The 105,548-nt window shown below is 46.9% G+C and overlaps 2 protein-coding genes across 3 annotated transcripts; both read left to right on the forward strand.

Annotated features, from left to right (window-relative positions):
• Positions 1 to 43,307: 43,307 nt before the first annotated feature.
• Positions 43,308 to 97,577, forward strand: LOC122375215 (meiosis regulator and mRNA stability factor 1-like). Of its 2 annotated transcripts, XM_043354478.1 has the most exons (30): positions 43,308 to 43,480; positions 44,395 to 44,937; positions 45,434 to 45,577; positions 46,055 to 46,215; positions 46,423 to 46,552; positions 49,715 to 49,902; positions 56,797 to 56,906; positions 57,328 to 57,544; positions 58,045 to 58,187; positions 58,640 to 58,863; positions 59,273 to 59,448; positions 59,904 to 60,020; positions 61,103 to 61,184; positions 61,444 to 61,631; positions 62,173 to 62,339; positions 63,389 to 63,497; positions 63,859 to 63,964; positions 84,399 to 84,615; positions 86,070 to 86,176; positions 86,673 to 86,828; positions 87,186 to 87,287; positions 89,874 to 89,975; positions 90,254 to 90,376; positions 90,806 to 90,913; positions 91,316 to 91,547; positions 91,990 to 92,151; positions 92,641 to 92,687; positions 93,181 to 93,342; positions 94,501 to 94,720; positions 95,185 to 97,577. In XM_043354478.1, the coding sequence occupies exons 2-30, from the start codon at positions 44,602 to 44,604 to the stop codon at positions 95,328 to 95,330; spliced, it is 4,482 nt and encodes a 1,493-aa protein (XP_043210413.1). In that variant the 5' UTR covers positions 43,308 to 43,480; positions 44,395 to 44,601; the 3' UTR covers positions 95,331 to 97,577. The 2 variants fall into 2 exon arrangements, with proteins under 2 accessions (XP_043210413.1, XP_043210414.1); XM_043354479.1 differs by lacking the exon at positions 93,181 to 93,342 and having other exon boundaries at positions 43,331 to 43,480.
• A 702-nt stretch (positions 97,578 to 98,279) lies between these two features.
• LOC122375214 (dual specificity mitogen-activated protein kinase kinase 4-like) lies at positions 98,280 to 104,812 on the forward strand (the record flags this gene model as incomplete). Its single annotated transcript, XM_043354477.1, has 6 exons — positions 98,280 to 98,458; positions 99,867 to 99,996; positions 101,421 to 101,520; positions 101,679 to 101,745; positions 102,088 to 102,201; positions 104,655 to 104,812. Coding segments are annotated over exons 2-6 (539 nt in total), but the record flags the coding sequence as incomplete, so codon positions are not given.
• Between the last annotated feature and the right edge of the window lie 736 nt (positions 104,813 to 105,548).

Genomic DNA, 105,548 nt, shown 5'->3' on the forward strand with positions numbered 1-105,548 from the left:
GTGTATTGCAGATGACGCAATCAAGACTGTCTTGACCCCCCCCCCCCCCCCAACCATGCTGAGGCGATACCTAATAGGAACGCCAATATGTGCTAAACTTCCCCCACGAGGCCTGTTCTAACCAGGGCAATGTGGGCATACAAATACCCCATTCTAACCCACTAAGCAGCTGACGCAACAACGCGGCCATCGTGTTCGATGAGGCGCCGGACATCGCCATGGTTGCTATGGCAACCGCCGGACAATGGACAGTTTGTTGGGTCTGTTCCAGGCGCGGTAGCCGCATATAACGAGACTCCACCGGCGGATCCAGAGAGGGAAATTGGGACATTTGTCCCTTTAGGAGCTTCTAAGTTGAGTGTTGATAGCATTTGGTCGTTTTCCTTGCAAAGAAAATGAAGTAAACAACTTATACCTAAAAAATTGACTGAAATTGTCTAGCAACGCACAAAGAAAGCGACATTCGGAACGTTTTTCGGAAAAAGGAAACAACGTTTTGGAGAAAAACCCTCTCCGCAGTGGCTCAGACAATATAGCTGGATCCGCCAATGCGACCCCCCCCCCCCTGATTTGTCTCGGGGGAGGGGGGTGGAGTGATTTGCACAGATGGAGGCCGGCGCGATTGGGCGCCGGCCAGACCCCGCTCTAAGAGCAGAGCTGGATGCAGACTCCCCTGACGGGTCGACATGCTGACGGGAGACATGCGCCGGCATGGCTACATACGTGGCTGGTCACTTGCCAAATTGAGCAAATGCTGCTTAATCGAGTCTGGAGCGCAAGCCGTCAGTCGTCACTCGTGGAAAGCTTGGCAGTGAAAGTGATTAGATTTTATTCATTTCGTTTTTATTTAATTCAACTATTTAAGTAATTAATAATTTGATTAATTTCATGTTTACCAAAGAAAATGAATTTCTTTAAGCATAATTTTCAAAATCATTATACTTAATACCTAAAACAGGACTAGGCATGGATGATGTCGGCTGCGCATTGTCGTTTACACAGATGGTTGCGTTTTGAAGGAGCATTCAGACTCAGTACCTAAATAAATATTTATGCATGTACATAAAGCGCCCCGGCCCGTTTCTTTGCTGAAGCAGAACTAAGTTTCAGCTATCATTTAGGTTAGGTAGCTTTTATAGGTGTGAATAATGGATGCTTTTTTAAGCATTCCCCCCAAAAATACAGTCCATAATTTGTATTGAAGTGCTTTATTTAATAAGGAATATAAAAATGTCTTGATTAACCGTTAGCTGTTCAATGCTTTTTTCTTATTTCTAATGTCTTAAGTAATTGGTTTAATTATCTTATCCTGTGTCAACAGTGAACATGTAGAATGTAAGGAGTATAGCCGCTGTACATACAAACTAATACAACATTATTTGGTCGTGCGAAAATGTAGCTTCGTACTACAATGGACGAAATGTGAATATCTTGCCTTTGTACGTACAGTCCACCGTAAAGGCTGAAACAGACTCTTTCCGCGTTCAGGAAATCGCATGCGAGAGCCTATTCAAATACATCATACTTCTTCCCGCATCAATCGCTTGCGGGAGGTGCGTGCGATTGATGCGAGCGTGCTTCCATGTATTTGAATAGGCTCTCGCATGCGATTTCCTGACTGCGGAAAGAGTCTGTTTCAAGCATAAAGACTGAAACAGACTCTTTCCGCAGTCAGGAAATCGCATGCGAGAGCCTATTCAAATACATGGAAGCACGCTCGCATCAATCGCACGCACCTCTTGGATGCGGTTGATGCGGGAAGAATTTTAATGTATTTGAATAGGCTTTCGCATGCGATTTCCTGAATGCGGAAACAGTCTGTTTCAGCCTTAAGAGTAACGTGCGGTTTCAGTCATGGTTAATGCTTTGCTTCTGTCTTTTAGAAACGATTTGCCAGACTATCAATTAAACTTGGAATGTAGCCTACATGTGCCGTCATCCTTGCAGCTACAAGTTAATCTGTTGCCGTTTACTCCTGGATCACTCTGTATTTAAAAATCGACAGATTAAGCCATCTGTTGAGATTGGTAAAACGGCACATTGCTTTTAAGCGGTTAGGCTGTACGTACTGTGATTATTAGTCAACAATTGGGGTTGTGTATGGTGCATGATAAGGGCAATATAAAGATATGTCGGCTACATCAAGATTGGACTTAGGTGCTTACCGTGCTTACAACATGTTGATTGTCATGGTCGCTGTGGAAATAAGGTAGTGACAATAGTCATAAACCGCCCCGGACCTATTGGTTTTCTACGCAAGCACTGAGGGGTAGTTGGTTTAACCCCCATCACCGCGTTGCCCCTAATTAACCCGCTCACCAACTTTTTGTCATACCCGTCACCTCTCACGCCTGAGTCCATGTTGAAAAGGCCATATTTTGTCAATTATACCACAAGTTCCCCGGCAGTTGTCCGCCCCGCCCCTCCCTGAGGTTTTTCGTAATTAGCGGGAAAGCCGCGGCCCATAGCGCCACGAAATTTGGTATGGTATGACTATTGCCACATCAATTTTGCACAGGGTGTACAACTTTCAACCTCCTACATTTCAAGATCGGGACACAAGGCCACTTTGAATCTTCTGACCTCAAATCACTTTTTTGCAACTTTGTTGCCGTGTTAGAGCTACACTGAGAAAAAAAATTATTCCCCAGGGGTGTTTTACGGGTGTCAGACACCATTGGAGGTGTCATCGAACACCCAGATTGGTGTTGAAAAATGCTGTTTAGGGAATCATTAAGGTGTACAACACCACGATGACACCCTTTCAAGTGTTCGTTCGCATGCGAGCGTTTAGATATACCTTAATGGGATTCAGCATGACACCTTAATAGGTGTCCGACACCCACACCCATCCGGGTATCAAACACTCTAAGGTATTAAACACCCTAAAAGGTGTCAAAAATGTTCTTTTAAAAGCATCTGACACCCTTATGATGCCTTCACAGGTGTTGCCATTTATTAAAGCGGAATGTTAAAAGTGTCCGACACTGCTAGAGGTGTCACATTGACACTTGCAAAAGGATCTGACACCAAAAACAGCGTGAAAAAAATGAGGAAAAATATTCCCATGGGGTGTCTCACGGGTGTCGGACATCATTGCAGTGTCATATATAACGCCCAGATTGGTGACAAAAATGTTGTTTTGGGAATCATGGAGGTGTACAACACCACGATGACAACCTTCAAGTGCAACGCGCTTTTAAACACATGCGTGGGATTCAGAACGACACATTAATGGGTGTCCTACACCCAGGGCTGCGGAGTCGGAGTCGGAGTCGGAGTCGGTCGGAGTCGACAGTTCTGACCGGAGTCGGAGTCGGAGTCGATTTTGGAAACCGGAGCCGGAGTCGGAGTCGGAGTCACCGAAAAATCCATCGACTCCGCAGACCTGACAGGGCTGCGGAGTCGGGAGTCGGAGTTGGAGTCGGTCGGAGTCGATAGTTCTACCCGGAGTCGGAGTCGGAGTTGTTTTTTGGAAGCCGGAGTCGGAGTCGGAGTCGGAGTCACTGAAAATCCATCGACTCCGCAGCCCTGCCTAAACCAACATCCATTCGGGTGTCAAACACCCTAAACCATCAACACTTCAAAAGGTGTAAAAAAAATGTTCCTTAAAAGGGATCTGATACCCTCGTGATACCTTCACGTGTGTTGTCGAACATTCCATTGTTGAGGAACATTCCAGCATGAGTCATGAAATGTTTGAAACCTGTCGTGTATTCGAACCCAAATCATCACATAAATTGTTCTGACGTCACTTGTACAGTGTTAGAAACCAAGGATGCGGTGTCTAACGGATTTTCAGTGACTCGGACTCCCGCTCTGTCTTCCAAAATGGACTCCTATTCCGGCCAGAACTGCCAGCTCCATCAGACTCCGACTCTGACTCCGTAGCACTGCTAGAAACCACAGCAGGTCCAGTGGTTTGAATCATTACCCAATCAGCAAGCTGCATTGTGTGACGTCATTTGTGTGCCGGTCACGGCGTCAACCATGCGAAGATAAAAAAGCGCCACCTTGCAGGAAAGCCGTTAGATTTCAGTTGGCGGCGGCTGGCCACGTGGTGCGTGTGCGGTGTGAGTGATGGCAGGGCTTTTTTGAATTTATGTGGATATAGTGGCGCCGAACGTTGTTCGCAGTGTACTTCTTCAAGTGATTGTGCGTTAATGATAATGTTAAGCTTTTATTTGTAGCTTGCTCCGTGTTTATTCAAATGACGAGGCGGGCGGTACTCGGTGAAATTTGAAGTCTGAAGTGAGGATGACAACACAGCATTGCACCATGGAAACGAAAGCAAGTGAACTGCGGAATAACATCTGGTTGGAGATAATCGACGGTTAATTATCATTGCTGAAATGCGAGCAACTTCTCACTGTGAATGGACCCGATGTGTTTCGGTGAGTTTTCATTGGATTTCTCCATAAATATAGAGCCCATATTTTTTTGTACTTTATAGTTTGTTGCTGTATACAAGATAGGAATGCCATGTATGCATGCGATACCTATGCCTGTTTGAACCAATAAATGTAAGAATGTGTCGACACCTTTTTTGGCATCCAATGGACACTCTCGTAACACCTTTAACCCGCGCCCCACTGGGGGGGGGGGCTATTTATAGCCCCCCCTCCCGTTTTTCTGCAATAACTTCCAAACCGCTTGACGAATCGACGCCAAACTTTCAGTACCTTCGGCTGCATCAATTTGACACCTTGTGTCAAAATTTGAACTTCGTAGCTACCATAGGTCGGCCGGAAATGACGTCAGAGTGACGTCATGTTCGGCCGATTTCGACGCAAAACATTGAACCACGGCAATCGCTCCCAAGAGCTCAGTTTTTAAGCTAGATCCAATTTCTTTGCATGAAAGAACTCAGAATTGACCGCGCTATCAAACTGCTATCTCGGATTTTCAAAATTTTGAAAATTTCGAAAATTTTATATAATAATATTCAAAATTTATATTTTTATATTTTTTTCAAAAAGTTTTTGACTTTTCGAAAAAACCGGAAGATATGTGACAGAACGCATGATTATGACTAACTCTAGCAAGTTTTAGCTAAATATCTTCAAAAATGGCCAAGTTATACGCATTATTGCAAAAAATTCACAATTATTAATTTTTCAAATCAATTTTTCAGTACGTATTTGGCATCGTACACCAATATAAATGGCACCATCGTGTTCCTGAGCTCAAACTGCATCCAATAGACACCTTTTTTGTTGAAAAATTTCAACTTCAAAATTTGACCTTTTTTGACCTGAAAGTGACCTGACCTAAGCTAATTTCGACTCCAAATGACCTTGAATGACACAGACGACATCAAATTCGAAATCTATGGCCTAAATGGACCATAAAACATGTGTCACTCGACCGACGCATGATATAATATTTTCGTGACCTGTGATGACCTGACCCTGACCTGAAAATCAAAGTACAAGTTTGGTACCCTCAAGGTATCTAGAGCATCTGTTCACGAGTGTGGAAACCAAAAATGAGCCTGATCTGACTTGTAAGACGGCGGCCAGAGCCCAAAATGTGAACAAGCCAAAGTGCTAATAATTTTTACTTTGACCTGACCTGTGACGTCATCGGTGACCTCGAGGTCAATGAAATTAGGTTTCGCTCGACAGTTTTTCCGGGGCTATCAGACGCCGTTTGAATTTTGACGATCGGCCCAGTAGTTTCGGAGTTAGGAGGGGGGGCTATGAATAGCCCCCCCCCCCAGTAGGGCGTGTTATACACAGACCCCAGTGGGGCGCGGGTTAAGGGTGTGTACCAAACTGCACCTCGCTGGGGTGTCAGACGGGTGTCACTTTAGACACCAATACAGGTGTCATTGGGAATCAAACACCGGGTGTCTGACACCCTTTTGGGTGTGCACCCAAAAGGGTGTCAGACACCTAAAAGGGTGTCAGACACCCGGTGTTTCATTCCCAATGACACCTGTATTGGTGTCAAAAGTGACACCCGTCTGACACCCCAACGAGGTGCAGTTTGGTACACACCCTTAAAGGTGTTCCAGGGGAATATTTTTTTTTCTCAGTGTACAGTATATGACCGAGTCCTTTGAAAGCTTCAGGATGTAATAAGACCACTGTTTTCTACAATTTGTATACCTACATATCTTCGAAGTTTGATATCGATGGCTTCCCCATTATGATTTCTTGACTTCCACATTATAAGTTAACGGGGGAAGTTAACTGCCTCATTTTTCACTGAAACGCGTCGTAATGACCATCATACCAAAAATGACATCAGACATCAGTTAAAGACTCATGTCTTGCCTACCTTGATGTCTTGTTTGCTCTTGGACAACTGTAAGGTCATGTGACGTCATCAACGGACACCAAACGTTTTTTTTTTTGGTTAATAACTCCTTACAGAAAAGAGATGCAGCGGCGCGAACGGTCTCATTGTGTTCGGCTCCTCAAGGCGCATCCAGTGATATGCATGATGACATTGAGATCACGTAACCTGAGATCAGAGGCTGCAGCCTCTGACCACGCCGGACGTGTTTCTGCATCGGTCTCGACCGACACCGTAGCTGACCATCTCGCTGTGTGGTGCTCGTGAGACAATATGTACACCTCAGACCGGCAGAGCATCTCTTCTGGCAAGGGCTGACAACAACACGACGCGCCCCGCCCTGGGCACGAGAAACCGCCGTGTTACAAAAATAGCAGTTTCCATATTTCCCCATTGACTTATGATGGTGAAGTCACGTGACCGACCTGACCTTATGTGACCTTTAGAATGAATCCGAGATATATACGAATTGTTAGGTCTCCCGAGGATATAACAGGGCCTGGAAGTTGCATCTCCCTGCGAAAGCTCCGCTGGCACCGAGGGCGTTGCAAAGTTGTGACATTTCAGGACCGCACAGAGGCTCACTTAGCTAAGACGTGCTAGGTCAGTGACCTGACCTGACCTGAAAATGCGGTTGGTGTAAAAGAAACTGGTTTGAATCAAGTGTCAGGTATACTGAATTTCAGCTCTCTATCGCTGGCGTGCTTGGCGCTGTCGCGAAAAAAAAAAAACGTATGGATATGTACATATGGTATGTAACGTATAAGTAATCGTATGGATCGTAATGTTTCGGCGAGAGATAAAATGCGATAAAAGGCTGGAAATACTTTGTACAATGCATAATGAATAGCACTATGGCATCATTTCTTATTTCAGGGATACTCGGATGTATTTCGGGTTCAATCTTCAAGGACGCCCATTGAAAACTATTGCTTCTATGTCAGTAGCACGGTCATATTTTCATCTTTCGAAGGTATTTGTGGGGCTGGAAAACGTGATTTATTCAAAACGAAACTCAATGGATCTTCAGGTTCACCGCTCCAACTCTCTTCAGGCAAACAAGTTAACCCTCGCCGGACCTATTGGTTTTCTACATACGCGCCGGCCGAGGGGGGGGGGGGGCGGGTACGACCCCCCTCGCCGTTTCGCCCCTGGTAGAGCTAGCGCGTCGCGAAAAAAACGAGCGTGTGCGCCGTTACTAGACGGAGAGATTGGTACCCGATTTTAAGGTCCTAGGTCAACCGGTGACCTCTGAGGTCAGGTCAAGTGCTCCAAGGTACGGTTCGGTTTTTGGTTAATACCTTCGCAAAAACGGCCGCAGAGCCGCGATTTTGGCAGCATCGTGTTTGCCTCGCTCAGGCGCGTCGATTCCGTCGAATGATATACATTTTGTTTGGGTCAGATCAACTTAGGGTGTTGACCTCAGGTCACGGTCAGGTCAGCACCCCCAGGTCACGAAGTTGGTCGAAAGAGGTCATGTCGCATATCATTCGATTCGGCAGGTCTTCCTGAGTCCATTGGTGGCTTTCCAGACTCGCTAGCCTAATTTGATCGGGAGTTATTGACGAAAAACTAATATGACCTTGATGACGAAGGCCAACATTGCAAAAGTGACGCATCTAACTTTACAAGGAGTGCAGCAAATCACGATTCTGTGTGCCTGAGATAGTTGGAGACCGTTCCCGGCGCCAGAAAAGCAGTTTTCATTTTTCCCCATTGACTTATAGGTAATGGTGAGGTCACGAAAATGACCTGACCTCATATGACCTTTAGGAAAAATCCGAGATATACAAGCTGTTAGACTCATAATGGATACTAGATCCTGCAAGTTTCATTTCACTGTGACATCTCCTCTGGCAGTGAGGGCGTTGCGAAGTTGCGACACCTGAAGACCGTGCAGAGGTTCACTTATGACGTCATAGGTCAGTGACCTGACCTGACCCAAAAATGCGGTTGGTGTCAAAAGATCCGGCTTGGATCAAAGGTCAGTCTATCGCCAGCGTGTTCGGAGCTATCGCGAAAAAACCGTATCGGGGGGCACCCGCCCCCTCGGTCGGCGAGGGTTAAATGTACATAATATCATCATAGATAAGGTATAAACCGGAAAAAAGATAGGCCTAGATCGGTGGGCCGTGCAGTGATCATGCATTCATGGATATCTTCCGTTGGTGGACGTTACAAATAGTTACATGTAGTCAGATGCATTATAAATGCATGTAGATAAGGTACTAGTTAGTGCATTTTAGTACGAGTACCTACTGCTTTGTCTAATTAAACGACGCACTCGTATACAACACACGCATCTGAATGTTTCCGTCGTGCGCATAGTTCTAACTTCTAAGGCAGTACCACGGAATATATAGTCTACGACAGACTATATATTCGTCGTAGACTATACCCACCTATCTTCCGTGGCGTGGCAGTACCAAGCGTTTCTGTGAGAAGAATGCCTGACAGAGCGTGCAGAGACGATGGACATCATTCGAATATCAACATTTTTGTAACACCAGTGCTGTTCGAAAACAGCACTGGTGTCACAAAAATTACAAAAAATCCATTCCTTTTGTATTGTTCGTCGGCTATTCAGCTTTCAGTTCGCTTTGTCGTTTTCAAATGTTTTTGGTAGATATTTGCTTTGGCTAGGTATGGTGTTTTCTGTTTTCTGAATGGTTTACCTTTCGCGGACACTCGTTCTTAAATCTCCTTTTTTTTTATCGGTACATAAGCACCCTATTCGATAACCTGCTGAGGACTTTGAGCATCCCTGCGGTTGGCTTTATTCCTCGTTAATCACGATAGTCCCGTCATATGACTTACCTGCCGAACGCAGCGGAACCCTCAGCTTCCAAAGTGCTTCCTGGCTGGCCGGATCCCGACAGCGTTACAGGAGAGCAGACGGCAGCACAGCCCGCATCGCCCGCATGTGACGCTCACTCCACTCGTGAGTTCTCAGACACACAACGAGGCAGATTGTCGTCCGTTACGCTGCCCGACTGGGTCTGGTACTTCGTCCAACGAAAGGAAGCGAGGTGGACTAACGCACCACCCAGATCCGACCCAACAAAGGCTAGGTCACCTTTGAAACACTTAGAGCTCAAACACGAGCACCTTGACACTAAAAATTACGAGCGCTTCTGTAGCAGAGCTGTCTAACTAGAATACCGTTTCACTTGATTAGCTGAACACACATTCTGATTAGCTGGTGTTTCAAAGTTCAGTCCCACGAATATATCATATCACGGGTCATACGCTCCCGTACTGTGCTCACGAATCTATCACGGTGCGTTGGTCTCGACAGATCACGAGATCGTCTCCTGTCACATCTGTCTGTCACAGTCACAGACTCACATCTGGCTTCATCTGCTTCGATTATTATCAGCGAGGTCTATCTAAATTTTCGACGCACACACCGCTCACCACAGCCACCCAGCCTTCAACACCTCTGATTTGCCGCTATTCACCGGCAACGGCAAATGTACCGGCACCGTTGCCGCCGCCGCCACCGCCGCCACTGCCTCTCGCCGCCGCCGCCGCTGCCGCCCGTCGTCACCGTTATCGGAACGGTGCGCCGGCGGCGATGGCTGCCTCGAGTGTGTGTCTGTGTGTGTATGTGTGTGTGCGGGTCGGTGAGCGCGCCGTGTGTGACCAAGGGTCGGTCGGCCGTGGAGAGCGGAACTAGTTCAGAGTGGGTCAGTGATGGCAGGGGAGGGCAGAAAGAGAGAGAGAGTGAGAGAGAGAGAGAGAGAGAGAGAGAGAGAGAGAGAGAGAGAGAGAGAGAGAGAGAGAGAGAGAGAGAGAGAGAGAGAGAGAGAGAGAGAGAGAGAGAGAGAGAGAGAGAGAGAGAGAGAGAGAGAGAGAGAGAGAGAGAGAGAGAGAGAGAGAGAGAGAGAGAGAGAGAGAGAGAGAGAGAGAGAGAGAGAGAGAGAGAGAGAGAGAGAGAGAGAGAGAGAGAGAGAACAAAAGATAAGACGATTTAGTTAAGCCGTCTAGGGTATTCATATTTCATTTAGGTATTAAGTAGGTATGTACCTTAACCTATACCCTAAGTGAGGCAAGCCTTTGCCTAATTATGATGTCTCAGGGGGTATGCTATATGCATATAGGTAGGTAGAGATAAAGCTGTTGGTTCGAAGCTCAACCAATCTAGCAATAACGGGAAGCGGGAAAGAGGACGGTAGTAATTCGAGGCATTGTCAAGATCGCTGGACAGGATGAATCCAGGTATGGGAGGCCGGGATGTCATGTTCTTTGACACTACCTTGAAGAGAATAATGCATACAAAGTCCGTCAAAGCCACACATACAAAACGAAATCGCATACCAAAAGCAGTATATGCTCCAAGCATCCTATACCTACGAGCAGGGTGAAACCTCACGCACCGACGCGCGGCAGTCAAACAGGTAAAAAATACCTACAGAAGTGTCTTTCACTTGAGATCGTAGCTCGAAGGCAACAATTAAACCGACATCGACGAAGTATTCGCTCAAACCTTCAATTCGAACACGGGGACAGATTGCCTGCCTATTGCGTTTGCATTTCACCACTTTGACGTAAGTTTCGTCGCAAATGACGCCGGCCGTCCGCAGTTGTCTCAGTCCTCCCCTCAATATTGCTTTTGTCATGGCATGTCTGCTGTCTGGCTCCCTCTTGTATATATGCTCCCCCAATGCATAGGTGTCGCTAGATATTTTCGGGTGAGGGTGGGGGGCAAAATCCAATTTGTTATTAAATCATGCCTTTATAAGGTCCTTACTCACACGTGTTATATGCCATTCGACGCGACATAGCGCGAGGAATGCAGTGGTGATAGAGTTTTTCCTATAGTTATGAAATGTAAAAGATATAACAATATTTGTTTTAGTAGGAACGACTTGCTTCACCCGTTAGTTCAGTTTTAGCAGGGCCGAATATTTCAATGGGGAGGGCACAGTGGGTCTAAAAGGACACCCCTCCCATAGACGGACCCCTGTGTACTGGACAGACATGCTTCCGATCCTCATTCAGAAGTTGAAAATGATCCAGGCAATCGGCTTACCTTTCTAAAAATGCATATTCTTGCATGCAAATTTTCTGTGACGGATTTTCGGTGTCTTCGACTTGACTTCGACCCAGGCTTTCAAAATCGACTCCGACTCCGGTCAAAGCTGTCGACACCGACCGACTCCGCCCCCGACCCCGCTGCCCTGCCCTGAGGCACACGTGACCCCTCAGATGCCGGTTTTGAGTCTGCAAGAACGCTGTGTTGCCTCAAGAGCTCAGCTGGCCTTTAAGAGGTCAGAAAAGGTTTCCAGAAATCTTCGAGAGTCCGTGTGTTCAGGCCTACATAGACCTGCCGTAGGGATTGTCCTCAAAGTCAAAATGGGCCCTCAGAGGACTGACATGGGCCCTTGGACACCGATGGGAACCTCAGAGGCCAATATGGGTCGTTGAGGCCGGCGGAGGCGTGCAGGACTGCCAAAGTGGCCCTCAAAGATATGCGCCTGATGCTTCAAAATCAAAAGTGGGAGAACGGAGTGTTGTTTACAAGTGACGGCCTGAGGGCTCTCAGAAGTTGAGTTCCCTCGGAAGCTAGCGTGGGATCCTTTTTTAGAGTTCACTGAGACATTTTAAGAGCCTACGTGCGGCCCTCAGTATCCCCGTGTGTGTCACTTAACCCTCGCCGGGCCAGGGGGTTGATGCATCCCACTGCTTTTCGCAAATAACGTAAAAAAAAACGGCGGCGCGTAGCGCCGCCAAATTTGGTATGCTCTCTGGGGCAGCCTTTTGGCACCTTCCCTGAAAAGTTTAGGTCCTTGTCATGTCAGGTTAGGTCACCAGGTCACCAAAACCGGGACAATGTCAGTGTGAAATTGGACTATGTTAGCGGCAACGGAATCGCTGAGTTTATCGTCAATAGTGTAAGAACCGTAAGACTTACAGCCATCAAAGATCAGACTCAGCTTGTGACAGCCATTTGACACGTGCTTTAGAAGTTTTGAGGTCATTAAAACCGGTACACGGTCAAAATGGCACTGAAAATACGCTATTTTGTCAATGAAATGTAGAGTCATTCGTCGATTTGACTCCGAACTGGCAGGATATGCTCAACTTACCGAATTGTATAACCTACGTCCAGGTTTAAGTTCGGGTGACCTGAGGTCATCTAGGAGGTAGGTCACTACAAATTTTAAGAAATTTTGTCTGAATAGCTCCAATCGTAAATATATGCTCCATTTCAACGTTTGTGTATTGTTTTAGCTCCATTTAAGATGAATTCGGTGCCTGCTTGCTGAAAAAAAAAACACTTAGGTCAGGCCAGCTGAGGTCAAATGCGGTCAAACTACATTTTTGCTAATAACTTTGCACACAATGAGGCTAGACCTTCAAACATGGTGTCATTGTGTTCCTGGTGATCAGCCGAATCAAATGATATGCTTATTGATACAATTTGGTTAACCTGAACTTAATGAATTTAAGTTATCTTAAAAATTAGGAAAATTACAAGTTCACTTAAACCTGCAAAAAGTAAGCATACCATTGGATGCGCACGGCCGTGCTGAGGTCACTGGTGCTTTTATTTTTGCTCTATCTTAATTAGATCAAAAGTTATAAGTTAAAAACTTTTCACCTGTTTTAGCGAAACTTTTACATTTGTACCCCCGGCCCAAACCCCTAAATATTGACCTAGAGCAACCAAATTTGCACAGGGGCGAGATCTCCTATGTGCCCACCTATAGGGAAGTCGGGGGAAGCCCGGCATAGTAAGCTCTTTTTCATTTTTATTACATATGTTGCGTGCTGTATAAAATGTTGATATCCTGTCAGCTAGATAAGTATTGGCCGTGTTTTCTCAAAAACTCGGTTTTGTGGAACTAAAATAAAGTTGCGAAATTCGAAATTCGAAATTCTGAACACAAGGACCTTACCTCAGTATGACTTACCTCAGTATGACCTTACCTCAGAAGAAGTTCAAAGGCTCGCTATAGCTACGCTGTCTAAATGATCACTTTGAAACTTTCAGCGATTGATACGAGTAGCAGAAGGTAATTATAAAATGTATATCTCGAATTTTTGATAGGTATCTGTGACCTTATAGGGGCAGGTCAATTTTGCGACCTAGCCATTGTAAGTCAATGAACGAAAATTGAAACGCGCCAGTTTCGGACGAATGTCGTTCTAAACCCTCTTAAACATTAGTTCATATTTTTGCACCTGTGACTCCTCTGTGTGCCCCTGAGGTCATCTCAGGTCATGAAAGGTCACCAGCAGTTTTGTGACTACATCTTTTGATAGAGACGTGCTAGAGCAGTGCCAACAAGTCAGATGCGTCCAGCTCGACGAGTTTCCTGTAGTTGGCCCACATCTCTTGCACATCGTAAACTCATGTATTGTTCACTGTGACATGCCTAGTCTTTGGAAATGTGCTGTTGTAACCCCTCTGCATAAAAAGGGCGATTTACGCGACCCTAGCAACTATAGGCCAATATCGATCCTCCCCGTCGTGGCCAAGTTGTGCGAACGCGTTGTCTGCTCTCAACTTACGACATACCTCACCTGCCAGAACATACTTGCTCTCAACTTACGACATACCTCACCTGCCAGAACATACTATGTTCGCAACAGTATGGCTTCCGGCCCGGCATGTCCACGGAGACGGCTGTGCTCGACGCAGTCACATACGCCACTGAGAACATCGACCGAGGTCTGATGACATCACTGGTAACAGCTGATACATCAAAGGCTTTCGACTGCGTCGAGCACGGGCGTCTCCTGGACAAGCTGGGCTGGTATGGCCTCACACAAGACTGGTTCGCGGACTGGCTACGAGGGCGAGAACAGGTGATCAAAGGGGGATCACCACGTGCTGTCACGCATGGCGTAATTCAGGGATCAATAATCGGCCCGATCTTGTACCTCGTATTTACCAATGATCTCGCACAGCATGTACCGCATGGTAAGGTTGTCATGTACGCTGATGACGTCCAGTTCCTTGACGCTGATGCTCCCAATAACATTCCGGCCCTTAACCCGCGAGTTGCTGGGGGGGGGGGGGGGGCGTTAAACGCCCCCACTTTTTTCGCCGGGCCATAGCATAAAAACGGCGCGTCGCAGGCGCAGCCAAATTTTAGGTACCTACTTGTAGGGAATTGATTGAAGTTTATTGTGACAAAGTTTCCAAAAAATCGGTCGGAAAATATTTGAGATATCGACGTTTTAGTGACGTCATGATTTCTGAGTTTTCGACCAAAAACGGCATGTGTTCAAAAAATGATATAAAATCACAGAATAGACATACAGACATGCCGTAAACGCCATTAGACTGCCAATACCATGAACAATCAAATATGGCTATCTTCGATTATTGATTATCGTTCCGCATTTTACAAAATCTTGAACTGAATCTTGGCAATTTCTCGTGACTACTTCACGACCATGATGCACGCACACACACCTTTTGCTGATTTTTCACTTCTCACGTTTCACGCTCGCTCGTAATAAAAAAATGTTTTTGGATGCTTCTGGAATTCGCATGGGTGCCAACCAGTGGCGGATCCAAGGTGGGGTCACATGGGTCATGCCCCTTGGGGCCCGGGGGCACCACAGGCCTACCAGGGGCACCACTGACCTATCAGGGGCACCACGGACCTGACAGGGGCATCACCGGCCTGTCAGGAGCACCATCGGCCTAACAAGAGCACCACTGGTCTGCAGTGGTGCTCTGTTAGGGGTACTGTTATCTGTTGGGGGTAGGTGAGGTTTTGTGCCTCTGGGAGCCTGGCCCCCCCCCCCCACTTTCGAAAACGTTCCTACACCTATGCGCCCATTGCGAAGTCCTGAAGTCCATGCTACTGAAAGCCCGATTTCAGGTGTTTGACCTGACCTTGACCCGACCTGTGACCTCAAAATTCAACTTTAAAGTACTCATCTGAAGCGTCTCGTCGCGTTCTTTCGTTTGCCGCCTCGTGCGTTCCGCTGCGCCTATTGGTTCTCGAGTTATCGGCTGAGGGCGTTTAACGCCCCCCCCCCCCCAGCAAACGGTGGGTGGCGAAATACCCCAGCAACTGCCGGGTTAAAGGAATTAAGCTCGAATGGATAAAGTGGCTGGCTGATATACCGGTGCTAAGATCATCAAGATTTATTGCGAGTGAGATCGCGGATTCGAATCCATGCATATGGGATTCAGAGAACGCGAATTCGAATCGAATCCTCGTTCATGGTAAAATGTGCCGGCAAATCAAAGAACAATAAACGGGACGATGAAATGGTTACTGCGCCCGTATACCTGTCCCTTGATATAAGATGTTTGCTATATATTTATTTCATAAAATACAATTCCTACCAATGGTCCTCCGTCTGTAGGAATGGACTAAAAATCAAGTCATCTGTGGGTCCGTTATGCTTTTTATTTGTATAGCGCGCAGTGACAACCCGCTGACAAGTCACGGTCATGAACGTTCATAACCGAAAAACAGCGCACTCTACACACTTTATCGATGCCCCATCTCAGGCCACGCGGTACCAACGGATAAGTGGAACGGCAAAAAGCCTAGCCACGGCGCCGTCTTTACAACGATAGAGCAGTATCCATATGACGCCGTTTTAAAAGCATGGACTGTTATTTGGACAGTGTACATACATAATTGTGGCGGAACGTCATTACCACTGGGTCGATATGCATAATTATAGTGTATAGCAGAAAAAACGCTATGTTTGAAAGGTTAATAATGAGCACAATTATCGAATAAATATACCTTTAGGTTAAAAAGGTAATCACTTATAACTTACAAATGTTTAAAGGGACTATCCCACCTTTAACATGGGGTTTGAGTTGAGATAGCCAAGTTTGCGGCGAGGTTCAGGAACCACTATCTATCTAGGTTGCAACCCCCGCGGCCTCTTGGTGTTGAAGAAATTCGTTCCCTTCATTTGAAAATGGGCCTTGTACAAGACCCTATCTTCAACATGGAGCGACCGTTAGTGTGACGTCACCTCGTTTAGTCATTCTCATTTAAATGGGTTTGTTCGTTGAAAAATCGCTTAAAACTTGGTCTGAACTTTGTTGTGGTGCCTACAGAGTAAAAAGAATCAGCTTTATGACAGTAATGTGGCCTGGGGAAGGAGGTAATTTTGGGCTGTGACGTCACATATTTGAAAGTTTGTGTTTGGAATATGGGAAGCCTAAGATGTTTAATGAAAAATAAATGCCAGAACCGTGTTCCTGGTCATCCAATCTATAAAGTCGGGCACAATTTAACTGGTTTTAACAACATTTTAGAAGGTGGGATAGTCCCTTGCAGCTTTTGAGGATTATATCCCAATGGACTGAGTAAACGTTCATTAGGGGAAGCCGGGGGAAGCCCGGGCGCGGGGGAAGCCCGGCCACCCCGTTTCCGGCTAAATTATTCACAATAAAATGCTCAACTGTTTGTGCTTTCAGCGTGGCAGCTAAGGTGACGCCAGCAAAAAAGTTAAGGCTAACAAAAATTGTAGATTGTTAAAGTTATAGAGCAAAAATGATATTTTAACCCTATTAGTGGCAGGCTCCTGGCTACCCCTATTAGTGGCAGGGGGGGGGGGGGCTGTTTACGACCCCCCCTTGATATCTCGAGATCTAACGGGCCGATTTTCAAAATTCAAACGGCATTCGATTTCGCTCAACGTGATCTACATTTCTAAAAAATAAAAAAATTAAAAAAAGTCAATAGGGGGGGTAGAGGGGGGTAAAAACGGGCAAATTGCAGATAAATTTTAGACTGTTTATCACGGCCAGGTTTCTGAACCAATCTTAACGCAACTTTTGCCGATCGATAGAGAATGAACCAGGAATTCACATGGATCCTAAAAATATGCATTTTCAAAAATCATAGGCGGATACAGATAATTGAGATTGGGGGTACACAAAAAGTATAGTAAAGAAGGTTTTTGTTGGTACTGTTTCTAAAAAGGGTGGCAATGGTCTTGTTATGTTACAATTTTCTTATGAGAAAACGACTACAATTGTATTGGTCATGCATAGGCGGTGTCAGGGCACCTATGTTGGGAGGTAAAACATAACCCCCCTTTTTGGACGCCTGGATCCGCCTATTATAGCAAAAACGTGTCAAAAGAGGATGCACAATATACTTTGTATATGTTATCACATGATACCTTTCATTCAATGTTCGTAAAACTGGTATATACAGTTATAATACATCAGCATCGTGATCTTCGCCCCAAATGACTCGCTTCACGAATAGGACCCCCAATTCCCAGTGCTCTGGAGCCGCCCCTGGTAAAGGTATGAACTTGAAATTTTCAGGGAATGTGCCCAATTTAGTTTTAGGAAAAGTCAGAAAATTTCAGCATCGTAGCTTCAGCGGTTTCGGAGATATTCCCGAAAAACCTGAGGGGTGGATAAAAACAACCCCCCTGCCACTAATAGGGTTGTGACGGACCAGATACGTTTATATATCGATAAATATCTTCCAGTGGAAGAGCTGATGATGAATCAGATATTTCGCCACATTGGAAGAACCTTTAAACGTGTATTTGTCTCGCGGATTTTATTTTTAGTTTTGTTTGGTGCGACCGCTGAACTTTGCAAATCAGGCGATCGATTTTCATTCTTTATTATTATCAGTATAAATTTGCATACATTTGGTTTAAAACGAATAAACAGATGTGTTGCGCAATTTGCTGGTATGATGAATAGAAGAAGATCGCCTCGGTGGACAAACGAGTCCGCTACAGGGTTAAGGGTTTTTAGCTAAAAAGTGAGATATGCTGCACTGTTAATGTTATACCATACAGTCCTAATATTTATACGAATGCTATGTAAGGACCGTTTAAGTGTTTGTAGTGATGGGTGACAAAGCACGCTGGCTTAAGTATGACATTTTTTCGAACATCGCTGTTCTTAAATAAAAATTAGCATATTGGGGTAACCCCGGGCGAGTGGCCAAGCTTACCCCCAACCGAGAGCAATGCCACTAAACCACTGTTTTCCATGAGATAATAGGTACTGAGTAGGTTTGGTTTACACCTAGATCAAAGATAAATTTCGAAAATAAACATGTTGTCATAGACAAAGCCTCTTCGGCCTGTCGCTCTATTCCAGTGCCTATAAATATCAGGTATGGATGAAGGGCGATTGCTTGCCTGGTTTTTACTGTAATGTAAAACATGGGAGATATCCGCTCCATTTTAACGGTTGTTAGTTACCCTCCATCAGTTTATATCAATAAGTGACTAAGTTTATGTTTGTATGCTACAGGAACAGTCATGTCACCTGAGGTCAACTAGGGTCAAACTACGTTTTTGCAGATAACGCGACAGACAATGAAGCTAGAGCTTCAAAAATGGTATCGCTGTGTTCTTCTTCATCAGCCGAGTCGAGTGATATGCAATATGATGCATTTAGGTGTCGTGCATTTTTATGATGCATTTAGGTGTGATGCATTTTAGTCATACAAATCACGCTAATGAGAGGGACGCTGCTAATACGAACACATGGCACGATACATATTTGTCTTTACAGTCACCGTGCACATTTGCAGGCCCGAAATGGGCGAGCAGCCGCCTTCCGCTTTCTGCTCGTATCTACAGCAACGGCAGACGGCGGCACATGACCAATACTTCCAGGCCTTATCAGGCCGCCGGAGCCACCTCGTTGGTTGGTCGATCGTTACAACTAGAATTGGTTCGTTGTGGGGTTAAACGCTATATCCTGTGCTAGCCGGAAATCTCACATGTTTAGAGGGGTCATGGAGCGACATGGGACCACGTGTTTTGTAGTATAGAGATTGCCAGCGAAACACGTAGTTGTCACGGGAATTAGTCAACCGTTTGACGCATGATTTATCATCAACATACATACGAGTATGTAATATGTATAAGGCTTTATTGCAGGCCAAATCATAGGTCAAAAAGGAGGTGAGGAGCTTGCGATACAGATGAGACTGCACCCCGTGACCATCCCATACCGGCATTCCCTGAATCGTTTTATTACCAACCTCGACCCTCATTCCGCCCTTCCGAGAAGAGAGTAGCGGCCAGACCAGACCCTCACCTCTTCTGTCGCGGAAAGAGTACAAGGGACTAGGGACTGGGAGTACCGACCGGCGACCCCCAAATCGTCTTCCGACTGGAAAGAGTGAGCATCGTAGAACCGACCCTCATATCGTCTATTGGAGGAAAGAGTAGAGTTAAGTCGACCCTCGCCTCCTGTGCAGGACAGCTGGGGGGATCCGTGCTTTCGTAAGTTATATCGGACGTGGCTGCGATACTTCTCTCGGTACGAAACTTCTCTTGATCAGAAGAAAATCGGAGGGATGAAAAAGAAAGAGCGGCCCATCGGAGCTACGTTGTACAGCCCTCAGCAGACTGCGTGGTAGGTATTCTTTTTTATCGACAAGACCGATAATAACTCAGAGGCTATGCTATCAGTCGGTCGGAACTCACTGCAAATAGATGCGCCATGCTCCACTCCTTCGATTAGGTGTATCACTAAACAAAGTATACGCCTTGTGTGGCAACAAAATGCAAAAGTTTGTTTTGGGGGCAAAAAAAAACTTTTAGATTATGTTGCCGAGCTAGAAGGAAAATGAATACGGTGATGATGCCAATCTAAGGTGCGGAGTCTCGCGTGTCTTCCTGTTACGATTTGCGAATGACCGATAGCATAGTATTCGCATTATTCTCGTTTTTGTCGAAAAAGGAATACCTACCACGCAGTTTGCAGAGGGCTGTACGTAAGTTCTTTCGCAGCGTTTAAATGCCAGTTTTACTACGATTTGAATGCCAAGCAGATCAGCTGACTTCGTAGTACCATGTCGATAAGGTCGAATTCCCCAATCGTCTATAGTGTTAAAGTGACCCCTATTGCAAATGGGCTGTCAGGGACATCTCCTCCTCTGTTAATTTGGAGGGATCATGTGTCGGCATTCCCACGTTCGTTTCGGAGTCCATCTGTTCCATTTGGAGCCCGTCAGTTGGCGTCAAGAGTTGGCGCAGCGAGCGCCCCGAAGACTGCGTCTGCGCACGAGGCTTCGCGATGGAGGAGTATTTTGACGAAATCGCCCTCGCTGCAGAAGAAATAGAGGGACTTGTTGAGAAAGAGGAGGTCGCAGTGTGCCGACGACTTTAAACTGTACGCCAACGCCAAGACCAAGGCAATCAGGGGGCGCTCAGATGATCGGGAGGTTTCAATTGATCAGGGACCCACCAGGTGACCAGGGCACCCTCTGATAACCAGGGGCCCTTCCAGTAACCAGGGACTCCTTCAATAACCAGGGGTCCTTCAGTAAACGGGGGCCACTCAGGTAACTGCAAGAGACAGGAGTCCCTTATAACCAGGGACCGGCAAGGTCTCTCAGGTCTGTTTTTGACAATGCTGTTATTGACGTCATGTGCGAGCCCTTTGCCACCAGCAGAGGGCCCTTTCAAGCCTTTTTAGGGCCGTTTAACGTCTCTTGAGTTTCCTTTGAGGCTAAGGGCCTCTTCAGCAGCCGAAGGGTCTTTGAGGCCTTTTTGAGGGCCTCTTAACGTCAGCTGAGGACCGTTGGACGTCATCTGAGGACCGTTTGGGGCCTTCTGATGGCCAGTAGATGCCAACTGAGGGCTCTCTGACACCAGCTGAGGGCACCCTGACACCAACTGGGGGCCTCCTGACACCAGCTAAGGGCGCTTTTATATTTGGCACGAGCTCAGGGCCCTTTGACGCCCTTTGAGACCTTCTGAGGTCCGTTTGACGCCAGCAGAGGACCCTTTGGTGTCATATGAGGGCCCTTTGCTGCCTTCTAAGCGGCCTTTGAGGCTTTTTGAGGGCCGCTTGACGCCAGCTGAGGACCGTTGCGGTTGGACTCCAGTTACGGACCGTTTAAGGCCTTCTGATGGCCATTTCGCGCCAACTCAAAGTCCACCATCTGATGGCCATTTCGCGCCTTTGAGACCTTATAAGTTATAAGGGCTCCTTGAGGCTTTTGAGGGCCGCGTGACGGCATCTGAGGACCGTTGTACTCCAGCTGACGACCGTTTGAGGCCTTCAGATGGACTTTTGGCGCCAGCTGAGGAGGGCTCACTGACACCAGCTGGGGGCCCTCTGACACAAGCTAAGGACTCTTAAGGCCTTCGGAGGGTCGTTTGACGCGAGCTCAGGGCCCTCTGACGCATGTTCAGTACCCTTTGACGCCCTTTAAGGTCTTCTGAGGTAGGTTTAACGTTGGCTGAGAGCCCTTTGAACCCATCTGAGGGCCCTTTGAGGCCATCTTGTGGCCCTTCATTTGGCCATCTGAGGGCCCTTTGACACCAGATGAGGGCCATTTGACGCTAACCGAGGGCCCTTCGAGACCATCTGAGGACCCTGTGACCCATCTGTGGGCCCTTTGAGGTCCTTTGAGGGCCATTGAAATTTCACCACAATGCCCCTGGCTGCGCTACTATGGGCATTTATGGACTCGTATGGGCCTGCTGGGGAACGAGTTGGGCCCTCCCAGTTTTTTTTTTGTTTTGTTGGGTTAGGCCCTTTCGGTCGACAAGACCATTGCAGAGCCGGAAGGATGATAGGAATTAGGGGGAGACATTGGTCTGGGCAGGCACCCTAGTGAGTCGCCGGGGCTGAGCCCGTCCAGAGGACAGGCCACCCAGCCCCAAGGCACTCACTGCACCCGGCTACGGGGTGCGCTCCCTCAAGAGCAGCGGTGCCGCTCCAAGGGAGCAGCCCGCATGAGATAAAGTTGCCTGTCCAGCCCGGAGGGGGGTTGTGGCGTTTAGGAGAAGGATTTCAGTATCCTGAGGATAGAAGCATGGAAAGGTGGTGTCCCTCCCAGTCTTTTCAATCATTATTTCAGTTCATTTTACATGGTCTTCGGCGGTCTAAAGATTAGGGGGCCCCAACTCGAATGGGGTGTGCCCTCTCCTGTGTGCGACCTTGCCGACACTACACCGATTCCCCTCTCTCCGCCATTAACGCACCGCTGTTAGGCGCCGACAAATGTCGGCGCGGTGGCGGCGCCGCCACCGCGCCGGCTCCCCCGCGGCCTGCCTCGCGTTGACATATAGCCCTTCCCGAACACCAGTGTAACCCCCACGCGGCCTAGGTATCGCCGCGCCCACCTATCCGCGGCGCGGCCTCTGATGGCGTATCGGATCATTGATGGTGCGATGCATGTTTTGGGTCAAATTTTCACAATTAACGCGAAAAAAATTTCCCAAAACACTTTTTAAATTTCAAAATTGAAAAAAAAAATCAAAAATGATGTGAAAGTGACTAGAGGTGGCAAAAGATGAAAATTTTGAGAACCAGACTCGAACCAGACCCGGCTGGATATTTCTGGAACCAGTCAGACCCGGTCTTAGTTGGAATCGGAACCAGTTGGACCCGTTCCCCAAAAGTCAATTAATACAAACTACTTGTAGGTATCGTTAGTTGCATCAAGTAAAACAGCCTATTTCCCACTGGGAATACTCACGAGCTATTGTGTGCAAAGAAACATTCACTTCATTCACTTCATATTTTGCAATAATGTGTAGTGTGCAATATGTATAGTTTATGGAAGGACCCGGTTGGACCCGACAGAAAATTTCCTGGAACCGGTCTGGACCCATATGGGTCCAGACTGGTTCTTTGGACCGGGTCCTCGGGTCCACATTTTGCCACCTCTAAAAGTGACCATTTTCAACGTGTAAATTTAAAACGCTCTAGCGCAGCCATTTTTGAAGAAATCGACTTCAAATTTTGCACACGTGTTCATCAACCATATTTGTTTAACATATATTTCGGTTTTGTGAAAATTTTGAAAATTTCTTTTATTTTTCTCTTGAGAAAGAGGTAAAACTTTGCTACGATCGGCCTTCCGATCGACCGAGAAGATTCGTTAAGTTAGTTCGTATCTTCACCATTTGCGATACAACTTGCGTACCTACTTAGCCTACGATGTGATGGATCCCTCCAATATCTGTTCCGATTCAACTTACGTTTGATCGCAACTGCGAGGTGCCTTGCGATCACATGGATCCCAAAGAATGTCGGAGACCCGACCCTCACCTCGTCTGTGGCAGGGTAGAGCAGCGGAGAAGTACCGGCACCGACGCTCGCTCCGTCCCTCTGTCCGCCCGTCTCACCGTCCCGAGTTGAGGGGCTCAACTGACCCGTCGCGCCGACCACCGACCGATCTCGTCTAGCACGCGCAGTGGAAGGGTTGCGAGTACTACGCCCAGTGGAAGGGGGGCGGATGGCGCCCCCCCTAAGATCTCAGCTCCCAGTGGAGCTAGGAAGACGAAATTTGGAGGGTAGGTGAGGGCCCTGGGGAACTCTGTTGTGCGTGAATTTCATGACCCTAGGTCAATATCTTCAAGGTCAAATGAGGTCAAATGTGGTCAAATCTGCCATATGAGCGACTTTTTTGCGTTTACACGCCGATAACTCAAAAAGTTACCAGCCGATTTTCTTTTGTCTTTCACTGTACGAAATAACATACATTTTTGAGTATGTAGGGTGAATTTCTAGTTAATCAAACAATAAATATGGCAGTTAGAAGCCTGCTAAGGGTAAGATGACGCCGGCTGAAGCGGGATCGGCGTACGCGGGAAAAGCGGCAATCACAATTTTGTGTTTACACACCACACTCATAAGTCATAACTCAAGGTTTTACCGGCCGATTTTCAAAATTCTTTGACCACAAGATTGCCTGTACATTTCTTAGTCTTCTCACCAAATTTGACGTGAATCGAATATAATCAGCGGTAATGAGCGCGATCTAAAGACGGAACCGTTCCGCCCCGGCGCAGTCTACAATTCAGGCGGCGCGTAAACGCTAGCGCCGGCCGCCGCGCCGCCGCGCCGCCGCGGCGGCAGGATGTTTGTCTTTACACCGCTATTACTAGAAAAGTTGCGAACCGATTTTCTTATTTCTTGCACGAGAAGATCCGTAATTCAATTCTGGACAGGTAGCCAAAATTTCACATTAATAGTTTGTTCGCGGCGCGAGTTATTGGCGAAAAACAGGAGGGGTGGGCGAAGTCCGCCCCCCCTTCCACTGCGCGTGCTAGACGGCTCTCCAACGACCACAAAAACACCCTCAGCCGCCGCCGCTAGAGGACGTGCCCAAGATACCTATAAGAAACAGGTAGGTCGGATGTTTTGAGTAAAGCCCTGGTGACGTCACTGACATTTCTTATATGGAGAATTTCGCCCATAAGGAAAATATTTTACATACGAAAATTTGTATTTCATTAGGAAAAAATACATTCTTTCAATTTCATCATGAAACTTATATAATTTAATTAAAAAACTTGAAATCCTTTGAGTGCTTATCCCAACCCCTGCTATACCTTTGGTCACGTGACTGCCATGATAAACTTTGCGTTTTGCAATGTTATGACTTATACAGAAGCAATAAATGTTACAAGCGTATTATTTATGATGTTTTAGGCAGCAATCGTGTAATAACATCCTTGAATTATATACATTCTGCTTAAAAGATGTCACGTGATGTTACCAGATTGTGCTCGGACAGCATCTTCTTGAACTTCGATTTTGATAACTTTTTACCTTCATTGAGGCCTAATAACGGACGTTTTTAGTTATAAAATGAAGCAATGAGTCTATTGAGGGCAAAACTTAATCATTTTTGCACTTTCAAGCCGGGCTATCCTGGCATGAACTTCGGCCAGTTTGTGTGTGAAGCCTATGGTGAAGGGAAAACTTCACGCCCGGCTGACGTCACAGACCTCGGCTACCAAATCGTGTCCGGTGGGGGTCGGACGTGCCGACGCCGTGATGGGGCTGTGACCGTGCCGTGAATATGGTCAGATGTGTGACGTCACACTGGTGACCGGTGACGTCATACAGTGGTCGGTGACGTCACTCCATGGATGCATGGCAAGGTTTGGCATTCGAAGCCGAACTGATATGACAGAAGTATTTGCAGATTGATCGAATCAGAAACAGGGAATAAGGGGTGCGTTCGGAGAGGCAGATTCCCGGGGAATATTCCACGCCGGCATGAAATTTCCGCCGAATGTGCCGTTCGGAGAGCGATTCCCGGGGAAAGTTCCGCGGAACGGACGCGGAAAGCGTGGAATCTAAAAAGCATCTCACGCGTCGTTCCCGTCAAGATGGCGGCGCCCATCGGTATGCTCGAGTGAGTGTATTATTGAATATAAATGGATATTTCTTGCGTTTGTTTCCACACTGATCAGTTTTATTGCAAATCCAACAATTGATAATGCTTACTCAGTTGCGGAAGCAATGAAAACGAAAATTTGAAGTGTTGTGTTGTGTGTGTTTGGGGTGGGGGGGGGGGGCACAGTACAGATGGGACTTTTTGAAAATAATTGTGATTTTTCTTAGTTGTTCTTTCTTCAAGAGCTTCATTCTTATTACATCTTGCCATAGATGTAGCGTTCTAAATAACCAAATAACCCAAATAACCCAAACAAAATCCCACGAACTCAACTTGGCGCAGTAGCGGCGATCCTTGAAATTGGCGGTATGGAATGTCCCTCTCCGAACGCAACACGGGGAATTTTCACGATGACGGGGAATATTCCGCGCTCTCCGAACGCACCCAAGATTTCAGCATATATTTTTCGTGTTTTTATACTATCTATGATTCAAGGAATATTTATTGAGACAGCGATTGGGAAGTGGGAACTAAAATGAAGGAGACGAGCCAGGACAATATATTCACAAGAAATAAGTATGTGAGCTATGTCTCTTGCAAAGAAGAACGAAGATTCGCTACAGACAGCCATTCTTTTGTTCTGGGAAAGCACACGACGGCGAAGTCTCATGTCCCCTCGTTCGTCTCCGCTGCTACATTGTTCACCAATCAGGCCAAAGTGGTCATGGACCGCGACGATGCACAGCTCAAAGTCAAACCACTCAACCGCGGGACAGCAGACAGCGGGCAATTCCGTTCCCACCCATCCGACTACAGCAGAGCACGGACTTAAAAAGCGAATCGAAGATAACCTCTCTCTGGCTTTGAAATGGTTCACTCAAAACAGACTTAACCCGCGCCGGGCCGGGGGGGTGTTTGAACACCCCCCCTTGCGGTTTTTCGCAGATATCTAAAAAACGGCGGCGCGGAGCGCCGCCGTTTTTGGCACACCTGTTCTTGCATCTTTTCCGCACGTGTTGTGAAAATTTCAGACCCAGGTCACCTTAGGTCAGGTCACCAGGTCACGCCAAGTGACCTCACCTCAGAAAAAATAAGAATGCTCGTCATAGCTACACCGACTGAACGATTGCCTTGAAACTTTTAGCGATTGATAAGAGCAACACTATCTATAAAATGTATATCTCGGAATTTTGATATCGGTGACCTAAGGTCAGGTCAATTTTGCGGCCCCTCCATTATAAGTCAATGGGAGAAAATTGAAAAGCGTCTGTTTTGTACGAACGCTATTCTAGACACTCTCAAACATCGAGATGTAGGTAAAATAGACACACTGAACCAGAAAATGGCAACTGTGACCCCTCGTTATGTCCCCGAGGTCATCTCAGGTCACGAACAGAATATAACAGTTTTTCGATGATAACTTCTGATAGAGGCGTACTAGAGCGCTGAAAACGCCTTAGATGTGTTCGGCTCGACGTTGCGGATCGACTGATATGCAGCATGACCTTTTCCGGTCAGGTCATGACCTTGACCTGAGGTCAAATTTTCAAGTTGACCTTCTAAGGTCAAATTATAGTTCACTCGACGCGTCTCGACGAGAGGAACACGATGCTGGCAAAAGTAATGTTATAGCTCTTTTGAGTCAAAAGTTATTGCCGAAAAAACGTTTTTCGTAAAAACGGCTATTTTTGGAGTTTTTGCCCTCTGGAGGCTAAACCGTTGACCTGAGGTCAAATCTGAGAACATTACTCAGAAAGGTCTGTAAAAGGGCTATCGAATGCGCTTTTTTGCGACGCTGTAGCTCTATCGGTTCCCGAGATAGTCGTTGGCAGTTTCCAAAATGTTGAAATAGTCAACATTTTACCTTTGGTGACCTCTGGTGACCTGACCTTTGACCTGACCCAAAAAATGACCGAAGTGTTTTCGTCCTTATTTTTGACGTTCTTTCGATTGCCGCTTACCGCGTGTCGCTACGTGGCCCAGGAGCCGAGTTAGAAGGGGGGGGGGTGCTGAAACACCTCCCGCGGCCCGGCGCGGAATCTCAGAGCACCGGCCCGGCGCGGGTTAAAGTAAATCCTTCTAAAACTGAAATGATTACCTATCTTGAAATCCAGTCGCCAAAGAACGGAGACCAGATTTTCTGTCCGATTCGGCAACGATCAAATCTCACCATCTGTCAGTGTCAAGGTCCTGGGCGTTACCATCGACCCTAACCTGGCGTGGGACAAGCATGTCACTACAATCGTTTAGCGGTGTAACATGATTCTAGTAGGCCTTGCTAGAATGCGCAACAGAATCCCGAAAGACACAAAACGTTTGCTGATCGAAGCACTAGTCTTCCCGCATGTGCGATACTGCATTAGTATATGGGGAAGCTGCAGTGCAACCCAAAAGAAGCGCGTCCAAAAAGTTATTAACTTTGGAGCCCGTGTCATTTCAGGAATAAGCCGCCGTGAACACATAGCCCCCGTGCTACACGAGCTCGGATGGGGCCTGGTAGATGATGTGCTCCGAGACAGCGATATTGCCATTGTGCGCCGCCTTCTAACTGCGTCAAATGCGCCTGAGATCTTGCGCAGTAAACTTGTCCTGCGGTCGGATGAATCTGTTCGCCGAACTAGGGCAACTGACACCGGACAGCTTCAGTTGCCCCGTGTTAGCACAGAGTTTGCGCGCCGTAGCTTTTTATTCCGTGCAGCGAAGCACTACAATCTTTCCCTTACTGGTATGTACATAATTTTAATGTCATGTCCAGTGTTTGATGCGAATGGTTTTAATCCGCTTTTGTCGATTTTATTGTGTCTTATTGCAGAGGCGGCGGAAGGTATTTTGGGATGGGGGGGCACACCTGATCCTTCCCGGAACCTAGGGACTAGGGTACCCCCAAATCTAGTTTTCTCACCGGTTTTAGGCCACTTATTTTTCACCCCTTGGCCTTTACAACGAAAAATCGAAACGAAAACATTTGCAAAAAGTGAGATATCCCGTCTCATCTGAGTCAAGGAACTACCTTTTTGGTAACTTGGAATAAACGTTTAAAGCTTTCACACATGAGCTGTCAAATCAGGTATAGAGGGGGATTTTTTTACTTAAATAGGTATTGTCTTCCATTCAGCTTTTCTTTGAGGCCCACGGCCGCTAATATAGGGAGGACAAGCTGCCCCGACGGTTCCTGGCCCTATGAAACTTTGTGGGGGCAGCGCCTGCGCCCCCCACGGCCCCAGAGTTGTGGGGGCAGGCCAAGGCCCTATATACCAGGTAGGGTCGTCCGGCGATTCTACCTTTTCGTGACGTCAGCTCGTGACGTCATTTGGAGTCAAGTCTCGAAGCCCCGTTCAATCCCCATGTAAATAAGCGATTTTCGAAGCACTGTAAAATGAAGTCTGCATAAGATATATCAAACCTAAGTATCTTACCTGAAAGAGCAGACAATTTTCTGCAAGTTATCTATTACGTGTTTTTCGCTAAATCTTTTGCTTTTTTCACAAAAGCGTAAAATGTCCCCCCATGTCTCCGCAGCCTCCCTGCCGCCGGCCGCCGCGCGGTCGCGGTAGTGTAGTGGTTAGCGTGCCCGCGCAGTATTCCAAAGGTCCCGAGTTCGAATCTATGCGGTGCGGAACTTTAATTGCAATTCCAAGCTGAATATACGCACATCCATAATAAATTATTATTCGTATAGCTAAACTGTCACCAAGCTATCCATATAAATTGACTTCACCCAAAATATCGGCAACATTCTATCAAAATATAAATTCAAATATGGCGGCTTGGACTGCCGCGTGCGTTAGGCTCCGCCCATAGCTCCGCCCACATGCGTGACGTCATTCGTGTTAGTGGACACACGCGGAGATAGGGGACGACATGGGCCTGGGGCAGGCTACCCCCATGCTGCCCCCCGGCTCACGAGTCTATGCCGGCTGGCGTCTGGCAGAGTCGCGGGGAAAGGCCTGTGGCACGCTCAGACGCGCTTCTGTGACGTCCGCATGCCGGGCCACTCGCGTTCCGTCCTACTCTTCCGGTTACCGGTAGCTCGTAGATAGCTGCTTGATTTCTGAGCATTATGTGTGGAGGGCGTTTGGTGGAAATGTATGATATTTAGAGAATGAATATGTGCTTACATGTTGTCACAGTCTTCTGCGTTAGAACGCTCCATAATGAAGGTTGTTTCTGGTTAACATTTCGAAAAGGTAATAAATCTATGAAATTATGTTGGTAGATTTCCGATTTCGATTCCTCCGGTTGGAGGGTCTCAAAAGTACCTACATTACGAGCCCTCCCCCCGCCGAAAAGTTGGAGGGGCTCAGCCCCCGCTAGCCCCTCCAGCCGGTTCCCGGGAACCGCCCCTCTGGTTCCCGCGCCACTGCGGCAAGTCCAGTTCAAATACGTGTAGCACGCTGTGGCTGTCACCGTGACTGTTGTTCGCGTTGAACAACTTGCTTCCTTTAAACCAATGACGTCATTAAAGTTAGCCAATTATTGGCTATTGCAAACCTTTTTGGTTGGTAACACTCGCACTGCAAAATGCTAGCCAATGTGATCAAAATATGTACGACGACATTGACAACAATATCAATCCATTCCAAATTACTCGCTCTATTAACTTAAAAAGGTACTCAGCCAAACTGGCATATGTTCATGACGTAGTATGGAACACTGAACAAAAACTTACACCTAGAGAGTTATTTTTGGAGTTTTTCCACTCCAGTTTGGCGAATGATCACGCACCAATGGCATATAATGATTATGTTTTGTAGCGTATTCTTACTCTCTGCATTGCATTAAGGGCGTTTTTGAAAGTTATTCTTAAACCTGGTACTATAATCATCTCTTTTGTGTTTTAGCAAGTGCTAATTTTATCTTCTAATTTTATCACGTGTCCTTTTTATTCTTTCGGGTTATAAATTTGTATCAGTCTCAAAGAGGCATGGGGTAATTTTAGCTTATTTCACAGTGATAAACAAGGTCATTGGAATATATTTGTGCTGAACTCCCATTAGATGGTAATAAAATTGACAGCTAGAGAACTTTTATCAAAACTGCATAAAAATAAACCGCTGTGGAGTAAAAAGGGTAATTTTTATACTCCATTACGGCTGATAAATTGACGCGACAGAATAAAACTATTCTCATGTAGGTGTAAAAACTACTCCCTTCGTGATAAAACTATCATGTCCGGACAATAATTTTATGACCATGGAGTAATATTATGTGGTAACATTACTAACATTATTCTTCGGGAGTATTCGGGAGCGTATTTCAAGCAATACTGTATCACTTTCTTGATAATCCTATTCCGTTGTGACATAACTAATCTAAAAGTGATTAATATATTCGTCCAGCACAGTATTATTCCAAGAATAATATTTTCGGAATGTCTCTGCAGTTCGCGACCATTCGCGACCGCCATTGTGCTCAAGTCGTCAGAACCAAGGCCTTCTGTCAGAGAACCGAGCAAGCGTCCCAGTCCTCGAAGGTAAGCTGAAATTACTGTATACTTTGTGTTTTGTTAGTATGACTTTACAGTAATCCGTAGTATGACCATACAATCCAAGAAATGCGTTGACGTAGATTTGCGGACGAAGATTTCCGCGATGATGAAATTCTGGAAGACAAATTGTCACCCATGACATGCTCAAGGCCATTGAAACCAGGGGAAACAGCCATGTCGATTACCCTGATTTCGTTCAAGTTGTGATCAAGATTGTTATGTAGAGCTAATAAGTTATAGATTTTGTGATATTTTTTTTAAACCATGCAACTCACAGTGTAAGTAACAATATAAGCATCTCACTCAGGGACACTGTATATGAAATGCTCCAAATGCCATAGGCAGCTGGGCGGCTCTAGGTGCTGAAAAGTAGGTAGGCAAGGCTTTTTGTGAGCTGGAGTAACTTACCTGACCTGACCTTCCACAATGATATAATGATCACTTGATGTTGCTTGATGTTAATTCCATTCATTAATGTGATTTTGCGATGTTTCCAGGTGTGGACTGACTTGGGAATGATCATGGGGCTCGAGGAGGACGTGAAGGAGCATGTCCTGCACAAAATCTGACATACCGCGAAGAAGTATGCCCAGACGATGATAAACGTGGAGCCGGCCGACAAAGACGGTGAGTTTTGAACGGGCACAAGCACACCTTTTCGGATGAGGTGTTCCGCTAGCAACACATCGTGCCGGGGGGGGGGGGATACTCTTCTTCTATATAACTGGGCTCGAGCCGATCATCGTAGACAATATATTCCTGGCCAGGGCTGGAATAATGCTGATTTTTTTAGCGAATGTTAAGTTAGGCCCGAGGTATTTTCGATAAATACGAGGTCAGGCCAAAACATTAGCCAAGACCAAGTGTAGGAAGGTATTTCCCACGCATGCTTCTTCCTGCACGATGGAGAAATGACGTTTCACATATCCCAATGGCGTAATACATTAACCCTCGCCCATGTAGGGGGGGAGGTTGGTGCAACCCCCCCTGAGGTTTTTCTTAGCTACACGCCGAACCGTTTCAGATAGCCTGCTCAAATTTTCAGTATCCTTTGGGGCATCCTTTGCGCAACAACTTTTGGTAATTTTTTGTCAAGGTCATGTCAGGTCACGGAGTTATGACGTCATAAAGGGAACAACCTCCGGCCAGATTTACGCTAAATTGGAGGTTGCTTCACATTGGTATAAATGCCGACTGACCTGACGCACTGATGGATTGTTTTAGAATCACAACTGGCTGATTTGACATTGGCACAATGTCCGTTGACATTTTGAAGGTCACTAAAGGTCAAGGTAAGGTCAGTGACCTCGATTGACCTGTAATGACTTCTTGCACTTGTATGCCTTTTCGGGGTATTTTAATGCCCTGAATTCGAATTTGCTATCCATTTCAGGCATCGTCGGTTGTTTCTTGTAGTTCATTTTGGGTCAGGGTCAGGTCAGTGACGTCACACGCCTGACGTGACCCAATGCACAAATGACCTTGCAGACTTCCGATGCTCCCAACGCATCATTTTTAGAGTTATGACATCAAAATACACACCAAACGATAGAGAATTGATCAAGGATCACGATAGTGAAGGTTTCAAGTCGATATCTCTTACCGTTTTGCCGCAATCGGCGCGGAAATCTGAAAAAGTTAGATTTTTCCGAAAATTTGACCTTTGACCGGTCATAAGTAGGTCAAATGTTGACCTAGGACCAAAAAATATATCACCAATCGCGAGATCTCGTTGAGAGCAATCCGTTGGTTTTTCCCGCTAAACTCTACGACGCTTCGTTTTCAAACGCCAGGGGGGTCGCACCAACCCCCCCCCCCTGCATGGGCGAAGGTGGCAAAACACCGTTTACGGGCGAGGGTTAATAGCAGAGGGCAGGACAACTGTTTATTTTCTTGATGATTTTTTTTGGCTTAAAGGAAGACTGCCACCTTTTTTACACAAAACGGTTTTCACTAGACCTAACCCACCTGTGACCTACCCTGAAGTATGTTTCCCGAAATTCGGCCTAGTTTTCAAGATATCCGCAATTGGACTTCAGATTAAAGCCATCACAAATGTGTGGAATATGGGAATGTAACATTGCCATGTTAAAATCCCATCTCCCACACTTTTTGTGATGGCATCAATGTGAAGTTCGAATGCGGATATCTCGAAAACTAGGACGAATTTCGGGAAACGGACTTCAGGGTAGGTCATAGGTGGGTCAGGTCTACTGAAAACCGTTTTAAACCGAAAACCGTAAAAAGGTGGCACTTTTACGACGGGCGGGACAACATGTTGTACAGTCACCAGCAGTTGCTACCCATCACCCCCGGACGGCGGGGGAGCAAGCTACCACCGCCCCTGCGAGACTAGCGCCGCCATGCGCCAAGAAGTGGAAACACCACGTGACTGAGGCCACGTGAGGGCAGGGTCACGTGATGGAGGGGCGGAGCATAGTAGCTTTTGCGCCCGACACTAACTGAAATGCGGCGCTGTGATTGGGCGCCTTGGCATGAATGAAGCCCCGGCGCCAGAATCAGCCGTTCGCCTTATATGGAAAGTGAGCCTGTGCGTTTCACTGTTCTGTGTTGGTTTGAGAGCCACGGCACCATACGAATTGTGAGCCCCTTTGAACGGGTCACCACCCGAGGCACTGAGGCGATGGCTGTGCCGAGCAAAGTCTAGCCTGGCGGGAGAGGCGGGCCAGGGAAAGAGCGATCGAGCAGCCACTGGGACGTGGATTGGTATTATCCAACCGCGACAAACGATGTCAGCAGCCTCTTCTCGTGTCATAGGCAGTGTCTATGACACGAAAAGCTAGACAGAGAACGTGGGCAGTGCCCAATCAAAAGCTACTAAACGATTCAGTTAAGAAGTTGGCGAGGTAGCCAGACCAAATAAAAAGTTTTTAATTTGATTTTGGTTGGCAAATGGCATACAAGCCCGCTGTGATGGACCAAAAAAGGAGCTGAACAGCTCATACAACTTCTAAAAAGCTCAACGGTTTACAAATTCAAAAGTTAAAAGTTAAAATTCAGCCTGCATGTTTACACTCTGGTCCGGCGCTGGCAGGAAGCTTATACTGCCACTTGCAATTCCACTGCGTTGTAATATAACCAAGAGTTCTGTGAGAGCATCACCTGAAAGCCTCGAGCCCCGTTGAGGGGGGGGGGAAGGGCGGCGCGAAGCGGCCCCCCTTTTCAGTCGATATCTCCTAAAGTATAGCAAATGTCGCCACCAAGCTTTCAAGAGCCCTCCGGGCATCATTTTGACACCTTGTGACCAAATTTTTCGAGAGCTCTAATGAAAGGTTAGTCACAAATGACGTCAGAGTGATGTCATGTTCTGTCATTTTCGACCCAATAAAAGGTTTAGCGGGAACAGCTGTCACGCTTACAGTTTTGAAGATGACGAAAAATATTCAAGATAAAAAAGATGTAAAATAAACAGCGCTACCAAACTGCTAACTCTTATGTCTAATAAAAATTGATTTATAACACCCCGAAAATACCAACAACTTTTAAAATTAAAACTGGAATATATCTTATAGAACTATCTGCTCTAGATATGCCAAACTTAAACTCGATAGCTCCAATTTTAGCAAAGTTATGGCAAAAAAGTACCTACTCTAAATTTATTACGTAAAATTTTCAAATTCAATTTTTAGGCGTCACAGAACACACAGAGCAAGCCAAAGACCACCATTCGATTTCCAGTGATGAGCTGCATCGAATAGATACCCCTTTTATGCAAAATATCAACTTTGACATTTAACCTTCTTTGACCTGGCTTTGACCTGACCTCCACCAGAATGTAATCTAAACTGGCCCCAATGGCCGTCTAGCCCACACCATTGAATTGTAAATGTAAAATTGCCCATAAAACATGTATCACACGACCCCAGCATAGTTGGGTTCATATTGTGACCCTTAGTGACCTGACCTCTGTGACCTGACCTGGCATCAGTGACCTCCTTAGGCAACATATGTATTAGGCAACCAACGCTCCATCGATGATTTTCGATAACATGCCTTTTATTTGATGTGTTAAGTGTTAACTGACTGTAACGCATTCCTTAGACGAAATCGGTGAAAAATGCGACCTTTGACCTGACTTGTGACGTCATGGGTTGCACCTAGGTCAACGAAACTTGGTAACAAGGTAGTTCTCTGGTGGGGCTATCGAATGCTCTTTGAATTTTCAAAATCGGTCGGTAACTTTCCGAGATCTCAGGTGGAAGGCGAAACGGCTGCACCACCCGATCAGGTGGTAGAGTCCGCCAATAGCCCAAGGGGGCGCGGATTATTTATTCACTCATACAGTGTCATTTATTTTGAGAACACCTTTCTCACGCCCTGACATGGTCCTCTCGTAATAGATCGAGATGAGGAGAGTGTTTTCACGCCTCCAGTCCTTATGCACTGCTCTAGTGTCATTGAGCTATATCAACTGTCAGCGGTTTTCGGACAATGAAGTTCTTACTGAATCCAATAGAAGTCTTTGATAGACGAAACCGGTCCGCTTTTTCTTTTTCTAATTGTTTTTGAATATATTCGTAGACTACTGGCTCTTTACTACAAAATTTGAGAATGCTCCTTTTACTTTGACCCGAATGATGTGCAGCTGAATTTTCCCTCTTGAATGATTATGGACAGCTGGCGAAATTGACTTCAACCTAAACTACCGACAAACAGAAGAAAAATCTGACACAAGCCTTCCTCAATCCTCTCACCTTATTCAACCGTTGAAACGTTCAAGGCATTTGTTCAGTCCGAGTTGCTATGTCGACCACCCGCGCCGTGCTGGGGAGGGGGGGGGGGTTTACGCCCCCCCCCATTAGGTTTTTCGCGAATATCTAAAAAACGGCGACGCGTAGCGCCGCTGTTTTATATACACCTGTTCTGACATCTTTTTCGCACATGTTATGAAAATTTCAGACACCGGTCATTCAAGGTCAGGTCACCAGGTAACGTCAAGTGACCTTGCCTCAGAAAAGGTTCGAAAGCTCGCTGTAGCTACACCGTCTGAGCGATCACTTTGAAACTGTCAGTAATTGCTGAGGGTAACAGACTAACAGTATGTATAAAATGGATACCTCGGATTTTTTATCTCTGTGACCTAAGGTTAAGACAATTTTGCGACTGCTCCATTAGGTATAAGTCAATGGGAGAAAATTGAAATGCGCCTCTTTTGGACGAATTTCGTTCTACACCCTCTCAAACATCGGTCCATAGACACACTGATCGGAAAATTGCACCTGTGACCCCTGTGTGTGCCCCTGAGGTCATTTTAGGACATAAAAGGTCTTCAGCAGTTTTTTTGACTTTTGACAGAGACGTGCTTGAGCGGTGAAAACACCGTTGATCTGAGGTCAAATTTGAGGTCATTCAGAACGGTGCTCTCTAGGGGTTAAAGCGTTGATCTGAGGTCAAATTTGAGGACATGTTGGCGAAAGAGCGTTAAAAGAGCTATCGAATGCGCTTTTCCGCGGCGCTGTAGCTCTATTGGTTCCCGAGTTAGCCGTCGGGTGTTCAAAATCGTTAAAATCAACAAAATTTGACATTTGATGAATCCTGGTGACCGGACCTTTGCCCTAACCTTTAAATGACCGAAGTGTTTTCCTCCTTATTTTTAACGCTCTTTCGATTGCCGCATATCGCGTGTCGCTACGTGGCCCAGGAGCCGAGTTAGACGGAGGGGCGTGAAACGCCCCCCCCCCCCAGCACTCGACGGAAAGTTCATATCACCAACACGGCGCGGGCTAATTGTTATGTTAGTTAGCTCCTGTTGTAAGCTGTGGAGTCGTGGACCTGATCTTGAAGGAACTGGGCCTAGCATTACCATAGCAAACGTCAACAAAAAAAATTAATAGTTTGTGCAAAAAATAGCATTTCTTTTATGAAGTATTTGCGAGACCCTCAACATCATCCCCATTCAGTAGCGGCGGAAAACCTTCAAGGGGGGGGGGGGCACTGCCGACTTTTGGTCCCATTCTTTCCATGCAACGCTCTCTTTCTCCTTCTCTCTCCCTCTCCCTCTCCCTCTCCCTCTCCCTCTCCCTCTCCCTCTCCCTCTCCCTCTCCCTCCCTCTCTCTCTCTCTCTCTCTCTCTCTCTCTCTCTCTCTCTCTCTCTCTCTCTCTCTCTCTCTCTCTCTCTCTCTCTCTCTCTCTCTCTCTCTCTCTCTCTCTCTCTCTCTCTCTCTCTCTCTCTCTCTCTCTCTCTCTCTCTCTCTCTCTCTCTCTCTCTCTCTCTCTCTCTCTCTCTCTCTCTCTCTCTCTCTCTCTCTCTCTCTCTCTCTCTCTCTCTCTCTCTCTCTCTCTCTCTCTCTCTCTCTCTCTCTCTCTCTCTCTCTCTCTCTTTCCTCACAATATTCTCGACTGCCACAGCGTTGTAGGACTTGTTTCCAGACAGGTCCAGGCGCTCCCCGCTCCGCGCAGGCCCCAGCCCACACGGCCCAACCGCTCAAACACCCTCCGGCGGGTGACCTCTGACCTCGGCGACCTGACCCCAGCCGACCGATCGCGTCCCTCTCCACGCCTCCGCCCCGCTTCCCCCACTACGGCTGCGTAGTAATTGTAGCGTGTGCAAAGGTCACGTGACATTATTTACTTCTGCGGTTTGTTCGGCTGACAAGAGATGGCACTAGTGGTCTGTGGATCAGAGGCGGGGCTAGGTTCTACGACTTCTTGGGGCACACTTTAGGGCAGAAAAGAGGTTTTTTGGCTCCCCATCCCAAAATGCTTCGACTATACAAAAACAAGTTAGATATTCGAAAATCGGAGGACCAAACGGACCATTTGACGTATCTTGCGCGACTGAGAATTGATCGGTCTTCAAACTACTGAACAAAAACGAGGTGATTAGTAGCAAGTGCTGGTGACTGTACCTCACCTTTGGACAGCCAATCGTCGTTGATTTTGCTATTTGTCAAAGAGTGTTGTTTAACTCTAGTGATATTGAAAAGTCATGGTTGTCTCCATTCAGGTTGTCTCCATTCATGGTTGTCTTCATTGTCTCCAAATATACCACAGTTACATGCAGTTTGATACCTATGCAAGTATACTTGCACTCCATACTTAACCATGACAGCGGAACATCGGGTACTAATTTCTTATTTCACTGAAATATTTTAACGACGTATAACTATTTTGTAATTATGCACCACGTTTAGTTGTAAGAGTGTATCATACTACGCAAACGTGCTACGCATCGTACTACGATTTTGAGAGTGAAAAGAAATCAGGAAGAAGCGAAGAATCGTTTCCAGATACTGTAGATGGCATAGCCAGCTACTGTACGAACGCGGTTCCTTGTTTCTCTCCTAGGTTTCCTTTACGTTTATTTGTACGATATGCATTGATGCCAACTGACTGCAATATTCTTTTTCACGGCAGACGACGAGCTGCTAGCTCTACTTGCCTATGGTTGTGGAACAATCATTGGCACCTTGGCGGATCCGAGAAACGGGGTTCGTCAGGCAGGTGAGGAACTATCGGTGGACGGTGTGGTGGTCTGCCAACTGCCGGCCACCAGGCTGGAGACCGTGGCCCTAATGACGGCCGCCCACGCTGTCTTCTACACAAAGTTCACGGGGCCCTGCAGGGCCCTGTTCGAGATTCTTTACCGGAGTGTGGGATTCGATGTAAACCTATCTGGCTTATCACAGAAGGTGTGGGAGGTTACCCAGGTAGTGTAGAACCAGCATCGGAGATGCCCACTTCGAATGACTGGCGACCTGTGGCTCACCTGTGGTTCAAGTGACTCGTGACTTGTGGCTCACCTGTGGCTCAAGTGACTCGCAACGTGTGGCTCACACTACTGGAGCCTCTGTATTATGACTAATTCAGCTGCGGCGGTCTCAGTATACGCCAATGAGTCTCAGTACGTCTTTCATAGCCCAGATCACGCTCGTTTTATATGCCATCCGTTGCGGTGGTTCTGTGCGCAGATGTTATTCGTTAGCCTCAGTGTTAACCATACACGCTCGTTTTATCTGCCATCCGTGGCGGTGGTTCTGTGCGCAGATGTTATTCGTTAGCCTCAGTGTTAACCATACACGCTCGTTTTATCTGCCATCCGTGGCGGTGATTCTGTACGCAGATGTTATTCGTTAGCCTCAGTGTTAACCATAACGCCCTTGTGAGTTGTGACCTTGAACGTCCTTCCAGTGATTTTGCATTGCGGCCGGCAGAGACGAAGTTTTGCCTCCCAGTTGAGACGTTGCTTCTCAACTAGGAAGCAAAATTACGTCCCTGTCGGCCGCAATGCGAAATCACTGGAAGGACGTTCAAGGTCCAAATTAAGATGTACCTGCTGATGCTCAGGTATCATTCGTTAATCAATTGTTGGTGTTTCAATACATTGTTTAAATGTATTCCTTATTTTACACTTGGTCATAATATTATCACATCACCCCGCATTATCAGGGGTGGTACTTTTACACCGGGGCTTGATTTTACCGGGGAGTTACTCCGGGGTAAAATTATCGAAAAAAGGAGTGCTTTTTGGCATGGCAATATTATTCCCCGAATGGGAGTAATTTTAGTTTTAAGTTAATAAAATTATCATCTGGTGTAATTTTATCCAAAGATAGCATACTTTTATCCTCCGTCATAAAATTACTCCCTAGCACGAATAATATAAGCGTTCGGATACTAAATATATTCTATATGCTAGTTTTATTCCCCAAAACTCCCCATTTTAGGCGCTTATGCCAGGTCATAAAATTATTCGATTGCAGGAGTGCTTTTTGACATTCTAAAATTAGAAAATGGGGAGTAAGTTTTTTTCAGTGAAGTATTGTGGTACTTCGTCGATAACAATTTGGGGGGGCAAAAAGATATGTTTGCACCCCCACCCTGGAAGATGGGGGGGCGCCGTGCCCCCGCTGCCCCCCCGCTTCCGCCGCCACTGTCTTATTGTGTCTTACTATATAAGGGTTCTGTGAATCTGTCAAATGACGTGGATACCAAAAAAACCCATTGTATGGAGGATCCGAAATATAGTCTGCCTGTCTGTCTGTCTGACGATACGGCTGGATTGAAATGCAACATGACCCTTTCCGGTCAGGTCATCATCTTGAACTGAGGTCAAATTTCCAAATGACCTTTGAAAGGTCAACGTATAGTTCATTCGAAGCGTCTCGACCAAAGGAACACGATGCTGGCAGAATTGATGTCGTGGCTCTCTTGAGTCCAAAGTTATTACCGAAAGACATGTTTCGCGAGAACGGCTATTTTTAGAGTTTTTGTCCTCTGGAGGCTAAACTGTTGACCTACTGTTAACGCCAGACCCCTTGAGACCCTAATTTTTCGCGATTACTTTTAAATGCGTGAAGGAATTTCAACCAAGCTCAGGACATGGCCGTTTCAAGACAGGCCGAAACTTTTACAATTTAGATATTTTATCGCCATTTCAATATTTCAGGCACTTGTCATTGACTCGTAATGTTAAATTTCGAGCAAGATTTTCATCCGGTGTGTAGAGGCTATCACCAGTCAGTCTGTGATACGTTATGACGTCACAGCTAAGCCCCGCCTCTGTGGTCTTGGCCTGCGGCGGTTTCGGGCCGGCGCGCGGTCACTCTCGCTGTGGCGGGGAGCGGGGACCGGCGACGGTCGAGCGGTGCCGAAAGCCGGCGGAGTTGTGCGTAGCGTCTTGACTGACAGTGCCCAGAGAGCGACATGATGACTAAGGAGTCATAAATGCTCAATGCGCATTGCTTCTACAATGCTGATATGTTCGCTGATATTTTTTTTTAATATAAGCTGCAAATGACGGGCAGATGGCATATAACTGACATAAGGCTAGGAAATATTCACCTGTATTTAAAGCCTATGGCGTTGCAGATAATGCGATAATGGGATGTCGGATGTCACCAAGTAGCTGCCGATTTGTACATCGCTATGCAACCACGAACAACGCAATAATAAGTTAATTGCCTGAGCTTCACATCATACGGCTCGCTCGTATTTCAAACAGATACCCTACATCGAAAATCGTATTTGTTAGGAATCCTTAACGTTTGTTCGAAGCACGACTGAGTAGTAGGTTGAGGAGTGATGGTCCTCTTGGTCATATATACAAGAGTCAACAAGAGCCTAACATTTACTTGACCGTCTGCTGCAATTGACTCATAGCACGTGAAGCGTCAGCGAAATTCATAGTCCTTCACAGATGGCAGGGGTGTCGTTTGTACAGAGGTCGCTGATGGGCACGGGTCAATGCCGCAGTCGTGGGCGGAGCCTAATGTCATATGACGTAGAAAGCCTCTATCCAGGATGGAAAAACAGTTAACATTACGAGTAAATGACAAGTGCCTGAAATATTGAAATGGCGATAAAATATCTAAATTGTAAAAGTTTCGGCCTGTCTTGAAACGGCCATGTCCTGAGCTTGGTTGAAATTCCTTCACGCATTGAAAAGTACCTAATCGCGAAAAATCACTCAAGGGGTCTGGCGTTAACAGTAGGTCAAATCTGAGAACAATACCCACAAAGGTCTGTAAAAGGCTATCGAATGCGCTTTTCCGCGTCGCTGTTGCTCTATTGGTTCCCGAGTTAGCCGTCGGGTCACGGGTGTTTGGTGTTTCGAAAATTGACCCCATGAGGATGACAGGAAAACTCAGGCCACCAGCACGGCGCGGGTCGTTGGGTGACGTTGGTTGAGGTGACCAGGTTAATTTTACTCTCAAATTTCCTTATATCTATTTCTAAACCCACTTACACACATGCTGTAGAATGTCATTTTCATTCGTGTGTTCTATGCCTCGCATATGTATAGGTACCTACTATTAGTCTCTTCCATATCAAGCGGTCGGAGCTTCTTCAGCACGTTTGCTCCTCCGTTCATTAATTTGCGTATTTGAATGTAAGAGCTGACAGAGCTGTATGTACAGAAATCACGCATTGCTTTCAGCAGGGTACTTCGGCTGCAAGCTTGACATGGAACAGACTATTACGCGCCTCTTCTGTAGGTAGGTACTTTGCTTACTTACATGGAGGGTCTCCTTGTGCACGGGGGCCCCCTGCGTACGTTTAGTTCCTGATCCGTTCAGGGAACATCCTCAGTACTCGGACGGGAAGGGCCTCCTCTGTATACTACGCACCTCCGATGGAGGGCCTCCCATTTGCAAAGAGCCTCATTTTGTAAACGACACGCCTCCGCTTTAGGTGGAGGGCCTCCCATTTGTACGGAAGCCTCCTGCGTACGTTTCGTTTCTCCTCCGTTCAGGGGGCCTCCTCTGTACTCGAAGGGCCTGCTCTGTACACTATGCAACTTGAAGCCTTCTCTGTGCATGGAGGGCCTCTCATGTGAACGGGGGCCTCCTGCGTGCGCTCTGTTCCTCATTCATTCAGGGGCCTCCTCGGTACTCGGAGGGGCCTCCTCTGTATGTTACGACCTACGCGCCTCCTCTGTACCCATAGGCGGCGGAACGGGGAGGGCACCAGGGCACCTTGCCCCCTTTGATTTTGGCATTTTAACCCTCGCCGGCACAGGGGGTTGATGCAACCCCCCGCGAATAACTTATTCGCGAATAACTCGCGTAAAAAGCGGCCGTCGGCCGATCGCGACGAAACTTTCAGCACCCTCGCATTGATCAATTTTACACCTACCCTGAAAATTTCATGACCCTGACCCAAATGACCTTTGACCTGTGACCTCTTTTCCGAGACCATGTTTGGCCGGAATCGCGATTCGGCGCATGTCGGCTCGCATTAGCCTAGCGTTTGCAAGCTTTTCGTGGTTTCAAACGTTCAAAATGCGATTTGATGTTGCTCCCATTCATAAGGGTGGGTGTCAAGGTCACCTGAAGGTCAGGTCAGGTCATTGACCTTTGGTGACCTCGGGTGACCTCGGTTCACTTTTTCGAGTTTTACATGTTTCTAGGCCAGTTTTTGGAGCTGAATTCGAATTTAGCAACCATTTGAACATTTACGAAGTAGTTTTGGTGCCTTCGTAACATGTAACGAAGCTGTCAGAGGCGGTTGACACGTATTACGAATACCCGTCACAACCCCTACCGGTTGACCTGACCTGACCTGACCCGATCTGGTCTAAATGCTTAAAGACATCATCTCTGATCAAAACCAACACGATATTCGTGATCAGCACCCCGGAAAACCACAGAGCAGCCACACTTTACGACTTTCTAACAGGTCCCGATTTTCCCGGTTTTCGGGTCATTGACCTGACCTGGAAGGTCACCCGATGACCTAGGTCCTTAAAATTGGGTATCATCGGCTTCCTCTCGTGACGGGCAACACGCTCTGTTCCGCCGCTATCTGTACCTACCTACATGGAGGGCCTCCCACTCCCAGCGGACCCAGCGTATTCATTTCAAGTTAGAATTTAGTATTTCAAGTTATGAAATTAGTATTTCGTAGCCTTGTCTATTTCGAGCCCAGGGGTATGACGACGAAATCAGCGCAGTTGAGCGCAACTCCTTGCGCATTTTATTGTTGCATTTTGATTGCATTTTTAGTTTTATTGGTTTTATTATACGCGCAAAGTGGATGGTGTCTAATGGTTCTTTTTTGGACGAGGACGGAAGATGTGATCAAAAGCGGTTGTTTTATGAGCAGACGCATTCAAACTTTATTTCAATAATTTCATGTTTGCGGGTGAGTGAACAAATCGTAGATCGAGATAGGTACCTCATACCTATTTCAATATATCATGATATAAAAGCGATCATTTCAAAGCATTGTGATTGTGGAAAGGGTTGAGGTTGAATTATTTACCTTTTTGGGTTTTTATTGTTTCGAGCTTAATTTTTTGTCTGTAGTTCATTATCATTAGCTTTTCTGGCAGGCCATGTTCCCTACTAATCAGAGTGCAAAGTATGGTAAACTGCTAGGCGCTAGCTCAGTTTGGGGCGTTTGGGGAAACTACGAGTCGAAGATCCAAAAATTGATCGGTCAATAAATATACTTTTGATGACCATCTATGGACATGAATGCAGCCCTTGCTACTACGGGTGAAAAACTGTAGGATGTGCCGGTACCTGCGGTATCACGTCCACTTATCGGAGAGAAAAGGCTTCCATTTTCTGCTAGGAATTAACGTGATTTGATTAAATTTGACAAATTCACTTGAAAATGGCGATAGGAAAATGGCTTCTGCAGGTTCTGGGTGTCACAATCAGCTCGCCATTCCATTAATGGTTCAGTGTTTTGAAAGAAAAGTGTTAAAAGATTTAATTTAATTACAATAAATTAAGATATTTAATTTTAAAATAATAATCCAACCACAATTGGAAAAGCCATAAACAAAATAATAAAAATAATGACATTTTAAAACCATGGTGCTGCTTACATTTTTTGGCACGTTGTTGTTTGTTTGTCTCTCTGTATGTTTTGGTTGTTTGTTTGATTGATTTTTTTCGTAAGAAATGATGCAAGAGTCTATATCAATTGGCCAACACTCATTTTTGAAGCTAAAGAGGAAAGATAATCAGCCTTGACTGCCTATTGTATGTACCTAGTGTAGGTACTGTAAATATTCAGCAAGGTTCAAAAAGCTTTTGTGTTTCCAGGTAATTGGTCTGATAGCAAGATGTGTAAAACTTCAGGCCGTGGACATGCTCATTCATTGAGGACCAGAACCCTGGTGTGATTTCCTGGCAAAAACACTGCCGGGCAGGACTGAGGCCCTCGGCCCAGGTTTCCTTGCCTGTGCATACACCTGAGGCCACCGCACCACAAGCAGCTTCCACATCACCTCTTCAGAGTTTGGCCGACTCATGAATCGCTCGGCTGGCGACATGACCTCCAACTGGAGCGACCCCTCTCTGCTGGACGGCTCGGCGGCAGCGCTCCGTCAGCTGCTCACCCCTGCCCAGGTGACGTCCGGCGCCGGTCCCGGGGCGGCCGAGCCTCTCCCTTCCACCGCCTGGGTGGAGGCGTGGCTCAGCGGCTGTGTGCCGGGACGAGACGGGGCTGAGACGGCCTCTACTCGAGTGGAGTCCACCCCGGCGGCCGATGGGGCCGATGCCGATGAAGTGCGTTCGACGAAGAGTGATAGTGTGTGCTACCAGCTGCAGCCGATTGGTGTATTCTGGGACATCGAAAACTGCCAGGTGAGTGATTTGGGAGTGCGGGTTTCGGAAATACCACGTTATAGGATGTATGTTTACCGATGAATAGCTAATTTGGGAGGGAAATGTATTCTAGGACATCGAGGACTGTCGGCTGACTGATGAGGCCTACTGCAAGGTCAGAATCTGGGGGCTGCTTTTACTAGTCAAAAACTGTCACATGACTGCTGAGGGCTTGTGGGCTGGGGGACCTTTTTCTGTCTTCATCTATCTCATGTCAGATGAAGATGCCAGATATTGCAGTCCATCAATCGTGCGTGAATAGTGTGCTCTAAGCTGCCTAGCGGCATATTTAATCATTCGTCCTATGACATTGGACATCTCTAGGACTGTCTGCTACTTCTTTATCAGTTATCCTCGCGATATCTTGTAGCTCGTCACCAACTCTAATACTGTTGCGATGAATCTCGACTCTGCCTGACCGATCATGTGCTGCGTTTCTGTTGCTAACCTCTCGCCCCCCCCCCCCATCATTCAGGTACCGCGTCGGTGTTCTGCCGGCGATTTCGTCTCGCTGATACGGGACCATTTCTACGCCAACTGCTGGGAGGCCGAGTTCATGTGTGCCTGTGACGTCAGCAAAGTGTTCCCGGCCACCCTGCAGCAGCTGAACGATGCACAGGTGAGGAGCTTGGTCAGCAAATTAAACACAGCGACGAATGACCATGACATACATATAGTCCATAGTTCATGCACATGACTCATACCCATTCAATTTAAGGAAGTCGTTTCGAAGTTTGCCGTTATGTGTTCGTCTGATTCTGAATTCTGATGCATGTTATAAGTGCCACTGGATCAGACTAGTAGTTCAGGATGGAATACTATGTGCCCATTACCCATGCCTCACCTGTTGCCCATATATCTGCAACAAGGGGACAATTGTGGGCGTGGCTAAACGTTTGCTCATTGCCGCATTTACAACCTACATCCCTGTCATCATTGCATTCCATCTGACGGAACTGACAATAAGAACTTCTGTCCATAATCGACGTTTCCTGAAGTGAGCTTCATGCACGCCAGTCACCAGTAAAAACTGAACTGAAAAAAACTTGCGTTTTTTTACCTTTCTTACCTTTCTTTCTTTTTTCTTATCTTTCAGGTGAGCGTCATGCACGTGCCAGCCACAAGTAAGAACGCCGCCGATGAGAAGGTCAAGCAGAGCCTGCGCAGGTTCTCTGATCAGTACCCGGCTCCAGCCACCGTTCTGCTCATCACTGGAGACATGAACTTCGCGCCCGATCTCAACTTCCTCAAACACAGGTCAGTGCGGGAGCAGGGTCATAATGTGTCATAATGTGCCAATAAGTCCGAGTTAGTTGGCGTGGTTCTCAACGGTAAGTCATGTACAACCCCAATAAGTCATAATAACAGTCTTACGCTTCCCATAAACCTAATAACCTAATCGCTCTTACCAGCAGCTGACAACTTTGTCTGTCCCTCTCCGGCTTCACTGGGTCGTAATTTCAGGAAGAAGCACCGTGTCATCCTGATCCACAACAGACAGGCACGACCGGCACTGCTCAACTGTGCTGACGAGCGACACCTCTTTGACGACCTCCTGGCACAGCTACCAGACAGCCGGCCACAGCAGGTCCAGGTCAGTGGAACGGTAGCTGTCCACTGGCAAGGCGTGCATTCAGCGTGTAATCATCGAGCGGATGCTACGCGCTGAACAGCGGAATTTAAGTCGTCAGCGCGTGATTCAGCGCCGACCAGCCGCCGGATAAGCAGCGGACTGCGCTTCATCGCGTATTCGGCGCTAAGATCGCAGTCGGTGCGTAGCCCATACAGGGTTGGGCAGATAAATTGGGACAAATTTCAACTTCCTCTAAAACAACTATTTTTTGAGTGATAAAGATAATTTTTGAACATAAATATAGGCTAATGAATACTTTTCCATGTTATGCAGGTTGCGTTGTGATTTTGAGCCGGCTGGTCACAGAACGTGGGCTTAAGCAAGCCACTATCAACTTAGTCCGCGCGCACATGCATGCCAATACTCTAATTATGCTCCATCAAATGGCTGAAAGTAGTGTGTATCGAACAGACGTAAACGTTGGAGGAAGAGATGATATTGACTCAACCTTACATACCAATTGCATTGACACCGGCCGCTCCCCCGGCTTTCCAGGGGGGCCAAAAGGCAAAATTCAGTTAAATCAGAGGATCCTCGCGAAAACAGTGGCGCGAGCTTACAAAGAAGGTAGCCGCGCCATGAGAAAGCGATATACCAACACCTCAAACATGTACTCTTATGCATTGATGCATATCAACCTGTTAACATAGATGTTGAAGCAGCTGTGACGTTAAAAAGATTGCTTCCTCTTTAAGGGCTTGGAGAAGCGAGCAAGCACGTGCAGGTCTTTTTCGACGGTGGTATCCCCATAACCGAACATATGAACAACCGCAAACACCATATGTAACATCGCAACCAGCCCAGAAGACGTGATCTTAGTTCCAAAAAGCATGCAGCAGACATCGGTGATGGCATTCCACTCGGTTACTTCTGACGGTCACGTGGGGCCCCCTCATTTTACGGAATCGGGAGGGGGTTCGCCATTACAGGGTACCCAACCATTATTCCGGCAGTTCGAATGAACAAGACGGAAGAAGGGAACATCCTGCATGGAGTGATGGTCTTCGAGGAGTCAGCTCCCCGGCATACAGTAAATTAAATACAAAATCTCCTGAAACGGAGGATCCCGCAAACTGTACCCAAAGGAAAATGCCCCTTTCCTCGTTAAACCTAAGCCCACACAGGTTTTGGTTGCTGGGGCGTTTTTGCGGCTGAGTCTAATGAACGTCCCCATGTGACTGTGTGTCGCGGAGGCGCGGATGGAGAGATGACTGAGCGGGCCGAGACTTGTATTGCAACTGTGGTTCTGATTCTGATTCGCCAGTGCCTGTGCGTTATATGCATGGTGGTTGCACAATGAAGGACCGGTCCGCCGACCCGCCGGGTCGGTGGACGGTGCCGACACGTGGGGAAAGTGACGGCTATTTCTATGTAACAAAGCTTGAACGTGTACTCTCTTTATCACGATATGGAAGAAGGGAATCGGTCCCACATTATCTTCCCTCCCCCAGGGAAGCGTAGGGAACCGAAGCGATCATAACAAAGAGAGGAAACGTTTAGCTGACGGAGAAAGAAATTTCCATATGAGCGTATCACAAAATGGTATGAACAGATAAGTAAGTTTCGTGACAATTACACCTACTACCGGGCGATCCCTCCGCACTCTTGGCGGGGACCGTCCCTGGGCATCTCCATGGCCCTCGGCATCTCTGGCCGAATATCAATACAATATAATTTCAGTGAATTGACAACGATTAACGTATTTGAATGTTCATACCGTTCAGAGTATGCTCTTTCTACGTTTACTAGTGTCAAAATGACACGGCAAAGTGCAGGCAAAATTTAAATGCACTTGCAATTTCTCCGTAAATTTTGGGGTGAGCAACCACAATGAAGCGCAACAAACGACAAAACACTGACGAAAACGGATAATGAAACAGTATGGTTTTGAAACACAATGAAGTTAAAACAAATTTCACAGCACAATTTCACTGTCACTTTTTGACGAAAATACAGCAAAAGTTCATGATGGGTGAATTTTCTTGATTTCGGTGCCAATTTGTCTTGAATTTAGCGTTGAAGTTTTTGTTTTATCTTCTCTCCTTCGAGCTTGAGTCCTTCAGCGAGGTGGTGTCCATCACTCGATGACGGTGAGGAGGACGGCGCGGACTGATGAGCCGTGCGCTGTCGGCGGGCTCCGTAGTAGTCCAGGGTAGCTGATGACCTTGCCGCAGGGCAGATAGTCTTGCTGGGCAGAGCTACTCACTGGAGACGGTGCTGCTGGACGATGACGAGTCCAGGATGGTCAGCTCCCTAGTCGATGACGTGACGTAGGGGCGATACACTGTCACGGAGCACGGACTAACCAGTCTGCGATGTCAGTGCAGATGTAGAGGCTGGAGTCCGTTGTGAGGGGCACAAGTCCCCTCGACCGCCGCTGCCACCATTGTCGCGGAGGCGCGGAAGTAGAGAGAGACTGAGCGGGCCGAGACTTGTATTGCAACTGTGGTTCTGATTCTGATTCGCCAGTGCCTGTGCGTTATATGCATGGTGGTTGCACAATGAAGGACCGGTCCGCCGACCCGCCGGGTCGGTGGACGGTGCCGACACGTGGGGAAAGTGACGGCTATTTCTATGTAACAAAGCTTGAACGTGTACTCTCTTTATCACGATATGGAAGAAGGGAATCGGTCCCACATGTGGTGAGCCTCAGCAGTGACAGTTGGCTACAATTACGAGCCATTTCAGACGGGAGATCTCGCCGCGCGTGCGGCCAGTCCAGGCACCGATAAGGACTGATGCAGGTGGACCACGGTGACCATATTTGGTGATAAATGTGTAAAATTGGTGTAACAATATGTGATCCAATTTTGAAATGCCTATGCTTACAAATTTCTAAGCTACGGCGTTCTAAATGCAAATATGTATTTTGTCCCAATTTATCTGCCCAACCCTGTAGTATGCAATATTGAATCTAACGCACATATGTCATATGTGCTCGCCAATGGCCTAACCATCGCGATTGAGCGTTGACATTTGCAGTCTGCTATGTACTGTCGCTCTCCAAAATACTAGAGGAACTCCTTTACAAGGCGATAGTTCGTTGGGCTCGGCAAACGTGACGTCTATTATTCAGATCACTTCCTGATGCTCCCTCGCTGAAGCCGATCTTTTCTTTGACAGGAGGCACGATCGGCCGACCGACTGTGCTGCCATCTGCGCCTGACCGGTCTATCGCCCAACGGCCGAAAGTCCAAAGTGGTGAACGAGATCCAGAAGCTGGTTTATAACTGCGGTGGAAGAGTGGAGCGAGTCAATCTTCCTGCTGGAGAGGCCATCGTCGTCTTCCCGTCGCCTAGCAACGCCGCAAGGTGGGTACTGTTGCCTAGCAACGCTGCCAGTTGAGTCTTGTTGCTTAGCAACGCTGCCAGGTAAGTCCTGTTACCTAGCAACGCTGCCAGGTGAGTCCTGTTGCCTAGCAGCGAATCCCAGTGAGTTCTGTTGCGTAGCAACGCCTCCCAACGCGTCTTGTTACATAGCAACGCCGTAAGGTAAGTTCCGTAGCCTAATAACATCGCCTAGTTTTTCCTGTTGCCTAGCAACGCAGTCAGGTGAGTACCGTAGCTTAGCGAGCGCCATCCGCGGCCCAGGTGAGACCTATAATTGCCCGCCGTTTACTGACGCTGCCCATACCGTTTGGTGACCACAATTCTGATGGACTGGTTTTTATCGTATTGTTTTATGATTATTTTTCGGAACGATAAGCACGGTCTGAGTGAACTCAAATCTAAAGTATTGCTGATTGTTTTCTGAATGAATTCCCATACTTTTCCTGTCTGTGGATGATTTAAATCTGTTGATGATCATGGCAAGTAAACAAATGTATGTTTTTCACTTGATACCAAAACGGGTAGGTACCTTCTGGGTTTGATTTATATGTGCACTGTGCATGCAATGCAGCGTGTGTATCGTGGATATGAACAGACTGGTTTTTGATTCACCTTTTTTGGATCGATTCAATCATTGATTCATTTGATTTTTGTTGAATTCAATCACCGTTTGATTCCTTCAAAAAATTTGGTGAATCGATTCCTTTTGATTCAGAGAATCAAAAAACAATAAAAGGAATGATTCACGTTTGATTCAGCCAATTTTTTTTGAATGATTCTTTTTTTGATTCAATTAAAAATAAAATATACAAAATATCAGGAATAGTATTGTATTTGTTGTGTTCTTTTTGTTGTCATGTAATGGCAGAAGTGTTAATATTTGTTGATAATGAACTGTATTCGTTCACTGCAATTTTTTTTAAAGTTCATGAATCAATAAGTTTTTTGATTCAATTAACCCTGATTCCCAATGCGTTTGATTCAATCATGGCTTGTGAATCAAACAATCCTGACGGTGAATCAAACCTTTTTGATTCAACAAATTTTGTTTGATTCAATCCAACCGATTCAATCACAGATGAATCGATTCAATCCAATCGATTCAATCACAGATGAATCAAACACCAGTCTGGATATGAAGAATACATGCATCATTGACTGTGTCATTCGTGAATATATTCTGGCATGCATTTGTGTATTTGTCTAATGCCGGACGCATAAAAAAGTCATTATGAAGCATTTGCTAAAACATATACGACGGTTACTGTTATTCACGTCAATTTTAGAGGGTAAGGAACCGAAATCCAACGAAAAAAAAAACAATAATTGAATAATCCCGAAAATTGAGCTTGTGTTTTCATTGACTATAAAATACCGTCGTTAAGAATAAAGGCCTGGCTACACTATGCGTTTTCTGCGTGCGTTTTTTGCGTGTTTGCGTGATTTGCGTAATATCGTTCTAGAAAAACAGTTATTAGGGGAAGTTGGGGCAATGCCGGAGTTGGGGCAAAGCCGAAATTCGAGATATTTCGAAAACCGTAAGACATGGATGCCACCTGTCAGTGATGCTCTGAAGCTTAAAGGTAGTGTGCCACCTTTGAAAGATTTCCCGTTTTATTTTTCCTAGGATAAGAAGCTTCTGTTTTTACCTAATATCGCAAAAAAAAATCAAAAATTGGCCTGGAATAGTGCCTTTTTCGCCTAAAAGTTTATCGGTTTTTAGATATGTATAACAACTGTAGTGGGCTCACCTGCAAACAGGCGTCGGCAAACAATCGCGAATGCGGCGCACTTGTGACAATAAGCAAAGGTCATTATAGTGTTACGACCATACGACGTACGGGAATGAGTTATCAGCTGTCTAATCGTAGACAACACAATGTCGAGCCTTAAACTGTAAGCCTGTATTGGTATTGTTTCTTAAATTTGGCTGTCGAACATTAATTTGTGGTTTTGAAATATGATTTTATGTAAAATAATTTATAATTGATATGAAACAGCCGTCTCTTAAGTTATGACCCCGGCCCATTACACCACACGCAAGTGGCAGAAATGACAATGATCAGCTGACGCATTTTTCTTGGCCGAAGTCAGAGCGCGCGGCCCGACGCACCACGCGTATTTGGAAATTCCGACCTCGACGAGCATCAGAAGCCACCTAACAGGCGTGTTCGAAACCGCAGGAGATGATGATGAACGGGCTTATCGAAACTTGATTGGATGAGCCTATCGGTAATAGCGATTTTAGTGTGTGCATTTATTGTTCATAGTGGTGTGAAATGTGGTTGGGGTACGACCGACAACCCGTCGGGGCGAATTTCGCACTGGGGTACTCAAAATTTGAAGAATTTAAGACGTTTCCATAAGTTTTGAAGGTATGGATAAGTTCTAAAAATCCGGTTCTCCTTATCCGGGTCATTAACTCCATATGGTCCAGGAAAGCTGGCACACTACCTTTAAGTGACTACAATTATCGCATGTTTGTTACGAGTCGTCATTCGGAATACTTCGACTGTGAGGGCGCCAAGAGCGTTTTCAAGGTACGTTTCCCTTGTACTACATGCGCCTTTGAAGTGCATTTCTTACTCATTATGCTACCGTTTGTCTGGCCAATTCGGTCAAGTAATCTTTAGCATGTCTTTGCATAAGTGTGCTGCCTATTTGAAATTTATACAGCACGTTGAAAAGTTATGGGCCTGCAAATGAAAGTATGGCAGGCTGGGGTAATGCCGAAAACGTGCGATTACGCACGTGTTAAAAGCACGCTACGTGGACTTTACTGCTGTAGAATAGCAACGCGTATTTTTAGTCACACAAATTACACTTTCAACCGACACAACGGCCTGTTACCTATAAGGAATGATTTACCTGGCATGTTCTTATTATATCACACAATTATAACTTCCAGTGTGCACCGCGTCCTCAAGCTCTTAAAACGCGTGTCAGCTTTGATAAATTCTGGATAAAGTTTGAGATAAAATGGCAAAACATCAATGTCGGCATTCCCCGTAGATCATTTCTCCCATTTTCGGCTTTCCCCGCAGTCCGGGGCAACGCCGAAAAAGTCACTTCTTTGATATTTTTAGTTTGTGCGCTTAACGGTATGCGAATTCATCAAATGCGCCTGGTATGTTTGAAAGGCAAAAGACTGGCCTCTCGAATGACGCCAACAAGAATAGCTTATGTTGTCTACCTTGCGTGCTACGGGCGTCAGAAAAAAGTCTTCGGCGTTCCCCCAACTTCCCCTACTAATATAACTTCTTTAATATTTACTTAAAAATAGTTAAAACTTTTATATTAATTAAAAGTTTATATGAAAACATCTAACAAAAACGTAATGCCGTTTCTTTCTAGAACGATATTACGCAAATCACGCAAACTCGCAAAAAACGCACGCATAAAACGCATAGTGTAGCCAGGCCTTAAGGTTTTGGGCTCATAGTTTTTTTCCTTTACTGAGATGGCTGTCTTGTAGTTTTATGCAAGTGTATATATGTTCTCCAATAAAAAGGTCCTTTGACGGGATCAGGAAGTTTTTGTTGTTTTTTTTTTTGCCAAATTTTTCGTAAACTGACAGCACAAAATTGGTCATATGCTCCTTCAAAACAGGCTACATTTTCGCGGATAATGTAAAGTTAATTTGAGAGAAGGTGCAAAGATTTTTACGGTGATATATCGACACCTTTTTTTTAAACCCCACATTTGTTCTCCGGTGAATTTCAGACAAGTTGGTTAGAGACCTTCAAAAAAGGTACGATCACTCGATTTTTCTCAAGTTTGACTGTCTTGGCAGATAAAACGATACCAGAACAGGCCTACGAACCAGGGATGCGGAGCCGGAGCCGGAGCCGCCGGAGCCGGCATATTTTGCCCGGAGCCGGAGCCGGAGCCGGAGCCGTGAAACAATATAGCCCGGAGCCGGAGCCGGAGCCGGAGCCGTCAAAAAAGGGGGCGACTCCGGCTCCTTTTCTTAAGAGGAAACAATTATTTACCTAGTTCGGTTTGACAGTACAAGGCGTAAAACAATGTGGTATTCAAAATAGCTTTGTTATACAAATACAGAAGCAATGTGTACCAATCCCATCGCCTTTTTTCTTCCACCCGTATTTAATTGATCGCATAGGGGATGTACTGAGTAGAAGCCGGAGCCGGAGCCGCCGGAGCCGAATCATTTTACTCGGAGCCGGAGCCGGAGCCGGAGCCGCCATGACATTTCACCCGGAGCCGGAGCCGGAGCCGATTTTTTTCTCCGGAGCCGGAGCCGGAGCCGGAGCCGTCTGAAATTTCCACGGCTCTGCATCCCTGCTACGAACATACATATTTGATCAGGATCGGACGCTTGGACACTTTTAAAAGGAGATCTTTCGTGCCTCCCGGAAATTCACGGGAGAGCAGATGTGGGGTTTAAAAAAAGGTGTCGATATAACAGTACCTATAATTATAAGTTTTTCAGTTGTGAATTGGTACGAAATGCCCCCTCCCCTAAGCAAAGATGCGGGCTAGTCATAACATCTTCCCAATACATTTTACTTGCCATACCTACCTCTATGGCTAATGATCGTAAGTGGGTTGCATTTAACCTGAAAATTTGCATCTCTGGGCGGTTTTCTACGTCAATATGGTCGTTATTTCCGTACATTGTTACGGTAATATGACCCTTACACCCATCCCGCGCCGCCATTGGCTGCCGTGAATCGGGCTCGTCTCTGATTGGCCAGTCGGTCCCCAAGGTCAGCGTCTATCGCCCGAGGCTGGGTCTGACCGGTAACGCACGCGGCGGCGGCCGGCGGGCGTTCATTCTTTAGCGCGGAGACAAGGCAGGAACTTCGTGCCTTTGTGGCGCAGTGTTGAGCGCGTTAGACATCACGTGATTGGCATGTGTGTATTGTGTTGAGTTGGGTAGGATAAGCGCGATTTGGGAAGGTGAGTTGTGACTTGTGAGTTCGATTTATGATGTGTGAGCTGCCATGTAGCAAACGCTACATTTGAGCTTTTTTGATGCTTCTGAAACTGGGCAATACTGACTACGAGTTTCAAAGGATTCCGGTGAATGTGTGACGATTTAAAAAGGAAACGTGTGCTCCCGCTTCATTGATGTTTCCATTGATGTTTTTTTAAGTTCAAATTTCTTTTTAAAAACCACAACACGGTGTGCGATACTGGCGCGTGTCGTTACGAGCGAGCGAGCGCAGCGAGCGAAGTGAGTCTTTTCAATATAACGGGAAAATCTCAGTATGAGCGGCCCGGCCCGGCCCGGCCTGTAACGCTTTTGAGAGGCTTATATCTCAGCAACCGCTGGACCGATTGGCCTGTGGTCTTTTTTATTGGGTAGCCCCATCCCTTCTACCCCGTAATTGACTACTTTTGAATTTTGATACATCTCAGTGACCGTCGTGGCACGTGCCACGTGAAAAGTCAAGGGTGTTCAAGCTGTTTTGCAAAAGTAGTGATTTTGAGAGGCTCATATCTCAGCAGCCGCTTGGGCGATTGACTTGCGATAATTTTTGTAGGGTAGCAGCATCCCTTCTACCCAAAATAGGATACTCTCGATGCATGTGGGTCACCCCCAGTGCACGTGCAAAATACAACAATAAGAGGTGCCAAATTTGTTCCCATTTCAGTAACTCGGTAATTACTGGGTCGATTTCGCTGAAACTTGGCATACAGGTAGGCACCCACCAGGCAATGCATTCCCATGTGTTGCGGTTAGGGTGCTACTGCACGTGCGCACGTGCAGGGGGCGTTTCCAGATCTCGAGAATGGCTGGGCCGATTGCGCTCAAATTTGGTACACGGTTGGGGACCAGTTAGTAGGGTGCCGTGCAAAAGTCATTTTGGACCCCGTTTGCACGTGCGCACGTGCAGAATGCCGCTTCCAGATCTCAGGAACGGCTGGACCGATTGCGTTCAAATTTGGCACACCGCTAGCGACCGGTTAGAAGGGTGCTTTGTGCAAGCCCGTTGGAAGCACCCTCTCGCCCTTCCGCACGTGCAGGGCTCACTATCTCGCTCGCTCGTTCTTCGCCCAAAAGGCGTTTTACTGGTGATATCAACGCGAGGGAAATTTAACGGCCAGGCCGGGGCTGCGGTTAAGTGAAAAAATGCGTTATTTATCATAACATTTTTTTTTTACATTTTTTCCTGCGGTTCATACGGTTACATAATTCATGTAAATAAGCGCATAAGTACCCCGCCGTCGAGGCGTCCTAAAACCCAGGCCTGGCTACACTATGCGTGTTCTGCGTGCGTTTTTTGCTAGTTGGCGTGATTTGCGTAATATCGTTCTAGAAACAAACGACATTACGTTTTTGTTATGTTTTTCGTACAATGTATAAACATAGACAATGTATGTTATATAGACAATGTAGAAACTTTTAATTGTTATAAAAGTTTTATTAACTTTTAAATAAATATTAAAGAAGCTATATTAGAAATAATTTTTTTTTTCTAGAACGATATTACGCAAATCACGCAAACTCGCAAAAACGCACGCAGAAAACGCATAGTGTAGCCAGGCCTAACAAACAACGATAATTCATAAAGCTTACAACACTGGTTGTTGTGGTGATCGATGGCCGTATTTGTCGGTACTCTGTTCTGCTGACTCTGCTGACATGAGCCAGTCATGAATGGAAGCTAGTTGCTGACTTTTTTGCCCATTGTTGGTGAAGATCACGATCCGCTTGTTTGTTCACTTACGAGAATCTGAATAGGTCAGCATCTGACGTGTCGATAAAAATGGTCAATTAAATGCCAAATGCCTATATCTACAAAGTTGCGTTGGCTTCGGTCCTGTTCTGTCGGCTACCTACTCAATCCAATGACGTCATTCATTCCCCGCTACGATCCATTGACGTCATTCTCCCTGTTTCGCCAGGGCCAAGCACCGGCTGCACCATGTTGTGATCTGCGGTTCGCAGACGTATGTGACGTTCTACTACAAGTCGAGCGGGCGCTCTTCCCGGCAGGGCCTGCGCTCGGATATCGGTGAGTGCCCGGACTGTCCCTCGTAGATCGATGGGCGTTTGGTGTGGGCCACTTTGGATGCAGGTGCCTTATTTTCTAAGCCCAAGCTGTATTGGAAATGTTTTTTTTTTTTTTGCCAGAATCCTAGCTGTATTTTCGTGTCCGCATTTGTGCATGCTGTGCGAAGGAAGGATGGGTTAGCGAGTACGCGTTCGTTTCTGCAGCTCAGAGCTCCTACGTCCTGATGAAACGTGTATTTCTTCTATGATTCTTAGCATGCCAGTTTTCTCAAAATGGATCTTTAGTGAATCTAATCGAAAAGTTTGCGGCGTTTTAACGTACACGCCCAATATTTTCGCCTAGGAATGACAGCGCTCCAATTTTATCCGTGACCGATCACATACATACCGCCCGTGCCTATCAACCCCTTCCCCCTCCCCAGATTCGGGTATGGGCCAGGACAGCCTGCCGCCGGCTCAGGAGGCCCCGCTGCAGCCTCCTCCAGCACTGTGGCCGCCCGAGCCCCGCACTAGGAGCAGCTCTGTCTCCACGCAGACATCTCCTGAACCGGCGGTGGAGAGGCCGGGCTCGAGCCGTGCGGACTCGGCTGCTTCTGTGGCGACTCAGACCTCGCCGGATGGACAGCTGACTGCCAGCAGGTTAGTGACCGGCGGCTGACCATTGGGGGGGGGGGGAGCGGAGGGGGCAGCTTGGGACAGGTCGAGGGAGGGATCTATGGGCGTTGGCGGGGCGTTGGGCCTGAGGGCGAGGCGATGGCCAGCTGGGAAAGGGTCGTTGTATAGAAGGGAGGGATCAGTCTATGATTCAGAAGAGTAAGAGGGGGGGGGGGACGACGTGGCCACTGCTCAGCTTTGTTGCATTAATCATAACGAAGTAAATATTCTGCTTTACTTTGGATGTTCATAATTTGTCTGACTGCGAGGAAATCGAGGCATATGCTTAGCTTCGAGCGTCAGCAACCAGTTTTCGTTCGTTATTGTTCGTTTGATTCTCCTCACTTCAGACTTGCAGCGTTGCTCCATACAGATACAGCTACTCTTACCTTATAGTCACCGTGCTCTTACCGTTGTTTTCTTCCTATAGAAGTCAACGGTGTTATTGAATAGTTCTTATTTATTCACACTCTCGTTTGTCGCAGCCTGGGCAGTTCTCCCAGCACCGATGCGTCCCCTCGGAATCCTGACCGAACACCAGCGCCGCGGCGCGGGGACCTCTACGACCAGAGGTTCCAGAGTCGTCCGCCAGTCGGCGCTGGTGACACGCCGTACGGCTCTCCCAGAGGTGAGGAAGGAAAGCTGACCGGGACAAACTCGCCTTGACGCGCGGAAGGGGGTCTTGGCTAACTGCTTTGGGCGCGTATTGTCCAGACAATCGGGAATGTGCTCGTTGCGAGAAGCGCCGGTTGGTTCAGTACGGGATCTTACTTTTCTATTTCACTCAGTTGTTACGTGCAGCACGCTATTCGTCGACGGGATATGTCGCCCAGCCCATTGGTTTACGTGTGAAGAGCTGAAGGCAGTTTACGTTTCGTGTAAAGCTCTTCCCTGCGGCCCTGACTGTCCGAATCAAGCCTTGCTTTCTAGACTGCGTCCCCCTGTAGTGCTGTCCTTGTAATTATCCGTGCCCTCTCTTTTTTAATCCTCTGCTGTCTTCACTTTCCTAATCTGCTTTTACTAACACATCCTTCCTTCTTTTATTTAACTGCCTGACCTCCTCCTCGCCCCTCGTTTCAGTGGGCCGTATGGACGTGCCGCCTCCCCCACCCGCCCGGCCGTTGGGCGCCAGTCCGGTGGGCGGGGGCGGGGGCGGCCGGGCGCGCAGCGGCTCCCCGGCCGTGGGCGGCAGCTCCGGAGGTCTGGACGGTCCCGTGGAGCTGACTGTGACCAACCTGGACTCGAGTAGACACCCGAGAGATATGGAGAAGTTGCTATTGGAGTTGGCCAGCAGACACACTAAGGTATTTACTGGTGGAACTGGCATCCACTTTAAAGGGACGATACAATTGGGAATAGTAAGTACTGAAGGAAAATGTCAAAGCAGGCTGACTTGGATAGGGTGAACTTTTGGACGCTTCTGTGTAATTCCAATGTTACTGTGAAAAAGGCAGTTTGTTTGACCTTGTTTTGTAGTTGTTACAAGATTTGTATCGTATTTATACTAGCTCTATATTATTTTTTAATGTTTGAATATGGAAGGGTGGGTTGTGGGTTTGATTTGATGCCCTCGCAATCTTCCCATTTACCAGTTTAGTCCACGTCTAAAGCTGTCCCTCTACCGCTTCGGGCATCAGCAGATCTGCTTCACTATAACGCTGCCAATGTAGCTCGACGATAACCCCGCCCTCCCCCCCCATATTTTCTCTTCAGGTGGAGTCTCTCTCGGTCTACTGCCAATCCGACGGTTCCATGGTGGCCAGTGTGGTCGTACCCACCCAGTTCGACTCACAGGCTCTCATAGCAGAGATGCACCGAGCAGTCATCGGTAACAAGCGCATCATGCTGTCCTACGCGAGGGTTGACAAACCAGAGCCGTACAAGATACGGTAAGTAGGAGTGCCAGGCTGTGACTGACGTTCATTAGTCGAAGGGAATGGGAGAATGAGTAGCTGTGAGGGTAGAGTATGCAGTTTTACGGAGCATACTATGTGTTTATGTATATGTGTGTGAGTTGGAGTGGGATGGGTGGAACAAATATATTCTGTGTTGGAGTTGCTTAACCGTGGTGAAAGCTATTCGTATGGATGAGTCATACTGGTACTTAAGAGGTTGCCTTGGCGTGATTGTATAAGTGTTCGTTGATTTGCCCTGTCGCGTTCCGGGCCTCAGATTGGCTATCTGTGTCGTCTCGCGGCCTCTCATTGGCCGCCTGTGCCATCTCCCGCCTCTGATTGGATCTTTGTCCCGTCCCGGGCCTCTGAATGGCCGTCTGTGTCGTCCCCACGCTCTGATTGGCCGTCTGTCGCGTCTCGCTGCCTCTGATTGGCTCTGGCGTTGTTAGGGCGCAGGTGATTCGTCTGCTGAACGACGTGCCGTCCGGCCAGCTGCCGCTGGTGAAGTTCATGGAGCTGTACGAACAGCGTTTTCACAGCACAGTCAGCATCGCAGACCTCTTCAGGTCAGACAAGACACATCCACAATACACGTCATGCTGACACTGTATAATGGCTCTCGCTGCTTTAGGCCTCTTTACAGGGTACTTGACATTGCGCCTGTTTGCTTGGCAGGGCTGCTTATGTGTCTTGTTGGCATCTGGCCGCTTCAGAGTGCTTTTTACTTCTTCTCGATGCGTTACATCACATCATTCTACTCGATACGATGCATACATCGAGTCTCTTCGCAGGACTTTGGATGCTTCTCGCTGTATCCGCTTTATGTATTAGGCCGCTGAGTGTTTTTCGATGATTCATGACACCTCAAAGCTCTGTTGGTCTACTTCGCTGTGAGATGCTGGGTGCTTCATAACCATTTGGTGAAATGCGCTTTTTTTCTGCCGGCTCGGTGGAAGGCTGGAAACAGCCGCGTCTATGCTCGATATACATTCTGATCCGCGGGGTAGTCACGGTGCGTCGCTCCTGCTTGGGGCGAGGTGGCTGAGAGGTTTTAGAGCTTGGTGCTAATCCGTAGCTTTGCAGATGCTCGATTTGTGTTTCACAGGACTTCAGCTGTTGCTGACTTGGGTGACTGTCTCTCGCTGCCGTATGGTGGCAGGGATCCTTGCTCTTTTGCTGCCTATTACAAGCTTTGCTTTTCAGGCGCCTCTCTGCTTTCTTGTGACTAATACGTGGCTGTTTATGATTGTTCCCGTCCTTTTATACACGTTGCTCGTAACATTCAAGCTACAGCCTATATTTCAATGTGGTTTTAAATGGATTTTACATACAGAAATATGGAAGATAGCTTCGATCTCTTTGATATTTTTCAAGAACGGCATTTATGCTTTCTTTAGTTTTTTTTTTTTGAAAAGCAAATAAGGCCAGTTTTGAGACGGTCTCCGCCTCCGCACGAGTGAATGCTGCATCTTCAGGCTTTCGTTAATTCCGAAAACTCTCAGTCGAACATGACCAGTGATGCCACTAACAGATTTGTCATGCACTTTGTTTACCGGACGACAGGCCCAGTTAACTCAAACAATCGTCTCACTTCGCTAAAATATTGGGAGTGACTGACTGATAAGACTGACGTGGTATGTACCGACAGGATGCGGGAAACAATCACAGTGGTGGACAGCAGCAGCGGTCGGGTGATCCAGCTGAACCCGGCACTGAAAACACAGGACCTGGTCAGTGCTACGGGTGGGGAGACAGTCAGTGATTCAATTAGGTTAAAAGGCAGATGTTATATCAGATGTTACCGTTCAGATGATAGCGATGTCGTTAGAATACCTGTAGCTATAACTGTTTTCTTGTGTGCTTTTACCTGCCCAGTGCGATAGGTTTTTGTGCAATGATCACTTCATGCGTCGTCGGGGCCAACATCATTTCAATTTTCACCTATATTTTCTGCTGTAACAATTACTTCAATACTGGTATGTTCGACAGGGCGTGTCGGGTAGGCCGGCAGCCGGCTCCGCCTGTTTGCGGCACCCGCCGCAGCGCGGCGCCACCGTCGGCTGGGCCGAGCGAGACGATCCAAGCGTCCTTCCCAACAGTGAGATTCAGCTGGAGGAACTAGAACCCATCATCTACCGACTGTTGAACTCGCATGATGGCGTGCTCTTCCTGTCCAGGTATGTGTGCTTGTTGTCCAGGCATGTGTTTGTGTGTGTGGGGGGAGGGGGAGGAGGCCGGAGGTTGAGGGCTGGGACTGGGAGATTACGTGGCTGGAGGATAGCGGTAAAAGGTCTGAGAAGGGCGATGGAATGACTGGAAGCGAAGGTAGAGGCTGAGGTGAATTAGGTTATAACATGATTGAGCAGCGACTTCCTCGGATGATGTGCTGCATTGTTGCATCGCATTCTGTCACTTCTGAAAATTTGGATAACGTGGTGCTCAGACTAGATTCATTCACCAGTTGAGAAACCTGCTGCATTGTTTACACATCATCTCATCCATTTACACTTACCCAGTCTGGCCTTTAAAAGCCTGTAACTAGCTGCATTGATAGCACAAATATTTCTCGAACCTGGCCCGTTGCCCGTAACCCGTGAATACTGACCGCTGCCCCTCCTTACAATCTGCTGGACTGTTACTCTGCCGAGTTTCACGACCAAGCCTATCCCCTGATCATTGACCTAACCTGACCTTTGACGCTCCCCTCTGCCCCCACAGCCTGCTGGACTGTTACTCTGCGGAGTTTCACGACCCGGGCCTGTCCCGCCTGCGTCTGGAACCGAACGCAGTCTGCCTGGAGCACCTGCTGACGTGGCTGCCTGAGGTGCGGGTGGTGACTCGCAGTCAGGACAAGGCGGTCGTGTGGGCACGAGATGCGCCCGAAGGTGAGTGGAGGGGTGGGAGAGATACGTTGTTTTGTTTGGGGGCTGGTTGTATGCTAGTGCTTTTGAGAGTTTAAGATGGTGTACGCCCTTCGAGTTTCGCCTCTTGAGCTGTTTGTGCGAGATCTTGCCTATGTGGAAGGAGCGAAAAAGTCTAGCCTCTATTACACGTGGACGTATGGTATGCATTGCACCCCTGACCCATCTTTAATGACCTTGTAGTCGGCGCGCCCAAAGCCCCAATAAACAAACATGACCCATCTTTCATATTTTTTCCGGGATCCGTATTTCGGCCGTGTCTACCTAACTTTTGTCGTGTGACATATTTAGGTTTTATTTTATAGGCCTGTACACATTCAGCTGCTGTGCTGTTGTCAGCCGAAAATCACTCACACTATTGGCTGAAAAATTGATGACGTTATGTTGCACTTGCAACATGACGTCACCTCTCTGCTGCCGGCAGCATGGGCTGACGGGCTGTGCTGCTACGAGAAAGCAAGTGCAGAGATGCCGAGCCGTCAGCAAAAGCCATAAATGACGCATTTAGACACTGGTAGTGGCGCATGAAAGCAAATCACGTGCCAGATTTTTATTGAGCACTGCAGATAAATGAAATTTGGACACCATGTTGGCGCTATTCACATATATTTGGTTTCATAATTAATTGTCGATACAAGAAAAATACTTATTACTTTCGCACATTGTCTGTAAATATTTTGATAATATATCTAACTGCTTAAGTATTGTATTAATAAAGAACATGAAGATGAGACGAAATATTTGTTTACAACGCCATATTTGTAAACAGCCAGCCAGTGCTGACATTTCTCATCAGCCAAATGTATACAGTTCCGTCAGCCAGAAGCGGTGGGCGGAGCCTATTTCAGCTGACAACAGCACAACAGCTGAATGTGTACAGGCCTTATAATTTGACTGTATTTTATGGGTCTTGTTACACATTTTGGCTGTGTGACTAGTTACAACCATGTTACCATTGTGACCGTAATATGACCATTGACCACCTCTGTCGCCCTGCCGCCGTTCTATCTCAGAGGAGCCGGCGCCGGTGAACCCGGCCCTGCAGCAGAAGGTGGTCATGTTCTCCCGCGAGGTGGTGGACCTGCTGCGGGCGGCGCCGCGCGCCAGGATGCCCTTCAACAGGTGCGTGATAAAACGGGGAACTGGTGGGCGGGTAATGATGAGCGTTCGGGCACCAAAAGTCAAACTGCCTATAAATGAGCTCGTTTGTGAACCAGTAGGTGGGAAGTGAGAACACGACTACCACTCTTGGTATGGTACTGCATCCAAATGTTGAAATAGAAGTTGTCCTGTCGCCTTTTACGGTGTAACGAGACTGGGTGTAATGAGACCGGTTTTGTAAATTCCACTCATTTGCTACATCTACATATATTGTATATCAGCCTCATCGAATCGTATCGACCATATGAATATGGTCCAATTCGTATTGAAGTCTCGCCGTGTCACTGAATGACATTGGCTCTATGTTGTCTCGGTGTCACAGGTTCATCCCGGCCTACCATCATCACTTTGGTCGCCAGTGTCGGGTCTCCGACTACGGCTTCACTCGGCTGGCAGACCTGTTTGACGCCCTGCCACATATCGTACAGGTTAGTAGGTCAGGGGTGAGGCGGGGGGGGGGGGGAGTTCACTGGATAGGTGAAGGGGAGGGTTATCACTGCGGAAGGTATTGTGTAGGTCTCTCTGGTGGGAAAGTGACAGAATAGCGATGCGGCTTTCCAACTGGATAAAAGGGTCGAAAGGACTGAGCAAATTAAATAAATGTGCACTTAGCTTGCATCCGCGGACATTAGATGATAAGCACACCGGGTGTGGAACAAATTGAATTGAAGCAGAATTGCATCTTGATGGGTAAAGTTAAGGAGCCAACTCTTTTTGTTTTAACCAGCAAGTGGGAGCACAGAATGAGATACAGGATCGAACACAGCTGAGTTGCTGAAAAAATGATGATTGCTGCTTTAGTTAGTCTGGCAAAACTAAAGAACAGAATTACTTAAAACGTAAACTTATTGATGTACGTGTCTGCCGCGTATGCATACTATAACTTCCTATACGTTCGAGAGCATTTCTATGAATACTTGAAGCACTGACAGGCAAGATACAAAGTAAATATTCTACATCTACTGACTGTATTGACGGTTTTAGTGTTATCGAGTTTGCCGTCTGCTTCCCATCAATAAAATGGAGCTATGAAAAAAGTATTGATGGTGGTCAACAAACTGGCTTGGCCAGTCGTTTACCGAATAATCAGGCATTTCGCCGTCCTGCAGCCGTTTGGAATGTAAACATATCGAGAGCAGGCCGCCCACGGAGCCACTCCTTTGCATGCCAGGGCCGAACAGCATATACCGGGATGCCGGGGAGAGATGTTCTCCGACCGGGTCGAGCCGCCGCGCCGGTCGGCAGTTAGCTCCCCGGCTCGGAGGCGGACGGTGCACCCCGGCCCACCTACTGCCGGGCTGTCCAGTGCAGCATGGCTGCCCGACCCCTCAGCAGTTCCGTCTGCCTGCTGGCGGTGCTCTGCGCCGTCTTCCCGTGCGCGCTAGCCGACGACGCCGGTGCTGGCACCAACGACGCGCTGGATGATCTGCTGGCGCTCGTCAACCGTGCGGTGAGAGAGGCCGTGGACCCCATCTCCGTCGAGCTCCGCAGCCAGCGCGGGCTGCTGAGCGACATCTTGGGAAGGTTAAGCAGCCAGGACGCTCAGGCAGAATCGGCCAGTGCTCGACTTGATGCTGTTCAAGCTACGTTTGACTCTCAATCTAAGTCAACTAATGCACGGCTTGATTCCATCCAGGAGGCCATAGAGTCTCAATTTCAGCTCATCACTGCCTGGCTTGATTCCATGCAAGATGCTCTGGAGTCTCAAAGTCTGTCTGTCAATGCCCGGCTCGATTCTACTCAGAAGACATTGGAATCTCAGCTTCAGCCAGTCACGTCTCAACTCAACTCAATGGAGGCGGAGCTCGGCTCTCAGCTTACTTCGTCCAACAGCAGTCTCAGACATCTGCAGTCTGAGGTCGACACTGCGCTGGACTCGGTTACCACCGGGCTGGACTCGTTTAGCACACGACTGGAAGAGCTGGCAGAGATACAGCAGAATGCGACCACCCGGCCACGAGACTGCAGCGAACTGCCAAACGGTTACCCCAGTGGGGTCTACACTAGTGGTGTCAATCGGTTACCAAAATTTCGGTATACCGATACCGAACCAATACCGATTCGGTATTCGGTATTATATACCAAAAGCATTTGGTATTTTGTCGGTATCATGAAAATCAACTACTGTCATAAAATATTTGAAAGCATTTTTGATAAACCTTCTGAACTCAAATTTGATTTTGCTAAATGACACTGGATGAAGAAAAATGGCAATCATGACATATTTCTCCCAAATGCATGATGTCCTAACAAATGGGCAAACACATCAACTGTAATATCAAATACATCAGTCTACCAATGTTAAATGGCAACTTATCAGTGTTAGCAAATTCCAATACCATGAGGATAATTATCCTACAAAGAAAGCCAATGTGCAAGACATAAACATGAATTAATGTTGAACTCACTGTATGCTGGAAAACATGCTTAAACTACCTTTCTCAAAATTTCCAAAGCATTTATTAGCAACAAATTTGACTTGTTTTGAGGAGTCTGTGATTGATCTTGACCTTGTCTTCCTCTCCATTTTACTGCAATGCAATTACATTATCCAAAACCCTGTTTAATACAGCACTAGCTTCACCATTATCATCTAATATTTAAGGCAGCATTTGTCACTTCATCATCACCCGCATCACCCCACAAATCTTCAACTTCGCTCAACTTCAAAAAGCCTTGTAGTGAGCGATGCTGTCATGATCCTGTGGATAATTTATTTTCTTCAATTAGTGTTCTCTTTCCTGCTCTCTCAACAGATACAGATCGCTAGCAATTTAATCATGAGCACTTATAAAATAATGTAACGGAAGTTGGCACAGATTCAGCACAGATTCAGCACAGCACAGATTCGGTAGGGGGAAAAAAGGCCCCGGTAGAGGGAAACCTTTATGACCCGGTTTCCCCTAGAAATGACGTCACAAAGAGGTAAAAATGTGTATCAATCGAAAGCTCTCGTTTACCCAGACACAGTCCTGCAGGAAAATTTCACTTTTTCCCCATAGGAAAGTTTTTACGGGAAAATCAAAATTTTGGGTCAATGGGGGGTCCCCCCCGATTTCGTTCAAAATCGGCACACAGGTGCCCCACCACCAGCCGAGAAACTTTCCCCAAAACGGTCCCCGTTGCATTGACGTTTAAGGCCCGTAAAGCCCCCTAGACTCGTAAAATATCCGTAAAATCGCCTTTGTACGGACAAAAAAGTGGTGCTATGGTTAAAATGGGTATCAATCGAAAGCTCTCGTTTACCCAGACACAGTCCTGCAGGAAAATTCCACTTTTTCCCCATAGGAAAGTTTTTACGGGAAAATCAAAATTTTGGGTCAATGGGGGTCCCCCCCGATTTCGTTCAAAATCGGCACACAGGTGCCCCACCACCAGCCGAGAAACTTTCCCCAAAACGGTCCCCGTTGCATTGACGTTTAAGGCCCGTAAAGCCCCTTAGACTCGTAAAATATCCGTAAAATCGCCTTTGTACGGACAAAAAAGTGGTGCTATGGTAAAAATGGGTATCAATCGAAAGCTCTCGTTTACCCAGACACAGTCCTGCAGGAAAATTCGACTTTTTCCCCATAGGAAAGTTTTTACGGGAAAATCAAAATTTTGGGTCAATTGGGGGTCCCCCCCGATTTCGTTCAAAATCGGCACACAGGTGCCCCACCACCAGCCGAGAAACTTTCCCCAAAACGGTCCCCGTTGCATTGACGTTTAAGGCCCGTAAAGCCCCCTAGACTCGTAAAATATCCGTAAAATCGCCTTTGTACGGACAAAAAAGTGGTGCTATGGTAAAAATGGGTATCAATCGAAAGCCCTCGTTTACCCAGACACAGTCCTGCAGGAAAATTCGACTTTTTCCCCATAGGAAAGTTTTTACGGGAAAATCAAAATTTTGGGTCAATGGGGGGTCCCCCCCCGATTTCGTTCAAAATCGGCACACAGGTGCCCCACCACCAGCCGAGAAACTTTCCCCAAAACGGTCCCGTTGCATTGACGTTTAAGGCCCGTAAAGCCCCTTAGACTCTTAAAATATCCGTAAAATCGCCTTTGTACGGACAAAAAAGTGGTGCTATGGTAAAAATGGGTATCAATCGAAAGCTCTCGTTTACCCAGACACAGTCCTGCAGGAAAATTCGACTTTTTCCCCATAGGAAAGTTGTTACGGGAAAATCAAAATTTTGGGTCAATTGGGGGTCGCCCCCGATTTCGTTCAAAATCGGCACACAGGTGCCCCACCACCAGCCGAGAAACTTTCCCCAAAACGGTCCCCGTTGCATTGACGTTTAAGGCCCGTAAAGCCCCTTAGACTCGTAAAATATCCGTAAAATCGCCTTTGTACGGACAAAAAAGTGGTGCTATGGTAAAAATGGGTATCAATCGAAAGCTCTCGTTTACCCAGACACAGTCCTGCAGGAAAATTCGACTTTTTCCCCATAGGAAAGTTTTTACGGGAAAATCAAAATTTTGGGTCAATGGGGGTCCCCCCCGATTTCGTTCAAAATCGGCACACAGGTGCCCCACCACCAGCCGAGAAACTTTCCCCAAAACGGTCCCCGTTGCATTGACGTTTAAGGCCCGTAAAGTCCCCTAGACTCGTAAAATATCCGTAAAATCGCCTTTGTACGGACAAAAAAAGTGGTGCTATGGTAACAATGGGTATCAACCGAAAGCTCTCGTTTACCCAGACACAGTCCTGCAGGAAAATTCGACTTTTTCCCCATAGGAAAGTTTTTACGGGAAAATCAAAATTTTGGGTCAATGGGGGGTCCCCCCCCCCGATTTCGTTCAAAATCGGCACACAGGTGCCCAACCTTCAGCCGAGAAACTTTCCCCAAAACGGCCCCCGTTGCATTGACGTTTAAGGCCCGTAAAGCCCCTTAGACTCGTAAAATATCCATAAAATCGCCTTTGTACGGACAAAAAAGTGGTGCTATGGTAAAAATGGGTATCAATCGAAAGCTCTCGTTTACCCAGACACAGTCCTGCAGGAAAATTCGACTTTTTCCCCATAGGAAAGTTTTTACGGGAAAATCAAAATTTTGGGTCAATGAGGGGTCCCCCCCGATTTCGTTCAAAATCGGCACACAGGTGCCCCACCACCAGCCGAGAAACTTTCCCCAAAACGGTCCCGTTGCATTGACGTTTAAGGCCCGTAAAGCCCCCTAGACTCGTAAAATATCCGTAAAATCGCCTTTGTACGGACAAAAAAGTGGTGCTATGGTAAAAATGGGTATCAATCGAAAGCTCTTGTTTACCCAGACACAGTCCTGCAGGAAAATTCCACATTTTCCCCATAGGAAAGTTTTTACGGGAAAATCAAAATTTTGGGTCAATGGGGGGTCCCCCCGATTTCGTTCAAAATCGGCACACAGGTGCCCCACCACCAGCCGAGAAACTTTCCCCAAAACGGTCCCCGTTGCATTGACGTTTAAGGCCCGTAAAGCCCCCTAGACTCGTAAAATATCCGTAAAATCGCCTTTGTACGGACAAAAAAGTGGTGCTATGGTAAAAATGGGTATCAATCGAAAGCTCTCGTTTACCCAGACACAGTCCTGCAGGAAAATTCGACTTTTTCCCCATAGGAAAGTTTTTACGGGAAAATCAAAATTTTGGGTCAATGGGGGGTCCCCCCCGATTTCGTTCAAAATCGGCACACAGGTGCCCCACCACCAGCCGAGAAACTTTCCCCAAAACGGTCCCCGTTGCATTGACGTTTAAGGCCCGTAAAGCCCCCTAGACTCGTAAAATATCCGTAAAATCGCCTTTGTACGGACAAAAAAGTGGTGCTATGGTAAAAATGGGTATCAATCGAAAGCTCTCGTTTACCCAGACACAGTCCTGCAGGAAAATTTCACTTTTTCCCCATAGGAAAGTTTTTACGGGAAAATCAAAATTTTGGGTCAATGGGGGGTCCCCCCCGATTTCGTTCAAAATCGGCACACAGGTGCCCCACCACCAGCCGAGAAACTTTCCCCAAAACGGTCGCCGTTGCATTGACGTTTAAGGCCCGTAAAGCCCCCTAGACTCGTAAAATATCCGTAAAATCGCCTTTGTACGGACAAAAAAGTGGTGCTATGGTAAAAATAGGTATCAATCGAAAGCTCTCGTTTACCCAGACACAGTCCTGCAGGAAAAATTCACTTTTTCCCCATAGGAAAGTTTTTACGGGAAAATCAAAATTTTGGGTCAATGGGGGTCCCCCCCGATTTCGTTCAAAATCGGCACACAGGTGCCCCACCACCAGCCGAGAAACTTTCCCCAAAACGGTCCCCGTTGCATTGACGTTTAAGGCCCGTAAGTCCCCTAGACTCGTAAAATATCCGTAAAATCGCCTTTGTACGGACAAAAAAAGTGGTGCTATGGTAACAATGGGTATCAACCGAAAGCTCTCGTTTACCCAGACACAGTCCTGCAGGAAAATTCGACTTTTTCCCCATAGGAAAGTTTTTACGGGAAAATCAAAATTTTGGGTCAATGGGGGGTCCCCCCCGATTTCGTTCAAAATCGGCACACAGGTGCCCCACCACCAGCCGAGAAACTTTCCCCAAAACGGTCCCCGTTGCATTGACGTTTAAGGCCCGTAAAGCCCCCTAGACTCGTAAAATATCCGTAAAATCGCCTTTGTACGGACAAAAAAGTGGTGCTATGGTAAAAATGGGTATCAATCGAAAGCTCTCGTTTACCCAGACACAGTCCTGCAGGAAAATTCCACATTTTCCCCATAGGAAAGTTTTTACGGGAAAATCAAAATTTTGGGTCAATGGGGGGTCCCCCCCGATTTCGTTCAAAATCGGCACACAGGTGCCCCACCACCAGCCGAGAAACTTTCCTCAAAACGGTCCCCGTTGCATTGACGTTTAAGGCCCGTAAAGCCCCCTAGACTCGTAAAATATCCGTAAAATCCTTAAAATAAATCCGTAAAATATCGGCACCTGTGTGCCGATTTTGAACGAAATCGGGGGGACCCCCCATTGACCCAAAATTTTGATTTTCCCGTAAAAACTTTCCTATGGGGAAAAAGTGGAATTTTCCTGAAGGACTGTGTCTGGGTAAACGAGAGCTTTCGATTGATACCCATTTTTACCATAGCACCACTTTTTTGTCCGTACAAAGGCGATTTTACGGATATTTTACGAGTCTAGGGGGCTTTACGGGCCTTAAACGTCAATGCAACGGGGACCGTTTTGGGGAAAGTTTCTCGGCTGGTGGTGGGGCACCTGTGTGCCGATTTTGAACGAAATCGGGGGGGGGGGACCCCCCATTGACCCAAAATTTTGATTTTCCCGTAAAAACTTTCCTATGGGGAAAAGTGGAATTTTCCTGCAGGACTGTGTCTGGGTAAACGAGAGCTTTCGATTGATACCCATTTTTACCATAGCACCACTTTTTTGTCCGTACAAAGGCGATTTTACGGATATTTTACGAGTCTAGGGGGCTTTACCGGCCTTAAACGTCAATGCAACGGGGACCGTTTTGGGGAAAGTTTCTCGGCTGGTGTTGGGGCACCTGTGTGCCGATTTTGAACGAAATCGGGGGGGGGACCCCCCATTGACCCAAAATTTTGATTTTCCCGTAAAAACTTTCCTATTGGGAAAAAGTGGAATTTTCCTGCAGGACTGTGTCTGGGTAAACGAGAGCTTTCGATTGATACCCATTTTTACCATAGCACCACTTTTTTGTCCGTACAAAGGCGATTTTACGGATATTTTACGAGTCTAGGGGGCTTTACGGGCCTTAAACGTCAATGCAACGGGGACCGTTTTGGGGAAAGTTTCTCGGCTGGTGTTGGGGCACCTGTGTGCCGATTTTGAACGAAATCGGGGGGGACCCCCCATTGACCCAAAATTTTGATTTTCCCGTAAAAACTTTCCTATTGGGAAAAAGTGGAATTTTCCTGCAGGACTGTGTCTGGGTAAACGAGAGCTTTCGATTGATACCCATTTTTACCATAGCACCACTTTTTTGTCCGTACAAAGGCGATTTTACGGATATTTTACGAGTCTAGGGGGCTTTACGGGCCTTAAACGTCAATGCAACGGGGACCGTTTTAGGGAAAGTTTCTCGGCTGGTGGTGGGGCACCTGTGTGCCGATTTTGAACGAAATCGGGGGGGACCCCCCATTGACCCAAAATTTTGATTTTCCCGTAAAAACTTTCCTATGGGGAAAAAGTGGAATTTTCCTGCAGGACTGTGTCTGGGTAAACGAGAGCTTTCGATTGATACCCATTTTTACCATAGCACCACTTTTTTGTCCGTACAAAGGCGATTTTACGGATATTTTACGAGTCTAGGGGGCTTTACGGGCCTTAAACGTCAATGTTACGGGGACCGTTTTGGGGAAAGTTTCTCGGCTGGTGGTGGGGCACCTGTGTGCCGATTTTGAACGAAATCGGGGGGGGGGGACCCCCCATTGACCCAAAATTTTGATTTTCCCGTAAAAACTTTCCTATGGGGAAAAAGTGGAATTTTCCTGCAGGACTGTGTCTGGGTAAACGTTAGCTTTCGATTGATACCCATTTTTACCATAGCACCACTTTTTTGTCCGTACAAAGGCGATTTTACGGATATTTTACGAGTCTAGGGGGCTTTACGGGCCTTAAACGTCAATGCAACGGGGACCGTTTTAGGGAAAGTTTCTCGGCTGGTGGTGGGGCACCTGTGTGCCGATTTTGAACGAAATCGGGGGGACCCTCCATTGACCCAAAATTTTGATTTTCCCGTAAAAACTTTCCTATGGGGAAAAAGTGAAATTTTCCTGCAGGACTGTGTCTGGGTAAACGAGAGCTTTCGATTGATACCCATTTTTACCATAGCACCACTTTTTTGTCCGTACAAAGGCGATTTTACGGATATTTTACGAGTCTAGGGGGCTTTACGGGCCTTAAACGTCAATGCAACGGGGACCGTTTTGGGGAAAGTTTCTCGGCTGGTGGTGGGGCACCTGTGTGCCGATTTTGAACGAAATCGGGGGGGACCCCCCATTGACCCGAAATTTTGATTTTCCCGTAAAAACTTTCCTATGGGGAAAAAGTGGAATTTTCCTGCAGGACTGTGTCTGGGTAAACGAGAGCTTTCGATTGATACCCATTTTTACCATAGCACCACTTTTTTGTCCGTACAAAGGTGATTTTACGGATATTTTACGAGTCTAGGGGGCTTTACGGGCCTTAAACGTCAATGCAACGGGACCGTTTTGGGGAAAGTTTCTCGGCTAGTGGTGGGGCACCTGTGTGCCGATTTTGAACGAAATCGGGGGGGGGGACCCCCCATTGACCCGAAATTTTGATTTTCCCGTAAAAACTTTCCTATGGGGAAAAAGTGGAATTTTCCTGCAGGACTGTGTCTGGGTAAACGAGAGCTTTCGATTGATACCCATTTTTACCCTAGCGCCCCGTTTTTGGCCGTACAAGGGCGAATTTACGGATTTTTTACGAGTTTACGGGGCTTTAAGGGCCTTAAACGTCAATGCAACGGGGACCGTTTTGGGGAAAGTTTCTCGGCTGGTGGTGGGGCACCTGTGTGCCGATTTTGAACGAAATCGTGGGGGACCCCCCATTGACCCAAAATTTTGATTTTCCCGTAAAAACTTTCCTATGAGGAAAAAGTGGAATTTTCCTGCAGGACTGTATCTGGGTAAACGAGAGCTTTCGATTGATACCCATTTTTACCATAGCACCACTTTTTTGTCCGTACAAAGGTGATTTTACGGATATTTTACGAGTCCAGGGGGCTTTACGGGCCTTAAACGTCAATGCAACGGGGACCGTTTTGGGGAAAGTTTCTCGGCTAGTGGTGGGGCACCTGTGTGCCGATTTTGAACGAAATCGGGGGGGACCCCCCATTGACCCAAAATTTTGATTTTCCCGTAAAAACTTTCCTATGGGGAAAAAGTGGAATTTTCCTGCAGGACTGTGTCTGGGTAAACGAGAGCTTTCGATTGATACCCATTTTTACCCTAGCGCCCCGTTTTTGGCCGTACAAGGGCGAATTTACGGATTTTTTACGAGTTTACGGGGCTTTAAGGGCCTTAAACGTCAATGCAACGGGGACCGTTTTGGGGAAAGTTTCTCGGCTGGTGGTGGGGCACCTGTGTGCCGATTTTGAACGAAATCGGGGGGACCCCCCATTGACCCAAAATTTTGATTTTCCCGTAAAAACTTTCCTATGGGGAAAAAGTGGAATTTTCCTGCAGGACTGTATCTGGGTAAACGAGAGCTTTCGATTGATACCCATTTTTACCATAGCACCACTTTTTTGTCCGTACAAAGGTGATTTTACGGATATTTTACGAGTCTAGGGGGCTTTACGGGCCTTAAACGTCAATGCAACGGGGACCGTTTTGGGGAAAGTTTCTCGGCTAGTGGTGGGGCACCTGTGTGCCGATTTTGAACGAAATCGGGGGGGACCCCCCATTGACCCGAAATTTTGATTTTCCCGTAAAAACTTTCCTATGGGGAAAAAGTGGAATTTTCCTGCAGGACTGTGTCTGGGTAAACGAGAGCTTTCGATTGATACCCATTTTTACCATAGCACCACTTTTTTGTCCGTATAAAGGTGATTTTACGGATATTTTACGAGTCTAGGGGGCTTTACGGGCCTTAAACGTCAATGCAACGGGGACCGTTTTGGGGAAAGTTTCTCGGCTAGTGGTGGGGCACCTGTGTGCCGATTTTGAACGAAATCGGGGGGGACCCCCTATTGACCCGAAATTTTGATTTTCCCGTAAAAACTTTCCTATGTGGAAAAAGTGGAATTTTCCTGCAGGACTGTGTCTGGGTAAACGAGAGCTTTCGATTGATACCCATTTTTACCCTAGCGCCCCGTTTTTGGCCGTACAAGGGCGAATTTACGGATTTTTTACGAGTTTACGGGGCTTTAAGGGCCTTAAACGTCAATGCAACGGGGACCGTTTTGGGGAAAGTTTCTCGGCTGGTGGTGGGGCACCTGTGTGCCGATTTTGAACGAAATCGGGGGGGACCCCCCCATTGACCCAAAATTTTGATTTTCCCGTAAAAACTTTGCTATGGGGAAAAAGTGGAATTTTCCTGCAGGACTGTATCTGGGTAAACGAGAGCTTTCGATTGATACCCATTTTTACCATAGCACCACTTTTTTGTCCGTATAAAGGTGATTTTACGGATATTTTACGAGTCTAGGGGGCTTTACGGGCCTTAAACGTCAATGCAACGGGGACCGTTTTGGGGAAAGTTTCTCGGCTAGTGGTGGGGCACCTGTGTGCCGATTTTGAACGAAATCGGGGGGGACCCCCCATTGACCCGAAATTTTGATTTTCCCGTAAAAACTTTCCTATGGGGAAAAAGTGGAATTTTCCTGCAGGACTGTGTCTGGGTAAACGAGAGCTTTCGATTGATACCCATTTTTACCCTAGCGCCCCGTTTTTGGCCGTACAAGGGCGAATTTACGGATTTTTTTACGAGTTTACGGGGCTTTAATGGCCTTTAACGTCAATGCAACGGGGACCGTTTTGGGGAAAGTTTCTCGGCTAGTGGTGGGGCACCTGTGTGCCGATTTTGAACGAAATCGGGGGGGACCCCCCATTGACCCGAAATTTTGATTTTCCCGTAAAAACTTTCCTATGGGGAAAAAGTGGAATTTTCCTGCAGGACTGTGTCTGGGTAAACGAGAGCTTTCGATTGATACCCATTTTTACCCTAGCGCCCCGTTTTTGGCCGTACAAGGGCGAATTTACGGATTTTTTTACGAGTTTACGGGGCTTTAATGGCCTTTAACGTCAATGCAACGGGGACCGTTTTGGGGAAAGGTTCTCGGCTGGTGGTGGGGCACCTGTGTGCCGATTTTGAACGAAATCGGGGGGGACCCCCCATTGACCCAAAATTTTGATTTTCCCGTAAAAACTTTCCTATGGGGAAAAAGTGGAATTTTCCTGCAGGACTGTGTCTGGGTAAACGAGAGCTTTCGATTGATACCCATTTTTACCCTAGCGCCCCGTTTTTGGCCGTACAAGGGCGAATTTACGGATTTTTTTACGAGTTTACGGGGCTTTAAGGGCCTTAAACGTCAATGCAACGGGGACCGTTTTGGGGAAAGTTTCTCGGCTGGTGGTGGGGCACCTGTGTGCCGATTTTGAACGAAATCGGGGGGGACCCCCCATTGACCCAAAATTTTGATTTTCCCGTAAAAACTTTCCTATTGGGAAAAAGTGGAATTTTCCTGCAGGACTGTGTCTGGGTAAACGAGAGCTTTCGATTGATACCCATTTTTACCCTAGCGCCCCGTTTTTGGCCGTACAAGGGCGAATTTACGGATTTTTTACGAGTTTACGGGGCTTTAAGGGCCTTTAACGTCAATGCAACGGGGACCGTTTTGGGGAAAGTTTCTCGGCTGGTGGTGGGGCACCTGTGTGCCGATTTTGAACGAAATCGGGGGGGACCCCCCATTGACCCAAAATTTTGATTTTCCCGTAAAAACTTTCCTATGGGGAAAAAGTGGAATTTTCCTGCAGGACTGTATCTGGGTAAACGAGAGCTTTCGATTGATACCCATTTTTACCATAGCACCACTTTTTTGTCCGTATAAAGGTGATTTTACGGATATTTTACGAGTCTAGGGGGCTTTACGGGCCTTAAACGTCAATGCAACGGGGACCGTTTTGGGGAAAGTTTCTCGGCTAGTGGTGGGGCACCTGTGTGCCGTCTTTGAACGAAATCGGGGGGGACCCCCCATTGACCCGAAATTTTGATTTTCCCGTCAAAACTTTCCTATGGGGAAAAAGTGGAATTTTCCTGCAGGACTGTGTCTGGGTAAACGAGAGCTTTCGATTGATACCCATTTTTACCCTAGCGCCCCGTTTTTGGCCGTACAAGGGCGAATTTACGGATTTTTTTACGAGTTTACGGGGCTTTAAGGGCCTTAAACGTCAATGCAACGGGGACCGTTTTGGGGAAAGTTTCTCGGCTGGTGGTGGGGCACCTGTGTGCCGATTTTGAACGAAATCGGGGGGACCCCCCATTGACCCAAAATTTTGATTTTCCCGTAAAAACTTTCCTATGGGAAAAAAGTGGAATTTTCCTGCAGGACTGTGTCTGGGTAAACGAGAACTTTCGATTGATACCCATTTTTACCTCTTTGTGACGTCATTTCTAGGGGAAAACGGGTCATAAAGGTTTCCCTCTACCGGGGCCTTTTTTCCCCCTACCGAATCTGTGCTGTGCTGAATCTGTGCTGAATCTGTGCCAACTTCCGTTACATTATAAAATATAATTGGCTTTTGGCTTGACTCGCACACAGCAGTTTCAAAACTGAACACATCTAAAAACATTTCAATGTCGCAGCTGCGCCAGGTTGAGGAACCGATATAGCTCAAAAACTAATTGAAAATAATTGAACAACTCTGTTTTTCTGGTACTTCATTTTTCAGCAAAAGTGGCCTACAACTTTCTTGAATTAATTTTAAGATGTCAAAATTTATACAAGGAATATTGATTTAAGTGGACTTAAGCAAAAAAGAAAAGAAAAACTTTATTTTATACAGTTTAATCATTAATGCAAATGGCCGCCGCCTGTAAGGCCGCCATTATGGAAGAGATGACACGTGACGTGTGTCAATGCTTCCGTAAAATTATGGACATTTTACTTAGATTTCATCGCGATATCATTACAGTGGTGTCTGCTATCTATCAGTGTGTCTCGTAAGCAGAGCTGGGCGCGTTCCTCGATTTTCGGTAGTGCGTTAGCGTTCCTGCGTTCCTCCGGCCGCGGTTAGTGCGTTCCTGGAATAGCGTTCCTCAATTTTTTTCGTTCGGTGCGTTAGCGTTCCTGCGTTCCTGCGTTCCTCCCTCAAAAATACCGCCGAACCACGCGGCGCGGGCCCAACCAAACACGGGGCAAATCGATCACAGAATACCCAGGATGGCGACGTGGGGCCGAAAAGCAACTCGACATCTCTTTTCCGAATCGAATATCTGAAATACGTTTTACCAATATCATCCGTAGGGTTTTCAACAAAAATACGACCTGCTTAACCCGCGCCCTGCTGGGGGGGTGTTTGAACACCCCCCCTTGCGGTTTTTCGCGAATATCTCAAAAACGGCGGCGCGGAGCGCCACCGTTTTTGGTACACCTTATCATACATCAATTCTACACATGTTGTGAAAATTTCAGACCAAGGTCATTCAAGGTCAGGTCACCAGGTCACTTGAAGTGACCTCACCTCATAAAAAGTTTCAATGTCTGTCATAGCTACACCGAGTGACCGATCGCTTTGAAACTTTCAGCGATTGCTAAGAGCAATAGCATGTACAAAATGTATATCTCAAAATTTTGATATCGATGACCTAAGGTCAGGTCAATTTTGCGACCTCCCCATTATAAGTCAATGGGAGAAAATTGAAATGCGCCTCCTTTGGACGAAAGACATTATAAACACTCCCAAACACTGAATTACAAGTGGTTTAGAAACACTGAACATGAAAATGGTGTCCGTGACCCCTGTTTATGCCCTGAGGTCATCTTAGGTCATGAATGGTATCTAACAGTTTTTCGCAAATAACTTTTGATAGAGGCATGCTAGAGCGATGAAAACGCCTTAGATGTGTTCAGCTCGACGATACGGATCGACTGATATGCAATAGAGATGCCCTTTTTGAACCCGCAAACCCGCTTTTTGCGGGTTTTCAAAACCCGCAGGGTTTTTGGCGGGTTCGAGAAGCAAAACTTGTCGTGTGGCGGGTATTTGGCGGTCAGACTTTAGAACCTATAAATTTATTTTCATTTTTTTAGATGCAAAACACAATGCCAAGTGCATTTACTCAGGTTAACAATACACTATTTATCAAAACAACTTTTAAAACAGAACCAAATATAAAAATATATCAAGGAAGCACATTTCAAATGCAAAACTGAAAACAACCAGCAATAGCATCCACAGTCTAGCAATGACCAAACCAGGGTACAAACAACAAACTACAAAGCATGAATAAATGCTGATGAAAGCATTCAATAACCATAAAATAACCTGAAAGCAAACTTATAGGAAGCTGAACTGAAGTCTATGTGCAGTGTGCACTAGATATACATTATGGAAGAACCCAGACTAAAATGAGATGTTGATGTTGAAAATCAGAGCAAATGCCACATGTTACTTTATTTGCGTCTGGTCGGCATAAAAAAGAGCTAAACAAAATTTGATGCAAATTCATTGATTACCTAATACCTATCCTACTCTATGTTCTGTCCCACCCTATATTGATATTACGAAAATAACACACCAATTACCAATTACCCTTACCTACAAAAAATAAAAATATTGACTGGCATGCGGCCCAAACATAACGCAATACAATACTGGCGCACTTTCGACATTCTGACAAGGATTGGCATTTGACTGCGTCAATTTTGGTCTCTGAGGCGAAAGAAAGCTGTCATTGATGACGCAATAATAATTTTACAATCAGTTTTTTTTTCTGTCTTGGTTTTTGAATACCTCAAAATAGCAGTTATACATGTTACAAAACCACGTAGCTGGTCGCATTTCTTTTGTCTTTTTACTTCCTTATCATTTGTATGCCGATTGCCGAGAGAGGATCAGCCGGAGAGCATTACCAAGACCAACTATAAAATTATTACATTTTATTAAGTATTTACTGTCTCTTTATTTCCTAACCGGTGATTAACCTCTGAATTGTAAAACTTAAGCTGTTGTGTAAAATAATATTATCAGAATGGCACATTAATATGCATTATACAACGGTGTTTTCGCAACAAGTTCGCACTAACTACGGCTGCAATAATTTAGTCGCTGTAACATTCCTTGCAATCAGCTGTTGGTGACGCTTCTGACGCATGTTTCCAAAAATGCGTGGTTCATCGGTTAGTTGGTTTTTGCTGGGCTTTTACATGATTTGTTTTATGTGTAGATCGACTGGATACGCATTATTCACCGTGTCACTATTTATTTTTAACTGGAAATCGCATATCTTTTTATATCAACATTCATTTTGATAACAGTATCATTCCAGAAGCCTAACATTGAGAGGAACCAGAGTGAAATTTTGACCCTCAGCCAATGCTGAAGGGTAAGGTGAGAGAAAGTTTACTGAATTCTTTTCAGAAAGGAATTTCAAATGTATTGATGCATTATTCGTTTTCCATTAACCAGTGTGCACTTCCTGAGGACATAGCATAGCAATTTCAAGTCCTTACTATTTGTTTGGCTGTCTTTTTCTGCACAACAATGAAGCAAGTAAGGTTTATATAGCTCTAGCATTGACCCAGCTGTATTTTTTCCTTGCAAAGGCAGGTTTTTAAAATTGCGGGTTTTTTGCGGGTTCGGCTCAGCCAAAATCAGCTTGCGGGTAGTTGTGGTTGGGCAAGGGTTAGCTGCGGGGCGGGGCGGGTAATGAAATTGCAAATTTGGTGCATCTCTAATATGCAACATGACCCTTTCCGGTCAGGTCATGACCTTGACCTGAGGTCAAATTTTCAAGTTGACCTTTCAAGGTCAAGTTATAGTTCATTCGATGCGTCTTGACGAGAGGAACACGATGCCGGTAAAAGTAAGCTCGTACAAGGCTTGGGTCAAAAGTTATTGCAGAAAAACTGTTACCGAAAAAATCGGCTATTTTTGCAGTTTTTGCCCCCTGCAGGCAAAACCGTTGACGTTAGGTCAAATCTGAGAGAATTACTCAGAAAGGGCGTTAATAGGGCTATCGAATGCGCTTTTCAGCGGCGCTGTAGCTCTATTGGTTCCCGAGTTATGCGTTGGCTTCTTGGAAATTGTCGACATTCGACCTGGAAATCGGCGAAATTTTGCCTTCAATGACCTCTGGTGACCTGACCTTTGACCTGACCAAAAAATTGACCGAAGTGATTTCCTCATTATTTTTGACGCTCTTTCGAACGCCGCCTTCTGCGTATCGCTACGTGGCCCAGGAGCCGAGTTAGAAGGGGGGGGGTGTTCAAACACCCCCCCCCCCAGCAGGGCGTGGAAATCCAGGACCCCCAGCCGGGCGCGGGTTAAAAACAATAATTAAGTTAAAAGATGTATCTTAGTAGGTAAAAGTTATCATATTTACTTTACACATTTAAATGCCTGAAACTGAATCGAATAGTAAACATCACCACTAAAAATCTTTACACATTCAATGCCTGAAACCGAATCGAATACCTAGTATCACCACTAAATCTAAGCAAGCCTTCCTCGATTCGACCGACAAGTGGCGCCTCTACCGGCAAACACACGTACTCGAGATTCAAACACTTGACACAGAGGTCATTGGCAGCAATATAATTTTTCGGGTGGTTCCGCAAGAACGCAGGAACGCTTCAAAATTTCGGGTGGTGCGTTCCTCTTACTTGCGTTCCTTTGAAAAACTTTGCGTTCCTGCGTTCTTGCGTTCCTAAAAAAGGCGGTGCGTACGTACGGAAGAACGCAGGAACGCACTAAAGGAACGCACTTGCCCAGCTCTGCTCGTAAGTAATTATTTATCAAGTTTTGTTGTGTTACACATTTGTTTATGAAGAAAAATTGGCTGCGTCAGTATCGTCACCAATCACCATGCTACTTGGGTTTAACTGTAGGTATCATGGGCTTTGTTTACATTAATGGTGTAGCCAGCCCAAGGTGTAGCCCATCATTGTCAATTGGGTCACCACTTTTGGATCATGATACACACTTAACCCTGTCTTGACCGGACTCGAAATGAATGACTTGAATTGAAAGAAGGTTTGATGGTTCAGGCATGGACAAGGTTCAGGGTTCAAGTTATTTTCCTAACACCTCATGCAGTTGACTTGAATCCACATTCCAGTAAAATAACTGACCTGAATATTTGTCAATAGTTACAAAATAAGTTATAAATGTTTTTTTGGCAATGCAAATAATTAAGAGATTGCCTGATTTGTTTTTGTTACCTTATTTCAAAGTATTAGGTACCTTTCAAGGCTTATCATATGTCTTGAGAAAGTTTGAAGCATTTGTTTGATAATTCCCTGATTTCGGTATCTAGTCGGTATTTCCCCCTGTTTCTGAAAATCGGTTCGGTTTTGGTATACTCTCAGTGGTTTTGGTCGGTATCGGTTTGGTATTGGTTTCCAAAATTTCTGAAATTGACATCACTAGTCTACACTCTGCATCCCGAGTGGGGCCGCAGGAGCCCGGTGGAGGTATTCTGTGATATGGAAACGGACGGCGGCGGTTGGACCGTGTTTCAGCGACGCGAAGACATTCTGCCAAGGGAGGACTTCTACCGCAACTGGACCGAGTATAAGGACGGATTCGGAGACCTCACAGGAGAATTCTGGTGGGGGCTAGAGAAGCTGTGGCTGCTCACTAGGACGCCGGACAGGAGATACGAGCTGCGCGTCGATCTGGGAGATTTTGACGGAGAGAAGAGATACGCCAGGTATGAGAGCTTCAGAATTTCATCAGAGTTTGACGGATATCGTATAACTGGTGGGAACTACACAGGAAATTCTGGAGACAACATGAGTCATCACTTCGGGCAGCAGTTTTCGACGAGGGACAAGGACCAGGACAGTGCCTTTGGTAAAAACTGCGCCCAATACATTAACTGTGGCTGGTGGTTTAACTATTGCTATTATTCAAACTTGAATGGCGTCTATATGCCAAGAGAAAATAATGATGCCAAGTGGGGAGGTTTAATATGGAATACTTGGAGAGGCGGCCGGTATTCCCTTAAAAGTGCTGAAATGAAAATCCGTCCATAAGCTGCCAGGATCGGGTAACTAATTAGAGATGTTCTTTGACATTCCGCAGCACATTCATGCTTTCTCTATCATTCATTTTTACTTGCTTTGCATATTTGTGTCGTAGCCTACCTGCATGCTATGTTGTCTCGAAGACACTACGACTTTTGCGTTAATCACGGAGATTAGAGTTTATCAAACAGAATGGGGTCGCTTAAGTGTTAACTGACTAGTGACTACGCAGAAAGCTACGAATCATCTGTAAGCGTACTCATATGCTATTATAATGTAGTTTTAATGCGTTTGTGTATTAAGGCGTGTACAAACTTCCAAATATAATGCACAACCCGCGCAGGTAATATGTATTGTTGAGAAAACATGAGCAGGGAGATTTTAGTCTCGTAGTAACATGCCATGTGGCGCAGAGCTTCAGAATTTGTCCGTAACCAAGGTGTCAGGCGCTGCAGTCTCCAATGGTGGAGCGGGGCTGCGGCCAGTGCCTAACACCAGGCGACGCTAGAACTGTCCTCCGTTCACTGATCGATATAATAAACGGTATTTTATGGCGATGTATGACGCATTTTTGCTGTCTTCTACGTCGTAGAGTTTTTACCTCTATCTGTTTCCTACCAATCAGCTGACCTGACGGCGGTACAGATCACACTGCTAACGGCTGTGATTTAACCATGGAAGATGCAACTGGTACAGAACGGCAACATTACAGCATTACAGCAACATTACAACGCGGCCACCCAGGGAATATGGAACATGGAATTGGTACAGAACGGCAACATTACAGCATTACAGCAACATTACAACGCGGCCACCCAGGGAATATGGAACATGGAATTGGTACAGAACGGCAACATTACAGCATTACAGCAACATTACAACGCGGCCACCCAGGGAATATGGAACATGGAATTGGTACAGAACGGCAACATTACAGCATTACAGCAACATTACAACGCGGCCACCCGGGGAACATGGAACATGGAACTGGTACAGAACGGCAACATTACAATATTACAGCAACATTACAACGCGGCCACCCGGGGGCTCTGCGGCCACCCATCCTTTTAGCTCTCCACATCTGGCGTCAGCCCCTATTTATGGTTGTCAATTATTACTTCTCTTCGCGGTCGTTCGCATGAGCCAGTGAGGGGGTTTTCGGCCCGTCGCCATTGTTCTATGATCCACGGAAAGGCTTGCCAGATTACAAACTATTTGAAAGGTTTTAAATATGTTTTTATTAACCGTTTGGAATTTTATTTCAGCTCTCTCCATCATGCATTGTGTGGTTATCGTAGATGCCCTTCATGAAATTCAATACATTTTATATAGATGGGCTGGAATATTTTTGTCTCGAACGGTAAGGTCTGGGTAAAGTTGACGGGGCAAAGTAGCCAGCTTCGCGTTGGCTAAAAGTTGTTTCCTTCCGGGTAACAAAAGATATTTATATTTTAATGTATCGTCATGCATTCATCTCGGCCACTTTTCGGTCGGGTAACACGAGTTACCAGATAATGGAATTAAATGTTAAATGTTTTTTTCTATTCATGTCTTCTTTCAACGAGTGGGAGGGTGACACTAAACATCCACCCTCCTTTCAACGTTGTCACTATCAAGTACACTTGTCTTGCATGAGGCAAAGTTGCCAGTGGTTGTATGTACCCCAGCATCCCTTGCCCCAGCATACCTGCCATCCCTTGTCGGCGATGCGGTAGATAGGGATAGGGATAGGGAGTGCCGAGTGATGTAGCTATAGAAAGATACCGCTCGGTGACCGCTGGCCGTCCCTGGCGATATTTTGAGCTGTATACCGGTGCCCCCTCTCCCCAAAAACATTACGAATGTTGAGGCTTCCCTGACAGCGTTACTTATGCTCTACATAGATATCTACTTTAAATTTTCGCTAGCTGTAGGTGACATATTTGCCATTTAGGTATCGTGAAAAATTTCTAACATTTGACAACGCGTTCTTCTGTTATTGCATTGGAACTACAAAGTGGCAACATCAGTTTAATATTGCGAGTATTACATGTCAATAAGGCATATAAACTAAGATTTGTGCCTTCCCACCGCCGCAAAATGACCACCGCAGTCGATGCGCCCGTAAACCCTAATAAACAAACAAACTTCCCACCGCCCGGCTGACCCCCCCCCCCCCGTCCCCCTCAGGTGCTGGGGTGCGGTCACCGCCGTGTCATCACTCTGACGCCCCGCGCTCAGCAGCGCCGGTTTGCCTCTGACCTCCTGCGAGTCCTGAAGGCCCAACACAGCAAACAGCTGTCCGTGGCCGCCCTGCCCGAGGCGTTCGGTCAGGTGCTCGGCAGGGAGTTCGCCGTGTGGGACTATGGAGCAACGCGGCTGCACACGCTGCTGAGGACGGTCAACGGTGGGTGATGGGGGCGACGAGGGTAATTTTTGGGCGGTGTTGGCAATTTTAAATTGAACACAATGATCACATGGTAACTTTATTGGTTGGATATAGTTAATGTGCGGACACCGGTAAGAAAGGAATAAGAAGTGCGTGTCTGACACAATGATGCTGGCTTCTTGACGCACTACATATTATAGCACTATTTTGGAAAGTGACTAGATAATATTTTTTAATGAGTTGGCGGTATTTGAATTCAACTTTATTAACCCGCGCCCCGTTGGGCTCTGCCGAGCAACGCGCCCTGTTGGGGAGGGGGGCAATTTGCCCCCCCCCCCCAAGATCTCGAGAGCCACGCAACCTAGCGACAAGCGGCAAAGGGTGTTGGATAGCCCTATCAGGGAACTACCTTGTGACCCAATTTTATTGACCTAGGTCAAACCGATGACGTCACAGGTCAGGTCAAAGGTCGAATTTTCACGGTTTACAGGCATTTCAAGAAATGCGTTGTAAAATCGAGTTAAATGCTCATTGAAAATTATCGATGGGGAAATAATCTTCAAACACATATTTTGCTATTTGAGGTCACTGATACCAGGTCAGGTCATAGAGGTCAGGTCACTGGGGGGTCACAATATGAAAGTGTCGTGTGATACATGTTTTATGGTCCATTTTACATGACAAATGCGAGTATGTGGGTCAGGCAGCCTTTGGGGCCAGCTTAGGTCACGTTTTGGTCAAGGTCAGGTCAAATTAGGTCAAATTTCAAAGTTGATATTTTTGCATAAAATGGGTATCGATTCGATGCAGCTCTTCACGGGGAGTTCAATGGGGGTCTTTGTTTTGCCCTACGTGGTCTAGGATCGCTAAAAATTGAGCTAAAAAATTTGACGTCATCATTTTTGAACAGTTTTTTCGCGATACTTGGCCAAAAAACGAGATATCGACCTGAAATTTGGTATGTATATAGAAGGGCGCAAGAACTATCTCATATATTCCGTTTTTTCGATATTCTGAATTTTTTGGATTTTTTTTAGTTTTTCTAAAAAAATCAATTTTTTGAATTTTTAGGGTCAAAAACCAAAAATTTTGAAAATCCGAGACAGCAGTTTTGTAGCGCCGCTTTTTGCCTACTAGACCATATAAAGAACTTTGAAATTGCTTGGTAACTGTAAATTTGGTGAGCGTTTCCATGTTTTTTGCTCATTTTTGCTCGAACATGACCTCAGTTTGACCTCAATAACTCCTGAACTAAGGTGACCTGAGACTTGAAATTTGGTGTGAAGGTGTCAAATTGATGCCCGGGAAGGTGCTGAAAATTTGGCGCCGCTGCGCGCCGCCGTTTTCTTGCTATTCAGGAAAAACCACAGGGGGGGGGGGCCAAATTGGCCCGCCAACGGGGCGAGGGTTAAGCTATGTTTTTCTTATGATATTGTGGTTATGTATGAACTCGCCTTTTCCCCGTGTTTCAGGTGAGAGCGTGGTGGTGTACAAGCACGAGGGCGAACTGAAGGTGGCCATCCCTCGCCGCGAGCAGACGCCAGAAGAGATGCAGAAAACCAAACACTTCGCCACGGAGGTGAGACGGCGAACGGTGCGGTAGCCGGTAACAGTGCACAACTGATTGATAGGCTGCTGGCCTATATTGCGACAGGCTCCAGTCGAGCCGCAGGAGTAGGACGGCGGTCGAATTATAGTGGATCGTTTGAATGAAACTAATAATTGCAAGAATCGCATTTCTTATGCTTCATAATGGAATTAAGGTGAACACATTTGCTATCTGCTATCACATTTGCTATCTATCTTCATCATTTGCTAAGATTTACGAAAGTCCATTCCTGTGTTCATGGCAGCCTCATCCCTGTTCATGACATCCTATCCCTGGGCTGTAACTATTCCCTGTATTGTATTTGGTATTTAGATACCCTGTATTGTATTTGGTATTTAGATACCAAATGCAATTTGCTGTCTAAATACCAAATACAATACAAATAGAATTTGGTACCAAATACACATTTAGTTTCTAACTGTGTGTACTGACTACTGATCACGTGACCCTCCACCATGTTCACCAGGTGAAGGAGCTGCTGCGTCACGTGCCCTTCTGTCAGATGCAGTTCAACAAGTTCATCCCGGCCTACCACCATCACTTTGGCAGACAGTGTCGCGTCTCCGACTACGGCTTCGGCAAGCTGGCTGAGCTGTTCGAGGCTGTGCCAGAAACTGTGCAGGTCAGTCACGGTTGGAGAGAGGCGTTGTAAAGAGCTCGGGGTTGAGTTTGGTTGAGTTGTCGAGTTGGCAGTGATCAATCGATGAATTTTGTTTTGAGAATATCTTTCATCGGGATTGTCTTGATGGGATTCTTTTGTTTGGCTTCAGACTTGTCACTTTTGCCGATGCCCGTTGAATGAGCCCTATCAAATCCGTTTTATTATCTTTGCATTAAATCATTTCATGAGGTAGCCTTCGTGTAAGTGTTTGGCCTCTGTCTGACTCCTTTCTGATCTCTCTATAAATTTTAACGTCTGTCTGACCGTACTCTTGACATCCGTCTGACCTCTATCTTACCTCTATCTAACCTCTGCCAGGTGAGCTCGGACGAGGACGGTGAGAAGCTGATTCAGCTCACCCGACCGGCATTGCTCTCAGTACTCTCCGATCAGCTGGTAGCGGTACTACAAACGGCGGCGGTAAGTGTTTGGAAGGAGGGCAAGTGAATGGCTCATTGTTGTGCTCGCTCGTTTGTCGCTCAGGTGTCTTAAGGTCTGGCTTCACTATGCGTTTTCTGCGTGCGTTTTTTGCGGGTTTGCGTTTTTTACGTAATATCGTTCTTGAAAAATAAACGTGATTACGTTTTTGTGTTGTTTTTATATTCAAGTTTAGTGAATTTAAGAGTTATATTAACCTGCGCCGGGCCGGTGCTCTGAGATTCCGCGCCGGGCCGGGGGGGGGGGTGTTTGAACACCCCCCCCCCTCTAACTCGGCTCCTGGGCCACGTAGCGACACGTGGTAAGCGGCAATCGAAAGAACGTCCAAAATAAGGACGAAAACGCTGCTTCGGTCATTTTTTTGGGTCAGGTCAAAGGTCAGGTCACCAGAGGTCACCAAAGGTAAAATGTTGACAATTTCAACATTTTGGAAACTGCCGTCGGCTATCTCGGGAACCGATAGAGCTACAGCCCCGCGGAAAAGCGCATTCGATAGCCCTTTTACATACCTTTCTGAGCAATGTTCTCAGATTTGACCTCAGGTCAACGGTTTAGCCTCCAGAGGGCACAAACTAAAAAAAAGCCGTTTTTACGAAAAGCGTTTTTTCGGCAATAACTTTTGACTCAAAAGAGCCATGACATTACTTTTGCCAGCATCGTGTTCCTCTCGTCGAGACGCGTCGAATGGACTATAATTTGACCTTGAAAGGTCAACTTGAAAATTTGATCTCAGGTCAAGGTCATGACCTGACCGGAAAAGGTCATATCAGTCGATCCGCAACGTCGAGCCGAACACATCTACGGCGTTTTCAGCGCTCTAGCACGCAGCTATCAGAAGCTATTAGCGAAAAACTGTTAGATTCTGTTCGTGACCTGAGATGACCTCGGGGACATAACGAGGGGTCACAGTTGCCATTTTCCGGTTCAGTGTGTCAATCTTACCCTACATCTCGATGTTTGAGAGTGTCTAGAATAGCATTCGTGCAAAACAGACGCTTTTCAATTTTCTCCCATTGACATAATGGAGAGGCCGCAAAATTGACCTGACCTTAGGTCACCGATATCAAAATTCCGAGATATACATTTTATAGATAATGTTGCTCTAATCAATCGCCGAAAGTTTCAAGGCAATCGAGCAATCGGTGTAGCTATGACGAGCATTCTTATTTTTTTTTCTGAGATGAGGTCACTTGGCGTGACCTGGTGACCTGACCTAGGACGACCTGGGTCTGAAATTTTCACAACATGTGCGGAAAATGCACGAACAGGTGTGCCAAAAACCGCAGGGGGGGGGGGGTGTTCAAACACACACACCCGGCACGGCGCGGGTTAACTTTTGTATGTAACTAATGTAAAAGTTATATTATTACGAGCGAGCGAGCGCAGCGAGCGAAGTGAGTCTTTTCAATATAACGGAAAAATCTCAGTATGAGCGGCCCGGCCCGGCCCGGCCCGGCCCGGCCTGTAACGCTTTTGAGAGGCTTATATCTCAGCAACCGCTGGACCGATTGGCCTGCGGTCTTTTTTGTTGGGTAGCCCCATCCCTTCTACCCCGTAATTGACTACTTTTGATACATCTCAGTGACCGTCGTGGCACGTGCCACGTGAAAAGTCAAGGGTGTTCAAGCTGTTTTGCAAAAGTAGTGATTTTGAGAGGCTCATATCTCAGCAGCCGCTTGGGCGATTAACTTGCGGTAATTTTTATAGGGTAGCAGCATCCCTTCTACCCAAAATAGGATACTCTCGATGCATGTGGGTCACCCCCAGTGCACGTGCAAAATACAACAATAAGAGGTGCCAAATTTGTTCCCATTTCAGTAACTTGGTAATTACTGGGGCGATTTCGCTGAAACTTGGCATACAGGTAGGCACCCACCAGGCAATGCATTCCCATGTGTTGCGGTTAGGGTGCTACTGCACGTGCGCACGTGCAGGGGGCGTTTCCAGATCTCGAGAACGGCTGGGCCGATTGCGCTCAAATTTGGTACACGGTTGGGGACCAGTTAGTAGGGTGCCGTGCAAAAGTCATTTTGGACCCCGTTTGCACGTGCGCACGTGCAGAATGCCGCTTCCAGATCTCAGGAACGGCTGGGCCGATTGCGTTCAAATTTGGCACACCGCTAGCGACCAGTTAGAAGGGTGCTTTGCGCAAGCCCGTTGGAAGCGCCCTCTCGCCCTTCCGCACGTGCAGGGCTCACTATCTCGCTCGCTCGTTCTTCGCCCAAAAGGCGTTTTACTGGTTAATAACTTTTTTCAGAACGATATAACGCAAAAAAAAAAACGCAAACCCGCAAAAAATGCACGTAGAAAACGCATAGTGTAGCCAAGCCTTTATAGGGAGGAGGATATCACATTGTATTTCTGCTAGACACTGGGAATTAGTGGATTTGAAGCGTGATGTGCATTCGTCATGCAATGACACAGACGCAACTAGCGATAGGGTAGAATTTGTGATTCCGCTGTCTGATTTCATTTTTGTCCAATATTGTATCGTTGGGTTACATCTGTTTTACTCCCGGGCACTCTTTGCGTCTGTTTAATGATTTCCCTTCTGTTGTCCGCCGACAGTCTGAGTCTGTGGGTCTGGACGAGCTGTGTCAGCTGTTTCTGCGGGAGTTTGGGTACCGACTCAGCCCGGCCATGTACGGAGCCGCCAACATCAGGGAACTGGTAAGTGTGGCCCGGCGTCTTCCGCCCATTATATGGAGACCACCAACTAATAACTGTTCGCCCGCTCGATAAAGCAGAGCTCTGGCTTCTGTTGAATATTTGGAAACGTTGAATATCACCTAAAATATACAAATTCGTTACGTTTTAAAGGCTTGATATTAGGGTGTTTTAACTATGCATATTTTTTTTATTCCAATTCGAATGAAACGATGGCTGATTTCGGTTTTTATGGTTGCGTGTCCACATATGTCCAATAAGCGTCTCTCTCCCTCTGTCAGCTCTCCCAACTGCGTGCCGTGGTGCGTGTGACCGGTCCGGCCGACAGTCCGCGCGTGCTGCTAGTGAACAGACAACACCTCAAACAGACGGCGCTCAACGTGCGACTGCTGCTCATGGACCAGGTGCGTTGACGGTAGATTGTGGATTTCTCATTTCCTGTGTACATCCACACAGTGGAACGACATGGTTAGCTCGCGCACGTCGGGTGGGGTAGGTAAAGTAGACTCGTGCTCGCTCTTCAACTACGTGCTGTAGTAGATAGAATGTCCAAATTGAGTTGTCCGTTGAATTTCCTTGAACGCCCCTTCAATAAAAAATTGAATGCTCCGTCGAAGTTCCGCTCATTTCGCAGTCCCAGGGGTGTATGTCTTGACGAACTACTTGCTCCGCACTCCGCAGCCCCTAGTTTACCTGACCTGACCGAAATGTCTGTTCGTCTCTCAGCCCCAGGGCTGTATGCCGCTGGACCGGCTGCTGGAACAATACGCCTGTCGCTACCAGCAGCCACAGCCCACAGCGTATAGGTCACTGAATTGTTATTTGTTTCTCAGCCCCAGGGCTGTATGCCGCTGGACCGGCTGCTGGAACAGTACGCCTGTCGCTACCAGCAGCCGCTCAGTCTGGACACCCTCACTGCCGAGCTGCAGCACGTGCTCAAGGTTGGTACGGTTTGTTAGGTTAGGCTGGCCGGTCCTGTCGGTCTTGTAGGGCCATGTCAAGCCATGTCAGGACCATGGTATGACTAGTACATGGACAAGATAGTGAGAGGATTAGAAGGCGAGGAGGGAGTGTCACCACTATCACCTCAATCATGGTTGTGAATGGCCGTTTTGTGACTGCAGCTGCTGCGCGACATTACATCTCGGTAATGCGACTGTGACGTGATAGTACTTTTCATATGCACGGTAAGGCTCTTGATCCTTATTCCGGCAGCTGGGAGCATGCCTTTCTATGACTTACGTCGTGACCACTCAGACCGTGCCATGCTGTGACCGTGTAGCCATGTCGTACCTATGCCATTATCATGCCGACTGATTAAATGTATGTCTCCCGTGCCGCAGGTGGAGGGCTCACCTCCATCCGCCCGCCACGTCCGTCTAGTCCCGCTCCAGCTCCTGGCCAGGGACGTGGTCCGACTCCTCCGCCGCCACGGGGGCAGACTGCAGCTCGCTGGCTTCCACGCGGCGTTTTTGGCAGAGTTTGGCGTGGCGGCACGGCCGGCTCAGTTTGGCTATCATAGTACCCCGGCGCTGCTGGAGGCACTGGATGATACGGTAACGCTGCGTGGACGAGGTTAGTTGGGAAAATGGGCCAGTCAGTGAAGAAAAACTGTTAGTGAAGTTACGGAGGTGGTCGTTGGTTGGAGTATGAGAAATCGATTGCTTGGAGTTTATTCCATCAGGAGTTGATTCGGGCATAATGTTTTGATCATCTTGTTGAGATGTTTACTTATTTTGCTAGTAGGTTCTGGATCGACAGCCTTTAAGTTGGTTGTGCGACAATTTTTCTTCATATACCCCGGAGCTTAGTTCTTTTTGCTTTTTGTAGTGTTAAGCAGGCTTAGCCTGTGCACTACTATGCTTGATCGCTGATAACCAACACATTTCACTGTGCCAGTTGCAGCTAGCTTCCGTTAGTCCAGAAGTGAGATTCGGGGATAGTCGCTGGTCAGTGGTCACTACTGCCAATACCATGCTTCAGTGTGTAACGAATCCCGTCGGTTCGACTTTCACAGGCGCCCAGCGGTCCATCCACCTCCTCCGAGAGTTCACCACTGGCTGCGACTCGAACGGGGGCTCGGGCGACGGACGACCGCAGGCGGCCGGTGGCGCTCCCGAGCCCCAGCCGTCCGCCCGCGGTCCGCCGCCGCCGCCGGCTCCCGTGCCGGGTCCTCACGGTAAGCTAATCGAGGAACAGCTAAACAAGCTGCTCCTTAGATTGTCAGATATTGCGAATGGAGGCATTCATTGTTAAGATATTAGTCGCCGCACAGTAATGGGTTAGGTGCGGCCAGTGCAGATGTTGCTTGGATGCGACTTTTGGGACATCGTTGTCCCAGATCGTAGGTTTAGATGGCCAGTCTAGAATGCATAGAATACAATGGCAGTGAACATTAAAATTAAATTAAGTGGACTTTTTTGTTGGGATGTTATTACCACTGTAAACTGCCGTGAAGTGATAGGGGTCATTCGCGAGCTACCAGAGAGTTTACTCGCCTTGCAGCTTCTTAAGGGACTGGTATTACTGCCTTGACGTCCTCTCGGGCGACGATAACTGTCTGGGAACCTGAGGTCTGCTGCTCTTGTCTGGAATAATCCTGTAATTGATTATGCTTTCCTTGTACTTCGTAGCCTCGCACTGACAGTAATCTCTCCTTTTACCACAGGTGACAGCATCGACTGCGCCCGAAGACCTCCCTCCCCTGGGATGCAGGTAAGGTCGCACACTGAAAATACACGGTCTGGCCTTTCCAGACCAAAACAACTTCTGATTGTGCTTTAACTTTTTGTGCTTACTTTTTTGCGTCTTAGCATTAATTGTTGTTTCAAAATAAATTTTATCTTCCAGGACGTGGTCTTGCTTGCGATGTTTTGGGTTTTGTCCCTAAAGGCATGTTTCAAAATATTGTGGTTTGGCTTGCAGCACGCATCGGATGCATTTGTGCCTTTTGTGAAATATTTGCATGTTGATATCCCATTTCACCTTGCACGATTTATTTCGTAAGACGTTCGTACGATGGTGGATCGCTTCAGGGAAATATATCATTGATAGCTGTTCCCCTTCAAATTGGAACCGCCGTGCCGCAGCTCTGTCAGTTTGTGATATTTCATTCGTGTCTCGTTTTATCACCTGTACTTTTATCCGCCCTGCACCGCCTCTGGCCATGCTGCACCCGGTGTGCGCGCGGTCGGGCGTGGCGCGCCAGGTGTACGCCGGTCAGCTGGTCACTTGGTGCCGAGCCTGGGTTTCGGCACCCCCGCCGCCACCGCGCTGGCTGTCCACGCAGATGGCGCCACCGCTGCCGCACCAGATGGCGCCACCGTTTCTCCCGCCGCGGCCACCGCTCGGGCTTCGACCGACCGCTTATGTAAAGGATTTTAGTCGATTGTGTTTCGTAGTAACTGAAACCGGTCCCGTAGTTACCGACTGTATTATGTAGTTGAGTCGGGAACCTAGAGCTTTCGGAATTTCATAGAATTTATTCTGCCCGATTCAGTCTTCAGAACCTTACAATATGGTGCCGAGTGAACTGGATTTGAAATGTGACACTCGATATACTCTGAAACAAATTACCGATTGAAGTCTAGAACAGCAATTGCCTCATTTTAGAAGAGCTCCGGACCGGCCACAGCTACAGCTCTTTCATGGCAGATGTTGCTGCTTCAGTAGCTTATGCCTCTACCGTATGACAGCATTTCAGTGATGTGCTGGCTACGAAATCACTGATGGAATTATCTGCACAACTTGAGTGCGAATAGATTATAGGGATGTTAGTCAATTAGTCGACTCATGCATGTTTCTGTTCCGTTGGTAGCGGTGGTAGCAGAGCTGCCGTGCAGTTGTAGCCATCACATGGTAGCTGTAGTCGCACTTGTATTGGTATCTATTTTCCTGCTGTTAAAGCTTCGTATTGAATCCCTGGTCTTTCTGTCATGAGTTGTCGGGTTCATTAGTTTATCTGCATCGGATTGTACAAACTCTGTGTCAAGATCCTTGTTTATTGCCTGCCAATGATTGTCGGACTATCTTCCACAGTAGTCTTTCATCTGCTTTCTAGAAACCCTGGAGAAGCATGCGAGGCTCGTTTGATTTTGATTCGGCCGTACACCTGTGTCTTATGGTGACGCTGGCCTCGACACCACTTTGTTGAATAAAGATTAGACCCTCGACTTAGATCGAAAATATGCAGTTGTGGCATTTTGTGACATTTGCCCGATTCTCTTGATATTCTCGTACTTGGCATTGTGATTGTGATAACCAGCTAGCGTCGTGTTTTACTTGTGTCACGTGTATCTGTGCATGCTTTTACACGTTAAGACGAATTCAAAGTCTGCTTTATCGTCGTAAATTTCTACCCAGGAGTGATCAAACCACACATTTTCAGTCATCGTCTCATTCTATACTGCCTGTGTGAATGAATTGTATAAATGTTGATTGCGAACCCTCCTCGTCATACGCTTACTTGTAATTTCATATGTATGCATAGAGCCCGCAAACACTGACTGTATGTCTGTCTGCGCGCCAGGAGACGGGCTGTATGTACCTAGCCAGCCCTCCGGCGCCGTCCGAGCTGCCCCGACCTCAGTTCAGCTGGCTGCCGCCGCCGCCGCCGACCCCTCCGGCCCCTCAGCCGGGTCCTCCGCCCGCTCCAGCGCCGGACAGTGTGGCGCCTCTACCGGCCGCCAAACCGACGCCCCCGCCTCTGGGAGCGCACCCCACCCCGCCCGAGAGACGCTCTTCGCGAGGTGAGGGATGGTCGACGAGCTGTGATACTTCAGAAACACATGAGATACGCATACTTTGGAGCGATTGTAACGGAACGGAGGTGGATGGAGTTGTTGCAAAGAAGAGCGATGATTGTCTTGTGATGTTAACTACCATGTGTTTTTCATGGTACTGGCGCTATTTAGTGGTTGCGAGAGATGCATAGGGAAATGCACTGATGGAGCTGCTAATTATGAGCGAATTGATAGATGCCAGTTACATAAAACATGCTAGCAAAACTACGCAGAAACGTGGCAGGCCTTGACTGTCCTCTGAGTCGGATAGGAAAGTTATTTACCATCAGATGATACGAGGTGCAGATATAACCTTGCACAACTCTGAAAGATAATTGGCGTTAGCTGTCGGTTCCCTGAGACCCTTCGATTTGTAGGATTTAGCCGTCATTAAGATGGCGACTGACCTTCGTTGTTAATTTTTGTCACAGGCCGCAGCCGAATCGCCGCCCAGTTCCCTCCGTCCCCCTCCTCCGCCGCTACATCTACCACGGCGTCTACCGCCCAGTCGTCCACCGCCACGACCACGACCACAGCCGCTACTGCTGCCGCTGTCGCTACCTCTAAGACCAAGTAGTGGATTCATGCTGGGCTCGTCTGGCTTAAACCGGCCTGCACTGGGGGCTGAAGCAGCCTGGTAGTCTTCTCAGCTACTGAGGTGGTTGATAGTAAGGGAAGGACCGGTATAATATGTTGGCGTCGAAGGAAGGAACAGGCTTAATCTGTGTACTGTCTGCTTTGGACTACTGTCGACTTCTTCCGACGGCAGGAGAACGCTATAGGATCTACGCTACACAGCCTAGCTGAGAGAGGTGTGAACTTTGAGCTGGGCTCATATATTATTACGTTCAGTGTAGTGATTGCCTTATACTGTTTCATACATTGTGATTTTTTGGATTAAGTCTGGAGTGAACCAGGTCAAAATGGGCATAACTGAAAACAGGGTTTACGATAAACTAGAGAAAGGGTAGAATTCACTGAGAGTTTAAGTGACGCATGTGGGGCTAAAACAGCACCCAGACACGTGTTTGGCAGACAGTTATTGTGTTTTGCCTCTCGGGCGCTGCTAAGTACCAGTCTGCGCACAGCTGTATATCAGGCATCACGCCGATGGCTTATCTCCGTCATGGTATTGTCTGTGTATGTGACGGACAAGTATAGCGGTCCCACAGGTGGAACCCCATTCGGCCCGCCGGTGGATTTCACCAAACATAGACAGATAGTTGCTCCTGTCTGGAAACCTGTCTGGTTGTGCCATTCGTGTGTGGGATGTTCAGTATGCTAGGGACATCTCACGGCACGTGATCTGCGTAGTTGATTGCGGTGTTGATAGGTACAAATCGTAACGGCGCTGCGCGCCAACCGCTGGGTACAAACTGATTCCGTGCTGCCGTTTACCCAGTGTCCAACCGTCCTGCTTCATCACAGCTGCCGTCAGCATTTCAGTTATCCTAATCACACTGGCTATTTACCTTGATAGCGATGGTTTTTCAGTATTTGATTAGTCTTATTCCGTCTCAAACCGTGGTAGCCTTACTAGATGCTGCAATTATGATCGTTGATATACCAGCATATCAGTCGTACTTACACGTTCCTTTTGAGGATTTGATTTGCGATGTACTCTTTAAGGCATGAACCCCAGGCGGTAAAAATGTCTGAAGAAATTTACCAACTACGCGGCATAGTCTCGTACACGGAACCGATTTCCTTTTTCAGTGTAGTTTGAACAGTTATATTATGTCCAGCATGCGAGACCACGGAGCCTGCGCGTTTAGTTGCGTCTGTGGCTGAGTTCTGTGGCGGAAACTCGCAATTCGTCAGAATGGTCGATGTGATTATGTGAAGTCCCTTTTCCTAAGGTAGCGAGCGGCTGCTCTATGTTTCTACTGGACCATGCCAGTTGAAGTGCTCAAAAGTCGCAATGCACAATAGCCATGGTTGAGTGCTAGCGGCTTGTACTTTGTTTTTTTTTTGTATTGTGTTCAGTATTTATTGGCGGTATCGATGTGTTCGGTGATTGGTATTTGATGGTTTGTTTTACGGATGTTTTGCGGATGTTCAATCTGCCCACAGTTTGAGGCCTGAGGCCCCTGCTCTTCAGTGAAGAAACTGTTGAATTTGTACGTCAGTTCTCAGCTTCTGAAAGTGGTAGCGCTCATGTTCCGCGAAAAGGTAGCATGGTGTGCGCATATGACGCATTGTAAAGCTGTATGCCTCCCTGTGATGCAAGGCAGCGTTCCAAATCCTCAGCGTTGCCCTTGTGAAGGCAGACCTTAGAGTGATAGGTTGCTTGTTCTCCATCAAAGCACAAGAAGTGCCGAGGTGAGCCATAGACTGACCTGGCCGTGGCTGTGCCAGATATGTGTAGGCTTATGTGTTAATGTTGAACTGGCAACTCTCTGGTGTCTTGAAGGCAAGGAGCGCTCGTTCCCTGATTGACATCAGGATAGCCCGTATGGTGTATTGCCTGCAGCCCGTAGAGTGTATAGGGAACTATGCCCCGGCGGCTAACGCTGACAAACTTGTACCGTCGCGTGTTTTGTGCCGAGACGACATTGTATCGCCGCGATTGTTGTTGCGCGTATGTTTTTGTAGATCTTTATGGTGTGCGCGCAGGCCCACGCGCTGAGAGCTTCCTGTTGCGGAGTTACGCGCTGGATTGTAGAGGCACTGCGCCGGTCCCGAGCGTACACCTCGGAGCCCCGGCATGGTAGGGAAACAGACCACTCCGGGCTTTCATTGCCTCGCTCAGAAGTGTTTTACGTTGTGAAACACAACGATTCTGTGAATAAAGTTGAGTGTCACGCAAAGCTTGCGTTCTGCACTGGAGTGTGTAACTCGCTGGTTGGTCATGTTCTGTTTACATCAAAGGAACTGAGAATAGTACGAGGAGCGAGAAACAGGATCTGCACGGACCATTGTCATTTTGTGTCAAGTGAAGTCACCGATAGGGCAGGAGTATGTAGGTTGCGGCCAAGCGGGCTGCGGACACAAAATATGAGGACTTGCTTTTTTCTGAGCTCTGAAAGCTCCAGAGCGGGCAGGGAGCGTCAGTGCCCTACGCGTCGAGCTTTGCAATTCATACTATCCCTGGTGCTGAACGCCATGTGACGGGATCCGGACCTAAAAAATCCGTACTGTATGTAAGGTAAAGATAATCCGAAACCTTTCTACTATTTCTGCCAGAAATACGGCTAGTTTGGTAGAATTTGGGGACAGATGCCAGTAGGAAAGAAGCGCAGGAGCCGTAGGAGTTCTTTAAGCTGTGTTCACACGGCACTTTCCTTAGAGTCGGGACGCAATGCATTTGCTACCACTTTTGCTACGATTTTAAATCCCATTGAATCAATATGGAACACCACAGTTTTTTTTCCAAAAAGAAACATTGCGCTGCAAGAACATTACAAATTGTACCAGCATAAATGTAGTCGGTAACAAGCAAAGATTTATTGTAATGGTCTACTGTTTTAGCCTAACTTTTAAGACTTGGTGGTATGAACGCTGCCTTGCACTTTGGACTTCGTTGTGTTTTCTTTCGTGAGTTTCGAAGTCGATGTGCAATAACAAACGACTTCTTGAGATGGTTGGCGTTGTCGGTTTAATTTCAATTTGTTCGCAGTTTTGAACCAAGATACCTATAAGAAAGTTTTGAACCATCGCTACGATTCTCCAGGATATTTCACGGGCAAGAGCGCCTCGTTTTTCGTAAGTATTTTACGTTTTCTCGTTAGGACGCTCTGGACCACATTTTTCAGAGTTCTCAGCTTGAGGGTTGAGATAGTTTTCTTGGAGTTGAACATATTTGCATGATATATGGCTGGAAACATTTCATTTTACTGAGTTTGGGGGTAAAGCTCATTTGATTGCATATGACAAATGTGCTGCGTTGTGATGACAACACTTTTCGTTGCTTCTGGAATTTTGCTTTTATTTTGGGCTAATGTGATGTGACATGGGCCTTGTAGCATGTAAAATATGACAGCATATCATGTGTATAGGTTAACTCTTTGAATTGGTTTTCTGTCCTTCGATGCATTGCAAACTGAGGATTAATGGTGTGGTGCGGATGAGGATTGAGCGTCAGTCATCAAGGTGTTGCCCCAAATTGAGTGGCCGTGGTGCCATTCCAAGCATGAGACATGGCTGTAGTTCAATGCTGAAGTGTGACACTGCCCATAATACTACATGAATATGCACAGTATTCCGTGCAATAGCTGATGCTGTCAAATATTTCTTTTTTTATTTGGTTTGATCGTCATTTTGATTTGTTTGAGCTGGGCTAGGAAGTGGAGCATTATACCTACCTACCCATTTAGGATGGTTATTGTTTGGTTATACTTACTTATACTTATACTTACTTATTTGGTGTCAGCTTTTAATTAGCATGCTTCCAGATTACTGGCCTTTCTTGTTGCAGTCCCTTCATTTGCTAATTTTGGGTGGTTTTGTGCTATCATCAATGTGTTTGTGTGTTTTCACATTCTGGAATCTCATAATTTGATGTTTTTGACCTGATTCTGGGGATGATCCAGACCATCAGTCAAATACCTAATAGGTATGAATTTTTATTTATAGGTTGAGGTGAGACATATATGTGACGAATGTGTACTGTGCATTTTGTGACTGTGTTTTATCCTTCCCCAGCAGAGTTGTATCTGGGTCGAATACATGCTTTGAACTGAACATCACACTTGCATGGGAAACAAATAACTTGTTGTGCTACAACATTGGTGATGAGATCTGACTTGATAATTCTAGTTTGTTAGAAAAATTGAAGTGATGCATTAATGTGATGTGTTAAAGCTAAGTTTAGAATGTTGTGTCTATTGCTGAAGTACAGCTATTGTTTTTTCACACTTTCACAATGTGCTTATATTTATATCAAACAGGAAAGAACAGAGCTAAAGTCAAAGTGCTTAAGTGCTCTAGAAACTGCATTGTTCATTTCAAACAGGATGAGAGATGGAGTAGCCTTCCAACTGTCTTGATTCTCGATGGCCTTTCAAGAAATATTCTTAAGCATTTAGAAACTAATATACATTGTATGGTGCAACAATTTTTTGGGAGAGGCTTCTTATGTCTGCCAGCCTAAAATCACTTTTCTGCTCCGCAGGCTGTAAACGCCGCTGCTGCCGCTCCCAGCATGGCCGACAGTGAGGGAAACTCTCCGTACACACTGCATCGGCCGGGAGCCTTCGGGTCGGCGCCTGGACGCTCCCCCACCGGCGCCGGACCTGGACTGGGTGAGGGCACTATTGGAGGTGGTGGGACCTGGACTGGGTGAGGGCACTATTGGAGGTGGTGGGGCCTGGACTGGGTGAGGGCACTATTGGAGGTGGTGGGGCCTGGACTGGGTGAGGGCACTATTGGAGGTGGTGGGGCCTGGACTGGGTGAGGGCACTATCGGAGGTGGTGGGGCCTGGACTGGGTGAGGGCACTATTGGAGGTGGTGGGGCCTGGACTGGGGGAGGGCACTATTGGAGGTGGTGGGGCCTGGACTGGGTGAGGGCACTATTGGAGGTGGTGGGGCCTGGACTGGGGGAGGGCACTATTGGAGGTGGTGGGGCCTGGACTGGGGGAGGGCACTATTGGAGGTGGTGGGACCTGGACTGGGTGACGGCACTATTGGAGGTGTTTGGGCCTGGACTGGGTGAGGGCACTATTGGAGGTGGTGGGACCTGGACTGGGTTGGGGCACTATTGGAGGTGGTGGGGCCTGGACTGGGGGAGGGCACTATTGGAGGTGGTGGGACCTGAACTGGGTGAGGGCACTATTGGAGGTGGTGGGACCTGGACTGGGTTGGGGCACTATTGGAGGTGGTGGGACCTGGACTGGGTTGGGGCACTATTGGAGGTGGTGGGACCTGAACTGGGTGAGGGCACTATTGGAGGTGGTGGGACCTGGACTGGGTGAGGGCACTATTGGAGGTGGTGGAGCCTGGACTGGGTGAGGGCACTATTGGAGGTGGTGGGGCCTGGACTGGGTGAGGGCACTATTGGAGGTGGTGGGGCCTGGACTGGGTGGGGGCACTGTCGGAGGTGGTTGGGCCTGGACTGGGTGAGGGCACTATTGGAGGTGGTGGGACCTGGACTGGGTGAGGGCACTATTGGAGGTGTTGGGGCCTGGACTGGGTGAGGGCACTATTGGAGGTGGTGGGACCTGGACTGGGTGAGGGCACTATTGGAGGTGGTGGGGCCTGGACTGGGTGAGGGCACTATTGGAGGTGGTGGGACCTGGACTGGGTGAGGGCACTATTGGAGGTGGTGGTTGGGAGGGCAAGACTGAGAGTGTGACCAGTGACAGTCAGAAGATGGTTAGAGAGTGTGTTGGGATGAGTGGTAAATGACTGTCTCAGGGGAGAAGCCAAGAAATGCCAGGGAGTGACGTATAAAGTGTTTGTTAGAATGGTTAGGGAGTGTTGAATGGGTATATGGGAGGGTTGGAGTCCTGGGGATAGTGAGTAACGAATGCTGAGCGTCTGGGCTGGAAGCTGCTAAGTGTCTAAGGGGCATTTAGAGGAATTAGTGTCTATCAGGTCGTTGATAAGAGGACGTCACTGTGCTTCCTTCAATGTGTGTAAGCTTTTGGCATTGCATGACGTGTTGCCGTTTCCAACGTCGTGATGTTATTTCGTTGAACAATTACCTACGTAATGCCTGTTTTGCAGGCACGGCAGAGAAGCGAAACCGACTGAAGCTTTCGTTCACCAACTCGGGGTCCCTCCTGAAACAGACGCCCAAGCTGCCCCTGCCAGTGCCAACCACACAGTGAGTGGTCTGAGGGTTGTCCTATGGCTCAGAGGATCGTCCCGGAGTTTTTGAACACAGCAGCTGATATCAGAGCTGAGTAGAACGTGATAGAAACTGAAATGTTCTGTACTGTCCGCGGGATGTGGCAAGGCTAACCGCTTCTACTCCCATTTCAGACTCCGAGAGAAGTATTTTGTGCCCAAGAGCATACAACATGGGATGATGAAAATATCGCCCAATCAGGTACGTTTCATTTCAGTGTGATATGAAATGAAAGATGTTAGTGACTGATGATCGTGATTTATCGAACTTATTTACGGACTTTGCCCGTACGGACATCACGTTTCCTTGGACGTGAACACCATATTTACATCTGTGTTCCAAACATGTGTATATCTGATAACGATATTTTGCGATGCACATAGAACTCATACTGGTGATTCTTTGGTACGAAAGCAGCCCAGGTTTCACTGTGACATCGGTAGCCGTGTAGACTTGTGGAGGCGTCAACGAGTCTCCTCCCTTCCTCTTAGCGCACGAACACTGCTAACTGGGTCTGGTGTTGACCGATGTTTCACTACACAGGTGTACCAGTTCACCGCCGAAGACCTGGATAACCTGGGGGAGATCGGTTGCGGAAACTTCGGCACCGTTAACAAGATGTTCCACCGCGCCTCCGGCACCGTCATGGCCGTCAAGGTAGGACGATGGACCTGCTGGGCGGGTTTGGTGACGGGGGGGGGGGGGGCGGGGGCGGGGGCTGTTGATATGTTCAATCGGTCTAACTTAGGGATAGTGCTCACTGTATATTTCTATGCTGCTGTGCATATTGTAGATTGTGTAAGTTGTGTAAGTTCGTAAATATAGTATCCCCTATCCTATCCATCAGAACCTACCGCCTATCCATCTGTAACCATGGATACGTTTCCGCGCTGCCGATTATGATTCTTTTGGTCTTGCATTTAACCCGCGACCGCCTGGGGGGCGGGGTCGGATCCGACCCCCCCCCTCCGTTTTTCTTGAATAACTCATGAACCACTTTCGCTATCTACTTGAAACTTGGCATACCTTCTCCCCCTTCAATTTGACGTCTCCTGTGCAATTTTTAAGAAAAAATTTTCAAAACTTTTTGAGATATATCGATTTTAGTGATGTAACTACATGGCGTTTTTAGTCAAAAAGTGGTAAATGTTTAAAAAATCGCCAAAAATCAGGGTTTGAAGCAAATTGCAAATTAAGGACATCAAAAGACGCAGCTCAACAAGTTCTTTAAGATGGCTATCTCGGATTTTCCATAAAATGCGTTTTTCACCCCTAAAAATTCAAAAAACTATATTTTTTGGAAAACAGCTAATAATATCCAAAATTTTGGAAATTCCCAAAAAACCGGAATTCATGTTGTAGAGCTCTATTAGAACATTAGATGCCCCAAATTTCAACTTTCTATCTTGAATTTTGACCCCCAAATTGTAAAAAATAGCCCCAACATGCATAGGGCATGGTGACGTCATAAGCATTTTCGTGAATTAGAGGCACTTCTGAACATCGCATGTGAAAACAAATGGCACCACTAGATTCCTGGGACAAAGCTCGTCTAGAAAAGTGCATTTTTATGTCAAAAATAAAAAGTTGAAAAATTGACCTTTTTTCTTAGCCCTCGTTTAGTTATGTATAGTATAAACGATTTTTTATGCTTTCAATGCACACTTATCACCAGCACAGTGACTTGGGGTCACTTATAACCATTACCATCGGATTTGGCGTGAAAAATAAGCCATAAAACATGTGTCGCACGCCCATGTAGCAGAAAGTGAAAACCGTGACCTTTCGTGACCTGACCTGACCTTGACCTGTACCTAGTATGACCCCTATACGCACATGGTACCTTCACTAGGCCTTTGAGGTCATTTTTGGTGAGTTTCGAGCAGCAGCTGTCGATTCCGCTGTCCGTAAGCCGATTCATGCAAAACCCCTGAATTTGACCTTTGACCTGACCTTGACCCGAAAGTTGACCTCAATCCTAAAATCTTAAGAGTGCTTTGAGAAGGTCTCGTAGAGACCTTTCGAACGCCGCCTCGCGGGGTTCGATACGACCATTGGTTCTCGAGATAACAGGGGGGGGGGGGGTCGGATCCGACCCCCCCCCCCCAGGCTGATGTGGGTACGGAAATAGCCCAGGCGGTGCCGGGTTAAATGAAGTCGCATATATGATGCCTTCATAGCTTCTATTCATCTACATACAGGCCAGAATCACTGTGCTAAAAGCGTCCAGTACGGACCTTGTCAAACTAAAAGCCTGTCCAGTCAGCCACTGCCCCAATTTGCTCTCCCGAACCATCGGAGGACTGGAATTGGTCACTGCTCCCCTGGGAGATCCTCTATTTGTCGTCTCCCTCGCCCCTTGTCAGTCTTGTCGGTCATTGTCGGTCGTTGTTGTTCGCTTTTAGCCGCTGTCGGTCGTTGTTGATCGTAACCTCCCACTCTCGACTGGCTTTTGAGATCATAGGTCATCGTCCTCTGCGTTATCGTCCCCGTCTGTACCGTGAATGGGTTCCGCGTCGTGTTATCGCTGCGAAGGATGACATTTCCTGTCGGCAAATTTAAAGGCGCGCTTGTGCTCGGTGGCTAGGCGCTCCAGTTGATAGTCTTGTTTCCTGGGTAGAGGCGTTGGTACGGAAATGGAACTGGGGAATCGTAGAGAGCTCGCTAATATCGATTTATGCAGGCATTCCTTGGTTCGGACGTCCGATGACAGTGCGTACTATTTACTACTTGCTTTCTGCGAGTAATGCGTATGAATTACGTCTTTTTCAAAATATATACGGCTGCATCGTCACGAATCATAAAATCGTTAATCGTTAGTAGTTAGATCTTTTTTTTTACAACGGCGTTATGACTATTCTGTAGTAACGATTTCCGAAGGTTTTTGTTCTATTTACACATATTTATAACTTTATGTATTGTGTAGTTTCTCCGGTGTAGTGATCTACAGTCAGCAGTCAATGCACTTTATATGTTTCGAACGCTACTCACTCGGCCTGTTTTTTTTTTTTTTCCCCAGTGGCTTGCAGTGACCTATGCCGATACTTATATTTCTTACCCGACCACCAACATTTTCACCACCGTTTCTAACCATTCTGGTATTTCCCCAGCGGATCCGCTCTACCGTTGAAGAGACAGAGCAGAAACAGCTGCTGATGGACCTCCAGGTGGTGATGAAATCCAACGACTGTCCCTACATCGTACAGTTCTACGGCGCCATATTCAAGGAGGTGGGTGACGCTGCCAGGCTCGTGCCCGAGGCGCTCGGGTGCGCAGTGTGTGTGGTTGATGCGTAGGTATTTGGTGTCAAATTCAATGAAAGGCGGTCATTTTCTCATAACGATTATTTTCTTTTGCAGTTAGTTTTCCGGGGTGGTTGTGTGTCCGTGAATTTTTTTTTCGCTTTTTACAAAATGGATACACTGTATGCGATTTGTCTTTTTAGATAGGTGACATCGTTTTCTTTTATTGTTTCGTAAGCATGAAATACTTCAGCTCTCCCATATAAAATGATCCCGGAACCAGATAGAGTCAGGTCAGCTTCCCAAATGCCAGCAGTGCTCGGTCGTGTCATCAGTCAGATACCGCCCCTGGTGCTGCTACCGCCGTGCTGTCTGCGTTGAATGATATACCTCGTCCCTGTCATACTCATATCCCGGGGCGACACCTGTACCCTCTCTGATTCATCGGGAGTGCCCCTCTGACTCAGCCATATCAGAATCTCCTTTCACTATCGCTTGGGTGGGTCCCGTCGTGGTGTCATTGTGGGTTCGTTTTAACGCTGGCAGTGCGTACTGTGGCGGTAGCCTGAACTGAGTTGTTTAGTTACTGCATAATGGCTCATCTGTACTGTTTTCGGCATCTGTCCCTTAGCCTGCTGTCCCACTGTCTTTTTTTCTTTCTTGCCGCAGCCGAACTTGACTTTATTTCGCACATACTCGATGGCTTGAAGGTAAACTTCAGTGATCAGTGTCGGTAAATACATTACATCCGTCGTGCTGTCC

The sequence above is a fragment of the Amphibalanus amphitrite genome, unplaced genomic scaffold, assembly GCF_019059575.1.
Source record: "Amphibalanus amphitrite isolate SeventyFive unplaced genomic scaffold, NRLGWU_Aamphi_draft 001797F_arrow, whole genome shotgun sequence".
NCBI classification, from domain to species: domain Eukaryota; kingdom Metazoa; phylum Arthropoda; class Thecostraca; order Balanomorpha; family Balanidae; genus Amphibalanus; species Amphibalanus amphitrite.

Bases quoted from the DNA above. Each gene is read 5' to 3' on its own strand.
- LOC122375215 (XM_043354478.1), top strand. From the start codon at position 44,602: ATGAATCGCTCGGCTGGCGACATGACCTCCAACTGGAGCGACCCCTCT. The intron at 61,632-62,172 runs GTATGTGTGCTT...CTGCCCCCACAG, and splicing joins GGCGTGCTCTTCCTGTCCAG to CCTGCTGGACTGTTACTCTG. The intron at 87,288-89,873 runs GTAAGTGTTTGG...GTCCGCCGACAG, and splicing joins CGGTACTACAAACGGCGGCG to TCTGAGTCTGTGGGTCTGGA.